The following is a 121896-nucleotide window of genomic DNA, read 5'->3' on the forward strand; positions in this document are numbered from 1 at the left end:
GCAGGCATAGTGCTGAAGCAATAGCTAAGAGCTTACATCTAATCTACCAGCATGAGGCAGAGAGAAAGAAAGACTAGGAATAGTGTCAACTTTTAAAACCCCAAAGCCCACACCCAGGGACCCACTTCCTCCAACAAAAGCACAATCCTAATCCATCTCAAAACAATTTTACCAACTGGGGAGCAAGTTTTCACATATATGACCCTACAGGGTCTGTTTCATTCAAACCACCACACCTGTAATCTGTATTAGTGACTTCTCTATTGCTGTAATAAAACACTGAGAGCAAGGATATGTATAGGGAAAAGAGTTTATTTGGTCTTACATTGCTGGAAGCATAAATTTTATATTGTTGCAGTGGAGGCAGTAAGAAACAGATGACTAGAGCAGAGACTGAGAGCTCACAATTTCATCTGAAAAGAACAAAGTATAAAGAGGAGGAAATTCAAATTCTTCAAGGCCTGCCTCTAGTCAACATGCCTTTTCCAATAAGGCCACACCTCCTAATTCTTCCCATTTTTTTTTTTTTACCAACTAAGGAACAAGTATTCAAGTGCCTGAGACTCTAATGGACAATTATCCCTCAAACAGCCAAAATGTGTTAGGGATAGCTCATCTCTGCTCTACCAAAAGGCTGTGAGCTGGCTTATGTATTGGTCACATACTCAGTAATTGATTCTGGTTCTTGTCTGAATTCCTAGCTGGTGCCCACAAACAGAGTATTTACACTTGATCTCTTGCACACACACACACCCACACACACACTACAGATCCTGAATTCCAGATGCAACTATTTCAAGGGTAAAGGGTAGAGAGTCTATTTCTTTCTAGAATTTAACCTCAAGAGCCACATCACATGGTTTGGACAGGATTATACTCTTGAAGTAATTGTAAAGAATTGTCCTGTTTCACGAAATGGGACAAGGGTTTATTAGTACAGATGTGTCAAGGCTCTAGCAGATCATTTGACATAAAACCATTATGATACCTGCTGGGAGAAAACTGAAATAATCTGACACAATTTCACTTTCAGGCCATTATCCCAGTTTTTACACAACTAAGTTACTCTCATTCTTCTATCCAGAGCACTTCCCAATCTCATCACGCTCAGCTTTACAGCTCAGGGCCTTAGTCTCCAAATCCGATGACGTCCTTAGAACATCAGTTCTCAACCTGTGAGGTCAACCCCCTTTGGGGATCATATGACCCTGGTGCCTAAGTCATTGAAAAACACAAAGATTTACATTATGATTCATAACCACACAAATTTAGAGTTATGAAGTAGCAACAAAAATAATTTAATGGTTGGGGGTGTCACCACAACAGAGGAACTATATTAATATGTTTGGAAGGTTGAGGACCACTACCTCAGAGCAAGGCTCCTTGAGTTTTTCCCCCTGAGTGATAATCCTGTTGATATAAAGATACTGAACTGAGAAGATGATTTCTCTAATCTACATATGCCTGACAAGTGATGGTACGGTAGGTGGAGAGGCATGAAGTGTGCTCATTGGAAAAGGAGCCAACAGATAAAACACAGCAGGCACTGGTCCATAATCATTCTAAAATAAAGCCACATGCTGTTCCCAGTTCCTCAATTAGGTCTCAGACTCACAACCAAGGACTTCTCCGTGGCCTTTTGCTCTGCATCTGGACTCTCGATGCACTAACACATCCTTGCTATGCCATAGATGTGGGTCATTCTTGTAGTTGAATCATGCTCATGCCTGCTTCCCTCTACCAGAGACACCATCTCTATTCTTGTCAGTACTAGATGGTGAAATTCCATTAACCATTTTTGGATTTCTTATGAGTCAATTTATAATCTATTCCATTAGACAAAAGCCACATGCAAAAGCCTCATTGAGTTAAGCCTTTAAAAAAAACAAACCAAAACAAAACATGGGCTCTCTTTAAGAATACCACTCTATGATTCTCAGAAAACTTATTTCACAGAAGGAATCTGGGAGAAACATCTCAAAATTGGTGATTTTTTTTTGTCTCTTCAAAATGACCTATAACACACCAGCTCAGAACTCTATGAAGCCTTAACAAAAGGTATTTCTCTTTCGTTCATGTTCTCTTGACAGCACCCTGGATTTGATCTCTGCTCAGAAGCCACGTCTTAATTTAGCATCATTTGCCATCTGGAGAGGCTGGGAATGAGATACAGTTTTCTTTTCCAACCCAGCAAGCCCTGGAGACTTTATATATAACATTTCTTTCTTTAGCTCATCTCTCTTCCTTGGATTTTACTCCAGGCAGTTAGAAACAGACGGTAGGCAAGTCCCTTTCAAGCCTCTTTCTGCAATACTCCTTAGCTGGGAAAATAGGTACATTTCCTATTTTCACCTTACTGCAGGAGATATTGTTGCTAAACTTTGTGCCAGTGTGTATGAGAGTTCTTTCCCTCCTGCTTCCTATAGCATCTTACTCATCCCTTTCAGTCATTAACAGCAGGCAAATTTGCTCTGATAGTCCCTGAATCTCTATGGGGTTTTGTTAACACTCTTGTAAAGACACTTCTCATGTCACCTGCCTCAATCCTAGACCCACCACCACCTAGATTAATTAATCTGGTTGGGCTGCACTTCACTCCTGGAACCAAAGTGTTTACAGCTATTTACTGTTTCTCATGAAGCCACCTAAACCTAATGCCACAAAGAATAACATTGATTTTCCTTCAAAATACACAGTTTGGGAGAAATTCCATGAAAACTGTTAAGGCTCAACTAAGCCTTAATAGAGTAAACTCAAAAACAAAGACTGTATTCACATTTATTATTTCCTCTATTCCAATAGATTTAAGCCTGGAGATAAGTCATTGGCTGGGACCCAGACTCCTCCAAAGGCTTCTCAGACTCATGCCAAATGTTTGATTCTGGATATTGTGTTGAAAGCCTTGTGTGGGACTGCCATACACTTTATCTACATTATTATATTCCTGCATGTCCTAGGCTTCCTTACAATGTGGAAGCTAGTTTCCAAGAGTAAGGCTGTGATTCAACAAGATACAATACCTGTCATGAGTTAGTCTTAGAAATAATTTTAGTCACTTTTGCTTTGTGATTTTTCAATTTGAAAAATGGTACAAGTTCCAATATTCAAGTGAAAGAAAATAGATTCCCACAGGTCAGGAAATGGCACAGTTCTAGAGGACCATATGAGATCAAAATTGTTGCCACCATATGAAGAAAATACACTCCACTACAAAGGAAAAACACATCAAAATAGATGCACAATGCACGTCTGTTCCCTTCCTCAAGAAAAATTTGCATTTCGTCTTCCAAAATATTTCTTTCATGTAGAAGTTTTGGGTAGTCTTTAAAGACCTTTGAATTGGATGAAAAAACTAACAGGTAGCTATGCATATGAAAATTGTTGATGATTTTAAAAGGATTCATTTGATTCTTAAAGTATCGATAACTAGGAGAGAAATAATTACTGGTAGTCTCTTTATCTTTGAAAACAACATTTTAAAAATATAACTTAGGAGAGAGTATTTAGTTTTTGTTGAAGATCAACTTTGAAGATGTTTGTGCCACAGAATTTAGCAGGAGGGTGAGGATGTTGATATCAAAAAAGTTAACATTTAACCAATTGTCATTAGCCAATAAATATGGGTTGTACATATACAAGCAAGCATATACACCCTGAACATCTCATCTTGCCTTCAGACATCTCAATGAAAACTGTAAGTCAATTTACAGTATTACAGAGTACATTAGAATGTCCACCAAGAAGTCACATTGTAATACAACGGAAATTTTCTGGGTACTGTCAACCTGCCCCTAAAGCTGTCTTTCTCAACTTTGGATAAGCAAGCTGAGGTTTATTGACTCAGAAATGATTAGGCCTTTGGAAGATGGATGTAATGAAACATAATTCTGTTCCCATGTAAACGTATCAAGACTACTATAACCCTTCCTCCACTCTAAGGCGTCTAGAGCAAGAAAGGCCAGGGAAGAAAGACTACCCAACATTAGAAAGAAATAGAAGTGGGAGTAAGACAGGGGAACATAGATGTCATACTGAGGGCATGCAAGGCACCTGCCACTCCAGCCCCCAGCCTTCTAGAGAGGGAAGGTGTCGCTGTCAGAAATGAGATGCAAGTGTCAAAAGTATATATAATTACTTACATTCTTTTAGAATAATAATCAATGGTTTTGTTCTGGAGGGCTATAAAACTGGAAATTTTGTTAAGAATTAATGCTTAAAGAGCCAGGGAATGTAGGTACAGCACAAGGTATTACCTTCAAGCAATGTCTACAGGCTTGAATATGACAAGGATAATTTTGACAGTGTTTACCTTGCTTATATGAGGTCCATTCTCAAAAATGATCATTCTTCATCTCCAAGTATCTGTTTCTTCCAGCCTTTCAATGTGAAGAAATGGTTTGGCATTCTTGTGGCTTTTTTTTCATTTTAATAATACCCCTATTTCTTTCATATCAGTAATGTAAATATATTTTAATGATTTGAATGTGTTTCAATTGTATTTTAGGTGCTTATCTGTAGCATTTGACATGATATAGTATGAAAAAGATCTAGTATAATGGAATAGGATGGATTAGCATTTGGGTAAACAAAATATATACAATATGCTAATAACTGCGAAAATCAGAATAAGGATTTCTGCTTCTCCCCTGATAAGTTATCTGGCACTATGATTACCCTCCTATTATAAACACCTCAAAAAGTCAGGCAAAAATATAGACTTAAATATATGTTACATATATGTAAAATACAGTAGTAAAAGATATATAAGTGTGTATGTGTGTGTGTGCGTGCTGTTCATAGATAGACAAACAAAGACTACAAACTTCTTCAAGAAACAGCGACAGTTAGCAGTACACAGTTATAGTTCCTAAATAAAGCATGAAGTCCCTTCAGCTTGCTTTCCTAGAGGCACCTCCTGGAAGATGAACACAAACAAGGAAGAAGCATGTTGAGCTTGGCTATCTTGCCAAATTGCGAGGACAGATATTGAGAAACCTGGTGTTTAAAGAACAAGAGAGTGCTTCACAGAAAAAGTGTCTCTGGAGTCTATATGCTTCAGTCTTTTCCTAAACGCTACATGGTACAAGCTTAAGTTACCATTAATATTATAGTGGAGAACAATCAGTGTGAAGCTACAGACATGGCAACTTTTGGAGTTCCCATTGCACTGAAGAGGTGTAGTATTGGCAGGGAGGGCATCCATGGTTTGTTGGAACTGGACATCCAGTTGAAATATCATGAGGGACATATCAACTAAGCCGGTTTAGGTTAATAGTTACGTTGCACTTTCCCCAGGCATAAAAAATCAGGTATAAAAAGAGCAATCCATTCTCCATGCCCCTTAAAATGCTTACAAATTAAAGCTTAGCCACTTCAGAAAGGACACCAATGAAAGTTGTACACACAATGATGCAGATTTTACACTGTCAGCATCAAGTAAGACATTACTGGACACTTTGAAAATAAAGTTATGATCCACAAGAAGAGAAAGAACAGTTTTGAAGGGCAGACACAGAGAAAGACCAAGACAAACAGCACTGTACATTTTAGCATAAGTGAGAAAACAAGTGGACAGCATTAAAAATAAAGAGCCAAATGATATTTCCAGATACCATTTTATTCCAGGATGGTCACATCTAGAATAAAATTCTACTGGAAGGATATATCAGATTAGCTAACACACAAAGAGGGGTCAGCCATGTGGTTTGGCGGGTAAAGGCTTATGTAGCTAAATCTTATGACTCGAGTTCAGTCCCTAGAGCCCATATGGTAGAAAGAGAATCAACCCCTAAAAGTTGTCTTTTGACCTCTACATACATAGAAAAGAGCATGGTGGTGCATGAGCATGTGCATGCACACACACACACACACACACACACAGAGAGAGAGAGAGAGAGAGAGAGAGAGAGAGAGACGGGGGGAATATGAATAAACATTTTTTCAAAAGAAAACTCAAGAAATAGTGATGATAAACTTGGCAATGTAAACCAAAGATCTGAAACATGGTGACACATGGTAACCAAGTCAGGGAACAATGAACAGAGACTTGGGAGCCTCTAGAGAAATATTTGACATAGGTATTTCAAATCCCTCAAAGAGACATGAGGAGATAGGGTCATATAGATGGATACGCATGGAGCCCTGAAAATTTCCCAGAAGTCATTGAAAGTTGTAAATGGAAAGCAAGAAGTGTAATGACAGGAACATCAGTTAACAAACAAACAGATTAAAAGCTCACTAAACTCACTACAATCTCATTGTTGAAAAAATAAGTATTAAGACCCTCTTGCTGTCATCACACACCTGGATTGCAAAATTTAAAGCCATCAAGCTTAAAGGGATCTGAAGGTCTCCTCCCCACTCTTGACTTTTGTTGGGCCAGAAAGTACTATGTGTGTTACCTAGGGGAAGTGAGAGGAAGAACAAAACACACACAACCCATCAATCAGCACTCTTACCCAGCTGCGAATCCTACAAACCATGAGACTCATCTCAGGTGGACCCTCCTGTGCGCTAGGGATACGAATGTTACACAGGTAAAAGCTCTTTGGTTAGATGAGAGATCTCCACAGGAGGGAAACCCGGTAGAGTACTTATAAATCTGATCAAAAAGTCCTAGAAAGGCTGTCACAGGTCCTAGAAGGGAATTTAATACTGCTCTTAAATTTAAATAGTAAAAGACTAAATATTATGTTTATGCTTACAAACAAATGCTACTCTCAGCCTTCATCAGAGAATTCTCTCTTTCTAGAAATAGACACTAAGGCTCATGGTTATGGTGGTGACAACAAATGATAGTTGACTACTAGGCATTAAACAAGGCATTTCTACTACCCTACTCAAGGCTTTGGAATACTGAAGAAGAGGAAGCAGAAAGAGTTCAAGTGAGGAGTCAGGGAGAAGCGCTTCAGGATACCACCTTCTGGGCAAGACACAATCTCGCAATCACGAACTCCTATCAGCTGCAGTTGACTGCACTAGGTCTGTACAAGAATGGGTCCATCTGTAGTCAGCAAAACATGTTTAGATGAGGTATACTGTGGGCCTGTCCTTCACTGCTGATTCTAGACGAGAGTTATAATTCGGCAATTCCCTAACCACCAGTGAGCTCACCTGACTGAAATGTCGACCGCTGAACAAATGACCGCACAGGTGGCTCTGGTTAAATTCAGTGCATCACAGAATAATTTAAAAACTACATGGATGTGGGAAGGGATTAGTAGAGAGAAGGGATCTGTTGATAGGGATTGGAAGGAGATAAGGCAGGGTACAAAGGAATGGTCTATAGGTATGAAAGTGTAAGTGAATAAGATTAATTAATTTTAATTAAAAGTTAAAATGGAAAATGAATCTATAGCAATAAAGAATTACCATTGACTTCAGAAAGGATGAGAATTTGGACTTAATGAAACATGTTTAGATCCTGAGAAACCAGTAAATAAAAAGTCCAAAACTGGTACAGGGGCACGGAGTGGCTCTTGTACAGTGGCTCTATTTGTGAAATGATTGCTATGCAAGTATTAGGCCCAGAATTTGGATGTTTAGAAGCCACTTGTAATCCCAGTACTCAGAAGGCAGAGACAGGGATGTCTAAGATGAGACGGGTAGCTGGCCTAGCAGGAATCGGTGAGCTCTGCATTCTGCCTCAGGAAAGAAGTGAAAGCAATGGGAGAAGACACCAGGTAACTCTGTCTTCTGTTCATAGGCACACACGCGTACACAGAGAGAAAAACACATGCCCATGCATGCGCATACAACACACACACACTCACGAGTACTCACAGGCACACATATGCATATACACATATATGAACACATGCGCGCACACACACACACAAACCACAAATAAACACATTCTGAAAACATCCTAGTGACAATTCTATGCCCAGTAAAAGAAACCTTTAAAGTTAAGATATTTGCAAACTAAAGATTCTGAGACAATTTAGCCTTCATAAATCATGTTAAAACTATTTTTTTCATTTTAAATTTTAATTATGTGGAATATAATTGTTTTAAATGAAAATTATTACTGCATTATAAATATTATGGTAAGTATAGGAGGAAACAGATTTTCTCCCACACCTTCTTTGCTCGTCCCACCCCTTTGTCTCGTCACCAACACCACTCTCTCCCTGGAAACACACCAGTCAGGAAATCAATAGGAAATCTTGTCTTTAAAATAGCTATTATGAATATCTTCAAAGACATTACAGAGGATAAAAATAAATCCATTAATAAAATCTATGAAAACAAAAACAGTCCAATGATGAAAACTGTGCAAGAAATGAAAGCAGAAAAAGAATCTGTCAAGAAAGCCCAAACTAAGAGAAAATTAGAAATGAAACTCAATCAGGAACTCAATTAGGAACCACAGAGGCAAGCCTCACCAGGAGAATATAAGAAATGAAAGTTTCAGCACTGAAGAAAAGCTAGAAAAAATGTATACTTCAGTCAAATAGAGGAGGGAGAAGAAACCCAAGTCAAAGGCCCAGAAATACTTTTTTTTAGGTTTTTAATTTTTTAATGAGAAAAAGAAAGAAACTTAAAAATTAAACTATATTAAAACATACTGGCAAACCTGAATCCTACAAGGCAATCAAAGTACAGAAAAAGCTAGGATTTCAAGTCATGATGTGTGTATGTCCCAAAGCCAAAAGTTGTTGACAATGGGCAGATTGTTGAATCTAACGGGTGGCAGTTTATCAGCTACAAACAGTGACACACAGTATTAATATTTGAGCATTTAGAAGCTCAAATAGCAAGGTGGTTAATAAGTGATGGTAGCCTTCATAATTTTTATCATATAAATATTTGACCAACAAAGATAGTTATCTGGTTGAGTGAGTTTTTTTAAATCTGCAGCCAGTGATCAAGACTAGGGATATCTCACTTGTCAAAGGAGAGTACTGCTTATATTCCCATCCTGTTACATGTCCCATCCCAAGAAATCTGGAAGCAGAATGCAAAATAAGGCATTGTACCCAGATAGTGTGTGTTTGGTATAATGATTTCTATCTATCTCTTCATACGTAGATCAGCTGTACCATGGGCAGATGAATGTAAGCCAGTCTGATGAAAGTCAATGGGAAAAGATAGATATTCACACACCCCCTTTTCAAACCGAGAGATGACAAGAATAAGAGATATAAGACCAACCAGAAGGCATATTGAATCCCAGCTCCACCTCCTTCTTTTATATGTATTGTTTTGATATCCAAAGCAGAGTCATTGAACTCCAAGGCAGGTAGAATCTCCATTTGTAGTTATGAATTCACATTGCATCACAATACAAAATCATAGAAGAAAATTTCCATAACCTTAAAGAAGAAGATGCCTATAAAGGTACAAGAAGCAAACAGAATACTAACTAGATCAAACTAGAAAATAAATTCCCCAAAACACAAAATAATAAGAACATTAAATGAACAAAACAAGAAAAAATATTAATAGCGACAAGTAACATGTAAAGGAACACCTACTGGAATAACACCTGATATTTCGGTGGAGACATTTAAAGCTCTAAGGGCTTGGAAACATGTTCTACAAATCTTAATAGACCACAAATGCCAGTCTAGACTGTATACCCAGCAAAACTTTTAATCACAATAAATGGAAAAGAAAATTCAATGATAAAATTTAAGTAATGTTTATAGACAAATGCAGCTATACAGAAGGTATTAGAAGGAAAATTTCAACATGAAAAGGCTAAACATGCCCAAGAAATCACAAAATCTAAATCTCAGACATGCAAATCAAAAGATAGGAAAAAATCTACACCATAACCAAAAAATAACAGGGATCAACAAACACTATTCATTGATAACCCTCAGTTCCCCAATAAGAAAGACACAGACTAACAGATTGGATTAGAAAACAAGATCTGTCCTTCTGTGACATCGAAGGAGCACATCTTAACATCAAGGATAGATATCACCTGAAGGTAAAAGAATGGAAAAAGGTATTCCAAGCAAATGGATCCACAAACCAAACTTGTGTATCCATTTTAATAGCCAAGAAATAGACTTCAAACCAAAAATAATCAGAAGAAATAAGGCAGAGCACTACATACTCAACAAAGGAAAAACTTCCTAAGAGTACATTGCAGTTCTAGACATCTATGCACCAAAAAAGGGGCACTTGGGTTTCTAAAAGAATCATTACTGCAACTAAACCATGTATTGACCCTCACACAGCGATTGTAGATGACTTCAAAACCTACTCCTGCAAAGAAAAAAAAAGTCATCCAGACAAAAACTAAACAGAAAAATTCTGCAGCTAAATGACATCATTTGGTCAAACCAAATGGACCTAACAGATATTTAGATATTTAAAGAACATTTCACTCAACATAGAATACACCTTGTAAGCACCTCATGGAACTTCCTTCAAAATTGACCACATGCATGAACACACAGTAAGTCTCAACAGATACAAGAAAATTAAAACAACAGAATCCTATCTGTTCACCATGGATTTAGGGATCAATGACAACAGAAACAACGAGTCATAAGCACATAGACACAGATTAACTCACTATAGCATGAAAATAAAGCTGAGTGAAGACAAAGGTTAAGAAAAACTAAATCTTAGAATTATACCAGGCAGCAGTGATGCACACCTTTAATCCCCACACTCAAGAGACAGAGGCTAGCAGATCTCTGTAAGTTCGAGGCCAGCATGATCTACAGACTGAGTTTCAGAACAGCTAAGGCTACACAGGGAAACCCTGTCTTGGATAAAAAGCTTTTAGACGTTAATGAAAAGAAACACAACATACCCAAGTTTAGAGGACAAAATAAAGTCCTGAGAGGAAACTTGATAGTGCTGAAGTGCCTACATAAATATCGAAGAGATTTCTTATTAGTTACTTAATACACGAAAGCTCTGGAACAAAAACAGAAAAAAGAAAAAGAAATCACACGGAGCTTATCACAAGAAATAATCAAATTCAGTGCTGAAATCAGTAAAATACAAACACCAACAGAAAAAATAACACAAAGAATTGATCAAACGAACAGTTCATGATTTGATAGTCAATATGGTTGACAAACTCTTAGCCAAATTACCTAGAAAGCTGAGGGAGAAGATCCAAATTAAGAAATTTAGAAATGAAAAGGGAGACATAATAACTGACACAGAAGGAATCCAGGGAATTTTAAGGGCATACTTTAAAAAAAAAACCTATACTCCACCAAATTGGAAAATCTAAAAGAAATAGGAAATTATCTTGATATATACCTACCAAAGTTAAATCAAGATCAGATAAGAAATTTAAACAGACCTAGATAACACCTTAGTGAAATTGAAGCAGTCATTAAAAGTTTCCCAGCCAAAATGGTTGTAGCATAAACTTCTACCAGACTTTCAAAGAAGTAATGTCAATACTCCACAAATTATTACACAAAATAGAAATAGAAGGAACATTGCCCAATTCATTTTATAGGGCCACAGTTACCCTCATACCAAACCATATCAATACTCAACAAAGAAAGAGAATTGCAGATCAATTCCCCTTATGAATATAGATGTGAAAATTAAAATAAAATGCTTGGAAACCAAATCCAAGAACACATTTAAAAGGTCATTGACAATGATTGAGTAGACTTCATCCCAGAGATGTAGAAATGAATCAACACGTGCAAATTGATAAATGTGACACACCATATAAAACTTTGAGAGACAAAACCCACATGGCAATTCATTGGATGCAGAAAAGGGTCTGTGAAAAAATCCTACACCCTTTCATAATAAAAGCTCTGGAGATAATAGGGATAACAAGGGAAATGTCTTAACTTACTAAAGGCAATTTACAGCAAGCCCATAGCCAACCTCAATCTAAATGAAGAGAAACTCAAATTGATTTCACTAAAGTCAGAAACAAGACAGATTGTCTACTCTCTCCATATATATCCAATGTAGTACTTGAAGTATTAGCTAGAGCAATAAGACAACTGAAAAAGATTAAGGGGATACAAATAGGAAGGGAGGAAATGAAAGTACCTTTGTTTGCAGATATGATAGAATACATAAGTGACCCTAAAAATCCCAGTGGGGAACACCTACAGTTAATAAATACTTTCATCAAATACCTGGATACAAAATTAATTCACCCAAATCAGCAACCTTCCTACACACAAATGACAAATGGTCTAAGAAATAATCAGGGAAACGAGGCCTATCACAATAGCCTCAAATAATATAAAATATCTTGGAGGGACTCTAACGAAGCAAGGGAAAGTCTTATATGATAAAAACTTCAAGTCTTTGAAGAAAGAAATTGAAGAAGATATCAAAAGATAGAAAGCTCTCTCTCTCTCTTGCGCTCATAGATCAGCAGGATTAATATAACAATATTAATAATATTGGATAAGTATTAATAAGATAGCATTATAAATGACAAATATGATCATCCTACCAAAAGAAATTTATAGGTTCAATGCAATCTCCCTCAAAATTCCAATGCATTTTTTTCACAGATCTTGAAAAGACAATTTCATATTCACATGGAAACACAAAAAAACCAAAAGATAGTTAAAACAATCCTGAATATGTTAGGTATCACGACCTCCAATTTCAAGTCGTACTTCAAAGCTGTAGTAGGAAAAACAACATGACATTTGCAAAAAAAAAAAAAGATATGCTGATCATTGGAATCAAATTGAAAACCCAGTCATAAATCCACATGCCTATGGATGTTTGATTTTTTCATAAAGAGGCCAGAAATACACACTGAGAAAAATCTAGCACATGGTTCTGGCTAAACTGGATGGCTTCAGGTAGGAGAATGCAAACAGATCCATACTTACTTTATCCTGCATGTATCTCAAGTTCAAATGGATCAACATAAAACCCAGTACACTGAACATGATAGAGGAGAAACTGGAGTATAGCCTCGGACTCTTGGGACCGGAGAAGACTTCCTCTTTTTTTAATTGGTTATTTTATTTATTTACATGTAAATGTTATCCCCTTCCCAGTTTCCTCTCTGCAAACTCCTTATCCCATCCCACCAACCTGCTGCTTCTCTGAAGGTGCCCCCCCCACCCATGCACCCACTCGTACCTCACCGCCCTAGCATTCCTCTATGCTGGGGCATCAAGCCTTCTCAGGAGCAAGGGCCTCCTCTCCCATTGACGCCAAATAAGGCCATTGTCTGCTACATATGCAGCTAGAGCCATGGGTCCCTCCATGTGTACTCTTTGGTTGGTGTTTTAGTCTTTGGAAGCTCTGGGGGAGGGAGGGTTGGTTAATATTGTTGTTCTTCCTATGGGGTTGCAAACCCCTTCAGCTCCTTCAGTAATTTCTCTAACTATCCATTAGGGGCCCCATGCTCAGTCCAATGGTTGGCTGTGAGCATCCACATCTGTATTGGTCAGACTCTGGCAGAGTCTCTCAGAAGACAGTAGTATCAGAATCCTGTCAGCAAGCACTTCTTGGCATTAGCAATAGTGTCTGGGTTTGATGGCTGCATATGGGAAGGATCTCCAGATGGGGCAGTCTCTGGATGGCCTTTCCTTTAGTCTCTGCTCCACTCTTTGTCTCTGCATTTCCTTTAGACAAGCAATACTAGGTTAAAATTTTTGAGATGTGTGGGTGGCCCCATTCCTCAACCAGGGGCCTTGCCTAACCTCTGGATATGATCTCTACAGATTCTTTCTCCACTATCCCTTTCTACCTTTCTCCCCTTCTACCCCTGTTGGGTATTTCAGCTAATTTTATTCTCACTGGGTGTTGGGAGCATCTTGGGTCCCTGGTATCTGGGGTTTTCTGGTGGCTATCCCCAGTTCCCAATCCCACACTGCTATACAACTCCAATTTCCTGACCCTTTATACATCTCCCTATCTCCTCCCACACCTGATCCTGCCCCCTTTTTCTCCTCCCCTCTTCCCACCACATCCCTCCCTCCACCTCCTGTGATTATTTTGTTCCCCCTTCTAAGTAGTACTGAAGCAGCCACATTTTGGTCTTCCTTCTTCTGGAACTTCATATGGTCTGTGAGTTGTATCGTGGGTATTGAGAGCTTTTTGCCTAATATCCACTTATCAGTGCCTACCATGTGTGTTCTTTTGTGACTGGGTTACAGAGGACCATTAGCACAGGAACTAAGATCAACAATTAATGAATGGGACCTAGTGAAAGTGAGGAGTTTCTGTGTGGCAAACGATGCTGTCATTTGGACAAAGCAGCAGCCTACTGAATGGGAAAAAATGTTTACCAACTCCTCATCTGATACAGGGCTATATCAAAAACATATACAAAAAGAAAAACTCAAGAAATTTCATCCGACCTGAGACACTTGCTAAACCATATTAATTGCTGTTCTGTTCTCCCAGAAATTGGAAATGACATAGACATCCCTCAACAGAGGACTAGATAATGAAAATGTGATATATTTACACAATGGAATATTACTCAGCTGTTAAAAATGGCTTTATGAAATGTACAGGTAAATGTATGGAACTAGGAAAAATAATATTCAGTGAGGTAACCCAGATTGGTAAGAAAAGTATGATATATATTCACTTATATGTGACTATTAGCTGTTATATCAATGCTAACCAAACTACAATCCATAAAACCACAGAGTTTAAGTATAGAGTAAGGAACTAGATGTGGACAGATACATATCATTAGGAAAGACAAATAGAATAGAAAATTATGGTTGGATAACTGGAAAGAAAGGTGGAGGATCTGAAATGGGAGTATCAAGTTCGAAGGGATACGCGAAAAGGTTGTGGGAGAGACTAGGGAAGAGACAGCTAAAATTAAAGTGAATTTGAGGGTTGGTATGGAAACATAATATGGTAGAGACTTCCTAAAATATATACACATATGAAAGCAATCTAAATAGCCTAATAATAGGGGAAAGACATTCCCAATTGTTCATCTCTTGTCCTAAAACAAAGCTTCTATTCCTGGGATTAGGTTATATCTAATTGAGTTGTTATCCAAAGGGTCCCTAAGAAAATCCCCAAATAACTTAGACTGTCACCATATAGGTTTTTCTCCATAAACTATTGCTGAAAACATTACCTATATGTGAGAGGAGGGATTAGGCTAGGTTAACCAAAACTAAGGATGTATGAAAAACACTACAGAAAACTATTACTTTGTGAACTAATTTTAAAACGTAACCCAAGTACAGAATTTGAATGGATATCCCACATATATGTCTTCCTTTAGAATATATAAGTTATTAAACTAAAATTAGTACCAGATATGGGATTCCTCCCTATGAGTTATTAGTCAGAAAATACCAGAATCTCCCAATCACCAACTCACCCAAATCCCCAACACCCCCAAAACACACTACGGGCTATTACTGGTTTTGAGGAGAGGGTTTATTTCTGTACTTTTTTGTTCATGGGTTTCCCAAATCCTACAGCTGAAGATCCAATATATCTGATTGCAAGATATAGAGAAATCAAGGTAGACCTAACCTAAAGATGTCCTTCCTTCATGTTGGCTACAATTCATGGTGCTAGAAGGTGCTTATTTAGGCTTCTAAGGTGGCGGTGGGGAGGACAGTTCATGGTATTCCTCATCAGTGAACTTTTATGCTTTAACACTAACCAGTCGGGTACGCTATGCCCAGTAGTACAATAGTGGCAAGACTGGAGCTACCCAACTACTTTTGAATTGAATTTGGAGCCTGCTCCACAGGAGGAAATACATGCCTGGTACTGTAAACCTGGCCAAAAGTCTATGCCTCTGCGTGTGATAGACCCAAGGGAAAGCTCTTTTACTGTTGTTTTGCTAAACTGACACATTGTCAAACCACCTTTTAAATCTTTTTGCTTATATCCAAAGGTTAGTGCTGTCCTTGACCTTGGCCAGAAAAGTTGTTCTCTGTGGTGGTCAGCAATTCAAAGTAAGACTCCTAATTGGTTGAAGTGGTAAGAAAGTCATCAGACTTCTCAGCCATGAATGGATATCTACATCAACCCACACGTAAGGTGTAGAGAATATTGTGAAAGAAGAGGCAAAAGGACTGTAAGAACCAGAGGAAGGTGAGAGTTCTGGGAAACGCTGACATGCCTGGCATTGCAATCGCTGTATCTATGGCCACCTGCACAAAACTAAGCTGCCAAGATCAGTTTTCATTCAAACAAAAAAAAAGCAATAATTGAATGTAGTCAGTTATTGGGGGTGAGGTAAGAAACAGAGATGGAAATATAAAAACAAAAGTGGAAATCTGACTGGGCAATGTCTACTGAAGCTCAAGTACCAAGCACAGCACAAAACGAGCTCAAATTAGAATGGCCAAGTCGGAGGCATTGTGTTGCTCCTTTAAAAGACTTATTGGGAAAGTAGTGCCGATAATGCTTGGGTAACATATTTATGGACATGCAGTTATAAGAAACAGAGTCAAAATCGTACATCAAAGTGACTTTTAACAAAGTTGTCAATATTTAAAGATGGGAAGACACTCTTCTTGAAAGATGCTGGAGTGATCAGGCCTTCATACAGGGATGGCCTTCCTTGCACCATGCACAGAAACTAGAACACGATTCATGGAAGACTTCAACCCAAAATCTAAAACTCTGAAGCATCTAGAGCCCATAGAACAGAATTCTTTAATATTTTAGAGTAGAAAGAGATCAGTTAGAACATAAAGTTTCACCACACATCACACACACAACTCACAAACAGCTCTTGGTTAATCTTATGAATTCAAATGTCTGCTTTTCAAAAAACACTGAAAGTTAAAATTAAATTATCAACTAAAACATATTTGAATTATAGAACACTCAATTTTGCATGATATTTCCAATTTTGTCTTACATAGAATTCTATTTACACTACATTTATTTCTGCAGATTGGTCATATCTTGGAACCTTGTTAAATTATTTTTACTGGTTCTAGTAGAGTTTTTTTTTAAGCAGATTTCTCAAGTTTTTAGATATACATAATCACTTCATCAACCACTTATTTCTTCATTTCCAATCTGTGTTACTTTATTTTATTCTCTCATTTTATTTAATGGTTATTTCTCTAGTGAGATGCTGAATAGAAATTGCAAGAATAAACATTATTTGCTTATCGCTGATCCAGGGGAAAGACATTCAGTTTTCAATAGTTAAATATGACAGCTGTGACTGGTCCATAGTTTGGCTGGCTTTACTGTTCTGTTTTGCTTTTTTGTTTTATTGTTTGGGTTTTTGTTTGCTTGTTTTGGTTTTGGTTTGGTTTTTCTTTAAGACAGGGTTTCTCTTTGTACCACTAGCTGTTCTGAAACTCACTCTGTAGACAAGGCTGACCTTGAAATAACAGATCTAACTACCTCTGCCTCCCAAATGCTATAATCAAAGACATGCTTATCTCTAATAAATCAATACAAGGATCCAAGCACACATAGAAACTTTATCATCACTTTCACTTTGCTTGAAAAATGCCTACAGTGTGAGTCCATCTTTTGACTACACTAGCTTTGTATCTCCCAAATATACATGCCACCAGCATCCGACACCTTCCTCTGACTCTTTTATAAAGCTGCTGAGAAAAGTAGCTACTTTAACAGTGGATAGTGGTAGGATGTCTAACTGAACTTGGAGTGAACTTTCTAAGGAAAATATATGATAATCAACTAGGTTATACAAAGAAGTCCCAGAAACATGATAAGAAAAAAAATACCAAAATCATAGATGGTAAACATGGATTGTTTATGTTACTTCCATTATTTGAGGTTAACAGATGGATTAGAGAAAGAAATGAGCCTGAACTTGAGCCTGGGCAGGACAAATGAAGGGAAGTGAGTTATTACAAAATATTAATATTAGGACTGGAGAAATTGTTCAGTAGTTAAGGGCAATTGGCTGCTCTTCCATAGGTCGGTCTCTCTCTCTCTCTTTCTCTCTCTCTCTCTCTCTCTCTCTTTCTCCAACACTAAAAAACAAAAATCAAAAAAGAACAATCATTAAAATTCTCCTGTCTTAAAGTAAATGGAAAGATTTTAAACAGGATTTTAAAAGAGCAGGTAAAATAATACTTATAACCAAAAATCACCATGTGCATGCATGCATGGTTTGGTGCATGCATACCAAATACCAAAATGGGTCACTCCTGACACCAGTGTAGTAGCAATCCATAGAGTGGAGGCACAATGTCACAGGGAGGGATAGACAGACAGAAAAGATAGGAACAGCACAACACAGTTATTGAGAAGAAGAGGAGGGACCAGAGGCAGCGCTGTTGTTGAAGAAACTGAGTTTCTAATTGGAAAGAAACTGATCCTATCCTGAATATGATGTACGATTTGCCTCAGGGCAGCAGGCTTCTCCGTGGGAGGTTATGGTACCACCCATATATTCTGATAAAGGAGAAGCTGAACTATGGAAACTAACATTTCATGAACTAGCTCATGGATTTCCTGACAGTAAAGATCTAGTCTGGGGCACAAGGTTGAAACCAGTTTTTGCAAAGCCTTGCTTTTTCTGTACAGTGAACCGAGCTGTATTTCCCCGTTCTGGTTCACTATCTTATATGATTATGTCACTCTGTGTTTCTCCATTAAAAAAAAAGGCAAAATCAGCAGTTCTTTTTCCTTAAACCGCTTCAATAACCAGCACTTGCTATATTAGAAAGTTTACCTGAAAGACTATAAAAAATAGTCTAATACTCCCTAGTAGATAACTTCATTGAAGTCGATTCTCTTTTCAGGGATGTAGCAAGGTCAAAGGAAATGACCAGGGAAGGACAGGTTGTGAGAACCAAGTGAAGGGAAAGACAGTTGACATTCAAAGGGTAACAGTGCATTGTGCTGGGAACGTTTTTGTGTAAATGTTAAATGGGTCCCCGCATTTAACCACCTGCTTCTTGTTTAGAAGGGTTCAAATGAACAATTTCAAGCACAATTGAGTTACACTCAAAAGAAAATCAAGTGTAATTTCCTAAGTTGCTGAAGCAAGGGTTCTTCTATGGAATAGCCATTAGTAGCTCTAAATCCAATTTGACTATATTTGAAATTTAATGCACACTGTTCAGTGGCACCTGGAAATTTCTTCATGCAGAGAGAAAATTACAAGGTAGACTTTTTTCAATGGGTGTGTGTGTGTGTGTGTGTGTGTGTGTGTGTGTGTGTGCATGCTTTTCAAAACTTACCTGGGTCATATTTATTATGCTAAATGATTTAAGATGAAATATTTCATTTCTTTTTCTCTCTCTTGTGATACTACATTGTCTTGCTTCAAAGATACAGCAGGTCATCTTGAAATTGTGTGCCAATGTAACAACATCTCTAAATATTTACCAAGGAGAGGTATGATACTGAGGAGCCCACATATTACTTTGAGAAGATCCTCATGGCACTGTTTTCATGTGCATTTACAAATGCAAACTCAGTGATCAGTGCTCCTTTAAACCCTTCAGAAGCTCCCTTAACAACAGCAACCAACACAAAGATCTGATTCTTACACACACCTGCTTCCCTGCATAAGTGACATATGACACCCCTGCACCTGTTTTGGGGGAATTTTCTCTCCGTAAGGCTTTTTATTTATGTTGTTGTTTTGTTTTGTTTTTGTTTGTTTGTTTTCTCTTTTCATATTGGATTCACTTAAATGTTTCCTTCCTGGAAGCTTCACCTTGTCAAGTTCCCTGGCCTTTCATGTGAATTGATACCCAGGTCCTAAGTCTTCTCAGACATTCAATATTTGTCCCCATACCAAGCACGATTATGATTTTGTGTAGAGTAGCTCCGTTTGTACCCTCCAAAGACAGGAAGCATCTTATGTTCCTGACTTTTCCACTTCTCAAATCTGCAGCCTTGTTATTTTGACATTTAAATATTTATTACCATGATTTTAGGAGTTACTTAATCGACTCTGAAAACTCTTGGAAACCATCCTCCTTAAATAAATGTTTGCTTTGTATATCTTGTGGGTGTTATATCATTTTCTGATTACATAATACACAAAAACAATATATATTTTCCTGGGCCGGTTTTCCAAATCATAGGTACATAATTCATCAGTCAGAATTGAAATATTTTGACAATGACTCTTATATTGCTGTGTATTTAGCAACAGTATCTGACAAAGACTTATTGACTAAGAGATGAAAGAAAAACAATATTAAAATATTTTAACCACAGAAGTGATTATAATTATAATGTTGTTAGACAGTAATAACAGCCAACTATGGGGGTGGGTGACACCTCTCAGAAAACTTGTGATTAAAAAGAAAGCTACAGGGGTTGGGAATTTAGCTCAGTGGTAGAGCGCTTGCCTAGCAAGCACAAGGCCCTGGGTTTGGTCCCCGGCTCCAAAAAAAAAAAAAAAAAGCTACCCATTTCAAGCTTTAGTAAGCAAGATCTCCTGACCACAGCTGTCCTGCCTTCATCTATTCTCATCTCCTGGTCCTTTCTCTCAGGAATGTGTTGCAGAAGAACCACCTACTGGTCCAGGTCAGTGAAAGGGTAAATCTAACAAGAAACTCTCCAGCTTTAACAATAGAGTTCATTGAGCTAATAGACTTTGGGACTGGTTGATTTTCATGCGTGATTTTTTTCTTTTCTTTCTTCTTTTTAATTTGCAAGTTCTTTTAAATATATAAATAGACAAAAATAAAAGTTTTTATAAATAATAATTGCTTATGAATCTGCTTAGTACTTAGTTAATGCTAGATCATCGGGGTGCTTATTTTTTTAAAAAAAAAAGATGTTCCTTAAAAATAAAACTATAAAGTAGCAAAAGAATTTCAGGACTTTTATCAAGAACAAAGCTAGCGGGTTGGGGATTTAGCTCAGTGGTAGAGCACTTGCCTAGCAACGCAAGGCCCTGGGTTCGGTACCCAGCTCCAAAAAATAAAAAAAGAACAAAGCTAGCATAGTATTCTGCCTGTTTTGCCAAGTTCTCGAAGCATCAGAATTGTGATACTGTTCCCAGATAACCATCATTAGTTTAGATCAAAAGTTCTCCAGGTTTAGACAGGTGGGGGTAATAAAGTTCAGACTGTTTTCTCCTTGGGGAAAGTAATGTCCGATTCTTAAGGTTTTAAACCTGTTTTGTAAGTCAATACTCAGGGAGGTAGACCCTGTGAGCCTATAGCCAATAAGTCTAGGTTGGGAAACAATGCTGAGCAGTACTAAGTAGATAAGGCACACTAGGAAGCTGTAACTCCTGTGGATAAAGAGGGAAGACAGGATGGGGTACCCTCCCTGTCATCCACAGTGCATTCACCTCTAGGGAAAGAACATTGTGGACAAAAGCCTGGGACAGGCTTAAGCTTAGAAAGTTCAGGAAGCAGCAAGAAGGCAGAGTCTCGAGATGAAGAGGGGATTCCAGAAGTGAAGACACTGCCTTTTCTCTGTCCTGGCAAGGGCCATCAAGGACTTGAGCATTTGTGATTTCAAAATGAGATATAAGCAGGTCAAAATGGTAGTTCCTCAATAAATTATTTAAAATTCTGTATGGAGTGGGGGAGACGGGAGATGACTCGGTGCATAGGTGCAATAGCTCTTCTTCCAAAGGACCCAAGTTCAATTCCCATGACCTACATGGTGACCCGCAACCATCTGTAACTCCAGTTCCAGAGGAGGCCATGCTGCTTTCTGGTCTCTTGAACACTGCGAACACTGCATCCATTTTGTGCACATATACACAGGTAGGCAAAGCACATGGATAAAAATTAAAAATGGAAAAAATTAATGCAAAATATTGAAAAGATAAGAACAAATTGTCCAATGTGTCATTCAGGGGGAAAAAAAACAGCTTTAAGTAAGTATGTCTCCTGACTTTGAAATTCTAAAATTCTGTATAACTTGGTGGGAAAGAAGGAAAGAGAAGAGGGAGGGAGGGAGGAAAGGGGGGAGATTCCAGCACTACCAGAACCAGTTCTCAATCCCCAGTACCCTGCCTGCACTCTGCATACAAATATAAACACAGTTGTGAGAGAGAATGTGAGCACATGGACACCAACATATGACACATTTTTCTTTTATTTAAAATAGAGCTCTTTATGCTTTACAGAAACAAGTGCATCGAGTGCTTAATTCATTGTCTTTGCCACTTTCCAAAACAATATGCTTTCTGAAAATGCATACATAAAAATATAACATTTAGGCAGAGAAGTATGTACACCTGGAGGCGGTGGGAAGTTATGCAATTTGTATTAAAAAGCTTCAAAATAAATACTTTTTATGACTTGCTGTTGGCAAAGTTAAACCTTTTGGTATGAAGGCTATCGCTGAGTTCTTAACTAAATTTCTAAAATATGACTATCTCTTAACAATATAAGTATATATTACTATAAAATGCATATGTTCACAAATCCAAAATTCAGGAAACATCTGAATGGCATACATGACTCTGTGGAGCTCTGTTCAACCTTCAACAATGAAAACACAGCCACACACTACAACTCCCATCTGCGCATTTTAGATACAATTTATCGCCCAGTTCTTATTTTAAAACCCAATTTATTTTTTCACAGGCCTTATGTACATTCATTTGGGCCTGTGGAAGCCGACATCTTTTTACAGACTTAAGAATACCAGCGAGCTTACACAAAAAGGTCTTTACAACAGTGATTCTGTTCACAGTAGTTCAAGAGTTCAAAGCATGTTTTCGCAATGTCAAAATGCAATGGTTTTGACATGTGTAATATGTTCTTAGGTATAAGAAGAGAGTCACTACCCAAAGAAAAGTATAATTAGTATTAGTGTTTTAAAAATTAATCCAAAATCCTTTAAAAAAGATCTGAATCTGATCTCTTTTTTAGGCCATTTTAAAAACTGAAACACCAGACAAGTGTGAATAATCCTATCCAGTTCAGGGTCAGGAGAGTACAGGGGCTTGACATAAGCCATTCTAGAAATGAACTAGAGTCTAATATTTTACTCAGATACTCTCATTACATCAATAGGACAGAAAACTGCTAGACCTTTTAAATTGCCTAGTTACTACTGTTTGCCAATGAAACCCCAAACATATTAATAAATGTCTTTCCATAGTTGACTTTCTTAGAGCCTCATGTACAAGCCTTCCTCCATGGATAAAGCAAACGAGTAGGTTCATCCACGGAATGAAAACTTAGTGGATGTCTAGACATTGAGGTTATTGTGCCTTGCTGCCAATGACTTGGGTCGAGGAAAAGACACACCCATCACCAGGATAAACGGTGCAACTCATTCACTCTTGGGAATACAGAGATTAAAATGTCAGAGTATTCTTCTAAATTCTGTGTTCAGTTTGCATATGTCAAGAACCATTTCTAAACATAGCCTCTATTTCATAATAATGGATAAGCCTGAGCATTTTGTGTTGATATAGAAACATATAATGTCCTTTTCTGTAAGTTCTAGAATTGTGTCTAGAGCGAAGAGCTAGTTCCAGTGCTCGCCTCAGTCCTCAGCTGCCCCAAGCTGTTGAGTTCCCTGTGGAGAATCCCTGTGTGGGATGTTTGCTGGAAAGGTGAATTTCTTACCTCACCCGGACTGTGTGAACAGTCAGATTCCTAAAACCCAGGGAAGAATTGCATATTCCAATGAAAAGTGTTGGGTCCAGGAAGAAAACTTCTTGTAGTATAACATAAAAAACAAGGAGAAAATACATTTCTGGCAGTATTAAAATGAGTATAAGCTGGAACTCATAATCTCCCAAATGTTGTGTTCATCTATGACTAACTGGAGAAGAATCCTGGCAGTTATCAATAACAAATTTCAGAGTGGAGATTGTTACCTAATTTCAGCATCATCTACATTCCAAACAGCATGGCACACGGCTTAGTCTAAAAACATGGCAGAAGCAGAACTAGAGAGATGGCTTAGCAGTTACGAGCACTGGCTGATGCTTTTCCAGAGGACCAAGGTTTGGTTTCCAGCATCCAAATGGCAGCTCCCGACTACCTTTAATTCTAGTTCCAGGGAATCAAACTCTTTCTTCTGGCGTATCCAAGCACCAGATAGGCATATGGTACACAGACCTACATTCAATCAAAACTTCCATAACACATTAAAAAAATACAAAAATAAAAATAATTCAAGGGATGGCAGACATAAGACAATGGCTCAATTATCACAGATGTAACATGAGCACTCACATTGTGGGATACGTATTTCACAGTCTTTGTTCAAGTCACTGTTGAAGCAGAATTCAGCATTAAAGCAGAAGCAGACATTCTTTACGCACTAGCCAAAAGCTACAATATAACCAGGCAGTCTAACTCATGTTGAAGAGAAAGTCACGTCTGCCATTAACAGGGCCCTCTTCCTAGTGTCAAGAGAACAATCACTGATGAACTGATGAGGCGAGACCTCTTATACACAGTGGGGAAATTAAAACCTTGTTAAGAGGTTCCATGTGTAACAGTCTGGACAAGGCTCAAATACATGAAAGGACAGAGCTATGTGGAGTGCTGTGGGCAGGGTTCAGGAAATCTGCCACTGGGAGAAAAGGATGCCCAAGACAAAACAGATGAGAGAAAGAGAAGATAAACGACACTAAACATAGTCTCCAGTTTGTGTACCAAATCGCCTTTCACCACTCCAACACGAAAAGGGAAAAAACAATACATGCAGGAAGGGAGCAAGGAAAGTCTGGAAGCTTCTCTAACCATTATTCACACTAAGAATACTTTATTTTTCCTTCCTTCCTTCCCTCCTTCCTTCCCTCTTTCCTACCTTCCTCTTTCCAGTACTGAGGATTGAACCTGGATCTTTTCACATGCTAGGCAAGCCCCCTCTGCCCCTGCTCTACGTTCCCAGCAAGCACCAGAAGCCTCCACGCACTAGATTTCTTCAATTGCCTTTCCAAATTTATCAGCGATCCGTGGCTTTTCTATCTAGTTGATGACTATTTTTAGACCCTTGTTTGTCTAGTTTCATCTTTTCCCAGTGATCTTGGCCTGAGCCAATTATTTTAAGAGAAATGCACCAACAAGTAGGGTCTGACCATCGGCACTGAGTTGCGTGTGATATTAATGTGCAACAAGGCAGCGTTGGATCCATGCTGATTGACCTTTCCATAGGTAAAAGTGGGCGAGGCTGCGGAAGTAGGTGTTACCATTGTGTTTCTCCAACCCTTAGCAACCATCTGGCGTCTGTCCTTCAGTTTCTTCATCTACAAACTATTAGAGCCAAGGTATGAGGCCCGGAGTCCCTTTAACTTTTTAAACAAAATTTTTGTGCTGCAGCATATATGAAAGAATTTATAATGCTAAGGGATTTCTTTTCCGTCATAAGTGTACAAAGATGATGTTAAATAATAGGTATGTTTAAAATAATTAAAAAGTAACTATAACTTTGGAAGAGGGTGAAAGAACATTAAGTTTAATCGTAGGTGGAAGATAATGAAACAAAGCTAAGGGGGCAGGGAAGCCAAGCACCAGGAAGTCTGTATTAGCATCCTGGGAAAAATGTGAACACTACAGAAATTATGCTTAATATTAGATTTTTAATGAATGTTTTGAATTCTAGATTTTCTTTTTCCTTCCTTTCTTTCTTCCTTTCTTTCTTTCTTTCTTTCTTTCTTTCTTTCTTTCTTTCTTTCTTTCTTTCTTCCTGTCTGTCCCTCTGTCTGTTTTTGGTTTAGTTTTAAAGAATCCTGAAAAAAAATTAAAAGCCCTTAAAACAATGAATGTCTTCCATAAGATAGTGAATAAAATTATAGTATCAGGATTTGGGATTAGAACACAGTATTGTTATCCGTGGAGATAATACATTCACAAATGAGAGAGAGAGAGAGAGAGAGAGAGAGAGAGAGAGAGAGAGAGAGAGAGAATAGCTTCAAAAACTTCAATGACATCATTACAGGACACTAAGCATAAAGATTTCTGAGCGCTTGATAATATTGGTCTTTTTCAAATTATATACAGGAAATGAATATTGAAGAATTCAGCTACCAACTTGGATACATTTGTTATTGTTCCCTAACTCCCTAAATTTTGATAGGAATCAAATTTTCCACATTTTAAATGAATTAATTTAGCCATGTGAATTTTCATATTTACTTTCAAGAATCAGTCAAAAACCATTGCCTGCCAAATAATTTCAAGTTGTTCTCTTGATCCTTGTATGGTGGCAGATGCCTGCTCCTTGCCTTCAGGCAATGCGCTAAGTTCTTCCGTGGGACTTTTGCTTCCACTCCAAGATTGCCCCGAGTTTGCTCTGTCTCAGGAAGTCCCACGGATGGCAAAATTCCAGGACGGTAGATTTTCCTTTTGTTTAACCATTCTGCAATTGTAGAAGCACTCAAAGCAATAAGTTATTGTGGAACATCTGAGCTAATGAATGTATTGTAGATTTTTTTTTCATTTTAAAATAAAAGCTGATTTGAAACTCTTCAGACGTTGCGATCAGGTTACTATTTTCATACAATTATGGAAATTTAAAATGCAAAGTTAATTGAAAAGTCTAAAGATGAAAAGCAAGTGCTGCGCTTAAAATAGAGCATGACAGTCATGTTTCACTTAACTCTCGTGGCAGAACATAAATTAAGAATTCTAGATATGACATGCCAAATATTTTAGACGCAGAAGGATGCATACAACAGAGTCAGTGCTGATTACAAACTTAAACGCATGACTTATAAGGCAACAAATTCATGCTCAAATGTAGACAACAGGTAATGCGTTCCATATTTCAAAAAGTGATGCTGTGTGTAAACCCCACCATTTCTGCATACAGTACTAAAAATTCATAATAGCATTCCTAAGCTCTATGTTAAACCCAGAGCCAAAATATCCACAAGGAGCAAAGCAATGACGTCCGCTTGCACCTAACAAGATATTTTTGCTCATAACGAAATTTAAAAGAAACGAGTGCTACATGAAATCCCATCAAAAACACGTAATATAAAATTGAACTGCATAGATATGTACAGTAAATCTGCCTTATGCTCTAAAACTTACTCTATGTTTTATAAGTGAGCAGTCTCTATGTAGAACTATGTTGAGAGTTAAGCAAAACTACAACCTCTATTGTTCCCCGTCTTCTCTTTAAGATTATTCATTTGGGAATTACAGTTCAGTGACAGAAAAACGAGCAAAACATCTCAAAAAATGTACCAATGTGCAGATTTCTCCACTGGGAAATCTGAACCAAGAATATATAAGTTAATGTGTGTATACTCTGAAATAAATTATAAAACATAATGACCCAAAATAAAGATGTTACAGCATCCTCTCTTTAAAAAGTCTAGTAAATGTGTTCCCCTAACAGTGGTGAGTGGAACAGGATAGAGTAGGTTTTTTTTCATTGGCTATTTCAGCGCAGCCATGGAAGTAAATAATTTCATTCCCATCATGTAGAAACTGAAGTAAGATATTAACCGCAATCCACATCACCCCTCGCACGGCTTTTCTTGGCATCCGTTCACGTAGGCGCACCTTTTGATACTGATGATATAATTAGACGGTAATATCCAAATAAAGATCCCTTCTAAATTTGTTGCAGATTGGAAGTGATTTCCAGACCTATTCTAGAATCCATTGTCACACAGAACTCACAGGCATCCCACTGCATATTTTACCTGTCAATTTACTCTCTTGCCTCATACTCACATGCCTTTTCCCACTCCCGAATTAGACTTTAAAATCCCTGAGGGCAGGACCTATCTATCTTGTTATTCCCTCTTGTACCCAATATTGTGGCAAGCAAGTTACGGGGTGCCCTGTGCTTAAGAAAATGGATGAAGGCATGACTGGGAATGGAAAAATATGCAAACCCCAGAGCTGTCAGGGCGTTTGCTTCTCTTATCTCCACTTAGTCAAATGAGACGGATCCAGTAGCACATCTCCACAGTGAAGTAGACACCAAGTTGCCCTCTTAACGGAAAACATAGCTATATCCGTCAGAACGTTATTTCCCATGTTGGACTTTAGAGAATACCCAAATGCTGGATAGTAAAACTTCACCCTACTTATAATAGAAAGGCTGCACTGAGTAATCAAATATATGGCCTTAAAAATATCCATGGAATGTGTCTTTACTGCCAGAACCATCAAAGAATAGAAGATGTTAATATGTCCCTCTTCAAGAACTTGTCAGAGATCACTTCCGTTCTAAGGACATCTAGGCAGAAGAAAGTTCTAAGAAGTGGGGTTAGGGAAGCAGTGTTTCAGAACACTCAAAGACATTGAATCAAATCATCTTCGCTAAAGCATATAGTACATTTGAAGGAAACATCTGGTGTCCTGTTAAATATTCTATATCTCAAAAAAGGAGAAGAGAGGTAGACCTTCTAAATCTCTCAATGCATGGTCCAAAGGCCAGGAATGTCTTGTAACAACCAGTGTGACCCTCTGTTACCAGTAAGTGGTTAAACTCCTTTGAAAGAATTCTCTTAGTTTTTCTCAAACTCTTCCCTTGTTTACCTTTCTGTACTTTTCTTTCCAAATATGTACCTCAAAAGCAGTGGCTTCTTAAGACATATATCTTTAGAAAATATATGCTTAGGATTAGTCAATATTTGGCAATGTTCAGAAAACTTTTTTTCATTATTGAATGACATGATGATGACATTTCTATGAGGAAATTCTAATAGATTGATTCTGAAATTCTAGAAAATCTATTATGGTCTTACAAAATATTCAATGTACTCACTCTCTATATGGCTAAATTTAAAATATTACAGCTGAAGATGCTCCCACGGGGGAAGAAAAGCACGATGGGAATTCAAGGGACCACAGAGGCCAGCAAACTTCACATTGCTAGTTGTCACAGGCTCTGTGAGCAGCCCTGTGGCTCTGTGCCAGTTCACAGTGTTGGAGAGATCCAGACCTCTGTTACATATCAGGAGTAACAGCGCAGGTGGCTTTCAAACTACTTAGGGAGAGCTGTTGTAGTGGTGAAGAGTGGTGAACAGTCAGAGAACAAAAGTCCCCAGAACATGTTCTCACTTCGATACTCCACCTTTCCAGTCTTTAGACATTAAAATTCTGAGCAAATTTTGCTTTTCAGGGATCCAGCTAATTTTTACAGTTCCATTTCGCTATAACATCCCCCAGTTCACATTTTAACTACGTCTTCATCTTATTTGTGTGTACTCTTGGTTCAAGTACAACAAAAATTTGGTTGTTTTTTTTTTTTACTATTGTATGTATCTTATAACATCTTCCTCCTTAAATAAAAAGAAAAATGAATAGTGTCACCTTTAAAAATAAAAGTACGGACAACATGGAAACTGGGAAAGTCAAGACCTGCCCATGCTTAGAGTTATCTTTTCATGCTGCCTTTGGGACACTTCAACACTGTAGTGAATCATCTTTGAGGTAGAACTAAAACAAAACACAGCAGAAAAGAAACGAAAACATTTACACAAAGCAGGAGACATGAAAGAGAGTGGTGAGGGCTTTCCCGTCGCCTGTATGCGGCCTTAGGCCTTACAGTCTTCCTTGACACACAGCTGAGAAATGGTCTTCTTCACGCGCAGGGCGGTCAGGCGAGCTGCCCCGTTGGCATACCAGCACTCACGCATTATTCTTCCCATGACCCGGAGCGCCTTCAGGAGAGAAAGACAGCAAAGGTTTAAAGTGCACACAACAGAGGATAAAAGAAGGAAAGTCACAGTTCAGGGAACGGTCGAGGAAACTGGGCCAAACTTCTGTTAAAAAAAAATCGTTTTTAAAGACACAAGCGTTAACCTGGCAAACACTAGCTGAAATGAAACCGTTGATTTCTCGGATGCGATGACGGCTATTTTTGACCTGCAAGCTCACAGCCCCAGTACTGGGGAGGTGGAGTCAAACACAGCAGACATTCCAGGCCAGGCCAGTTCCATGAAATCCTGTCTCAAATAGAACAGCTAAAACGTGTCCTGAGCCACGGAGGGCTGTGGAAACAAGTGCGAATTCCAAGTTACCTTTAACCAGATGTGCACGAGCATGAAAAGAAAGTCACCAGACTGACAACTAAGATCTACACTTTCACCGTTCATAATCGCCATGTTGCAAGCGATGATCCGGGATAAATAGAAAGACTCAGTATGAATGAACTTTCAAAGAAAAGAAGGCACACTTAGAGGAGAAGTCAACTTAAAAGCAAGAAACTTGGGGCTCCAGTGGCATGTGCCTGCCTTCTGATGTGGAACCTCAGAGATGAGGGGCTGCATGTGAAAGACAGGAAGTCAACAGATCGCAAAGAGAATAGGTTGCAGATGGAGGGGCGGAGCCTAGATTTAAACATGAAGCTTGAGCTAGTGAGACGGCTCAGCAGGTAAAGGCACCTTGCCACAGAGCCTGGAAATCTGAATTTAATCTCGGGACCCGCATGCGAAATGAGAAAACTGATTCCTGCGGGTTGTCCTTTGGCCATTGCCACTATGATATGGCACATACATGTATCTCCACATACATGTAAGAAAATAAACATACTAAAAATAAACGTGTGCTTATGAATCTCCCCCCAAGTGGACAGTCTCTAAGAAAATCCACTTACTTTGACTTTTGGTAAAGAAAAAAAATCTGTCCAAATTTTCTCAGTAAACCTAGACTCATAATGAAATCTGCATTCGGAGAGGGGGAGGGTTGCCAATCAGCAAAAAAAAAAAACAAAAGTTCTTGGTGTGAAAATAAAATATCTCATGGATATGTTAAATGGCAATTGAGTCATACCTGAGGCATAAGCAAAGAAGTGGAAAATAAGTCCACAAGGACAAGTATACAGGTGCCAAGGCAGGAAATACAGGTGACAAAGAGTAGACTCTGAAAGGTTTAATACAGCCACTGAGTTTTTCCAAAAATAGAAATGGAGACAATGAGGGAAGAATTATCTGAAGACATATTATCACAGAATCTAGAGCAGAGGAATGTCACAAGTCCTTGGAATGAGAGCAGTCTTTGTTCAAACAAGTTTAACTGCAAAGCTGGGTTCAGTGGTGCACGCTGTGACATCAGAACTCAGAGGCTGCAGCAGGAGGATTCCTGTGAGTTTGGGCTACATGGAGAAAGCTTCCCTCAAAAAAACCTGAAGTATCTGCAAACAGAAAGACTGGCCATGAGACATAGAGAAACTGCAGGACAGGAAAGTTCTTAAAAAAACAATTAGAGGGCTGGAGAGACGCTCAGCCTTTAAGAGCACTCCTTTTTTTCTTGCAGAGGACCTGGGTTCAATTCCAAGCACTCGAGTGGTGATTCACAGCCATCCATGACTCCAGTTTCAGGGAATCCAAAGCCCTTTTCTCAGTTCTCTGGGCACCAGGCACATACATGGCATTCACACATACATGCGGGCAAAATATTCATTCACGTAAAGAATAACACAAATTAAAAGCAAGTAGAGAAGACATTGAGGCCAACTTGTATTAATATCAAAGCCTATTTTTATGTAATCTAAAAGAAAAAAATATGTAGCAGTATAAAAAAAGTTTTAAGGAACAAAACGTTTCCTGACACCACTTTCGGGTAATATATCAGAAATCCCAGAACCACAGGAAGCAAGAATGAGCAGAAAACTGGTCTAAGTGGACACCTCAGAAGAATCAATAGCTTCAAAGCTTGTTGAACATAAATATTTACATACTATCACTTTCCTTTTACAGTGTGTGTGTGTGTGTGTGTGTGTGTGTGTGTGTGTGTGAAGAAAGTGTCATATATCCTTGAGCTAGAGTTACAGACAGTTGTGACCCACTATGTGATGGCTAAAAACCGAATTCCGGACTTATGTGAAAGCAGCAAGCAGTCTTAACCACTGAGCCATCTCTCCAGTCCTTAAAAAAAATGGATAATCTTATTTGTCAATTTGACAGCATTTAGAATCTCCTTGCTAACACTTGTTTAGGTGTGTCCATGAGGTTATTCCCAAAAAGGATTAATAGAAAGTAAAGGATCTACCTGAAATGTAGATCCCACTATCCCATGGGTTGATGCTCTGGGCTGAATGACTGCTGCTTGGTTTTATGCACCCCTCAATGATGGTCATGCACTCTGACCCTCTAGGACCATGAAACTAACTCCAACTAAATGCTGTCTTTTTAAGTTTCCTTGAACATGGTGATCTTCACAGCAATAGAAAATGACTAAGATATAACGTGACCAGCTGCCTGGTGTTCCTGATGCCGTGCCTTTTCCACCATGATGTTACCTTCATGCTTAGAGCTAAATGTAACTCTTTCTTCCTTAAGTTCTTGTCCTCTGGTATTCTATCACAAAACTCACTAATACATTTAGCAACATACTTTTGAATAATGCTAACTACAAGTCGATTATGATCACCAATACTAGAATAGACAAAGAAATTCTATTATATCCACACAGAAGAATGCTACGTAGCAATGAAAATGCACAGGTTTTTATATGTCTGTGTGTATTGAAAAAAATAAGAGGGAGATATTTAACAGGTTTTGCTCATAACTTTCATAAACACATAAATGCAAATTTTCAGGATATACAGATGTGTGGCAAAATCTAAATAAAATCAGGGAATGATAAATCATTAATATCAACATTAACCACTTAGCAAGGCAGAAAATTCCTCAAAAGTTTCTGAAAATGTCTGCTTTTCAAACTGTATATTCATAAGTTTTCATTTAATTGTTATCCATTATATCACCCATGTGAGTACGACAAATAATATTAGGAAATGAATTCTTTCAGTACGGTATACAAGACTCTAAGTCTGTTTCTCAAATAAACATGGAGTTGAGATAAGTAGACAAAAGACAAAAATGCTAACACTTTCCTTAAAGGAAAGAGTTAGACTCCTGGAAGAGGGAAAGAGATGCAGTAAAAAGACAACTAAGTAAAACAATTCTGTAAGAAAATAAAAAGTAATGGTGTCACCTCAAACAGCTCAGTTACTATGCTCAACTATGGAAGAAAATGAAGAGCAGTGATTGGGGTGAAGATGTAGAAGCACTGAATAGGGGATCCCTGCCCTTCCTCTCTCTAGCACTGTGTGTATGCCCGCCATATTGCTTACAATTCAATATTGCTTGTGAAGACAAGACAGATAACGACTGGATCTAAGGTGAGGGGGCTTATCTGATGAGGGAGATTAAGCTTCAGATAGTCTGAGATCAAGCATAAATTACCAGTTACAGTACAATTACCCACTGACTTTGCCCATGTCCTTCAGTTTCAACCTCCTTGCCCTGTGATGGCTCCATTCCACTGGTTCTGCTAAGAGGTAAGAGAGGAAACTATGTATTCCTTGTGCGGAACCCTGAAGAGCCAGGCTGCACCTCTCTTTCCTCTCTTTGCCAGATCTAGAGACGTGGATGTCAGGGAGCAGTGAGGATGGAGATGGAGCCACCTTGGTGAGGACATAAGTCCCAAACAATCACCCAAGCCAGAGAGGATTTCGGAGAAGCACTACACAATGTCCTGTGGTCTGAAACTGCCTGGGCCTCGGGGTTTGTGTCCTAGATACATACTACCAAAGAGAGTAAAATCCCCTAAAGACATAAAACAAAGGCACCCTGAATATATGGAACAGATTAAGCAACTGGGTTAAGAAAGAACTACCCATTCTCTGAAAATGCTCATTGATGCTGATCTGAACGATGAAATAGAAAAAAATAGATAAGAACATGGTTTACGGTGGTCTCCAGGAGATGAAGACGGCAAGGAGAGGAGGAGGGCGGAGAGAATGACTGGGGAGGAACATGGCAGAGAGGAGGAGGAAGGAAGAGAACATAGACTTACCTCACAGCTTTGCCACTGGTTTGGGAGATTTGGTCGGAGTTTCTGATCACAAACGACCTTCCTCATTTCCTCTATGGAAGGATCTGAAGGCACCATGTCATAATAAGGCAACTGGTACTCTTCAACAAGTCCTACAAGGAATTCGAAAATACATTTCCCTAAATATATAATCAGTAATGATGCATACATATTTCAAGCTAATACCACTGACTTCTGCCAGACACAGATAATAGCCTGGAAAAAAAATAGATAGAACCTCACTTTTGTTAAAATAATATATCTCTATAAAACAGAATTCACTTCAAATCACTGGGTTAAGTACTTATACAGAGTTATGACATTTACAATATAAAGTATGCTTTATAAGATGTAAAATTAATAAAGGTATCATGTGTGACAATAAAACTGCATAAATAATGTACACAATTTTATAATAAACAAAATTTAAAATTTATAATGAATAAATAAATAAATAAATATTTATTTATTTAATAATAATAAATGTTTATAATAAATAAAATTTAAAATAAAACAAATATTGCCCCCAATAGAAGCATTGTGACTTTTTAATTTCATAAATAGTCATTATACAGTAAAAGAAAGTACTCCTAATTTTCCTAATTGCGATATCTATGGCATAACATCAGTGTTCTGTATCTACCTAACAAAACAACTGTTTCAGTTTGGAATGTCCAGGTATCTGGTTCATCGGGTAAGTTACTACTGCCAAACTGCCAAACTGCCAAACCTGTGAAAATGATACACACACACACACACAAACACACACACACACGCACACACACACACACAAAGAGATAGACACATGCACATACACATAAGACACACACACATGCACATAAGTAGTCCTAAACCAAGCTCCATCCTACGAGTGTCTCGCTTACGAGGAAATATCTGTAAAGTGCTTCATACAAGCATTTACCTTTTCTCCACTGATGGCCGCAATTTCATTAGGCTGCAATAACAGGTGTCCCCTTACCAATGTCTAAGCTCTGTGGAGTAGTAGAGGGCAAGATGTAGCTACCACTCACACCCCTGCTCTCTTCAATCTGGCTCTGCTGTTTACATCACAGGAGAGAGAAGACAGAAAGCCTGGGGAACAGAAGGCTCACAGACCTGCTGCCTTGGCAAGACATTTAGCTTCTCTGGGATAAGAGTAAGGATACCAGCTGCCTCCAGGCTCCAATCAGATAGTTTTCAAGTGACTCAGAATAATCATATGGGCATCAGAATGATCAGAACTGTCACCCTTATCTAAGCAGAATTCAAAAGATAACCTCCACACACTCTCCCCAGGAGGTTCCTTTTTTGCCTCTGTAAAGAAATCGCTGAATGGAATTCTCCTAACCATTCAGAAACAATTCAGTCTACTGAGGAGAAAATAAAGAAAATCACATCTTGTACCCAGGGGTACAAGGGAAAGAGAACAAAGGGTAGTCCCAAAAGCTTACCTCCAACTGAACACCTTCGAGCTATTTCCCAGTAAACCAGCCCCACCGAATAGATGTCAGCTCGCTTGAAGGACTCAAAGATGTTGACGTTCATTGTATCATCAAGCATTTCGGGAGCCATATACCTTCAAAAATGTGCACATTGAGCGTGGGTCCAGTGAATCACAATTTTAATACATTTTGATACAAAACATAAATCAAGGTAGCACATCAATATCAAAGAAACAGCTCAGATTCCATAATAGGGTGAAATTAAAAAAAAACCACAGTTATTGACACAACCATCATTTTTTAAAACATTTTAAATAAAGCTAATGGTTATACAATTCCGCATTATGACAGGATCAAGAGCAGCCTAGCCCTTGGAAGGAATAAATTGGGAAGGTCAATGAGCAAAGCACCCAACAACAGAAATGGAGCGCTACACCTCAAGAATTTATCATCATGGAAAGTTCTCTTCTGACAAGCAGGGGTGTTCCCTCACCCCAGGGGCCTTGGATTGCCGATGCAAGGCTTTGCGGTATTCCACCGATATCTTATCAAAATGAAGACTCTTATTACATACTATGGGGCCAAGCATAGTATATCCTTCCTCGAACAAAGTTTAATGGAAGAAGTCTTAGACTCCCAGGACCTGACTGACCCATATAGAGTTGAGCATTTTTTTCCAGACTCTATACAATTTGGGTCCTTTCCAAAGGATTAGGTTCCTCCAAAGGAGAGCAACACCCGAACCTTGCCTGGGTGTCCCTGATGCAGGAATAGTGAGATAAAGGACCATATTAAGAAAAGACGATATGTCCGTTAGGACTGCTCATTCTGAACTTGCTTTCCTGGAGTGACTCTGCCTACTTGATAAGCCTACAGCCTTGCACTCACTGCCCTGAAATCTCAATTGGCTTAATCGCCAGCTCCACCTCCTTAGAAATTCTCTGTTCTCGGGCGCTTTAGTATGCCCAGGAAAATAATTTGATTGCTGTGATTTCAAGGCCAAGAGCTCTGGAATCATGAAAAAAGTACCGTGAGGCTTGGAACCCAAGTAAAGGACACAGAAGTAGACTAGCTGAGGAGCCATCTGCTGGTCAAACAAAGAAACACGCCAGACATGCTGTGACAGATGAGCCTGTCACAGCCACAGCTGTGTGTCTTCCTTTTACTTCGTGGTTCCCCCTAGTGCTATCATATTCTGTTTTTGAAAGTGGAAATTGTATTCAAATGCATATTACGGCAAAATACATTATTCTGTGCGACTAAGGGCAAGTCCAGCTATCAGTAAGATACAAATTGATATACAATATCTTTGGGTGTTAAGAGCATAGACAGTCACACAAATGGCTTTATTATTAATCACCCCTAATCTATCTATCCAATGCACTGGTTTTGTATGTGTTCTTTAAAACTCAAGCCTGTACAGCAAGCCCTGAATTTCAGTTCACTGATGATATGGAAGGGTGCTAGAGTTCTGAGGTGGTCTCTCTCTCTCTCTCTCTCTCTCTCTCTCTCTCTCTCTCTCTCTCTCTCTCTCTCTCCAGGAAAGACATCATAAAATGTGTCACCTTACAGCCAACTGTCTCTTCACCACTGCCCTACCCTAGACTCTGTGGCAAAATGGCTACTTCACCGGCGCAAAAAGTCAACCCTCTGTCTTTGTCATCCTGCCTTGTAGCCACTGGTGTCTCTATATCTCCAGAAAGACTTCTTACATTTTTTGGCCTAACGTTTTTCATATTTGGACGCATATCGCAAGCACTCAAGGTGCTTGCCCAACCATTTAAGCTTTAGTAGGCCACCAACAAAAGTCCTCTTACCTCTTGGTTCCCACTTTAGGATTCTGGGGTATATCTATAGTGTTCATGATAGAATCATGTTTCACAGCCAGCCCTAAGTCAGCTATGGCACAAGTGTCACACTTTTTGACTAAGATATTCTTTGACTTTATATCTCGGTGAGCAATAGCAGGCTTACCTATAAGGCATAAGAAAAGTGTATTAATTTTTCCCACTGGAGAAAATTATTTAGAAGACTTAGCTCGAATGTCACCTCTTCAGACACATCATCTCTGACTGTACACCCAAGTCCAGCAGATCTCCGAAGAGACAGCAGTCTCCTCTTCAAACTCCAAGCTAAGTGAGGGCAAACTCTTGCTTCATACTCAAGTAGTTCCGACATGAGAAGCGTAAGGTGATAGTTGGGTTGTGAACACTAATAACCAGATCATTCAATAAATGGCTTACAGTTACTTTGTGTGATTACAATAGGGCAAATGTTTGCTAACAAAACATTTATTCAAACTTTCACTGCACTGGAATAGCAATTCCCAAATGAGAACAGAAGGCCCATGGGGGTCCTTGAAACCACTGTACATCTGCCTATCAGGGTCACGCCACCATTTCTTCACTTACTTCAACCAAAACCATATATGGAGACAAAAGACAAATAGGATAAAGAGAATGTGTGAAATTTCAGACGATAAGCTAGATATTTAAAGTATTTTTAAATATGTAAAACAAAACTATTTTTATTACACTGCATTAAAAAACTGTTATAAAACATTCGGAAGCTGCTATTCGTGTTAATATTTAATTGGTTAATTACAGTGCCTTGAAGTAAACAATTTTTTAATTTCTCAATGAGAAGTTTTTTATATGGAAGTTATTAATAAATATAGCCTTCATTTACCTTAAAACTTTGGGGATTTCAATAATCTTTAAGAGTACAAAGAGGTCATGAACCTAGGGGCCTGTTTAAACTAATGACTTGAGAGTCAATTCCCTGAAGACTCAGAGAATGAGAAAGCAGGGGACATCATTTGCCCTTTACGTATGGTTTTCATACTTTTTATCTTTTTCATACAGTTCCAGCCTAGTATGGAACTCACCATGTAGCCCTGGATGACCTCAAAGTCACGGGCCATCTTCCTGCCCCATCTTCCCGCCCTCAGCTTCCTCTCCTGCTCACATTACCATTACCAGTTGCAATTTAATCAGCAAAAGCGAGCATTTATATCGCCTGCGATATATGACTACATTATGGCCTTGGCCACCAAAACAAGACCTCCGGGTGTGCAATCGAAGGGCGAGGATGGAGTCACTCAGGATGAAAACACATCAGGAATATCATGTGCAGTGCCGAGACTACGACAAAGTTGTTTGCATCATGACAAGCACCTCGCTTTTACGAAGGACTTCCATTGTTCTTCTGTACCTGATGAGAGTAACGAACTAAAACAAAGTCAATACAAAGAGACCGGCCTTCTGAAAGGCGATACGTACCTTGAGTGCCCACGATCTCCATGTGTAGGTGAGCCAGACCACTCGCTATTGAAAGCGCCAACTTGACCATTCCAGCCACGGTCACTATGTTTCTATTCAAATAGTCATATAAGGAGCCCTGCTCGTGATACTCTGACACAAGCCAAAGCTGAGTCCAGGTTCCATTATCTATGGAGAGAACATCATTTGTTGTTGTAAATGTGGAGGAAGGAAAGGAGTACTTTTAACTACTGTAGATGTGGGAGCTTCCATGGAAACAGGAAGTTGTGAGAGGTAGTTCCAACAAGTGAGTGACCCTTCCCCTGTTTGCTTTCATCAGTAGTGGCTGGTGACAATTACTGCTGTGCACGGCAACCTTCTGCGAGAGGCATCATGGGAGAAACTTCTAAGAGGCACCTTTGGCCTCAGGGCGGCCTTGCCCATTGCTATTAAGCTTTTAAGAAAGATTAAAGCACTAAAATCCAACAAATTTACGCCACAATTACTACCGTAAGAGTGCTGACATTCTAACAAGGCTGATGAAAATTGCCTCTAATAATAGGAAGTTGTGTACTCCAAACGGTTATATAGAGAGCCAAGATATTGCTAGAAAGATAACACACCCATTTGGACAAAAACTAACCCGCCATTTTTAAAACAGGCTGTTTCGCAGACTAGAAGTTAGTTTAGGGTTCCAACAGTTCGATGTAGCTTTCTAAACAGTGTCTGTATGGTATGGGCAACCCTGACCAGTCCTGAGGCTCAGATGAACTCTACGGTGAGCGTTTTGCTTAGATGCTGTCCTGCCAGGTGCTACATGCTCAGGAGCTGGAAGTTATCCAAAGATCTCGTTTCCACAACTAGGCAGTGAGAAATCTCCAAGACTTTCAGAAGCCAGTGTACTTTAAAACTCACTAACAACTTCCCACACATGAAACCCTCCCTCAGGCTCCCTACTGACACCCATTCCTAGGCATTCTCTCTCACACACACAACACAACAAGGGTTTAATCCTACACTGTACTATAACTTAAAACTGACTACTACATGAAGTAAAGAATTTGTAAAGGTGAAAGTGATATCAGAGACCATTTGGAATCTGTACAGAGTGGCTGACAAGTGAGGATGTGCCCAACAGAATCCAGTTCCATGGAAGGACACAAAAATGGGGCCTCTTTAGCATTAAACTAGTTTATCAAGATGAGCTGAGGAACGGTTACTGCTGCACTGATAAACGCTGAGGGGAACCTGACCAGGAAATAACTCAACTCCACATCAGCAGGATTTGGGAAACTGAGTCTTCAGTGGTGCAACAAAATATCTGGTTTTCAAAACACTGGGATACAGTGTTAAAGTACATGTCCTTAAGAAGTTGGAATGAGGGACTAGAGAGAGTTCAGCAGTTAAGAGCACCAGCTCCTCTTCCAGAGAACCCAGATTCAGTTCCCAGCATCCACATGGTGGCTCACAGTAAATTGTAACTGCAGTTCCGGGGGACCCAGTGTCTTCCTCTGCAGACATGCATGTAGACAAACTACCCAAATACATGAAATAATTTATTATTAATATTAGTAATATTAATTCTACTAACAGAAATCATGAAGAGTTTTCTGTCTCAGCTCAGTTCTCCTTCATTCTTCCAACAAATCCCAACTAGGAAACATAATTGTGATCAAAATGTGCAAAACTGATAAAGATCTCTTTTTCTAATTAATAATAAATATTAAAATTATTAATATTTTCATTCTTAAATTAGCAGTAATATTTTAATGTATTATATTTACATATAAATCATATATTACATAATATCTGACATATTATATAATATACTTTTACTACATTATTGATATTATTACTATTCATAATGAATATAAAATACCATGTTTCTATTAGACAAAAGCAGAGTTTTTTTAACTTTCCAGGAAATAGTAAATGTGCAAAATTCACATATAATTTAAACATAAATTTTGCTTTTTGATGAGAATGCAACTGTGGCTGCATCAAAGTTCTTCACTATATTAAAGTTTCAGTTTGAAACCTGACTGGGTTGAGTTTCCTCACTTCTGTCTGCATTTCCCTTTTGTGCACAGTAAAGTGAGGCAAAGCTTTGTAAGAAGTGGAAAGTAACAGAGGAGATCCACCAACTACATCCCTCCCTCTCTACCCCAGCACATATACAATATTTTGAGAGTACTGGCTTCAAATACCAGATAGGTGATGATCTGTTTTGCTCCAGGACGCTAAAACAGCTAACAATTGCTATCTGTCAGTGTTAAACTTCAAGTTCTGAGGCACGGTCAAACCAACAATAATAGCAAACCCCACTAACAACCTCTTAACTCATTCTCACACAGTCTAGGGGACACGTGCTGAGATCTGGACACCCGCAGCTAAAGCCTGTGACACAGAGGATAAACTCAGCTGACAAATCAGCCATTTAAACTCCAATAACATCCCACGGGCCAGCGTATTCAAATGCTCCTCCACGTTCCAAAATGCTCTCGAACCTTCCATGACCAGGGGTGACTAAAGACAGGACAAACTAGACTAGTACATTTTCCTAGGATCCGTTCCAGTGGCGGAAGGCTGGTTCCTGCCCAATACGAGTTATCTAATATTTTAAAAATAAGCCGGGCTACGTCATCGTGACTCTACACCAATCATAGGCTGCCGCACTTTATTGTTTGGTTATGTACATTTGCATGTGGGAAAGAAAAGAGGGTTTTTCTTAATAAAGAAGGTAGCATTGTATGTGTTTTCCTGAGACACTGGCGATGATGGCTCTGGCAAGCGACCCAACATCGTTGCTTGCCCGCCCTGGCGAATGGGACCTTACCTTTGTTGTCGGCCGCGATGAAACCGAGAATATTCTCATGTCTCAGCATTACCGTCTGATAAATTTCTGCCTCACGGAACCAAGATCTCTCATCTCTGGAGGAGAATATTTTCACAGCCACATCTTCTCCACACCATCTTCCGTGCCACACTTCCCCAAACCGACCTTTTCCTACGATTTCTTGAAGTACAATTGTCCTTGCGATGGTTCTTTGAACCAAAAGAGGCAGGCCTAGTCAAGGGAAAGGCAGACTGATCATTCAAACAGAAGTCACAAGGCCGGTTGCTGTTACCGGATAAGCAAACACTTAAACAAGTCTACTAAATTTGAAGTAATAAGCATCATTACAACAAACTGTAAGGCCAAGGCACGATCTATAAAATGTCCTAAATTATTAATTTCTCTTCTCTTAGTCTCAAATAAAAATTTTAAAACACGGTCTGCTGCTGCTGATTTCTAAGAATTGTGGCAAATCCTGCTAAATTTCTCACAGAGCCAGTCTGACTCAAGGGAAACCATAGGTAGCTAATACTTGAACTGCATGGCTCCTGGGACTACTGCAAAGGGAAAACCATTCTTTGCGATTTTTTTTTCCCAAAAGCAAATTAAAATGTGCATGTAGGAAATCAAATTCAATGACAGAGTAAGATAAGAATGCTACACCAAGAATATGTTTCTGACAAATAAACACAGAGGAAACATGCTCTTTGTTTTTTTTGTTGTGGTTGTTTTGAGAGGAGACAGGGTCTTACTGTGTATCCCTGGCTGACCTGGAAGTCACAATGCAGGGCAAACTGGCTTCAAACTCCCAGAGACCGGCTTGCCTCTGCCTCTCAAATGCTAGAAATAATGGTATATTATACCATGTCCAGACTGGTGACTGGTTGTATTTTTTAAAACAATAACTCTACTTCTAAAATTCTATTCCTTGGAATTAACAAATAATGTAGAGAATCTGTGCAAAAATTATAGAATACATTGTTATTTATACTAAAGAAAAAGAAAGCCTTTGAAATGTGAAGCAGTGTAAATGTGCAAGCATCTAGTCACTCCTGTGACTTCTGTGAGCTTTAGCACTGTTCTCTAGGAAATGAGACAACGTAAGAGTTAAGAGGGAAGTTTAGCAGCTAGCACTGTATCTGGCACGATACATGATCAATAATGGCTACCCTCTTAGTATTCCAGCACCCTCAGAATAGATCACACAAGATTAACACTGATAGTGCTGTGAGTAAAGCTATTCCGAGGACACCCGAAGCTCCTTTGCTATACTGTTAATTGAAAACAGTAGTAAATTGTATCTCTATGAGTTTGTAGCTCTTTAAACTACAGATAGAAAAGAAGCTGAAGCACGTGATGAAGTCAGAGTGAGTTATAATATTCCCTCTCCTTCTTTGCTGTATTTTCAATATAAAGTCCATGAGAAGGTTTTGCCATTCCTATAGTTGTATCTCAAATAGTTAAAGAGGCCACAGCGTGTAACTGTGTGCTAGAGAATCAGTTTGGTAATTGTCATTGTCCTCAGGTGGCTGGAGAAAACAATGCCCATGTGGCTCCTCCGGGCATTGTCCCCTGCTCCAAGAATGAGCTAGTGTTTACACAGATGTTCTCCTCTCCAGTAGAACCACCCACGATAGGCTCAGACTATAAATTCACTGGTATGAGCCTCAACAATTAGTCACCAGGCCCCACAGTCCAAAAGTTCTTTGGGGACCATCTGGTTCAGCCTCATCATCTATCGATGAGAAAATTGGAGCCTGACAGTAATCAGACATAAAGAGAGTCTGCTGCTGCAGGAGGCTGGCCCAGAATGCTTTGTCCCCCAGAGAAAACAGACCTGTGCTCCTCTCTGTGGGAAGGGAGACATCCAATGATAAATAGCCAAGGTTATCTTTGTAGACTTCACTCAATGTGTTTGGCACAACGTGATACTAACAATTAAGCCAAATCTCAGAGTCATCCCTTTCCGCATCGTCACTGACAGAGGACCCAGTGAAGTTTGCACGCTGAAGCTGATGCAGCACCCAATTGGTCGACAAAGAAGAATGTGTGAGGGGGTCAGTGGGGTGAGCAGGGTGAGACAGGAGAGAGAAAGCTGCCTCACCAACATCCAAGGCTAATAACAAAATGAATCTCTGTTGGCTTTGTGCTATACACCTCCGGGCTGCATTTGAACAGAAACTTTGTCTCTTGCTATGAGTTCATTTTAATCTTTTCACAGGGGATTATAGAAAGCTGATGTCTGGCTCGTGTCACCGTCTGTCAGAATGCTATACAGTAAAACAAAGAAGCAGGCTCCCCACTTCCTTAAAAGCCGCCTGAGACAAAGCTCACTCTCAAGCAGAGTCCAATAAAATGTCGTTTATTCTCACTTTGTAGGCTCTCCGTCTCTTTGAAATTTGTCCCTGACCTGGTCATGGATAAGCTTCGTAATCAGGGTTTTTCAATATCTGACAAAGCTGCCTCCGATCCAAGGTCGCCAACCAATTGAGAAAGGCAGAGAAGAAGAAGGTTGGTCCAGTCTCCTCCCCACAGGCAAGCTATTGTGGCAGAAGCGTTGCTGAAGGTAAACGTCAAAGGCGTGTGCTTTTAGCTAGGGTCACAGCCAAACAAATGTGACTGGACAATATGCCTACATTCTAATATGTTCTAATTTGTCTTTAAGGAAATGTATCCATGAGCAGAGCCTGGTGATGCCAATCTACAGATTGAAGTTAGGGACATCTTGTTGCTACCCTGTGCCACACACATACAGTAGATAGATAGATAGATAGATAGATAGATAGATAGATAGATAGATAGATAGATAGATAGATAAATAGATAGACAGATAGATATAGATAGATAGATAGACAGACAGACAGACATAGCGAGCCTAGGGATTCTGGGGACACAGCTCAGAAAAAGAACACTTGTCCAGCATGTGATATGTGCAGTTCTGGATTCAATCTTCAATGCAAAAACAAAAACAAAAACAAAAAAGAAATGATGTGGGCTTGGTCATGCTTTCTCCTTCCTTTCATAAAATGTCTGAGAACAATCTCAAAGGGAACAGTTCAGAAGCCAACAAATTCATATCCATGCCTGAAACACACTTTTAAAAAACATTCAAAAACTTAACATGTTTTTTATTTTTATTGTTAAATATATAATGCACACAAATATATAAACACGACCTGATGACTGCACTTGGTATGTCTGAACTTGGGGTCCCCATGTAATTTGGAAATCATAAGATTCCCCCCCCCACACACATTAACATGTTTATTGGTGTTGTCCATGTTCTGGCCTTGTTTGGGCAGCCAAGTAGTTAAGATCTCACAGGTGAAATTCTCCTCCAATTCCAGGAGCCCAATCTCACAGAAGACTTCCTGCTTCTCTGACTCTCACAATCTTTCCACTCCATCTTCTATGATGGTCCCTGAGCCTCAGGTATAGAAGTTATGTTGTAAGCATATGCTCTGGGACCAGGTACCCCATGATCAGTTGTTGTATGAAATTTGAACAGTTATGGTTCTCTGTAATGGTCTCCATAGGCTGAAGAAAAAAAAATCACCTTCCTACAGTAATCTACACTAATCTGGGTCGGGGCCACTTGTTGAAATTTTGTATTTTTGTGTTCAACTCATGACTCTTTCCAATAAAAAAATATTAATTGCATGTATTTATTTGTATTATTTATATGCATGAGGACAATATAAATGTATATTCAAAGAACAACCAATGAGGAGTAGCTCTCTCCTTCTACCATGTGGCCCCCTGGAAACAAACTCAAGTCTTCAGGCTTGGTGGAAAGCACCTTTAGTCAGTGAGCCATCTTGCTAGCTCGTTACTCCTTTCTTAAATGACACACCTAGTTGTCTGCTTTTTAATTTGTGTCATCTTACTTGGAAAAGAAATCTTTTGTCAGATTCAATAAAGAGTAGAAAAATAAACAAACACCATGACTAAAGGCAGCTTGCAGGTAGAAAGAGTAAATTTATTTGGCTTATACTTCTAGATTAGAGTCTGTCTTGAAGGAAGTCAGGGTAGGAACCTGGAGGCAGGAACTGTGGAGAAATATTGCTTGCTGGATGACTCCCTGGTCTCTTCTCTTTTTTTGAATAATTATGTATTTTATGTATACATAATTATTCAAAAAAATAATTCAGACACAACCGAAGAGGGCATCAGATCCCATTACAGATGGTTCTGAGCCACCATGTGGTTGCTGGGATTTGAACTCAGGACTTCTAGAAGAGCTTTCAGTGCTCTTATCCTCTGAGCCTTCTTTCCAGCCCAGCCACCCCCAGCCTTTTCGAATCTAGCTTCCTTATATGATCCAATAACATCTGCCCAGGGATGGTACTATCTGTAGTGGGCTGTGCCCTCCTACATCAATTCGTAATCAAGACAAATAATATCCCCACAGAAAGAGCCACAGGCTAACCTGACCTAGGCAACTTTTCAACTGAGGATTTTCCTTTTAGATAGCCCTTAGTTGTGTCAAGTTGATAATAAAAACTAACCAGGACACTACCTAACATCACCAAGTGACGGAAGAAGATTTTGTGGGAGTTAAGTAGAACATTGTTCAGTCCTTTGAACGTCATAAAGAAATGTGTCTGTCAGGTGGTGGTGGCACACTCCTTTATTCCCAGGAGGCAGAAGTAGGTGGATCTCTTGAGTTCAAGACCACCCTTATTCACTGAATTAGTTCCTGGAAAGCCAGAGCTACACAGAGAAACTGAGTCTCAAAAAACAAAGAGAAAAAGAAAAGAAGAAATATTCTTCTAGAAATTAAGAATAAATCAGACTTCTTTGTGCCTAGATGTTGCCAATACTCAAAAAAATGGGGGTAGAGTAGGTCTCACCATATAATGTCTAAAGAAGCAGAGCTTAATTATTGAGGAATACTGCTTTTAAGATAAAAAGGTAAGCCTGCTATACGATGATATAATTTGGATTCCAACTTTATATGCTTTGTAATTCCAGGACTTTCTCTCTTGGTTTTCTCTTTAAAATATCTCACTTGATGTTATAATGATGGCCTCGACCATTAGAGTCCTTGGGTCAGCAAAATGTTGTTCCTTTCAGACACATCCTGAGTGCTTCCTGGTGATATGGGTGCCTGTATGGATGTGATGTGGTTCCCTTCCTGACACTATAAGAGTGTCTGCCTGGCTGCTGCTCACACCCACCAGTAAGAGAGGTCCTCTACACTATGGGTTTGGTTTGGTTTGGTTTGGTTTGGTTTGGTTTGGTTTGGTTTGGTTTGGTTTGGTTTCCTTTCATTTTTTTTTTCAAGGCAAGGATTTGCTACATAGCCCAGGTTGGTCTCTAACTCAGGGGGCTTTTGCTGTAGTCTCCCTAGTACCTACATTATAGACAGGTACCACTGTCCCTGGCTGGGATAAAGACAATAATGATTGTTCTACAGCAAGGAGAGTTGTAAAGGGCTTATGGAGTGGCTAGGCTGGGTGTATTCTGGTCATATTTCTACAAAACCAAGGGCTAAGAATTTCTAGAAATTCAAATGGGAAGAGAGGAACCCCTATTACTTCAGAGAAATCCTGCTCTGTTCTTACACTCCCAAATGTTTTTGTCCTGTTTTTAAAAAGGTGAGATATTTGTAAAAGATATCAGGACAGTTTTCCTTACCCAACATCTCCCCCCCCTTCTTTTTAAAATGGGATTTTAAATTTTTTTCACGTAGTATATTTTGACCATGTTTCCCCTCCCCCACCTCCTCCCCAGTCAACTCTATGTCCTTCCCCTCCACTCCCCCACATCTCTATCTTTCTATGCCTGTGATGTGTGTGCATGTATGGTGTGTGTATGCCTCTCTCTCCCCCCCTCCCCCACCCCCCAAAAGAGTAAGGCAAGGTGTAATGTAGTAAACAGGCTAAAAAAGAAACTAAAATAAAATTAAATTTGGGAAAAAGCAAGATGACGGGGGATTTCATGGAGAGACAACTAACCTAAAGGTCTTTTGAAAAGCTATACAGAAGCCTACTACTCTAGACTATCCCCATGTCATCCTTCAAGCAATTTCTATTCATGGCATCATTTACTCTGTCCCCTCATTGAGCACTTAAATTGATGAGTTCACGTTGGAAACTTTTATCAAAACCATTGTTCGTTTAGTTTTATACAAGAGTTTGCTTACAGAAAACATACACGTACCAGATCCTGAGCCCGAGGCAGTGGCATCATAAATCAGATCTTTGAGGGTTTTTCCAGCATTGACAAGGCTGTACTCTGCCAGTGGTTCCTCCACATTGTGTCTCTTGGTCTTCCTGTATGTGCACTGGCGGTCCTGGCAGGCCCATATCGTTAGCATGGCTGCGATGGACAGGAGGCAAACAGGTACAGTGATAACAACCGTCAGCTCTGTGGGGCCAAGTCTAGGGGCATCTGGAGATGCTGCCGTTTAAAAAGAAAGATGAAGGAAACCATAAATCGACCCATGAAAAATGTTTTTGACATTTTCTTTTTTTAAAAACATATTTTTCCTGTCTATATATTGTTAGAATTTGTTTACGGTGATTCTTGGAGAGTTTCATAGTAATTCTAAACCACAGATTATTTTATTTTATTCTAGAGACAGGGTCTCATGTAGCCCAGGTTAACCCAAAACTATGTAAACAAAGATGGCCTTGAACTTCCTGCTTCCAATTCACCAGTACTGGGATTATAGGCATGTGCCACAAAGCATAATGATATATGATAATGATATATGCATATGAATATTTTGTAATAAAATCCATTTATTACTTTATGTGAAAGTTGAATAAAATGGTTTAAAAGTACTAACATTAAAACATGTTTTGGGAGTCTAGGTGCTGTCACCAATATGATATTGGTGACTACAGTAGAATGTGTAGCCACAAACGTGTGGATTTAAATTCATTGGCAGAGACCGCAATGCAAGCCACAATAAGACCAAAGTGTGAGCTGGCTGCTGCTATGACAATGGCTGTGGAAGGCAGAGGTAAAATTATAGAAGCAACAGCTGGGAAAATGTGAGACATCGTCCAAAAATACTTGATAGTTTTATTTTTCTCTCTTTCTCCTTGTTACTCAACAGTTCTGTCCTTACAGCAAACCCATCTATCCATTCATTCATTTCACAAATAAACCATGGGCTCTTGGAATACGACGCTATTAGTCTGGGTGCTAGAAATCTAGGAGTGACGAGGCCAGGCCTGACGCTCCGCGCATGCGCACTCTCATCGATACAGACAACGAGGGCTACAGAGCAGGAACAGAAGATGGGATGAGTGTTCTGAGGGTGAATCAGCAGGAAGATCATCATGAGAGCAAAATGTCACTTTGGATTGAGTGGACCTAAAAAGGCCCTCAGGAGAAGTGTCCCAGAGACAACGACACAAAGAAAGAAAGAATGGCAGGCAGAGAAGCTTGGTGTCAGCATGGGAAGTGGGGAGCCAGTGCAAGGGACTCATTTATTTTCATTGCTACTTCATAACTACAATTTTGCTACATTGTGAATCATAATGTAAATATCTGTGCTTTCTGATGGTCTTAGGCAGCCCCCGTGAAAGGGTCATTTGACCCCCAAGGGGTATTATACACATAAGGGATTATTTGGAAACATGTCCTAGAGGGCAGGAAATGGGGCGGGGTGGGAAGGACAAGGGGAGGATGGGATCAGGGAATTAAAGGGAAACCTTGTGTAGTGTGTTACAGGCTAAGAGAAGAAATAGGAGTTTCATTTCAGGCGGAAGCGGATGTGAGGTTTTGAGATATGTTTGAAGTTTTATTTGAGTGGCCACTGTGTCAACAGACACTGGAGCAGGAAGAATGACATTGGAAAACAGCCAGAAGCCCAGGTCAATAAGCCTGGTAGAAAGCGATGGTCTCAGCACACAACCCTACCTAAAAGTACTCTCAGGAAGCTGGGAACAGAGCCACACGCCTACAATCCCAGAGACGAGATTGAGAACTCAAGATCAGCCTTGACCACATGATTCAATCCTCTCAAATTTAAAATAAATAAATAAATAAAACTTGTGGAGAGTTTTAAAGAATTTCTTCCCAGTCTCAACTCGCTTCCTGGAAACACACTGCGCTTCAATCCCTGGCTAAGATAACCACATAGTACTCATTGTCTCGTTCTTGTATTATCTGACTTTCTCTGAGGACCATGAACTTTGTGACAGGTGGAAACTGCCTTTGGTGTTCCTAACTGAATCCCCAGTGTTTACAACAGTGCCTGGCTCCCTGCAGGCCACCAGGAAAGAGTTCTTAACTGTTGGATCCCTGAAGACTTGTTTTTTTCCTGATAAGTATGTGGTCTCTCCTTTAGAAATGTCAATGTGATGACTGAAACCAAACAAAAAGAAGAGGGGAAGAAGGCCTAATGCAATGGTTCTCCTCCTGTAGGTCACAACCCCTTTGAGGGTCAAATGACCTTTTCAAAGGGGTCACCTAAGCCCATCTGAAAGCACAGATATTTACATTACAATTCATTGCCGCAGCAAAATTACAGTTACGGAGTAGCGACAAAATAATTTTATGGTTGGGGTTGGGCACAACTGTGTTAAAGGGTCCCAGCATTGGGAATATTGAGAACCACTGGCTTAGTGGGCCAAGCACTCACTCACCTCACAAGTGTAAGGACCAGAGTTCTGATCTCCAGAACCCATGTGGAAGCCAAGAGTGCATGGAGGCCTGTGTAATCCCAGCATGGAGAGACTTAGACGGGATCCTCCGAGCAGGCTGCCTAACTAGATTAGCCAAATAGCCAAGGTCTGAGTTCAGCAAGACATGCTGCCTCAATGTATAAAGTGGGGATCCATCAGAGAAAACACATGATACCTCTGGCTTCATAAACACACACACACACACACACACACACACACACACACACACACAGAGAGAGAGAGAGAGAGAGAGAGAGAGAGAGAGAGAGAGAGAATTGTGTTCCTTGCCATCCTTTTAATGGAACATTAAGCTTGAGATTTTTTCTTCTAAACTTACAAACACAGTGATATATGAAAAGTTCATGATGACAGACACTTTATGAATTTAAGTTAATTTTCCCTTCAAGTTGGTGTGTTGCTTGCCTCCTTTTGACTCCCTGAAGGCTGCCAGTGCACCAATTTAATTCTCTAGTCATGTCTTCTCTCCAGGAGTTCTGATTTCTGCTGTTTTGTTTCTGTTTTAAACTTTTATTTTTGTCTGTTTATATGTATGTGTTTGTCCCTGTTTGTCTGTACTTGTACCATATGCAAGTAGGTGCTTACGAGGCCAGAAAAGGATATAGGAACTCCTGGAATTGGAGGTAGAGACAGTCATGAACTAAATGCAGGTCCTTTGCAAAAACATTATCCACTCTTAACCCCTGATGGAGCCATCTCTCCGCCCCATGATTTGTTTTTAAAATGCTTTGAGATGTGTTTGTCAAACTGTTACAACAGAGTTTACGCGATTTGAGTTCTCAAACATCCCAAACTTCCTGGAGAAAGGAAAGTCCTGCTCTTTTGTGGGTTACTTCCTTTTTATCCTGAACCTTAGGATAACCACACCGTCCACATACAAGGCTCACTGCAGACTGGCTAAGAGAGGCTCAGTAACAGCCACTGAGGGCACAGCTCCTTCCTGTACTATAGAGTTCAAATAAGTGACTGACAACCAGCTTCCTGAATCATGCTACCCTTGTGCTGTCAAAACTAGACAAATGAGTGCATTAATGAGACTTGCATTTTGTTCAGGCTATGGCAAAACTATATGTGAAACCTTTACAAGCAATTAGGTTTGGAAGGAAAGATATCAACCTCCTCGCTGGTGGGCTCCTAGGTGTTTTGCCACAGTTCCAGCAAGCTGCTGGGAGCTGTCAATGAATAAAAGGCTCTGAGGCTCAGTCCAGACTCTTGTGCTTCCACACATGAACTGGCCACCCCATGTCAGTGTCTCTCAGGACTCCTTCGGGATCATTAGGTTGCTGTGCAGGGAAATGGAGAGAGCTTGGCCTGGAGTATTCTTCAAAGGGTGCTAAAAAAGTGTTCTCTGACAACTAGGCTTCAGAGATCCTTAACCGAGTCCTTGTGACTCTTGAAACTTGCTATTGTAAAAGAACATAACCACCTATTCTACAATGATCATTCTATTATTCTGTATCCTCACGGAGGATCGTAGGTGTTTGCAGAAGCCACCGAGTGCATTCATCTTCTGAATTAAGGTTTTGGTTTTTTTTAAATACCCATCTCCACGCGATCACATTGTTTACCTTTGGCTCTGTCATCAGAGGCATTCATATAGCTACATTTAATTTCGATATTTCCTATTAGGAGCTACCAACATAAACATCAGCCTTTAAAAGCTATTGATCGGCTCCATTTTGGTAAAGCTCTGTTAAGCAGAGCTCGGCTCATCACTATGGCAACTAATAGAGACAAAAGGTCAGCGAACTTGAAACCGGAGTCACCTGCCATGGCGCCAGCAACTGCTCTCAGAGATGTTTACCATAGATGGTTGTTTCTCCCTCTGTGAACAGATCTACTGATACGAGTTAGTAGGGGACAAAAAAAAAAGAAAAAAGAAAAAAGAAAAGATTACTCAGCTAGAAACAGGCTAGCAACACCAACCAGAAAGAACTCGTTAAACGCTGAGCAATTCTAAAAGTAAACGTTTGTAAAACCTTGCCTTAAACTAAATGTTCCCTGTAATCCTAATTGGAAAGAGAAAAAAAAGAGTCTACCCACAACCAATGAGTTGGGAGAGAAGACAACGGTAGAAGACAGCTTTGACACAAATACAACTTTTGGAAGAATAATGAGTTCACAGGAGAACTTATTATTTGACAATTGCTAGTGAACATGATTCTTTGGTACCTGTGGGGGTGCACTGAGCCTGAGGCCACAAGTGACAGCCCACAAGTGACTCTGGGGAACACTGCATCACTAAGTCAAAGTACTTCCTTCCTAAGCCAGTCAAAGGAAAGAGAATGGAAATGCAAAAGTGCTAGGCCAGGTGTGTGAAAAGCCAGCTCACAAGCATCTCTCCAGGGCTTTGAAATCCTCTGTGGAACTGGGAAATCAAATACAAGTTTCCTGTGGTATTTATGGGGAGTAATTTAAAATTCACACTCAAGTCCCTTATATAAAATGGAATAGGACTTTTGCATAACCCACACACCACTCCTCCATGCGCTTCAACTTGTCTCTAGATTACTTCTAAAAACTAATACAATGTAAATGCTATGTCATGGTCACACTGTATAAAGAATAATATTAAAGAAAGAGTCTGTAGAGATGTGTTTCCCCCCTAAATACTGTCGGTGTGCAGTTGACTGAATCTGAGGAGGCAGAACTCACAGATGTGAAGGGCTAGATGGATGAACAAGGTAGAGAAAAGGGAAAAACGGAAGGGCAAAAAGAGAGGAAGGAAGGAAGAGAGGTAGTGAAGAAGGAAAAAAGGAAAGAAGGGAGGCAGAGGGAAAGAAAGGGAGGGAGGGAGGAAGGGAGGGAGGGAGGGAAGAAGGGAGGGAGGGAGGGAGGGAGGAAGGGAGGGAAGAAGGGAGGGAGGGAGGAAGGGAGGGAGGGAGGAAGGGAGGGAGGAAAGGAGGGAGGAAGGGGGAGCTTTAACTTGTGAATTTGTACTTTCCCTCAATGCCTAGTTGAGCTGGTGGTGAAAGTAACCAGGACCTGTAGCAGACAGAGCTCAGATCCGTCACCCTATCCCTGGACAGTTGCTCACTTCGGCTCCCTCCCACCACTTCCCATTTCTTGCTTTGGGAAGCAAACTCCACAAGTTGCAAAAAAATAGAGGAGACAACATGGATGTGATTCTCATGTTTTCTCAACCCCTGCTAACCTCTTATCTTTTGTCAAAGGGACAAAAAGTTATTGGTGTCCATTCGATCTCTATGGCCCCAGCTTACCGATTTTACATTTCCTTGGTAAGTATTGAGGTTGGTTGGTGAGTTGCTATAGGATATTGGTTAGGACTAAGTAGAATTATGGTTAAGTGAGTTATGGTTAAAAGCGTCTGATCAAGTATTTCAAAAACTGCACATTGCTATTCCAATTGTTGGCTTAGCATGACTAAAATGAAGATATTCAATGAGGCAATATAGAGAAATGCCGGGAGACTACATAGATTAAAGAGCTATGCACTAGCTAAATGGCTATCTGAAAGGTAATTCAGGCAAACCAACAAGCGTACCCCAGAGGGCATCCTACAGTGCTTTCCACAAAACTCAAGGTGTGCGCTTCCTTGCCCAACATTATGGTAACAAGTGGTTACAGGAAATTAAAAGGGTCCAAAATACCCCTAAAGAGACCCAGGTCAATCACCCTTTATTAAGGGCCCCTTTCATTATGCCCAGTTGCAAGGAGCGAGAGGACTAGTCACAATACTAGACTTCTGCCCGACCTCACAGGGATCATGTACTCTTGGCTGCAGAGAGATCCCCACCTCCCCACTCCCTACCTCCTGCTTGTGTCAGTCCACTCCTTCTTCCCAACGGTGGCCATGAGAAGATTCAGGAGGAATAAGCCAGACTCAGTCATTTGGCCAGATTTCTCCGTAATGCTTCACCGCGCACAGCAGCAAATTCTCTTCCTTATTAAGACACTGCTAGTCATGTTTTCAACGCGCTGTGATCAACAGGCACGTCACGTACTGAACCACAAGTCTACTAAGCCTCTGCAGGGACAAGCCTAAGTATTGCTACCTTTGAACTGAAACCGTGAGCTCTTTAAACAAGTTTCATTGCTCTGGTGCTCTATGTAGAAAAAGGTCTTTTTATATATGCTATTATCATCTGGCCAAATACCGTGATTTTTTTTTTTGGTAGGCAGGTGGCATCACACAAAAAAATATTTCCTGGCCAGCTTTACGCGGTGCTTCTGGTTTGGGGAGGAGTGTGTACAGAAAACCAAAAGGCTGCAAACTTTTCACCTGTGCTTTTATGTTTTAAGGAAGTAAGAACACTGAGCTGAAGAGTATTATTGTTGGTATTCTGTCTAAGCTCCACCCCCACAGCTACCTGGGAACAGCCAGCTATGCTCCGCCCCACAGTTGCCTGGCAACAGCCAGCTGTGTCTGACTCATTATAAAAGGGGCTGCTTGCCCTCTCTTACTTCTCTCTTACTCTTTGTTCTTCGCTGCTCTTGCCCCTTTCCCCATTACCCCCTCCACGTGCCCATGGCCGGCCGCCTTTCCGCTCTTCTACTCTTCTCTCATTAAACCTCTCCACGTGGAACCATGGTGGCTGGGTGTGTTCTGTCCGGGCACGGGCCAAGATTCGATACCCTAACAATAATAATAATTGACCTAAGAGCATTTAAAAACATAAATAAAACCTTCACGCAAGGAGAGGGAAGATTCATAGACTGTTGGAAGACGGAGAAAGAAATGCTCAAAGTTTGAAAGTGTTTCTTGCTATTCCAGAGAGCCAACATTCATGATGGGGAGTGGTCAGAGCTCCCAACACCTAAGACTCCAGATCCAGGGCATTCAGTGATCTTGATCTTCTGATCTTGATGGGTACCCACTTACATATGATATACAATCACACAAGCACGCACAGAAATATACAAAAACTTTTGATCGTTAAAAACATAAAGTTTTCACAATTCCTTTTCCTTTATTTCAGGGCAGCAAAGTAGTCTTTTGTTTCTACAATCAAGACATATGTCAGCGGTGTGTGTTTATGAGGACATTAGATGCCAGTTATTCAAAATATAGTCTAACCTATCTTCCAGCAGAAAGAGTCCTTTCTGTTAGGACAATAAAAGTCCCCCTAGCTCACAGCAGACAGCCTTGCTCTGGGAAATGTTCACAAACAGATGACAAAGGAAAAGCGATGTCTTTGTCCCAGTGCCTTCCCTGGCATAAGCTCTAATGTATTCCACAAGGCAGCTTGCCCACTTGAAAAAGATTAATAAACACATTTTGACCTCGTTCAAGGTCCCATCGTAGTCACCAAAACAGATTAGAGTGAGACGTAAAGGTATTTACATGCACAGAGCCTCACGCAGTATAGAATACTCAGTTTAAAGTTGGTTATAAATTTTATGTTCAATCTCCCATTGGCATCCTTATGGAGAAGCGTTCCTCATTTAAATCACCGTGCTTGTTTCTGGAAGCTAGAAATGTTTCTTCTGTTCAATTTTCAAAACACAAGTTTGATTTCTTGGAATGTTAAGAGTTAATTGAACTTAGAAAGAAATTAGAAATAGCACCTTTCACTTTCTAGGGTGAGGTGGGGGAATCCTGTCTGGCACAGCTGTCAGGTGTGCACCTCGCCCTTCATAAAAGCTGTGAAGGGATTTGCTCCTGAGAGGGAGGAGCAATCCCACGAGGGGCCAGGAGCCTTTTTTTCATGCACATATTACCTCATTCTGATTATAGCAATGGATTTGTGTCCCAAACAGAAAGCCAAAGTCAAACAATGACGGATGTAATACATTTTCTAGTGACGTCTTCATTTTCTCACAAATCATAGTATATTTTCAAATTATCGATATTTAATAACCTTGTTCCTCCGGGCAGTTTCTCTTTCTTCAGATGAAAGCTTTCATTTCACTGAGAGTCTCATTTAGATATGTCCCCTATGAGTGGGTGTCACACACCTCACACAACTAATATAATAAATAAACGTTGTTTTTTTTTTTTTTTACACAATTAAGAACAGAACAGGAAATAGCACTGGTCAAAGTTAGCAAAGTACACACCTTTTAATGTTGTAGCTAGTTTTTAAATTTAAAACGACTATTTAAATTGGCGAAAAGTGAGGTAGTTATTTTAAAGTAGTATGTTGTAATGTAGAAGGGAAAACTGAGACATTACGGTTCCATTGCCCTTATCCTGCGCTGTATTTTGGTAGCAGAATAGAAACAAAGATTGTGTAGCTTGAAGGTTGTTGGTGAATAGTCTATTTCCATATGAAGAGCTGTAATTACTGTAAGCATGCACCAAATAGCAATTCCTCTCACGATTAACCCTATAAATTACTGATCCTGTAGCCCAAGCATCCTCACTTTGTGCTACATGAATTTTCATGAATCGTACAGTGCTTTGGATATTCCTTTTTTTTTTTCTTTTTTTTTTTTCTTTTTTTCGGAGCAGGGGACCGAACCCAGGCCTTGTGCTTGCTAGGCAAGCGCTCTACCACTGAGCTAAATCCCCAACCCCTGGATATTCCTTGATAGCATAACTATTTCTCTAAGTGTTCTCAAGATCATTACCGGGAGTCACCAAAAAACATCTCTGTTAGAAACAGAAATGCAGGCTAGCTACAAAAGAAAGTATGTTTGTTCACATAAGAAAAGATTTGAGGGGTTGGGGATTTGGCTCAGTGGCAGAGCGCTTGCCTAGGAAGCGCAAGGCCCTGGGTTCGGTCCCCAGCTCCGAAAAAAAAAGAACCCCCCCCCCAAAAAAGAAAAGATTTGAACAGATATTAAGGGGAAAAGTAAGATATATAAAATTGTACTAACATGAACAATTCAATTTACTAAAATAAGAAGTATATTATACAAACCTGTTGATTTCCGGAATTATGCGTGGCTTATAAACAGAATAAATTATGTCTCATAGCTAGTTCTGGAGGCCAGGAAATCCAAAGTCAGATTGCCATCAGATCTTGTGTTTGCTGAAACCTGTGTCCTGGCTCGTGTGGCGCCTTCATCTGTTTTCCAATGTTTCATGTGTTCCAAAGGAGCTACCTTAAGCCAAGGTAAATCTACCTTTATAAAGACATTGATCCCACTCCTGAAGACTCCACCCTCCTGACCCGATTACTTCCTCATAGGCCCTGCATCCCAATACTATCACCTTCCAGAGTAGACTCTTGAAATAAGCATAAAATTGAGTTATGGTTTATTTCCTCTGTCTGTTCTTTGAAGAGTCTAAGTCAGAACCACCTGTCCTTGGAAGCTTGGCATGGTTTTCTGGTGTATCCTTTCAGGCACTGATACTTTCTCTAAAGGAGTGTTTTTAAATCACTGACTCAAATTCTTTAATGACACAGGATTATGCTCACTGGTAACCTATAATTTTATAGACAATTATCTGCCTGTTGCCAGGGCCTATTAATTAATATTAATTAATCATTAAGTAAAGTAATAGTAATCTAATGATTATATTGTGGTTTATTAGTTAAAATTTCCCTCTGAGATTGTAGACATGTCTTATATATCCTTATGCGTGGTAATGCACTTACACATACAAGAAAGAGAGATTATAGTCTCAATTGTGCACAATTTGATTTTTTTCTTTGTGTCTGTGTGTGGGGTGTGTGTGTGTGTGTGTGTGTGTGTGTGTGTGTGTGTGTGTGTGTGAAGTGCAAGCTCACAGAGCTACAGGGTTGACCAGACCATTTTTAAACTCTAGCATCTCTTCTGCATTAACGTTTATTCTGTCTACTCAATTTGCTAATTTACTTAGCAGAAGTAAAGCATCCCCTTTGTGTAATGTAATGTGTTATATCTTTTCTATGAGAATAACTTTAATGTCTCTATAAACAAGTTTACCACTTTGTTCCTCACTGTTGAAAGGACAACGTGAATCTTCACTATATCTCTTCTGAGTTTGGTTAACTTCTCTTCCTCTGACAAATTGAAGGCTTTCCCTTTGTGTTGGTATCCAACAGTTATACGATATGTCCGGGCTCTCTTCTCACTTGTCCTGGTGATACTTTTTTCCTGAGATCTATGGGCTCGTGTCCTTCATCAGTTTTAATTTATGAGCCATGTCGACAGCTATTTTTCCCCAGGAGGTTTGGTTTGGCTTGGTGTGGTTTGGTTTCGTTTGGTTTGGTATGGTTTGGTTTTCTCTCTGTTCTTTCGTACCATGACATAAGACCTACCTCATGCTAACTGTTTCCATACTTGTATTTCTGTCACTTTATCACCTCTCTTCACCTTTTCCATCATTTATTGTCTGCACAGTACACAGAAAACAAATTTCGTTTGGCCCAAATCTTAGATGTCTTATCTTTTCAGTGGTTAAGCCTATTTCTTCAGTTTTTAATTTCAATTGTTGCATATTTTTATTAATGTTTTCTTCTGTTATTGTTGACATCTACTAGATTGCTATTTTATGGTTTTTCACTCTGTATACATATTTTCAAATTTTCCTTTTGTTCCCTTAAACTAAGGAGAGCACAGAGTCTATGATCATCCTGCTAATTCCCTAGACACGTGTTCTTCTATACTGGTTCCTATGCTTTTGAGATTTATTCCATTTTTAATGTATATGAGTACTTGCTTGCAAGTACATATTGTGCACCTGCATACCTGGTACCCTGAGGGCCAGAAGAGGGAATAGGATCACACAGAACTGGTTATGAGACACCACAATGATGCTAAGAACTGAACCCCAGTTCCCTGCAAGAACAGAGCATCTCTCAATTGCTGAGCCATCTCTCCAGACCTTGGTTCATCCCCTGTATTGGTTATTCTGTGCTGTGTACTAATTGTGTGCTTCTCTGTCTCCTGCAAGACGGATGTTGAAGTGCCTTCATCCTGAGAACATGTACACTCCCTATCAGGAGGCAGTTGGCATGGTTGAAGTTTTCTGAAACAAAAGAAAGTTGTTTTTTTTTTTTTTTTACCTGGAGGGTCCTGTATCGCTCCAGCATACTAACAAGTTCTTGAAGTCTGCAAGATAACTAGGCCCTGCTCACACTCTGTCAGGAATGTTAATGTTTCTGTTTTCTGCTCCGTGTGGAACTAAACTAAAGGCATAGGGTAGGAAGAGATTCTCTGGTTGGTTTAAACTTACATCAAAGAAAGAAACTTTACATTTCATTTGCATAAAGTGAGCCATCTATTAGATTGCCTAATTTGGCAAACTATTCTTCTTGACATTTATCACTCTTGAAACTTGAACACCCTAATAACAATTACATTTGCTTCATTAACAATGGGAGGCCCACGTGAGTCAGAAAATTGCGGAAAGATCAGAAAGTTTAGTAAGAATGTCCTCACTGGTCAACTGCTCCCAGAGCAGTGACATCCCTCAGTTCCTTTTCTTAAGAAACCAAAGACTCTATTACATCCCAATTTATTATTATCATTGTCAATGTACCTCTTTTTAATCACTTCAGATATTATTATCTAACTTTCTGATGACTGTACATTGAAAACACCCTGACTAGTCTGATAGGTAGAAAATTGTCTATGGTGATATTTAATGTGCATCCTTTTTGCTATTAGTAAGGTTGAATGCCATTTCAGTACTTGATTGTTTTGGAATTTCTTGGCCTGTAAAATTTCTAGTTGAATCCCCTGCTCTTTCCTTGGTTTTTCATTTAGAATCCCTCTCTCTTTCTCCCTTCCTCTAGTCACTCACATGAGCATACATGCACGTGCGCGCGCGCGCGCGCGCACACACACACACACACACACACAGTGTCTTCTACATATGTCTATGTCACTTTTTCTCAGGCATATATGCTACAAATAGTTCTACTCAATATTTAATTTATCGTTTAGTTTTATTTATGTTCTTTTCTCATTCATTTTATTTTAGTTTTCATGTACTCAATTATATTTGTCTTCTCCTTTTATAGATCTAAGTTTCCTGTCTTATTTAGGACCAGTTTCCATACTATAAAGTCATACACTCTTTTCTTCTAAATTTGCCTCTGACATTTAAATTGTTCTATATGTCACAATTAGATATTTAATCAAGCTGTAATTTATTTTTGTATATGATATGACACTTGATACAACCCTGTTTTCTTCCAGATGGATAGATATTTATGCCAGTATCCTTTTAAAAATAAGCCATTCTAGAGTTTCCATTTTTACCAAGTTCCACTTTGGATGGCCACAGGCACCCTTCCTGGTATAGTATACATTGAAATGCTAAATAAAATAGAAACAATTTTCTTCTGTTTCATGTCTGGGGTTGGGGGCGCAGGGATGAATTACTCAGCAGCCAAAATTACAGTAAAAAATCCAGACCATGCTTGAATACTTCCAGTGTACCCTAGAACTGTTTGCCTGGACATGGTGGCCAAGTCTTAGTGTACAAAGACAGGAGATAAAAGATGGCCCTGAAGCAATGAAAAGTCAAGCCAGAGATGACTAGGTGAAACAAGCAATTACACATGGCACCAACTTGAAAACAAAGCAAATAAAAATATTCAACAGAGGGAGACAGAGTATATAGTCTTCTATTTCAACCATTGCTTGCAGTAGAAGAGAAAGAAAAGGAATGGACAGGGAAAGGGGAAAGAAGGAACTGTGGAAAGGGGAGGGAAAGAATGGGGAAGGGAAGAGGAAGGAGAGGAAGAAGGGAAGGCAAAAGAGAAGGGGAGGGAAGGAAGGAAAAGCAGGCTTAGAACTAACTCATCCTCTGAATTTACCCAAAATAGTTCATTAAAATATGGAATGGATTTGGATGGACCACACCCAGCGACACCTGACAAAAATTAATCTCAGTCTTTTCTGAAGAAATAAATTTCAGCTAGGTTTCTACCATTTTTCTAGATAAGGATCCCAATACAAATGCACATTCAAAGATCACAAACCAGGAATTAAGCCAGGAAGCCTGAGTCAGCAGAACCTAAAACAGCAGAATTCAGCCCACAGAAGCTGTAGACTTTGAAATGGTTAAATGTCAAAGATTAGGGGAAGAGATAGAAGGAGGGAGGGGTTTATAAAGTCCAGTTTATACCAACTAAGCGTGGAGAAGAATTCCTAGCAAGGAGCTGAGTCTTCACAGGCTGATTGACTGGTTAGAATATCACTGACTCACAGAAGCTTGGAATGTCACAGGTCCAGAGTCTAAAGCCAATTTACTTTGTACTATCTTTAGAACCAGACTTTGCTCACCTCTGTGGCAGACCTAACATGAGGGAACTAGCAGATAAAGCTGAACTGAACATCCCGATAAACCGATAAGAAACTTTAGGTAGCATTCCTCGTCAATCAAAGGCTCAGTGATGCCCTCTCAGGTGATAGCTGTACTTTTGTGGTAACATTCCTAAAGGAATGTGGAAAAAAAAAACTGAGGGGAATAGACCATAGAACTCACAGACGTCACTGTTGGGACAAATATACACTAGATGTGGAAAATTGTTCCATATTTTTTATTTGTTCTACGCAGATGTTTCCCCTCAGTGCCTACTAACATATGCAAATCAATATATTCCTTTTGAAACAAAAATATTCTTGAAGGGCTATGATTACTTCCTTTCCTTCTGAAAATAAAATATGATAACCAAAATATCCTCCCTCCTTATTTCAGAGGCACTGAGGATGAACAACCTGTAAATGTCATGGCTGAAGGGAGGACTAGGCCAAAGGGCACAGGGTCAAAAGGGGAACCCCCCCCCAGGAGGAGGCAGTTTTCTCCTTCTGCTCTAAGAATAAACATGAAAAAGAGACTAGACAGGGAAAGCTCTAGAAAACATGAGTTTCTCTTGTTTAACTTATTTGCACAATCTATATTAAAATGTTAAATATATGATACCACATTTGTTTTGTGGGCCTGACATGTTTGTTGTTTGTAAAGGTGTGAATTTAAGTACCAGTCAAATAAAAGGTTAGCTTTTGTTATTTTGTCCTTTTTTTTTTTTTTTTCAGAGCTGAGGACCAAACCCAGGGCCTTGTGCTTGCTAGGCAAGCGCTCTACCACTGAGCTAAATCCCCAAGCCCAAGGTTAGCTTTGAAATGACGGTTGCTTTCCAAATTTGAAAAAAGAAAAAAGACACTTATATTTGTGTTCATATTGAACTTGGAAAATTATTTACCTCTTCAGCAACATCTCAACAATTACCATTTTAATAAACTTTAAGGAAGAGAGAAACTTTTCTAGTACTATATTTCTACCAAAATATAGGCTTACTTCTATCAACTAAAACTAACTCCTGAAAATTATACTCATGTGTAAAATTACACCAGAAGGTACGTTTTAAAAGCAAATGATTCAATTTAAATATGATCTAAATTAAATTTCAGTCTCAGTGATGTGAATTAATTTGTCTTAAATCTAATCAATTTTAGGCCATTTAAAAGAAAAAATGTGTGAAATTAAAATAGTAACTAACGTTTTGAATAGTTTTTTTTATACTAGTGAATTAAAATAATAAACGCCCTTGCTCCATTTACAAATTCTACCCTTTAAATGCCACTTAAAGTGGTGTTTCTTAAGCTCTGAAAAAGCCTATCAGTGGGATTCAACCAGCACCTTTTTTAAGGAAATAACAACGATTGAAGTACCTTATACATTTTAAAGATTTGTTTTGTAAAATTCTTGTTCTATGTCCATGTGAGGTGAAACAAATTATACAAAATGAGTGTCTTTCTGTGTCACAATAGAAGCCCACATGAAAGCCTTTAAGCTGTTAGGAATTAGCATCAAACATTTAAAAGCATTTTGAAGAAGGAAGAAAGCCCAGCCAGCAGTTTCCAGCTGTGCATTACTAGGACCATAGCAATGAGCAAATGGGGTAGAGGAGGCACAAGCTTTATTCAACATAGAAATTCTGTCACAAAGAAAGAAACCAAGAGGTCAGCTGCTGCAAACAAGATCTAAGCACCTGAAGCTAACAGAGACTTGGTTCTGCATTGAATCACACATTCACCATGGTCTGTAGGATGGTGGATGAAAGGTAGGGAGCATAGGGACAAGGATCATTTCACAATCCTAAAGGGAGGTTCCACATCTACACAACAGCTCCTGGTCAACTCCTACCTCTTTTTAGTGTTAGCCATGGACAGGAAGCTCAATGTCCAGCACTGAAGAGATTTCGCTCTGCTTTACAGAGTGTGTGTTTGTATTTCAATATGTACATGATCGCATTTGAAATGGTCATCTCCGTAATGGGCAGACCGGGATCACCGACCACACTCTCTGATAACATGAAAATGGTGTGATGGTTGGCACGGTCCGTGGGTCTGTTTAGCTTACATTTTCAGCCTTTCTCCATATCGTTACTGGTCTGCACATAGCTAATAATCACTCTAGTCTCTCCCCTATCCCTTTACCACTGCCTCAGCCAGAGCAACGCCCTACAAAGAGACATGGCCTACAAGTAGGCCTATTCAATTTAATCCCCATTTACCGTATAGAGTGCCACTAAATGATATCAATTCTTAGTTTCAATGAAGGGGTTTGAATTCAATGACGTACACAACATTTCTTGTAGACATAGTAGTTAATGTCTACAAAAACTCATATTTCCTCTTCTATGGATAATGTTTGGATCTCAACTGCTGAAACCCATTGTCATGGAGTAATCCTAATAAAGTCATGGAAATGTTCAGATGAAAATGAGTATACATTTAAGATTTAAAAAAAAAGTTTCACCTAAATGAAAAATAAGAGAAATCCTTCAATTAATAATGTTAGTGTAATAATGGACGGTTAAAAGACTATCCCAGATGGTGGTCCCAATTCTGTAAATCTCAGCATTTAGGAATCTGGAGACACAAAGAGAGCTGTGAATTTGAGAGCAGCTTGAGGTACATAGTGAGTACCAAACAAGTTCTGTCTCAGAATAAAACCATAAATAAATATATAAACAAAGTAAAAAGCAAGATCAGGCAAAGTACTTCCCGTGGAGACAGCAAGACCATTAACCAAAGCATCAGAGGTTCCCAGGTGTGTAAAACCACAAGAAAGAAAAACTAAATGAACATAGGTCAGAATGTCAAGTTTTAAAATCACTATAGACCATCAGAACAAATATATGATCTTCCACTATTGATGCAAGATCAATTAAAATGAACGTGTTCACATAGTAGGAATTAACATTTACAAACTGAGATATTAAAATGCCATTCATGCCAACCAACAACTAGTGTTATTTGAGGCCCCACCCCTAAGAGCCCATGTCCTACACTGCCTCGGTGATCAGGAACTGAAGGCAGGATAGCCCAGAGACCTAGAATAGAACCAAACATGACTGGCATTAAAAAAAAATCAATGAAATTATTCCAATGTCCTGATGTCATAGATTCATACATAATTCAGTCATCAGAGAGGACGCCTAGAACAGCTGTTAGGAGTAATGCAGATGCCCACGGGCAAACACTAAGCAGGAGAGAGTCCATCGAGTCCCTACCCTTGGAGCTCTGAGAACCCTCCTTAAAATGAGGAAGAACTGCAGGAGTAGGAGGGGTTAAGGTCATGGGGAGATCATAGCCCCAGTCCTTGGAATCAACTGAGCAGGGCACATAGAGGCTCACAGAGCCTGAAGCTGCTGACACAGAGCTTGCATGGGTTTGTGCTAGGTCCTCTGAGTGTATGTTATGGTTGTTGGCTTGGGTTTTAGGGGGACTCCTGACAGTGGGACTGGGGGTATCTGTGACTCTTTTGCCTGCTCTTGGGATCCTTTTCCAGCTTCTGGATTGCTTGCCCAGCCTCGATGTGAGTATGTGCGCCTGCTCTTATTGTAACATCTTGTACCCAGTTCCAATGATGCCCCCTGGGAAACTTGCTCTTTTGTGGGGGCAGGCAGGAGTGGGGGAATAGATTTGTAGAAAAAGATAATGGGGGTACTGGGAGGAATGGAGAACGAGAAAGCTGTGCTGGGAATATATTATATGAGAATGGAATATTTTTTAAATGACATTCACAATCACATTAAAGGGTTTAGTAAAACTGATTAAATATTGCTAAAATGTATTCCCTGACAACTGTGAAGCATGACTAAGAGGAACTGGAGAAGATCAATATTGTTAACATGACTATTTTCTCCACATTATTCTATACATTCAACCCGATTCATCAAAATCTCAGCATGCGGTATGTAGAAATAATCAAACCGACTAAATGAAAATGAAAATTATAATACTCAAGTCGGTTTTTTAAAAAAAAAGTTAGAAGAGTCTACATCCTAATTTCAATATTTATTTAAAAACCTGTAATAATCAAGACAGTTCAGTAGTAACCTACGCTACACAACAATTAGGTAACACAAAAGCATCCACAAATGTGCCAAAAAATGACCTAAATATATATACATATCTATCTACCTTATTTTCAACTCAAGAATCAAAATAACTCTATACAAAAAGGCTAGAGTTTTTTATTTTAAAACATTATTTGATTTTATTTTATGTGTGGAGATGTTTGCTGCCATGTGTGTACTAAGTATATCCAATGCTCACAGAAGCCAGCAACGGGAGAGGATCCCTTTAAACTGGAGTTTCAGAGGGGTATAGGTGGCTATGTAGATGCTAGGGACCAAAGGAGGGTCTTCAGGAAGAACACCAGTGCTCTTAACCCACGAGCCAGCTCTCCAACCCAAAGGCCAGAGCTTTTAACAACTTGCGCTGGGTGTTGAAACAACTTTTTACCCACATAGAAAAAGAAATTATACCTTTCCCTCACCATTCGGTGCTGTGTCATTTTCCATGAATTGAAACGGAACATAATGCTAAGTGTGAAAACCAAAATGGTGCAGGAAGTAGCAATACATGCCTTTAGTCCCAACACCTACGAGGCAGAAGGAGGCAAAGGTCTGAGCTCCAGGACTGCCAGGGTTACACAGAGAAGCCTTGTCTTGAAAGACACACAGACAAACAAGACATTTTGATTAAAAAAAAAAAAAACTAAAAGAAATAGAAAAACCAAGTATATAATTCAATATTATTTAATACAATTCCCTTTTTAAGTGTTTAGAATTTTTGATCAACATGAATGAGTTGTACACACTAACCGAGTTCGTTGTGACTTTTCAGTGCAGACCTGTAAGTGCACAGATGAAGTTCAATATCATGTTTACCACCATGTTAATAGTCACCTAAAAACTCTCAAAAGTACTACTGTGATACCTATTTCATGCTTCAGGAAATGCCATTTCAAGTATAACTTCACATGGTTCAACCCGGCAAGTTACAGTTGGCCCATGTCATGCGCTAAAGCCCGTAATGTGGGATTAGATAGGACTTCCTCCCTGTTTTCTGTATATATCTTTCCTGGACTTGGTGATGATCCGACTTGCCATGACATGTCCTTCCCTAGTTTACCTAAGACCCAGAGGCATCCTAAAGTAAGACTTTGTATTTACTGATGGTCTTATCAGGGACAAGATCCAAAAGGTGTGGGGCTAAAGAGGGAAGGCCACCAGTTATAGCAGTGGCCTTTTCTAAGGCCCTGGTCGGTCAGCTAGCATCAGTACAGGACAAGTCACTAACAACATCCCTTCCAGGACAAGATGCTGCTGTGCACATGAGTAATCAAAGGGTCTTGGCTGGGTAGAAGGTACTCCGTCCATAGTACCCTCAGTCAGGAACCAGTCTTTAATTTTTTAAAGATCAATGTTAGAGAGGGGTGATTTTTTTTTAATTTTTTTCCCATCTTTATTAACTTGTGTATTTCTTATTTACATTTCAATTGCTATTCCCTCTCCCGGTTTCCAGGCCAACATCCCCCTCCCCTTCTATATGGGTGTTCCCCTCCCCATCCTCCCCCCATTACCGCCCTCCCCCCAACAGTCTAGTTCACTGGAGGTCCAGCCTTGGCAGGACCCAGGGCTTCTCCTTCCACTGGTGCTCTTACTAGGCTATTCATTGCTACCTATGAGGTTAGAGTCCAGGGTCAGTCCATGTATAGTCTTTGGGTAGTGGCTTAGTCCCTGGAAGCTCTGGTTGCTTGGCATTGTTGTTCATATGGGGTCTCGAGCCCCTTCAAGCTCTTCCAGTTCTTTCTCTGATTCCTTCAACGGGGGACCTATTCTCAGTTCAGTGGTTTGCTGCTGGCATTCGCCTCTGTGTTTGCTGTATTCTGGGTGTGTCTCTCAGGAGAGATCTACATCCAGTTCCTGTCGGCCTGCACTTCTTTGCTTCATCCATCTTATCTAGTTTGGTGGCTGTATATGTATGGGCCACATGTGGGGCAGGCTCTGAATGGGTGTAAAGCACTCACGCTTTAGAAGTACAGTGGAATGAAGTTTAATAGGTGTATGACCATGTAAATGCCATGACCCTTTTGTCATTCTAAACACTCACTTGGTCCCTTCCCTTCTACTGGGGTAGGCCTATGACCTATCACTGTAGATTCGTTTCTTTCCTTTTCTTTTTCTTTCTTTGATAAAATGAATTTATGGAAACTTACATCTTAGTTTAGGTCCATTGATTATGTCAAGAAACAGTAAGTCATGTGGTCAAGTTTCTCCAAGATTGTGACCCTGCTGTCACTGTTTTGACAGTGATGTGCAATTTAAAAATTGAAAAAAAGAAAAAAAACAACCTCAGCTAGACTCTAGAGAATTCCACCAGCCAAAATTAAGACGAGCTATGAAACACACGTTTTTATCTTAGGAAACATTAGAAGGTTTATTTTCATGCTATCATCGTCCAAAACTGAAATGGAACATAATTAGGAGAGAGTGTGGCTAAGCAACCCTCTTACCTGTGGGAAGGTGCAGAGTGATGTTGTTGCAGAAGTCTGTGAAGCAACATTCGGTCTTGGTCACGTTGTTGGAACTGTGACAGAAGACCTGAGCATTTAGTTCCGGGAGGGACACGCACGATTTGATCACCTGTTCTTTCCCGTTGGTTAGCATGACAGAGGCCCAGCATGCTCCTTCGGTTTGGCAGGTAAAGTTTGAGGAATCACACAAAAGACACACACACTTCAGTCCTGGAAAGAGGAAGGCAAGAAGCTTCAAAATGCAGAAGATGGCAGATGGAGTTACTTGGTGGCGCTCGGGGATAAAAATTCAATCTCAACAAAATTTGAAGGCAAGGTTTTAAGTGGGATAAAGACGCCCTCTCTATTTATCGAGAAGCAGGCTACTCGATTAATCATCCTTTGTGTAGTTATCATAATGTGTACAGTTGTCCCTATAGTTACTGTTTTCCTGGTCCGTGCTCTAAGTCCTTGTTGAGCTCCATCGGTTTACTCCCAAACTGATAGGTCCTGAGAAATGCTAGGAGACAGTATCTCAGCAACAAGGGGAGCTTGCTGGCACGGCTTCGGGAACAATGACAAGAGGTGAGGGCAACCGCAACCCAACAAGCCCGGCGCACCCTGCTCGCTTACACTTCTCCAAACTTTCAAATGAATGTACCGAGCACCAAACAAATTCTAGAAATGCATAGGTCTAAAACCAGCGGTGATCTTCCTATTCTTTATCCCTCAAGGTGGTTGTAGACACCTTTGAAGGCATTGATGGACCATGTTACCTGCCCCCTCCACTAAGGAATGTATTTTAGAATGACGGCCGCTTAAATGTAGACTTTAACCTTCAAACAATGTTTTAATGGGTTCCTCTATTCCCCAGAAGGAAACACATTGATAATAGAGTTTAATCTAAGGTTGACAACAAAACATTCCAAACATTGACATTGTTAAATTAACCTGTTTATTAACATATCATCTTAGCATTCTTCTTAGCATACGTACTCTTACTCTCACAAATAATACATTCAAGTGGTTTGATATTTCTGTCTCTATATGAAATGTTGTCAGCATAGAGTTCAGAGGTTGTAATTTATTCAGATTTTCATTCCAAAAATCATTTCTAAATACAATTCTGAGTATTTCTGTCATGACTTTAATGAATATTTTGTTAAATGATAACTGCCCCCCAAATTATCTTACTAATCAAAGTTGTGCCATACAAACACTGTTAATAAAATTAGTCTTTAAATTTCTAATTACTAACGCTAGACCCAACTTTACACCAATAAAATATTCAATTTATAAATGACTAATCATGAATAAATACCGTTTTTATCAATAGTAATGAGCTGTATTAGAATCAGATATTTTCGGTTGGCTGAGATTCCACAGAGCCAGGTATATAAAACCTAGTGATTAAGAAACGTGTCAAGGATGCTAAAGAGATGGTGCAGCCATTAAAGACTGAGGCTCACAACCGAAGAAACTAAACACAGAAGACAGAGCATACATTTAACCTCAGCACTCAGGAGGCAGAGGCACTGGATGTCTGCAAGTTCCAACCCAGAGGGACACATAGTAAAAGCCTTTCAAAAATGACTTTCCTTATATAAAAGAGAAATCACATGAAGAGCAGTCTTTAACCCAGATGTTGCTGATTGTGGAATCATAGCACTTCCCAACCTGGCAAGTGTCTTCCACACCTCATTGTCTAAGCTGTGCGATCTTGGACGTTTATTTGGTCCCTCTGGGTCTCATCTGAAAGGTGCTAACTGCAATGACAACATACTTTCTCATCCTGTTGCTATGGAGAGTAAATTAATCATATAACTCCTTTGCACCCATTTCTGGCACATAGGAAATATGACACAAGCATTAGTAACAGCCTCTCCTAACACTCAAGAAAGTAAAGCTAGCTTTCTTACAGGAACCATCAGCAGACCTCCATCGTCCATGCAGGAGTAGTTGCATGAAACAGGATACAGCAGCCACTTAAAGGGCCTAATAAAGAAATGTAAGTAAAGAAATATATAATAAAAATTAAAAAAAAATATGTCTCTCTCTGCTCCGCCAGTGGGACTGAGGGTCCTCGTGCTTTGCAAGGTTTTTCTCTGATCCCACTAGTTTTTAGCATCTGGGAATAAAATATAAAGCTAATGTAACCAAAAATTGCAATGAAGGAAAAACAACTCAGGTTGATCTGTATTTTTTTAATAAGTTTTAATGCATTTTTTTAAAAATTTTACCACAGCGTGTACAAACAAGAAAGGGAGTCTCTCTCCTAGCTTTGTTCCTTACTTGCTGGCTGACTTTGAGAAGCACCAGTGTCCTTTGCAAATGAACCAAAGTAAGGGTCCTAGGCCCAGAAATCTTGGCATCCCCTGTGGAGGATGCACTATCTACACTTGACAGATGTGATGACTCTAAATTTACAATTTGTGAAAATTTGATATTATAAAGCATGAAAACTACTAGCTGCTCTATGTCTGGCCTGTGTCCTCATAAATAAGGGGCTGGAAGTCAGTAAACTAGCCCTCTGACATACTATCTCAAACCCTTTGTCACTATGGTCATCTGAATCTTAAATTGTCTGAGCTAGAGAGCTGTCTCAGCAGTTCTCTTGCACAGGACCTGAATTCACTTCTTGCCACCGAAATGGAGGCTCACAATTATTGGTAACTCCAGTTCCAATGCATCCATTGCCCTTTTCTGGCCTTCCTAGGCATGGCATGCACATGGTGCCCAGACATACATGTGATGAAAAGAGTCATACATATAAAATAATATAAAGACATCTTTTAAAAGTGTCAAATTTCTTTGTTTCCAGAAGAAGCTAAGCCAGGAAGTCAAGGCAACCACCTAAGAGATGTAGGGACCCACTGACTGAAAACATCATCAACATTTAAGCTGACTTCATGTGCATTTATCATGGTGTACAATTCCAATGACAACTTTGTTGTCAGTATCTGCATTTTACAGATATGAAATGAGGCACAAAAAAATCAAGTAATTGACTGAATGTAGCAACCATTAGCCTACACAAGCAATCTTGTTTCTGTCCCACCAAAGTTGCTATGGTGGCAAGAACTATTCTCGTCACCCCACTAGTTTCTAGGCACTAAAAAAAATATTTAATATAAGAGAAATAAATTAATCATTATTACTGCTATCTGAAATTTTGATCTGTATTATTTCAATGAAATTTAAGACCAGGTAGATTTTTTTTTCAGCTTCTACCAGTTTACTGGCAGGACAGGTAGTCAAAGAAAAATCAATTACATGTACCTTGCAGCTAGAACAAATATCTAAATTATTTGTTCTAAATTGCTCATCCAAATTCTGCATTAAGTAACCCTCTGTGGATCTCCCAACTACATCTCCTATATTTCTTTTCAAATCACGGACTGAATCTTTATAAAAATATATTATATAGTATTTCTTACTAAGGAATGATCTGCATTTTCCACTCATTCCTTAAGAAGCTATCAGATTTCTTTCAGCTTAAAGTCATAAAATAGAATGTAGAACTTAGAGAAGACACAGAAAACAGCACCCCACTTTAAACCTTGCATAGTAGAAAAGGCTGACCAAGTTGAGGATTGTAAATGGTAATGGCTTCAAATACCTGTTCAATGTTCACGCTTAGTCCAGGTCAATTGGTAACCACTGGACTGACGGGGAACATACAGCAAACTAAACAAGGCCTACCATGTAAGCATAATACATGCCACATCCTACCTCTCCTCTCCAACTTCTCACCAATCCTCTATGTAGCTGCCTTTGTATAATTAGAGACCATTTACATCAACCACCCTCAACCCAGAACCCTAAGCTGTCAATTAAAATGGAAGTTTCCATTATTGGTTTCATTTCTGCTTTTCTATTTTGCTTTCTTAAACCTGATGCTAATTGAGACCGTTCTTCTAGAGTATTCCATGGCAGGATAAATCTGGTCGTTAGCAGACAGCAGCCCCTCCTTGTGGCTCTTTATCTTAGACTTTCCCTTACAGTGTACTTAAGTCATATGGTGTAAGGCAGCAAATGCTGTTGAAGAAAGAGGCAATTATCCGTAATAAGGAGGTCTATTAGACCTTTCCCCAACATGAGGACTGCACTTTTCTCGTGTCTCTTCCCACCCCTTTAATTATCTCCCTTTTTCTCCCTCTTTGCCAATTAGTCTATAAAAGCCAAGACATCTGTTACCCAGAAGACATCTGTTACCCACATCTACCAAAGGATGTGCCCGTCCCTAATCAAACAGAAAGTAAATTTTCATCTACTTCTTACACATGACGACTAGCACACCCTGTTGACCAAAGTGTGAAAATTATCAGGCTACAAAGTGTGTGTGGGGTGTGTGTGTGTGTGTGTGTGTGTGTGTGTGTGTGTGTGTGTGTGTGTTCCCTGATACTTGCTTTACTTTGTCCAGGCTATCAAGCCCAATTTTTTTTTAAATTTAGAGTGTGTTTTGGATGTGACCTGCTAAATGTTTGATTTGTTCATCATTTATAGGCTTCTTAAAATAATAATCCAAGCTCATCAAAGAGCTGGAAGTGCCCAGGAAAGACAAGAGACAAATGGCAGTAGAGAATCTGAAAGGATTTTTCCCTGTTGCCCTTTCCTGCCTCCCTTTTAGACTGTGTTACTACAGCATCCAGGCTGGTACTAGATTCAGGGAATCCTCCTGCCTCAGCCTCCTAAGGGTTTGGACTATTAACACATACAACCACATCTGGCTTTGCCTTCCTTATTGGTAAGGAAGAAACAAGACCAAAAAAGAAAGCAGTGTTAAAGAAATGTGGGCAACATAAATGCAACCCTTCGGCCTAAAGGGCTTTTAATGAAGACTTGTCATATAGAAACTCTACTTGTTGGACCATCTCTGAGAAAATGTTGAGCAGCACATCGGTTATGCCTCTGACTCAGGAAGCCATGCCTTGCTTGTTCAGAAGCAATGCAATACCTGCTAAGAAGGAGCCCATTCAGGAAGCCTGGTTTCTAGTCGTGAGGCTCAGTCCAGAAAGAGCTCAGCACACTGACCATTTGGAGTTCCTCAGTGGAAACACGGTATTTAATAAAAAAGTGATTAACTGCCAGGCCCCAGGCTTTAGACAGGTTTCTTAGTCTCTCCCAGACTCCACCAGTTGTCCTGGTTTCTGTTACTCCGAGTTTGCATCATTATCTCGGTGCCTTAGCAATTCTTATCTGGGATGGATAGGAAGAGAGCACTGGAGTTGGAAAAGTAAGTTTACCCTTAGGAGGCAAGGATGATACTTTCAAATCCCACTAATGTTTCAGGTAGTGTGAAAGTTCACCTCCATCCAAACTTCTCTAGTCCGTGCTAAAGACCATCTACCTAGTAAAAGAGTAACATGAAATCAGAAGCTATTAGTCTTTCTACTATCTGCAATTTTCAAGGAAATAAAGGGGGAAGGATGAAAACCTGAAGGTGAATGGTATTAGATATCCAGAGACACTTGCTGAATCATTAATCGCACATGGTACACCCATTATCATAGAACAAGCGCTCAAGACCAAGGGCAACTCATGGGTTTCACACCCTGTGAGCTGAGGACTCCATATTCTTTCACGCAGAAAGAAAAAATGTTTCCAAATAATGTTTCAAAAATTAATGTGCCAATAAGGCCAAAGTGTGCTGTTTACTTAGAGCCTCAAAGTTGTCACAAAGCACAGAAAAAGACAATTATGGTGATGTGAGAGCATAGTGCAATTTGAAAACCAGGAAGTTACCATTTGCATGTTTTTTGCTTATCAGCGTAGATTGCTCCCCGTGGATTTGTCCATAAAGATTACAGTATTAGCCTCATAGATCCTACAATGTGCCCCATGCAGAAATCGACAATTAGGGGGTATCACCTAGTTAGCTGATCTGTGACGAAACTTTTTGTGTAGCTTCTATTAAAATATCCCTTAAAATAAAGGAATTAAAAGATAAAAGAAACGCTAAATGGGCAGGTGGCAGCTCACTCCTTCAGATCATTGAAAGTTAGGCAACAGGCCGGGTAGCCAGGATAGTCACCTGTGTGGTGACTGCTTAGGGCACAGTGCAGAATAAACTAAATTATTTTCCCCTTAGAAAGGGCACCGACCGTGCTGAGTTTCTTGACCAAGTCTCAATTTTTTGGTCTTATGTAATAGGAAATACCCGATCTGGAGTATCTTGTCAGAAAGCAAGAGCATCCTCACCAGGAGACACCGCTCCTCTGACACACTCTTAGGTAGCTCTTACTCTCCCTCCATCCTCTAAAATGCACTGCCCTCTGAGCCATGCTCAGTAGACTCCAGTCAAGTTTATTATAAAGTAAGTCAACAACGCTAGAGTCTGAGCTCTTCCCGCCTCTTTAATGTTAAGTTCAGATCACTGGTCTCCTTTGCCTGACTCATAAAACGACTCCTCCCACCCTTGTCTTTGTGTTCCCTTTGCCTGAAGCGTCTCTCCTAATTCTTCAGGCCTCAGCTCAGATGTCTCCACCTGGGCAAAATCTCCCAGAATCATCCTGATCAAGAATCTGTTACTTGCTTCTCTTGGTTCTTTCCACAAATCCATAATTAGCTCATTTATTGTATTTGTCCCAGTATAATGAAAATGTTACAGAGAGAGAGAGACACCTCCATTTCCATCCAAACCTATTCCCAACACCTATAGTAGGGTCTCGCTGTGTGATACAGGTGCAATAGAAGTGGGCTGGCCTACAGAGGTGGGCTGGCCTGCACAGTAGACTGAGTACAGAGGTGGGCTGGCCTACAGAGATGGGCTGGCCTACAGAGGTGAGCTAGACTACAGAGGTGGGCTGGACTACACAGTAGACTGACTACAGAGGCGGGCTGGACTACAGAGGTGGGCTGAACTATAGAGGTGGGACGGACCATAGAGGTAGGATGGACCATAGAAGTGGGATGGACTACAATTTGTAGAAAACTGAAAACTACAGACGCATTCAGAGCTAAACGTCATACAACCTATAGTTGTTTTCTTCCAGTCTTACACATGAGTTGTTCATTAACTTAGGTGCAGTTATTACAGTCACTCCTTCCGGATGACATCATGAACACATTTTCTTTGCTATGATCATTTAATGGAATGCACAGGGCTGTCATCGGAAAACACGTACAGTAGACAGCATTTTATTATTTTTAGGTATTTTGATTGTTCTCAGTTTTTGCAAATAAAGGCTCCTGCGTTGAGCCTTTCCTAAGCAGGAGTCCCAAACTGGAATTACAACACTAAACATTCTTGATAGCGATTGTGAAAGGACTTTCCAGAACTGTCCCAGTTAAGTTTTCCATCGGTGTCTTATGAAAACACCACAGGACAAGCGTCAGTGTTTGGTTCCCTGCAAATCTAAGTAAGATGACATGTGACAGTTGTAGCTTATACTAACCTTCATTTCCCAGCTAAAGGAGTTAAGCCTTTTTTGTTTTTTCAAATATTTATTTGGTTTCCTGTTGGGTAAGGTTTTGGTTGATTGCGTTCACCTCTTGTGAATTTTTTTTCCCCCTAACTTGTAAGAGCTTTTGTAAAAATGGAAACCCTTATCACTTTCCCCACTTGAAGGTGCTGCTTTCTCTTAACCCCTGTCTTCAATGTTTGTTTGGTTGGTTGTCTCTTGCTGTGCTGGGAGTAGAAGCCCAAGAATCTTAGCAAAATCATGAGCAGTTGGTTTTTTGCTTTTATGATTCTCTCCTTGTCAAAAAAACAAATCCAGCAACATGCATGCTATTGAAATGAAAGTAAATTACCCATAATCCTCATATTCCCAAAATGACTACTGTTATTGACTTAGCCAAATCTCTCCATATAGAGTTCATACTTAGATACATGTAAATTCATGTTTTACTCGAAATTTCTTCCTTCTCTTAAACCTTGGCAAATCTTCTCTCTAGATATGTTCTAAATATTCAGCATTTTCTTCCAATTTACTAATAGTCAAGGACAGTTAAATTTTTGCATATGGAATTTTGATGTGTATTGAACATGTTACTAATACACATTTCTCTTTAGCGCATTCTAAGAGTTTTTTTTTTTAATTTTAAGTGTTAAAAAAATTTTTTTAATTATTGTTTACCATAGGTCATGCCCTGGGTTAAGGAAGAGAGTGGGGGAGGTGGGAGGTTAACAGCATGCCCTAAAGGACTTTTTTGCCCAATAGGTACAAGGGTTAGTGTGTTACAACAAGCACGTTTGAATACAGGCTGCTGGAACACCAAGGTGAGCCGTTGCTTCACCCAGCTAGGGCTGGGGACAGAGAATCAAGGCATATTGGGCTGGGACCCGGAAAAGCTTCTTTGCAGCCAGTTCTGCCATTGTCAGACAGCCAGGAAAACCACACAGCAGCCGGGGAAACCGCGGCAGCCCTCGCCCACCAGACCAGACTGGCATGGAGTGTCTCGCCTGCCCCCTCCTTGTCAGCGGCTTCTGTCACTCCCACTCTCCATCTGGAAGAGACTCCCAGCTTGCCGCCCACCCCATCGCCACCTCCGGTGTCCCAGTCACCAGCCTCCATGGGCGGCCCTAGGGAATGTTCAGTCCTTTCTCCTGGACTGCAAAGAAGGGCTCCGAGCCTCCTGGACCTAGGCTGCCTGTCTGGTCACCCGGCCATGTAGGGCACTGCAGAACAACTCTTTGTCCCCACCTGGCAAACTCCAGGCTCTGCTTTGTCTCTTACCTCAGAGCCCAGCCAAGGGGACTTACTCTAGAGATGGGATGGTTTGGGGGCATCTGGGTACCACCTAGTGGCTGCTAAGGCAATATGCAGGTTACTGGGCCACTTTTTACATGGTGGCCTCTACTCAGATCATGAACAATAAAATCTCATATCCCAGATTTCCCTTGGTTGAAACTTTAGAATCCCACCACTGCAGTATGAGCCGCATGTGCTTTGGAAAACCGTCCCCCTCGGTTATGTCCCCAACCAGGCAAGGTGGGACATTCATCTCAGAAGCAAGGATGGATGGTCTAAGTCCAAGATCAAGGGATTATCTTGGAAATTTTCAAATCCCAAAACTTAACTATCCTTTAGAATGTTAAATTTATTTCAATTTCCTATTACAAAATTTCCCAGTAAAGGCTCTGTCAGAAGTAGGGTACAAATCCCCCCTCCCCTTTTTTGTCAGCTTATACCTTTATTTTGCTTTACCAAGACTTGGAGAATAGTATATATTTCTTTAAAAAAAAAAACTATTACAGAGCAGTAAAAATTTATCATATGTATTCTTTAATTGATGAAAAGTTGTTGACTACAATTATACCAGTATACAATTTTAATATTGGGTTTGAGAAAGCTGGCATCCAATACTAAGTCACTGATAGAGACCAGAAGAAAATTAATGAATCTTTGCCTTGCTTCAAAGAAGAAATTAAAATTGTAAAGAGGAGGCAAATGATCGATTGGTAATTAATTGTTAAATTCCAGGGCTGAAGGAAGGAGTCCTCAAGAGTTCTCAGGGGCTCACTTATCGAAATGTTCACCCTAGGAATGTGATGGAGACATCACAGTCCACATGTACACCTCTACAATGATCAGATATGATAAAGAGTAGATGAATTGAGAAGGAGCAGAGAGCCCTCTGAAGGAAGAAATGATCTCGGTAAAATGAATGACGAGGGAAATGTCTTAGGGTTTTACTGCTGTGAACAGATACCATGACCAAGGCAACTCTTATGAAGGACATTTAGTTGGGGCTGACTTACAGGTTCAGAGGTTCAGTTTATCATCAAGGCGGGAGCATGGCAGCATCTGGGTAGTTATGGGGCTGGAGGAGATGGGAGTTCTACATCTTCATGTGAAGACCTGTAGGAGAAGACTGACTTCCAGGCCGCTACAGTGACACACCTACTCCAACAAGGCCATACTTAGCCCAACTATTACTAGTTCACACCTCTAAGTAGTGCCACTCCCTGGGCCAAGCATATTCAAACCACCACAGGAGGAATTGAAACAGGAAAAATAGGGCAAGCGATTAGAGAAAAGTGTGTGTGTGTGTGTGTGTGTGTGTGTGTGTGTGTGTGTGTGTGTGTGTGTGCATGTGCTGATCCTGCAGCTCCTGGCCCTATCTGCAAAGAAGAAAAGGTAGGAGTGGGAGCTGATGAGTGGGAGGTGAACTTCTTAAATCCGTAATTAAAAAAAATACTTCTAAAAATACAATTCTCAGACTTCTAGGGATGATCACAGTCACTTTAGAAGATGAAGTTACATGGCTTCTCCTGGATCCTCTGTCTATCAATGTATCACTCAACATAATAACTGCCCTTGCCTAGAGATGCACAGGCAGGAGAACTGAGAGAAAATGGAACTCTTCCGATGCTCAGACTTTGTCTTAGCTGGAGAAAATGGAATAGCCTGTCCTACCTAGATCCTTTGATAAAAATCAATGTAAAACAAAAGTAATCAGAAGGGGAAAAAACTAACAGACAAAGACCCCAGTCTTCCTGGCTGTGTTGAGTTCAACTTGATCAGAATTTCACCAGATTTATTACTAAAGACTGTGTGCCTTGAAAAACTCTCTACTGGTGATTGAATTCCTGAGCCCCTCTTAGACCAGCCCTGTGGCCTGGATGGGTACCGTTCCTCTCTAAATAGGTCTTCCATGCTGCTGATAAGGAGGTAAGTCATCCCACAGGGTTGTTTTGAAGATTAAATGGTACAGACAATATATTTTGTGTGTCTCAGATAATAAAAACTTTACAACTCTAGCTCCCATCATAACAGACAATGGAGTCCAGCTCTTTGGTCAAGACCCAAGCCTCACTCCTTAAAATACAACTTTCAGAGTTCGGCAAATCTTTCTAGTTTTGATTGACTCTTGCTTTTAGAGCCATACTACCATAAATGAAATAAAACCAATGATTCGAAAACAACAGCAAAACAGTAACACTGGGGTATGATCAGAGGGTAGAAATATCTGGAAAACTAACTCTCATACCCAGTACTATTCCAAAATTTCTCCTTCTCAATTAATTGGCTTCTTTTTTAGATTTTACAAACATTTCCACAGAATAATGAGCAAAGTATATGAACAAAAAAAGAAAAACTGCCAATAATATGGAAAATTAATCCCATTAACATTCAAGGAAGAAAGCAAATTCAAAGATCTAATCTTAATGTCAAACTGAAAATGACTTTATAAATTATAATAGCTATAAATTGATGGGAACTTAAGGCTCAGAGATCATTGCAGAGGGGGAGGCAAAAAGATTGCAAAAGACAAAGGAACAGGAAGTTTGCTCTAACAGTGTGTCTTCCTAGAAATGCCAGAGTAGCTACACCAATAAAGTCTCGCCCACACAGCTGCCAGAACATGGCCTGAACAATGGCAAGACCAGTAGACCAGTTAACCTGGAGCAGGGAAGTGTGAGGAGGACTCCACCCTAAACAGAGAACTGCAAGACACAAGGGAGATGACGAGAGCAGGAGAAATGGTCTTCCCCAGTGAAGAGCATGCCGATTGTTTTTGCAATACCAAATGGGCAGCCCTGAAAACACACATACGAGTAACATTTTACAGACACAGAAAGTTATATTTATATATTTGGGGATATATAGATATAGACATAGATAGATAGATAGATAGATAGATAGATAGATAGATAGATAGATAGATAGATAGATAGATGGATGGATGGATGGATGGATGGATGGATGGATGGATGGGTGGATGGGTGGACGGGTAGGTGGATGGGTAGATGGATGGTAAAGATGATAGAGATACAGATAGAAATAGATGATATAGAGATAAAGATGATGATAGAGATAGAAAATATATAGAGATAGCTATAGATGTGTGTATATGTACGTGTGTGTACCTGTATGTGTACATGAACATGTATATGTATGCTATGTATAAACAACAATTAAAAAAGCTGGCTATGAATTTGAAAAAGACCAAGGTAATGGTACATGGAAGGAGCTGGAGAGGAAATGGAGAGGGCAATGGTATTATATTATAATGTTAAAAATTAAAAACATATATTTAAATGTGGGGACAGTGATGGATAAAATATAATCTTCCTATCCTGGTCAATTAGGAAAACTGCCGAATCCTAAAATATTGGTTAATTTTGAGATTGTGTGTAGAGCTCTTCTCTGAGTTTATTTGGAATTTCTTGTCATTCATAAGGCGAAAACACGGAAACAGGTAAAATATTCTCAAGTCAAAATATTTGAAAAGATGTTGAAATGTAAATATTGCCATAGATTCTACCTTTTACTAGTGTGCAATTATCGTGGAACTGGTTGACTATAAATGTTTAAAAGGTAGAAAAAAAAAGGTAGGATCATCAAACATACATGCTGAAACAGAGACTATGAGGAAATATCTCCAAAGCACTGGTGTTCCCTGAGGTAGGAAGCTGAGCTTCAACACATTCCTCTGGCTCTCCATGCTGGACACATAACCGGACTGCAGTCGGAAATGGATACGATTTTGTTAAAGTCCTCCCTTGATCTGCCAAAGTATTTTGCTCACATGCAGGAACCCAAGATGTGATGGGGATGCCTTCCTTCGGCTGTGCTGAAGGTCTTGTGTAATAGCCTTGATGGCAGTCGGGGTGAGCACCCACAGGCCCTGCTGCCATGCTATACCACCCTGCAATGATCACGATTCTCTTTTCAAGTCCCAGAACTGAACTCCAAAATCATTCGAGCCTATTGGGTGCAGGGCTGTCCATGAACTATCCAGATAGATGATCATTCCCAATTTCTCCCTTTCTCTTTGCAAACTTCTCTAATAATGCAGGCACAAGCCAACTGTCAGCATAGCCTGAGAGGTCATCCTCTTGTCCTTGCAATTGTCCAGGAGAGGATTAGGACAGACCTGGCCACTTTCCTGACTACAGAAGATAATCAAGAAAATGCTGACTGCCTACTGCATGCATAGTAATAGAGTGAACGAGAGGACCACTAACCTGACTCAGCAAAATTGGGCTTGTTAAATGCATTCCCGAGACTGCAGATACAAGCAAAAATCTCCATAAGTAAGCCTTACGGTAGAGTTAATGGGGCAAGGGAACCCATGAGCTCATAAGTGTTCCCTCCCCTGTTAAACCGAATGCTTTCATTTTTAAAGGGACACAGAGCAACACTACAATCACAAAGAACTTTGCCTATGTATGGATAAGGCTTCTGCATTGCAGTCTCCTTTTCCTAATGGCACATGCTACTATATGCTAACTAATTAAACGTACCGCAGAATATCCAAGATTGATTTCTGGTTTTCTTTCTACTTTGTGCCATTTTATAGTGAAGACTCTACACGGAAAAAGTAATATATGCAGAAAGTATTTACTTACAAAGGAACTTCTCTGGTAAAATTAAATCAATTATTTATGATTAAAAATATTTTGTTTAATTAATATCACAAATGCATATGGCAAAAATAGTAATATAGCAAGAATTAAAATGAAAATTACATCTCCCTGGTCTCCTTCCCAGAGGCATCGTTTAGACCAATTGGATTTTTCTCTTTCCGATACTCACTTAAGACCGTAACATTGACAGCATACTACTGTCTCTGAATATGGGGTTTGAAACAGTCCAAAGCTCTGATTTGTGTAGATTCTAAATTTCTATGCACTCGTCATTTGGGAGGGAGAGTCGGGTGTACTGAGATGGACTCATCCCTTCTACTGTACACAATTGGATAGTGGCACCTTAATTCCCTCCTGAGGTCTCCTCCTTCAACATAACACCTGCGTCTTCCTACCCAGCTTCTGGCAAGCAGTGATGTGTCTGCCTTCTCCACAATGCCAAGGAAATGCAGCCTTCTAAGACCATTTTGTTTTCTTTTGTTTTCACATTGCCTAAGGCGTTTCACGTCTAGAAGGCCTTGGATTTCTAGTGGAGAGATGAACACATTTGTATATTCACTCAATAGTTAAAGGATGTCTGAATTTCTTCTGTTTTTGATGGATTTAAATATCTTTTACAACAAACATGAACAACATAAACATCTTCATGTGAAACAAATATTGCTTCTCTCTTCCAATTATAAGACAGTGGAATTGCTGTGTTGTATAGAAAGTGAACGCTTACGTACATTACCAAAATCTTTTCCAAAACCATTGCAACACTTACATTCTAATCAACAATATACAAGCATCCCAGATACTTATAGCTTTGAAAAAGTTCTTATTGGACTCTATACTATTAAATTATAAACATTCTTTACATATACCAGATCCAAGTGCTTTACCGAGTGACTACATTTTTAGTTTGGATGATTTCTAAGCTATAATTTGTGAGTGTATGGTAATTTGAGAATTCTAGGAAATGTTGACTATGCTAAGTTGCTAAGTTCCGAAGACGTCAGCGTTTGCTTTTAAAGTTTGTCTGTAGTTTAAATTATATTGTTAGGTACTTGGTGTATTCTGACAGTTTCAGACATGAAGCTATGCTTTCAGGATTTGGTCTGATTTGGTTTGATTTACTGATGACCAGACAGTCCAGCATCATTTGTTTTAAAAAGGTTCTTATTTTCTTTAGAAACTTATCTTCTTTAGAAACATTTTATTCCATTCATATACTCAGTGCATGTGTGTGTGTGTGTGTGTGTGTGTGTGTGTGTGTGTGCATGTGCATTTGTGCATGTCAGTGCGTGCATGTGTGTGCATGTGTGAAGTTTGAGGACAACTTACCGGAGTCTGCTCTCCCTTTTGACCATGTAAGTCCCAGGAATCAAATCAGATCATATAGGCTTAGATGCTTCTATCCATGGAGATATCCAAACTGGCCCTCCATTAAATTATATGGCATCTCTAACAGGTGAATCATGTGTGAGGTTATACCTCTCCTCTAGTCACTTACATATCCTTTTAAAATTGTATTTATTTATGCATATGAGTGCTCTGTTTGCATGAGAGCACCAGATCTCATTGTAAATGGTTGTGAGCTACCATGTGGTTGCTGGGAATTGAACTCAGGACCTTTGGACAGTGTTCTTAACCGCTGAGCCATCTCTCTAGCCTTAATTACACATTCTTAAATACTGTACTTTGCTGATGTTTGTTCTTATAGTGCAGGGGTCATACCGAGGGTCACCCGTAGACAAATAACATATTACCAAGCATCATCCTCAGTCAGCTATTATTGTAAGAACTGAAGCCTTGGAATCAGGTATTATACATGTTCTAACTTTGTTCTTTCCTTAAAATGTAGATATTCGTGGTTGTCCTGCTTTAAATAAAAATGGATCCTATAATCTCATATATTTTAATGCTTGGTTCCCAGTAGGTGGAATTGTTTGAGAAGGATTAGGAGGTATGGCCATCTTGAAAAACACATAGGCTTTGAGGTTTCAAAAGCCCATGCATTTCCCAGTTAGCTCTCTATGCATCATGCTTGTGGACCAGATGTAAGCTCTCAGCTACTGCTTTGTAGATGAAAATGCAGGCATGACCTGGCGACTAGAATACCTGGCACACTGCATGCCTACTAAGAAGCATGGCATCCCATGCTCCTGAAGTCAGAACACTGAATTCTGAAGTAACATAAGTAGCAGGTAGCTGGTCTGTGGAGGAGTCTGTACTCTCCACACCTCCTTTAACGAGCCTCTTCTGCATAGAGACCCTGATGGCATGATCACTCACCAACCAGTGTGATGCTTCTACTGTGTGAATGCTTGTTCACATGCAATAAAGCAGATGCTGTCCCCTGAAAGTGTCTCCAGAATGGATAGTGAAACTATCTCCAAGTCCTTTACCAAGCCATGGGCCTTGCTGTCATGTCACAGGACCACCCTTGAACAGCTCTAGTATCAGGCCAGTGTGTATGCTGCCATGCTCAGTGATGATGGCCATGAAGCTCTCTATTCTGTGTCTTGCCCTGGTCATGGTGTCTTATCAAAGCAATAGAAAGGTAACTGCAATGAGTCTTCTTTTATCTTTCTTCATAAATTTTAGAAAATCCATCTGGCAAATTCTGTAAGAGTTTCTGCTAGGATCTTGGTTAGGATATGACCAGGATTATGTGAAATCTATGCAACAATCTAAGGTTAACTAACATATTAACAATGTGGACCACCAGGTATAGTGGCTCACGCCTATAGTCTCAGCACACGGAAGGGAAGGCTGAAATAGAGGAAGTCTAGCTTGACTACATACATAGAACCTCTCTCAACAAAACAAAAATGGATCAAAAATCTTACACAAGCCTCCCATTGTGAGAATACAGCGTAGACCTCCATTTATTTAACTCTTTAAGTTCTCTCAACAGTGTCTGGTGGTTTAGCATTCTCGTCTGGGTTTTAGCTGTTATATTGATCTTCCATAGCTTGTTTTTACTGTAGTCTGCTGAAATGGTGATCCACAGTATTACATGCTTCTAGTGTCACATTGGACATTTCATTCCCAGGTTAAACCTCATTTTATTATAATTTATTGCCCTATTATTATTATTATTATTATTATTATTATTATTATTATTATTATGCTGTCCTTAACCTTGATAATATATTTTTTAAGATCTTATGCCTTCATGAGAGATATTTGTCATTTCCTTTTGTTTTGGCTTCTGAGTAATGTTGCTTCTATGAACAGAAAGCACTTTCAATACTTCAGTACTGGAAGCATTTATAGAGAACAAACGTCTTCCTAAAATTTAAGGGCCTAGAGTCCTCTTTGATAGAAGGATTTGGACACCATGAGTTTGCGTGCATCCCCTTTTAATTCTATCAATGTTTTATTTGCTTCTAAAGCTCTATAGCTGGATCCACAAACACTTAAAATTACTATGTCTTCATGACCAAGATATTCCTTCAATATTATAATTGGCCCTTGTAACATCCAATTATCAAAGTGTACAATATTTGTTACTAATATAGCTACCTCAGCTTTCTTATGATTAATATGTACACAAAACAAGTTTTTTCTACGCTTTTAGCCTATTTATTTTTATATTTAAGGTGTATTTTTTATATTCAGAGAGGGATTTTAAGAAATAATAAACAGCTGAGTATTGCATTTTCATACACTCTGATGCTCTTGTTTTTTTAATTGTTTTATTTAAACCATTTACATTTTGTAGTTGTTGATATGACTGAATTAAGAACTAACATCTTGCTGATTGCATTTTGTGTTCATATCTGCTTTTCAGTGTCTTCTGTTTATTTCTGATTACATAACTTTATTATCAGCTAATAATCAGTGCAAAAGTATGAAAAGTCTACTGACATTTAAAGTTTGTTGGTCTCATGGTTATAAGTTGGTTACTTGACTTTAAAAACCTAAAATCAGAATGAAGTATAATGACTGTAGCTCAGATTTATGGGCCAGAATGGATTCTCAATTAGTAGTTTGTCCCAGTATGTTTAGCTGCCTCACTTGATCTCAAGCAATTGATTCGTTCAGTATTTTGGGCTTTATTTATTTGCATTATTGGTTTCTTATTTATATTGCTTTAAAATATCTTAAGTTGCTCTGTGTAAAGAGAATACATCTTAAATCACAGTATACTTAAATCACAGCATAACATATGTTCGAATAATATTATATCATTTTACATGTGGTTTAGAAAATTTAAATTTGTAAATTCCTGTTCCTCTTCCAATCTGATCTAAGGCTATTCTTGTACACTTACCTATGGACTTGGTATTCATTCACATAGACTTGTTACTATTTTTGCATTAAAGACTCAATGACCTTTTTGAATATTTATACTTAAGACAAATGTATTTTGTATTATATTTTATCATTCCTGTGGATCTTTGTTGATTCATCTCCAATATTCTGTCTGATGAATATTTATTTTATCTTTAAAAACATTTTAAAAGTGTGTTAAAGAGCAGGCCCATGGACAACAAATTCAGTTTTATTTCTTTAATTTTTTAAAAATTTCTTCTCTGCTTTAGAAGATAACATCAGGTGCTCTAAATCACGTGATCTGTACTTTAGTTGGGGGTTGTAGTCATGCTGAATCTTTGAGCATCCTACGTTTTCTGTGTCTCCTTTCAACACTACCAGGTATCGCTTCCCGGGTTTGAAGCTCCACATTTGAGTGCATATACATTTAGGATTAACATGTCTTCTTGGTGAGTACTAGCATTCATTACTGTGGAACTTTCCCATGTACCATCCCAATCTCTGACACGTGCATCGATTGCTAATAATGCAACCCACGTAAAGGAGAAAGGATGTACTCAATGTCATCATCTCGGAGGTGTTCATTTATGGTCACCTCGACTCATTGTTTGGGTCTGTTGCAAGATGAAATCATGGCAGAAGGGTGGGGCTCTTTCTGGCAGCCAGGAAGATCAAGTGAAGAAAGTCAGGAACACTCCTAGTGGTCCATTTTATCCACTCATAATCTCCCTTCACAGTTTCAACTCATCCTGATAATCCATTCAATGATGAACCCATCAAGGCTTTAGTCCATTCATCAGGTCAGTAGCCTCACCATCCAATCACCTTCCAATAGCACCACCAGTTGAGGACAAAGTTTTGAGGGTGCACTTCAGATCTAAACCACAACAGATTGAGAATTTTTTTTAACTTGCTATAATTATATGTGACTTGTTTTCTGCTTTTCATAGCTTATGATTATGGTGCATGATAATTCTTCTACATGTGTAATGCATCTATTTTATTCAGATTTTTTCTGAATCCTACCAATTAAAATATGAGCTATCTAATGGTGTAGGTTAAAGAAGGAAGATATACTTGTCATTCTCTTTGGTCTTCTGAGTTTCTGTGATTAGTAATTTGAAGTCTTTCTTGACATCTGAAACAATTATTAACTGATAGTCCTTCAATCCCATTTATACATGGATGATACTAAGTACTGCCTGGCACCTTGGGTGTCCTGTTTTACTTCTCTGGGCCTTTTTCTCTCTATGCCCTGATACCTTTGGTTTTAGTATAATTACTTTAATAACAGTATAATTATATTATTTTACTGTAATTACTGTCTTCAAATTTATACTTTCTCTAGATGTGTCCAATCTGCTGAAGATCCATCAAAAATATTGGTTCCTGTTCTTCATGTCTAGTAGTTCTTTAAGCTGAAGAATCACATCAGTTCATTCATTTGTTACCCTAGACTTTCATTGGGGTTATCTTACATATCTATATACCATTGCTAACATCATCATCATGTCTAAATCTGCTTCATATGTCATTTTAGTTGATATAAGTATACTCTTTATAAATCTAGCCATGTTATCATAAGGTCTTTGTGTTTAAAGTAGGGTATGTTGGGATGAAGAGGGAAAGGTAAAGTAAGAAGACGGAAGTAAGAACATAAAAAGTGTGGCTAAAATATCACCATGTTGATTGAAAATGAACATTGAATTAAAAAACAATAGATTTACAGAAACATAAAAAACTAATTGAAAAGCAAAATTAAGAAATCAGTAAAGTAACACTAAAAGTAATACCAGCTCTACAGAAAGGAATAAAGAAAAACAAGAAAGACAAAAAGAAGATAGAATGATTAATACCTGTCTCAGTTAGTATGCTAAGTATAAGTGGGACACTGACTAATTATAGTCAGATGTGTGATTTGACAAATGGCTAAAAATCAAGAACCAAGTACATACTGAAGGATGTGCTAATACCATAGCTCACGGAGCTCGTGATAATAAAATCACAGAGAAGGATGGAACTAGAAAATATCATCCTGACTGAGGTAACCCAGTCACAAAAGAACACACATGGTATGCACTCACTGATAAGCGGATATTAGCCCAAAAGCTCGGAATACCCAAGAAACAATTGACAGACCACATGAAGCTCAAGAAGAAGGAAGACCAAAGTGTGGATGCTTCAAGTCTTCTTAGAAGGGAGAACGAAATACTCATGGGAGGAAATACAGGGACAAAGAGTAGAGCAGGGACTGAAGGAAAGGAAGCCCCACTTGGGGATCCATACCACATGCAGCCACCAAACCCAGTCACTATTGCTGATGCCAAGAAGTACATGCTGACAGGAGCCTGATATGGACGTCTCCTGAGAGGCTCTACCAGAGCCTTACTGAGACAGACGAGAATGCTTGCAGCTAATCATTAGACTGAGCACAGGAATGCCAATAGAGGAATTAGAGAATGGACTGAAGGAGCTGGAGGGGTTTGCAACCCCATAGGAAGAACAACAATATCAACCAACGAGAACCACCCTCCCTCTACTCCAGAGCTTCTGGGGACTAAACCACCAACCAAAGAGTACACATGCTGTGACCAATGGCTCCAGCCAATATGTAGCAGAGGGTGGCCTTGTCTGACATCAATAGGAGGAGAAACCTTTGGCCCAGTGAAGGCTCGTTTTCCCAGTGTAGGGGAATGCCAGGGTGTTGAGGTGGGAGTGGCTGGGTGGAAGTGCAAGCATCTTTATAGAAGCAGGGAGAGAGGGGAAAGGGGATAACATTCGAAATATAAATACATAAAACACCTAACAAAATGGTGGTGAAAAAAATATACACAAACATTAAACATCATGACATTATCATGGCTGCATCAAGATAATATTACTGGCAGACTCTACCACTGAACTACATAAAAAGACTTACCTTACAGTAAAAAAAAAGACATCAATATTAAATGCATATCTGTACAATTATAAAATTGAAATAAAATTTGACAAAACTAAAGCTGGGAAGACAAGGTGGCTGAGTGAGTAGGGCTGTCTGCTGTCAAGCCTGACAACCTGGTCCCTATCATGACCCATATAATAGAAGGAGAGAACCACATCCTGCAAGGTGCCTTCTGAAGTCAACACACAATGCAATGCACATAAGTGTGCACACCACAGACACACACAGAGAGACACACAAATTAATAGTAGCAATAATAACAATGTTTAAGAAAGAACTAAAGAAAAAAACTAGACAAATTCTCAACATATTGGAAAAGTTTTAACACAGTTTTCTCAGTAAAAATATACAAAATTTGAACAATACTACCAACAAACTTAATCTAAGTGGCTGTTACAAATCAGAATTTACATAGCCAAAACCTATCTACAGAAAAAAAATAAAATACCAGATGTCATTGAGAGTCTAGCATCACAGAATGCCTGGAGAGGCACATGAGGCAGTCTACCATTGTGAAGTTAATCATTAATATTTTTTAAAGACTGGGTGAGTGCATTTCTCAAAATGAATACCCAAGAATATCATATATAAATATTTGATCACAGGAGAAAAATGTGAACAAATGTTGAACTGTGTATAATATTCATACCGAAGTATTTAGAAGGAAGCATGATACTGTCTATACGTTCCTTACAAACACATAAAAATGACATACATTAATAGAAAAAGGGTGATCAAATGGGTCAGCATTTGAAAAACTAAAAAAGCAACCAATAATAAAAATGGGGTTAGAAAGTGGATGAGCAGTATCCGTAAAGCTGTTAAACTTTATGTTCTATAACATTCTTGGGCACACACCCAAAGGATGCTCTAACATTACAACAAGAACACATGCTCTACTATGTTCAAGACAGCCTTATTTATAATAGCCAGAAGCTGGAAAGAACCCAGATGCCCTTCAACAGAGGAATGGATACAGAGAATGTGGTACATCTACACAATGGAGTACTACTCAGCTATCAAAAACAATGACTTCATGAAATCCATAGGCAAATGGATGGCACTAGAAAATATCATCCTGAGTGAGGTAACCCAATCACAAAAGAGCACACAGGGTGTGCATTCACTGATAAGTGGATATTAGCCCAAAAGCTTGGATTACCCAAGATAAAATTTATAGACCACACAAAACTCAAGAAGGAGGAAGATCAAAGTGTGGATGCCTCAGTCTTTCTTAGAAGGGGGAACAAAATGCTCACAGGAGAATATATGGAGACAACGTGTGAAGCAGAAACTGAAGGAAAGGCCAACCAGAGACTGCCCCACCTGGGGATCCATCTCATATACAAGCACCAAATCCAGTCACTATTGCGGATGCCAAGAAGTGCAAGCTGACAGGAACCTGATATAGCTTTCTCCTGAGAGGCTGTGCCTGAGCCTGACAAATACAGAGGCAGCAATGGTTCTGAGCATAGGTCCGCAGTAGAGGAGTTAGAAAAAGACTGAAGGAGCTGAAAGGTTTGTAACCCCATGGGAAGAACAACAATGTCAACCAACCAGACCCCCGGAGCTCCCAGGAACTAAACCACCAACCAAAGAGTACACATGGTGTGACCCATGGCTCCAGCCACATATGTAGCAGAGAATAGCCTTATCTGGCATCAATGGGAGGAGAAGCTCTTAGTTCTATGAAGGCTGGATGCCCCAGTGTAGGGGAATGACAGGGCAGGGAGGAGGGAGGGAGTAGGTGGGTGGGTGGGAGAGCACCTTCATCAAAGCAGGGGAAGTGGGGAGGGAATGAAGGGTTTGCAAAGGGGAAACCAGGAAGGGGAATAACATTAGAAATGTAAGTGAAATAACCAATTAAAAGAAGAAGAATGGATGACAGTAACAGCACAAAGACAAAGAGAACTAAAGCACACAATGAAGTTCTTAAACTACGGTCATTTAAAGATGGAGGCAAGAATGTTTGAGGCAATAGCCAAAAAACAAAGGGATACAGCTCGTAAATTAATAGCGGAAGTAATATGTAATAACTGTCCTTGGTCCAATATATTGGTTGAAGGCAAGGAAAAAAAAAGCAATGAACGCTTATCTTTTTAAAAAACAGACAGCTTTAAAGCAAACCACACTGATAAATACATTCAACACATATGTTCTATAAACCCCAGTTAAAAGGCAAGTAGGTAAGAATGAGAAAGATTCACCCATACGCTTACTGCAAAAGAAAAAAGTCCAACTTTAAATACAAAGCCACACATAAGATAACAGGCAAGTGGAAAAATCTGTAAAATGCAGACGTTCCCTTGGCCCTAGAACGTTATCATTGCTATCCTAATAGTTTTGCTAAATTGATCTAAAAAAAAAAAAATCGACTCTAAGAATAGTAGGACTACATGGACAGGGTCGACTTCAAAGCAAATACTATTATTGCCAATTATGAACAGTGTGTCATCTTAATAAATATATCCATAGATAAAATAGATTTCCCAATATGTATCAAAAAAGACATCATATGGGCTGGAGAGACAGCTCAGTGGTTAAGAGAATTGACTCTTCAAGATGTCCTGAGTTCAATGGCCCACACCCATTCATAACTCCAGTGCTAAGGGATCTGATGCCCTCGTCTGACCTCCATGGGCACCTGGCACCCGTGTGATACCTGGACACGAATAGTGGCAAAATGCCCGTGCACGCAGAACTATAAAATACAGTTCAGAAAGAAGATATAATAATTCGATATGTGAGTGGATTCAATATCAAAACTTGAAATCCAAAAAGCCAAATCTGGGAAAGCTGGAAATACAAGTAGACAATTACACAGGTAAATCAGAGAATTCAACACTCCTTTAATAACTGAGAGAGCAGGAGAGAAAAATTCAGTAAGATACGCAAGGTTTGAATAGCACTGTCAAGCAGCCGGAGCCAATGTGTTTTTACAGAACCTGCCGCCCATGCCAATCCTCTCCTGCATTCCCACCAGGTTAGACACATGGTGACCTATAAAACAAACACAAAGTCAAATAATTGAAACCATAAAGGTTGTGGATTTCCTTTAACCCAACAATAGAGTTAAATTAGAGTTTAATAAAATCAACAACAGGTTGTCTGTTTTTCTATATCGGCCCCCAAAAATTAACAAGAAAATGAGAAAATATTTTGAATCCAATCAAAGTAGAAGCATGACCCAGATTACACCATGAGGATGGACTGGAGCAGCGGCAGAGCCGGAAGCTTACAACTTTAAATATGTATGTTAAAAGAGAACAAAGGTCAAGAGTGAATGACTGAAGAAAGTATCAGTACACTGTAGTGGAGGGCAGTTTATAAATAAAGTTTTATTGAAATGCAGCAACACCTATCCATCTGTGCATTGTCTCTGGGTGCTTTCATTACTACAAAGGATGAATTAGAGAGTTGCAAAAGAGACTTTAGGACACGAATCCTGAAGCCAGAATGTATGGGATACTGTATAGATCCTATCGGGAAAAGCTGCCAATACTTGATCGAAGGTGAAAAAGAACTAATCAATAAAACCAATATCTATATATTTGCGATAAACCAACGAAATTGCTTAACTTCTAGTCAGATTCGCCAAGGTAAAAGGAGATGGAGTTCAAATCCCCAATGGCAGAAATGCGAAAGTGACATTGTGTGACAGGTGATGCGCTATTACAGAAACCTCTGTGCTGGTGACGAAACCCAAACTGTCTTGAGCCTGATTTACAATGCTCAACTCTTGATTTACAATGCTCAACTCTTGATTTACAAAGCTCAACTCTTGATTTACAATGCTCAACTCCTGATTTACAATGCTCAACTCTTTGAAAGAGGTCCAAGTACTTTACTGAGGGCAACATTCTGCACTATGCAAAAGGCAATGCCTTTTAGTAAAAATTTAGCTAGAGACCAGCCTTAGGAAATAGTTTTTCTTAACTAACTCCATTCAAGTACACACTTACTGTCCTACAAGGAATCCTTTGATTCTAGAGCTATTCTTTCATTCGTCCAGGTTTAGTACATTGTCCATTTCCTGGAAATACATATTGCAGACTGTAAGTGGAGTTTAAGTGAGAACACAGTCTTACTATAACTCTGAGAGCAGGCAAATGTTCAGAGCTGAATTTTTACTCTTGAAGAGTGTTAATGGGGGTGGTAGAGAAGAAAAAAAACACACGTCTAGGAGAGCAGGCCAGGAAAGTGTCATCAGATAGGACTGTGAAATGTAAGGAGCTAATACTTTTTAATATATTCTGGCTCTGTTTTAAAACAGCCTGTTTTTTTTTTTCAAAAAAACCATTCTAATCTGGATTACCACTCTCTCAATTACCATCTCTTGGATAAGTATGCATGTATGAAACATTTTGCAGCAGAATTACCATTTCCCAGGTCCTGATGGACTAGATTTTGTCTTGTCCTATTTTTGACCACACACACACACAGACACACACACACACACACACACACACACACACACAAAATCTTTCTTTAAATTAATCATGAAGTTATTTAAGACTTTTATTCAGCACACAGAGATGTGGCACCTATCACTGTCCTTGTGCCTTCCCATGAGATTAAGATGACAAAACAGACTTGAGGTCCGGGAGGGGAGGGCGGGGATGTGCGGTTCACCTTCAAAAATTTTGAGCCTTCTGATGGTATTTCTATGTGAAAAGTTTAATGAAAAACCAGATTGCTCTAATTTGGGATGGTATAAGTCATTGCAAATTTAAATTGTTTTAAAAAATAATAAGCAAGCTCTTGAGTCATACTGAATGATTCAGCCATGAATTCTTGAGAGGATTAATTTAAAACAGCTCCAAAGAGACAGTCAGGCCTACTCTCAGAAAGACAGAAGAGAATAACAGAAAAGGTAAGTGATTTTAGAGGGGGGGGAGTGAAGAATCAGAACAAGTAGATAACCTAGCTAGCCAATCAGAGCAGGGATGCGCAAGAGGGGAGGTGGCCATGTGGGCTTGGGTGGAGGTAGTCTTCTGAACACAGTTCACATTCTCACCATCTCCCTGTCCCTTTTCCTCCTTACGGAACTCCTAAGGGAAAGTAGACGTTTGCATTGTTCACATTCTAGGGAACCGCTGGGTAGCCCTCCTATTTTGAGATCCAACTCTCAAAACCAAGGAAGATGCAGAAGTCAATCTGAAATAAAATACAGGGAAAGCAAGTTCTGCCTCAGCATAGGGAAGATACTCAGCATCCCTTCCCACAGATCCAATGCCTATTCCTTACTTCAAGTCATTGTTGCCTATGTCCCTCATGATTACCCTGAGAGCTGCACTAATGGGGGGAGGGGTGCTGGGGGCCTTGGTCTATCTCTCCTATAGTTCCTGAATGTCAAATATTGATGGTCTTGAAAAGATATAGTGTCCAGGTCTAGGATTCTATGGTTCCTTCACTGGTTCATTGACTACCGACTTATTAAACATTTAGGAAGGTAGAGGATATTGGAGTTATGCTATGCAGTTAAAGTCTAAAGCAACAGGTTACAAAAGGTTATTTTTCCTTTGTTCTGCCACAGCCAGCCCCCTTTTCTAAGTCTTCTGGCTTAACCAAGGAAAGGGATTTGAGTCAAGATGATATTTAGGTTTTCCTAATATGATATATAATATGTATACATTATATGATACATAGTACTATATTACATGCTATATAACATAAAAGGGTCACCTTTATAATACTTAAGAGCATATCACATTATCTTAAAATAAAAATAAACCCTGAAGTTTTGATAACTGGCAGGAAATAAATCTTAATATACAGCATGCCAAAGCACAAAAAGATCCAGAAAAAAACCCCGAAGATGACGCAACGAGGTGTGGCACGCCATGCACTTTGTTCTCAGAAGTTTGGCTTTCTTGCTTTAGTTTATCGCTGACACTTGAAAATTCACTTTATCATTTGTCAAAATAAGTTATTTCCATATGGAAGCGTATATCTAGAGCCTAAGAATCCATGATTACAAGTCTGCATTCACAAAGGTGGGGTCAGTCAGCTGGTAACAACAGTCGTAGGTGGAGACTAAGCGGGAGCAAGAGCGAAATAGCCTCTGGATGCTATTTTTATACTCTGGCTCCTTTCCCAAAAGACTCGCAATACTTCTTTTAAATTGTGGCCCCAAACCACAAGTTGTGTTAGACAGAGCAGGTCCTATGGGGCTTCACAGTCTCCCTAGTCATGACCTTGTCTGATTCCCCAACCCCTAATGTTCTGATTTGCAACACACGACTGATTTGCAATAAGTTAGACAAGTATACGACTGAGAAAAGTAAGTCAGTTGGGTGTTTCCTGCCTGGAAGAATTTCTCCTAAAAGAGACAACACAAAGGATCATTCAAAAGGAAAATGCCCTCGCAAGGTAACATCAACAAATAACAATCACTTTCAAAAGGCTGCAGATTTGCGTGAAACCAACCTTTTTGATTCAACAGTCACTTCCAGCCTCGCCCAGCCCCAGAGAATTATGTTTGCCTCCTCTGCATAGGTTCTTATGTTGAGATATTCAAAATTACATTGGAAGAGGCTAGAGTTGCTTCTGGCCACACAGAAGCAGGGGAACTTCCTGTTCAGAGAGCTCACAATGACCTATCTTGAGATGCAACCTGGGACAGAGGCAAAGCCAGAACAAAAGTTCTAAGAGACCTGACACAGAAAATAGGTCTGCTCTGTTCTTTCAATAAAAAAAAAAAAAAGCCAGGAATATGACCACCGAGAATTCATATTATCGCAGTATTTCTTTCTCATGAGCTGAAAGTTAAAGTCAGAGAGTTCCCAGTTAACTGAAATTTATACCAAAAAAATTACTTTGTTTGTTTGTTTGTTTTTGTTTTGAAGACAGGATTTCTCCAAGTAGCCCTGGCTGTTCTGGAACTCATTCTGTAGACCAAGCTGGCCCCGAAGTCATAGATCTGCCCACCTCTGCTTCCCAAGTGCTGGGATTCAAGGTGTGCGCCATCCCTGGCCATCATAGAAACGGATTTGTAATACGTGTTTGTGTGGTGCTGTATCAGTGACACATGAAGACTAAAAATTTATTCATTATTTATCTGAAACTCAGTTTAACTGGGCCTGCACTTCGTTTACTAAATTTGAGGCCCTGCCACATCTTTCAAAATTATCTGCAAATGGCTTTGGCTCAGTTTTATTTTTACCATCAGCCCAGACATGCCCTCTAAACTCCAGACCCTTAAAATCAATTTCTTTCTTAAGATGTCCTCTTTAGTGTCTAATGGGCAATTTAAAACTCAACTGAATCATCACCTCCATTAATCCACAACTTAGCGACTGCTACCTACAGCTGCCCCTTCCTCTCCCTAGACTACATCCTCCTGTAATCTGTACCACCCCTGGCAAATCAATTGCTTGAGTTAAAGAATTAACTCCTTAGCCACAGTGCTCTGCTGCTTCAAATATTTTTATATGTTTTTGCATAACTTTATATGACTTTGCATCCCTGAGACTAGGCAAAAGCCTTGGGCAGCTCAGATGATGAAGAAATATGCCCCAAGGGTGCCCACGCATTTCTCCTCTGCCAGAGAGATCTCTTCCCTGGAACCAGAGAGGCTCTTGCCACATTTGTACCCACCAACCAATAAATGATTGTGCCTAAAGAAGGACAAAGGTGTCAACAGCTTCTGCATTTGTTAGCTCGGCCCAGGTTTTCTCTTTCCCTCCCAGAAGCACCTCTGGGACCCTCTGTGAACTGCTAACTCCTGCCTGGGGAGTCTGGGGGACATCTCATCACCTGATACCCTCAGCCCCATAGCGGTTATTAAAGGAAACACAGCTCTGTGCTTCTGGAGAGATGCCTCTTTTACTGACCAAAGGACAAAGGAATGGAGTGGCATCAGAAGAGAACGCACAAGATGTAACCCTGCAGGATCCCGGTGCAGCTCAGAGCGGAGGATCCCAGGGCATTCTTTCTTTGCTTGATCTGAACAAGGAGTGTTGTAAATGCTCTGAGGCATCATCCTGTCAGACAGGGAGGTGTCTAAAGAGCCAAATAACAAGAGGAGCCTTTTTAAACAATCTGTATAGATCAGTGAGCAGTGTTTCTAAGACACTGCCAGCTGTTATGTCTCTGGGATGCTCAGAGGAACGATCAACTCTTCTGTGACTCCATGCCACCTCAAAGGCAACCAAGATGCCGGAGAGGGTCAGCCAAGGCAGAAACGGCCAACTACTTTACCATGTTTTCAGATATCCAGGGCCATTTTGGAAGCTGGTGCTTTCTGTAACACAGTCTCGCAATGTCTTCCTGTCCAGAACAACTTCCCATATAACTTGACAACCATGTCAAGTACACATTTGTAAATGCTCAGTAGGATTCATGACATAATTTACAAAGAGAGGCTAGAAAACATTAGAGAAATACACTTTAAATGTTGGGGAGGGAACTACCTAGAATCCTGTTATCAAAGCACCAAACAGGGCCTGAAGCCATGGTTCAGTGGCTAAAACACAGGCTACTCTTACAGTGGACTCAGGCTTATCCCCAGGACCCACATGGTAGCTTACAACCATCTGTAACTCAAATTCCAAGGGATCCAACACCCTCTTCTGCCCTCCTCAAGCACTGCCAAGCACATGGTATGCAATGACCTGCATGCACGCACACACACACACACACACACACACACAGAAGCATATGTTCAAAAAATATATAAATAGATATATAAAGAGGTCATCAAAGAATTATATAAAACCTGGGACAGATAATGTAAATATCAACACCTGTTGCTTATGTGGGACAAAAGTTTAAAAAAAAATCTGAAAATAATTGTATTGGAAAGAAAAGCTGGCCACAAAAAATTCAATTTTAATAAGTTAGCCACTATTTTGACACATTAAGCATTTTTCTATTATCTCAGTTTTTCCAAAAACAGTCAATCTTAAATGTAATATATATCATAATGCACAGATAATGCATTTAGTGTTTAAAGTTTTCATGCCCTGTCAAAAACCATATGGGGCATACTTTATTCTGTGGCTGTGCCTTAGTTTCTGTCATAAAACAAAACATACCTCTGTAGCATACATTAAAAAGTATAATCCTTTCTTTCTATTATCCCAAATTAAAAAAAAAGTGACTTGGTCAACCTAGAGAGACAGGTTCACAGGTAGGCAGTCACAACTGTGATACTTGAAAGCTACTTTGGGGTTTTTTTTTTAGTTTGGGTTGGTAAATTCTATTCGGTTGTCAAGAACACACATTCAGCATCCCAAGTTAGCAAAGTGCTCACCCATTTTCTAGGAGGACTTTGGCAGTCGACTTCGTTCGCATCGATGAATTTTCTAAACCCTGACTCCCCCCCCCCCCATCCTCCTGGCTGCAGTACAATAATCGCTTTCCTAAAGATGGCTAAAATGTTTTCATCCTCCAATTTTATCTCTTAATTCTTTCCAATTATCGCTTTTTAACTTGAATATTGTACTTGGTAATTCTCTCAGGCCATCTGAAATCTGTACATGACAGCAATCATACTACTCAAAACAAACGCTTGCACATGTCACCACGAGGAAACTACCCACCCTGAGTATAGCTATTAATGTCAAACAGATTGTCATCTGGAAAAAAAAAAAACAACAAAAAAATGCATCAAAATCAGCTTCGGACAAAGTACTGCTCTATGGAAAAACACCAGGGTTTTGGGGGTCTTTTATATGTACAAATGTCTTCCATGTCTGATTGAAATGTTTAAAGAATGACTTAGGGTGGGACCTGTTCCTGTTCTCTGAAATCCAGGGCAATGTTCGAGTATAGTTCCAGAGCAGACTTTTTTTTTTAAAGCAAAGATGCATTTGCCCCAGTTTCTAGTAAACATCGTAAAAGAAACGTTTGGATTCTAGCTCGGGTCGAGGACTCTATTTAGCCTATCGCAGCACAGACCTGTTATAAACGCTGGGACGCTTGCCATACCCCCACTTCCGGAAACTGAGTAAAAAAAAAAAAAATCATACCTCGAAAGCAACGTGCATTGCGAGCTACGCAGACTTAAACCCCCTTTCCTGTCTCCTTTGGCACCAATGGCCTTTGGAATATACTTCACCTCCGAAAACTCAGACTAAGTTGCCACCTCCTCCCCCACCCTGCGCCCACCCTTGTGCGTCTCTCTGGGGCTCCACACATTGCCACCCCCAGAGCGCACCTGCACTCCTCCAAGTCCCTGCAGTGTGAAATAGTGGCACCCAGCTCCCAGCCAAGCACGCACCTACAAATGCTCCCCTACTCCCTCTGCTGCAAACTGTCCTCGAATTAATCATCCACCTCAGTCCCACTCTCCAAGCCCCACGTCCCTGTCTCCTTTCCTCCCTTGATGATTTCGTCCCCCAAACACCTGTACACCTACCTAACCCTCCGGCTGCCAGACATCAGGTGCCCACGCTGCGCCCTGCCCCACGCGCTCTCAGCCCACTGCGTTTCCCCCACTAGGCTTCCCGGACAGCCACCTGGCCCAGAGTACCTTCTGTCACCTCTGATCACCCGCAGACCGCCCCCACTGCCACCCCCACGAGCTCGGGAAAGAAACACCCACGATACCTGCCGCAAGGTCGGAGGCCAGTGCCACCAGCAGGAGGGCCAGGCTCAGTGCGGAGCGGCGCGCTGGGGTCATGGCCACCCCGCGGCGGTGCAAGGCTTCGGGGTCCCAGAGCGCAGCCCGCAGCGCGGGCCGCTTTGAAGTTCCCGGGGCGCGGGAGGGGAGCGCAGCCGCGACACCCTTCGGAAGTGCGCGGTTGGCTCTAGTGGCAGCGGGCGCTCCCCTCCGCCGCCTCCCCCATCCCACGCCCCCCGCGGCTGGCGGCGCGCCGCTCCTGCCACTGGCCCCGCGGGCTGCCTCGAGGGACAGGGCCCGCCCCTGCCGCGCCTCCACCGACACCGCTGCCAGCCACCCTCCCAAAGGCGGGGCAGAAGACCGAGGGCGGAGGGGTGGCGGGGAGGTGACACCTCTTGTAGGCGAAGAGAAGCGGGCCGCGCCAGGTCCCTGAGATTAGCTTTTCCTTGTGGGGGTGGGAGTGGGGAGGGGGGGTAGGAGAGCAAAGCCCAGCTGAGACTTTAAAGACACGTAGGACGACGGCAGCAGCTGCTTTCTCTACAGTCTCCTACAGAAGATCCACCTTTCTAGATCTCTCCACATTCGTTTATTTGTCCCCTAAATGTAACTAGCCTGAGCCATGAGAACATCACAGGCTCTTTCTCCAGGCTTGTCCCACCCCAGCACCCCAGTTCTTGGGTCTGTGAAAGTGCTCCCTTTCTGTGGATCCCTGAAAATGACCCAAGGCACCATTGCCTTCAAACCACACAGCTCTGCTTTACCAAACAAACGTCATTCATTCATGCCCTCATCTTCATGTGACCTAAAAAAATGAGGGCACAAAACTGAGAAACTATGCCAGGTGACATAGCTGTCTATGATGAGTAACGGAAGTAAAGGACCAGGCACACATAAGTAGAAGGTATTTCTGCAGTTACAGAGTTAGCAACTGGGGAGAGAGGTGGTTAAACAACGTAAAAAAGAATTGCTCAAATCATAAAAAGCCATTTGAGTATTGCTTAACACCACCACTAAACCTGTACATGCATCCTCCTGCAAAAGCTTACTAATGCCTGTTTCCCATCTAGATAGGGACCCAAAATGTAAGGGTAGCCATCACCAATTAAACAGAAGCAAATATAAACTCCCTTTACTCATGCAGCCTGAGCGTAAAAATGAATGGGATTGTTTTTGTTTGAATGACACACAAAACCAAGACTACAATGCGGGTGCTCTCACTGGTGTTAGAAGGCTCCTCCAAGTGCTTGAGTCATATAAATTAATTGCTTTAGAGTAAGAGATACTTCTTCACCTATCTCAGCACTAAACAGGAAATGTTCCTTCTGAAGCCTACGGAAAACTCTGTAAAGATGGATGCCTTCGCTGTCAAAGGATGATGGCGCTGGTGGAGGCGGGATGCGTGATGGACTTTGAAGCACGAGAGTGGCAGTTCTGGGGAACTTTTGTACCCCCACCGAGGATGAATCAAAACATCCCGGAGTATAAAAAGACTTCGTCCTCATTTCATCTTGGATCCAAACAAACAAAAAAAAAAAATGGAGATGTGGTACACATCTGAGCCCTTCCACACACCCACAACTAGACACTTAAAAAAGTAAGCAAGAAAATGCTTGGGCACGGTATATTGTGGCTTTGCCTTGGCTCACAGCTGGGTTCTACTTTAGTGCTAACCAGACCCCCCCTCCCCCCCCCCAAAAAAAGGCAGTGCAAAGGTGCAGCTGCAGTAAGGCATCCAGCAGACACAGGTGTTTACTCCTACATATTTGTCTTTAATACAGAAAACTAGGTCTTCTGCAAGTTGAGACACTCTTGTTTTGTAAGAAAGCAAGGTTTTTACATCAAGAAGTCAGATGTTGAATAACTTTAACACTCCAAACGAACCCAGTGGTTTTCTCTTCAGTCTGATGGGGCATTGTCAATATGGCCTCTACAAACAGCAGGTGGGTATCTAGTGCTTGCAAAGGGTCCATCGCAAATCGATATGGGCTGTGCTCACAAAATCCATGCCCTGTTGCAAAGACTCGGTGCAAAAGTGGTAATGTAAGATACGTTACAGATGAACAGAATTTACCTTGTTTTACAAGCAATAGCGTAACATGTTGACAATTGGGATAAATAAGTCAGAATGAATGTGACAGAGGTCTCATAAAACTATAAGAGAAACAAACCGAAATGTCCTGTTTCCAAGAGACGTCATATCTGTCAGAAACTTGTAACTCAGCACAGAACATGTACTTTTAAAATGCTTTGTTATGTGCATTCATTTACTTGGGGTAGGCTCGCTCTCTCTCTCTCTCTCTCTCTCTCTCTCTCTCTCTCTCTCTCACACACACACACACACACACACAGAGAGAGAGAGAGAGAGAGAGAGAGACTGAGAGAGAAGAGAGAGAGAGAGAGAGAGAGAGAGAGAGAGGAGAGAGTAGCATGTTTATTACAGAGGTGTCTTTTTATTTATTTATTTATTTATTTTTGTCAGTTTTTCCCTCCACCACTCGGGTCTCTGAAATTTAGGCCTTCAGTCAGGCTTTGCAGGGTAAATGCTGACCCATCTCACTAGCCCCAAGAATCTTCTTCCTTTTAATGGGGTACTAGCATAAAATATAAAACCTACTTCACCGTGAGTCACATACAATTGTGCACAGCATATGATACTTGATAACAGTAGTGGTGTTTTACATACGTACTATATTTTATTTTCAAAGTGCACTCCATCCACTTAAATATATTTATAACCATCTGTCTGGAATCGGGCAGTGGTAAAGTAGAAAACAACAATTGCATGCATGTATTGACCTTGGGTACTGACTAGTTAAAAAGGTGGGAATTAACAATGATAACAAGAACCTTGACCTCATGTGGGCTCTCCACCTTAGTGGGTCAATATGATGACTCTGTAGATAAAGGCACTTGTCGCCAAACCTGACAACCTGAACTTGATCCCTAAGTCCCACATGGTGAAAGGAGAGAAACAAGTCTCCAAATGTGTCCTCTGACCTCCACATGTGCTTCTTTTTCCCTCCCTGGATGGATGGGTAGGTATTTAGGGAGGGAGCGGGGGTAATAAAATATTTAAAGAAAAATAAAATTTTAAGTAGATTAAAGCTTACAGAACAGAGATCGAAATAAAGAACTGTAATCTTTGTGTTTTTAAGCTAAATAATATTACAAACAAGTCAAAACGTTTCCAAAAATAAAGGTTATTAAAGCTATTGCAAACTGGGCTAAATTTATTATTGAAGGAAGAACAATCATTTCTATTACAAATTTAGTGCGTCCTTTATGTAAGGTATTTACGTAAGGTATCTTACACAGTAAGATTTAATGCCTTCTGTGAGCTCACGGTTCACTCACGAGTAGTCTGGAGCAACCCCTGGTCCTTTGCCTGGAGCAAATTTTCTTCTTGGGGAGTGCTCCATGCACTTTATCACACTGCATTTCATGATGGCTTCCTATGTTTGGATATAGGTAGACACAAAAGCAATTAGCATTCTGACATAGTTGTCTAGAGATTCGGTTCAGAAACGTGCTGTGAGGATTTGTAGCCTAGGACCAAAGGTTATACCATATAATATAGGTGTGTAGGAGGCCACACTGTCTAAGTTCAGGTCACTCTCTATGATGGTTCCATAACAGAGAATTTGCCAAATGAATCATTTCTAACAACTTACTCCTTCATAAAGCTATCGTTACTATACATTATTAAAATTAATGCCATTTACCCCTTTTTACTTTTTAATATGTGTTATGTTTTGCGTAAGTGTTCCCTTCAGGTTCATGCAGTAGAGGCTTGGCTGGTCTCTGTGCTGCTATTGGCATGTGGGGGTGGCTCTAAAAAGCAGAGTCTAGGGGTTGGGGATTTAGCTCAGTGGTAGAGCGCTTGCCTAGGAAGCGCAAGGCCCTGGGTTCAGTCCCCAGCTCCGAAAAAAAAAAAGAAAAAAAAAAAAAAAAAGCAGAGTCTAAAGGTCTTAGGTTGTGGGGACATATCCCCAAGAAAGATAGTGAGACCCGAGGCCTTCCTCTTCCCCTGTCTTTCACCTGCCATTTATGAGATAAGCTGTTTAACTCTGCCACTCCTCCACCCCCATGCTACCACAGGTCCAAAGCAACCAGGCCAACAGATAGCTCTCTGAAACCTCTAAGCCATGTGAGTTCAAATAAAACTTATCGGAACTGGGGAGATAGCTCCATCCTGAGCTTGCCTGCCATGGAATCTCTAGGGTCTATTTCAGATCCCAAGCACCCACACAAGGCTCATATCTGTAACCCCAGTACTTTGAAGGTGGACATGGGTACATCGCAGATGCTCATTGGCCAGCAAACGTAGCTGAATTGATGAGCTCTGAGTTCAATGAGAGACTCTGTCAAGACAAAATGGTGAAGATAAGTGAAGATTCAAGACACTCAGTGTTGACCTCTGGCATCCATGCCTGCACACATGTACACTTACACAGACACACACAGGGACATGTACACACATACATTCTCTCTCTCTCTCTCTCTCTCTCTCTCTCTCTCTCTCTCTCTCTCTCTCACACACACACACACACACACACACACACATGGGGGGTGGGGTTCTCTTCAGATTTTGATTATCTCCAGTTTTTCTGTGTTTGATAAATGACTGTGCATGTGTATGTGTGAGTTTTGCCTGTACCTTGTGTGTGCGATTTCAGAGGCCAGGGGAGAACACTGGATGTCATTTCCTATCAATGCACATCTTATTCTCTTAATACAATGTTTCTTCCTGATTTCTGGAGCCTGCCCTCCCACCACCTGCCACACCCCCACGCCAATTGGACTGGCTGCTATCCCAAAACCCCAGCAATCTTCCTGCCTCTTCCCCCACTCAGTGCTGGAGTTGCAGGCATGGCAGCCCTGCCCTGCTGTTTAGCTGGGTGCTGGAGACATAAATTCATGCCCTCACGATTGCAAAAGAAGCATTGCTACTGGCTGCAATCTCCCCAGCCCCTAAAGTGACTTAACATAGTGTGCCTATGAAAAATGTTATATTACATACGAGGCTCATGATCTACCTCTTTTGGACAATATTGGCTTAAAGAATTCTTATGACATGGTGGAGTTGCTTGCCTTGTCTTAAGAACTGTAGTTTTCACTGAACTGAGAACGGGACCCCCATTGAAGGAATCTTAGGAAGGACTGAAAGAGTTTGAAGGGGCCCGAGACCCCATATGAACAACAATGCCCACCAACCAGAGCTTCCAGGGACTAAGCCACTACCTAAAGACTATACATGGACTGACCCTGGACTCTGACCTCATAGGTAGCAATGAATATCCTAGTAAGAGCACCAGTGGAAGGGGAAGCCCTGGGTCCTGCTAAGACTGAACCCCCAGTGAACGTGATTGTTGGGGGGAGGGTGGTAATGGGGGGAGGATGGGGAGGGGAACACCAATAGAGAAGGGGAGGGGGAGGGGTTAGGGAGATGTTGGCCCAGAAACCGGGAAAGGGAATAACAATCGAAATGTAAATAAGAAATATCCAATTTAATAAAGATGAAAACAAAAAATAAAAAAAAATAAAAAAGAACTGTAGTTTTAAAACCAAAGAAAGCTAAAAGAACAGGAAATATTTTCCTAGCCAACAAACAAATATTCTTGATCTTTAGAATTTTGTTCGCAGTGGTTTGTGATAAAACCTCTGTGGTTAAGGTGTCAAATATTTATGTTCTTAGGCTGAAGGCTCATCAGTTACGAATACATAGTGATCGTTTAGAGGACCTAAGTTTGGTGCCTGCACCTAAGTTAGACAGCTCACAGCCACCTTTAACTCCAGCCCCAAGGAATCTCACACTTTTCTTTTTGGGTTCCATAGGCACCTGCACTCACATGGGCATACCCATATACAGACACAACATATCCACAGGACATAAAAAAAAATAGTCTTTTAAAGAGTAAGTTCTTAATTTTTAAGACTCTTCTTCACTAGGTTCTTAAAGGCCATGTTTCTCATCTTTTATGAATATTCAATGTCAACACCAAGAAAACTTTGAAGAAAATAATTAACCACTGTAAATGTATTGAATCCTCAAAGCTGGCAAACTATAAATTTGGCAATGAAAAATGCTCTTAATATGTTAGGGTCTTTAATATCATCTTCAAGAAAACCAAGGGAAGATATTTTGATGTTTCCCAACTTATATGTGGACTGGACACACACACACACACACACACACACACACACACACACACACACAACAAAATACCTTGCTGGAAAAATTCAGTCTTAATCTTTTAAAATTAACTGATTTATTTGTTTGTCTGTCTGTCTTTCTGTCTGTGACACTCACTGGTTAGCCAAGGCTAGCCTTGAGTTGGTTCTTTTGCCTTCAAGTCCTAGGTGCTAAAATCATAAGCATATGCCACAATACCCTGCTTAAATGTACTATTAATAATAATAATAAAATCATCATCATACCATATGAGCCATCTCTCTAATATAAACAACAAAAATCCATATTTCATGTGGTAAACATATCTTTAATATTTTTGTACATAACAGAAAACATTTCATATGCCAGACTCAAGTTTCATGAGACATTTACATGCAAATATGTTTCTCGAGATTTAACATCCCCCCTCCCTTCATCATCTAGCTGTACATATTCATTGCCATAGCAACTCGCTACCATAACTCCCAGATTCTCATAACCAAAAGAAAACAAATAATTAAGGGGTTCATAACCCCTCACTCAACAGACTTTGAGTAAATCATATGCAAACAAGCCAAGCCGGCATCGGGACATTAAAACACAGTAATACTATACAACTGTAAAATATTCCACATTGAGTAAGGTGGTCAGACTGATGTAATAGGTGAAATAGGTGAACATGAGGATGGTTTACTTGAGTGGTTGTATAGGAACTTTTGTCACATACATTTCTTATTAATACCTTTTCCATAAACTCCAATGTTGTCTCTATGAATTCCTCATTTCCTTTTGAGTCATTATCATGAGATGAACATATACACAGTAGGCACACTACACTAACCTTCGGGGCCCTGGCAAAGCCTAATCTTTCATTTTGCTGAAACTTTCCTTCAATGACGCCCTATGACCCTGACAGAAAGTGTGGCATGCTCATCTCCACATAGCGCAGATTTTAATTTCAGAAATCTCTGAACTGAGGGGGCTTGGATGTGTATCTATTATCTTTTAAATCCATTTGCATTCTATAAAAAGATTTCAACATCCATCTTCAGTGAGTGTACCTACCACACAAGACAGCTTGGATTTCATAAGGGAGAAAAATACACAACAAACGTTTTGCGAACGCAGATGATAAAAACAGATATTAGAAAATCTCTTAGTTCAGCTATGGCTCAGAGCTTTAAGACTGTCTTCAGGACTTTAATTTTTGGTTTGTCCTGCCTTCTCTGGGCCTCACTGATTTCCATATCCTCCGATTACATTGGCTGTCCTCTTATTTAATCAGTCCAACCATTGAGTGGCCTCTGACTAGGTACACTCAGTACCAGCCCTATAAGAGGCAGCTTGAAGATTCAGTTCTATGGAAGCAAACCACTGCCACTCAGATCATTTCCTTAAAGTGGATCTGTAATGACACCCTACACAAGCCGGGTCACCCAGAGGTAAGAGAGTTAGATGACTCAGTAAAAACCTACCACTTTCTTGGAAATGAGCTCAAAAAGAACAAAGTTATTGAAATGCCAGGCCAAAAAAAAAAAAATGTAGGATTCTGATCATTTTGACTCAAGTCAAGAAGTGGTTAAAAGCCTCACTGAGGAATGAGAAGCCCTCAGTCAACCATGGCCATTGAGGACTTGACATGTGATTTCTGTCTGATTGTACTGCGCAGGTTAAATACATACCAGATTTCAAAGACTTAACGTAGAAGAAAAATTTAGGAATTCGTTAATAATTTTGAATTTATTGCATGTTGAAATAATAATATTTTATATACTAGGTTAAATTAAATATTAAAGGTAATTTAACCTATTTTAATGCAGCCAAGTCAAATCTGAATTCCATTTGTGGGTGTCTCTTTATTTCCCAGGGAAAATTTTACTCTAATGGATTGCTATTGGGTACCAGGGATCATTTTTCCTATAGCTGACGTGTGGTAACAGTCAGATGCTTTCCTCTGGGTACGCTGTTCCTACTGTGGTTGTCTTCCACTCCTTTCCCTCCCCAGTGATGACACATATTTGGTCAACAATCAAGTCACAGTTACATTTCTTTTGTGTTGTCACTGTCACTCCTGCTGTTGTCTCTACAGTCTGTTCCCTGAGTAATTTCATACCTGAGCTGTCATAATTAGCTATTAAATCATGCCTGTCACTTTACATTATCTCCATCTTAATGTATCCTCGGGGCTACAACCAAAACAACTCTCTATCTGTGTGGTTAGGATTATGTCCCCATTGCCCTGAAATCTTGACTTGAGTCACCATCCTTGTCCTTAGACTCAATGCCAACTTCTCTAGCATATCAGCTTTCAAGCCTTCTGATATCGTGGCCCCTAGATGATCTCCAAATTCAGTGGGGCCCTAAAGAGCTTCTGTGTCGGTGGGCTATACCTTTTAGCATGAACTATCCTGAAATGAAAATAATGAAATTTCTCAAACACAGGCATGTGGAAGAAAACATCGCACTGGCCCTCAGATCAAGAATATCATCGCACGTCCTATAGTCCATAGGAAGCTGAGGGACTAAGTGTGTGGCTTTTAAAGAGATAATCAGATGGGAATAGGCAGGAAATTTTTCAAAATAGGATGAATGTTATTCCAAAACAAAACAAAAACAAAACAAAAACAAAACAAAACATAAAAACTGTCCTGGGATCCACAGTCGTAGTCGTTTAGTCTTGCTTGTCTAGAATTGTCAAAGTTATTGAATCCTTCCAAGTCACAGCCAGAAATTGAGGGTTCAGATCTCTTATAACTCTTACTGAACCATAATTTTGCCACATTTTGATTCAGTGATAAAATGAGAAAATGTAGCCTGTTTTTTTTTAATGGAATGCTTTCAGACTATTAAGTAATTATAATTAGTTACTATTAAAATTATCACAAATGGGCATAATAATATTTTGCCATACACAAAAGCTCTGATAATTAGGTAAGATTATGGAAGTCTTATTTTATTCATTCTTCCGGTAGCACACAAAGTAATGGGTTCATTATGACATTTTCATACACAGATACCAGACCGCTTTGCACATAGCCACTTTCTCACAGGAAAGTCTTTTTAAACCGGAAAGAAAACTCATCAAACAAATACACAAAACAGATTCTTGATAACTCATGCGAGCATGGGGTAGAATAGCAAGCATAATTAAACTCTGCAAATATTTGGGTATGCTCTTATAAACAAAAATACGGGGTCTTTCTTTCCTTCTTTACTATGGTGATATCATGGCCCATTTTCTAGAACTATAATGTCACAACACAGTTAGAAGCTTATTCCTGCTTCCCACTGCTGTGGACACAAGCAAGCCAGAGGAGGAAAAGTTTATTTGGCTCACAGGTCCAGGTTATAGTTCATCACAGAGGGAAAGTCAAGTCAATAGGGACTTGGAGCAGCTAGTCACAACCCATCTTTAGGTAGGAGCAAAAAGCAATAACTCACATGACATGCTATTCACTTTCTGCCCAGAACTGCCCAGTTCACTTTCTCCACACTTTCCAGAATCCCCTGTCTAAGGAATAGTGTCATCCACAGTGGGCAAGTCTTCCCAGCTCAAGTAATAAATTACATACTTTCACATGCCATTAACATTGGGGCACACACTCACACACATACAATTTAAATAAATAAATATTCTTACATGCCATTGAATTTGACTTTGGGAGATAAATTTGTAACACATAAAATTTACAGGTCACATTTGAACCAGAACAATTAAGAAATACTACATAGTACTCAGAATTTCAGAAAGCACCCATCTCATTAGGGAAAATTGAAGACTATGGAAACACATGAAATCTTCCTCTCTACTTCTTCCTGTAAGAAGACAAGAATCTTCTTTTACCAAGTCGAATGTCTTGTGAGGTTTCAGTACCCAGCATATTATCTAACAGGGTAGAGGTTAATGGCAATGCCTCTTAGTAATGACATATCCTATCATCACATGAACCCAGAGGGAAGGGACACAAGGAACACCAGTAGAAGAAAATGTTCACCTCCAATTCCAGAAAACAAGCACGGAATGACTGCTCTAAATTTCCCAGTATTTGTACCCACATAAAGCTTGGGCATTTAAACCAACATCAGTTAAAGCTCAGGGATAATAAAAAAAGACTCAACACAAAAGGGAACATACGTTCAGTCAATCCAGTTCATAAAGTATGATTTATTCATCCTTTATCCCTTGTTGTTCTAGAAGCACTTACATGCTCCCCAACCCCAAACTTATTTTCCTGAGGACCTTGTGACAGAAACCACTTTAGCCAGAGTGAAAATCTGATACCTGAGAGCAGCAGGCACTCCTTCTTGTCTTCCCCAGATCCACCTTCTAAATAGACACTGTTTCTCTCTATTCATCCTCTTACACTTTTTGGTTGGCTCTGGGAACAGTTAACTCTCTGGTAAGACCCCTCAGTCTGTGTGCAGCCACACAGCTATGCCTCTAACCTTTCCCAGAAGAGCCCTGTCGGGAGGCAAGGAGAAAACAGAGCCAGAAAAAGCATGGGTCGGTGCTCCACATACACTCTACATGCAGCCAGTTCCAATCACATACATGGCATTGTTCTCTTGGTGGATGACACTCAAGTCTGCGGTCAACAACACCAGAAACGAGTTTCTCTGAATGAGGGTAGTTATCCCATTATCCTGCTGCTGCTGTCTCTAAAGAAACCAAGCCCAGAAAACAAAGCCAAGGCTAAAGAAATATACAATCCGTTGTCATCTGCTTCTCCAAGGTCTTAGGATCTGTCGTAGCACACAGATTTCTGGCCAGGTCTTATGCCCTTTAAGAAAAGGGAAAACGGGGAGAGAGGGCTCTTCAAAACCTTTCAAACCCTCAACCACCCAAGGCAAAGAAATAGACAGGAAACTTACCACTATGTCCTATCTCCATTTGATTAAGTCTTGTCTACAAACCCCAAAGGCTTACATGTAAGTCTATATATGTCACTTTGGTTTTGTACTTGAAGTACAAAAAGGCCTTGCACTGAGTTGGTACACATTGTACCACAGAACTCTCCCAAGCCAGGGTCTCCTTACCTGAGTTAACAAAATTTGCATAATGATAAATTCTTCCCACAGAGAAAGGGTAATCACGCCTCCATGATCATCATGGCCTCCAGCCCTCTGATGCAGAAAAGAACAGTTGTTTAGATAAACTACCAAATCATTACCACCCCCACCTTGACCCTGTGACCACTGTTCACTGTGGTTAAATTGCTCCTTGGTTCTCTTCCCTGCCCATTCATTAGTCCTCACACCGTAACTGTAGGGATCACTTTAAAATTACTTCTGATTAAAGGATTTAAGGGCCTTGCACTTGTCCATTGTCTTCTTTCCTATTTTGTGCTAATATTTGTGCCAAGACTTAAGTTTCTCAACATTAGTTAGCAAAATTATTTTTAATAATTTCCCCAAGGTAAAAATTTGATTGCTATTTAGAGTAGGACTTTCTAACCAGTTCAGGTAGCTTAACCACACTTATTATTTAAATTTATTTATTAATTCCATACTTAATATGTACAAAGCACTATGGCAAACACTGGATACATAGTATGAAAAAAGTTATCACTCATTGTTTATGAACTTTGTGTCAAACAGAAAGATCTTAATCAAGTGGTTACACAAGTAATTATAATTTAATTATTTTGTTTAAACAAGCCATAAATACTAGAAAGAGTAACAATATATATGAATCATAATGGGATTAATATTTCACCATTGACAAAAAGGTTTCTTTTTATAATGTGGTGAGGGTTAAAAAGAGTTTCAAACAGAAATTAGTTAGCCGTGTGTGTGTGTGTGTGTGTGTGTGTGTGTGTGTGTGTGTGTGTGTAACTCAGAGACAGAGACAGTTGAGTTTAGAGAAACCAGAATCCAGAATGCCATTAGTGTGACACGATAGGGAAAGCACTAGAGATGAATCCAAAGAAAATAGTAAGCTCAGATGGGTTAGGGAGGGACTATAGTTCAGTGATAGAGCACTGCCTTTAAAGTAGCAAGCACTAAATCCAATCTCTAGCACAGCCATAGAGAGAGAGAGAGAGAGAGAGAGAGAGAGAGAGAGAGAGAGAGAGAGAGAGATACAGAACCATAGGGATAGATGCATGCATACATAGATACATTAGATACATAGAGAGACACATAGATAAGTGAAGAGAAAACTGAGTCAGTAAGGTACCAGCGTGCAAGCACAGGGGCCTGAGTTCAAATCTAAAACCTGGTTAAAAACAAAAAGAACATAGGTGTGATAGTGAGTGCTTAGAATCCCAGCACTGGGGAGGTAGAGAGAGGTGAATAGGCTAGTTGGTCAACCTATTCTAGCCTATTTGGCAAGTTCTAAGACAGAGAGGGGGGGGTAAACAGACAGAGAGACAGACAGACAGAGGGACAGATAAATGGTACATAGCTCCAGAGAAACAGAATGGTTATCTGGCATACATTGTATATACATATGTATTCATATATATATATATGAATTTTTGTGTGTATATATATAAATCAGTAAATTAATAAATAAGCAGATACCTTTTTGCCACATTAGTGGCATTAGTCAAGTATTTGGGGTTGATGAGTTCTATTTGTTAAGGTAATAAGACTTTAATTTTAAGCAAGAGGATGCTAGAATTATTTGAAATTTTAAAAAGACTTTCTAGATTGAAGGATGAAGAATGTCTAGGCAGGAGTGATTAGTGTTGGACGATAGTAAACATTTGAAAATTTTAGGCAGAGTTGGAGGAACAAAACAAAGCTAGAAACAGGGGTATGATGTATGAAGAATTCACGGAAAGAAGCTTTGTTTGCACTAGCTGATTGGTTAGAATTTCACTGATATGGAGAAGTTGGAATGTTGCAAGTCTAGATCCTAATGCTTTAACTTGGGCTATCTTTATACTCATAAGGAGTCATTCCTTGTCCACCATTTGGGTTGGACCAAGCATCCTGTAACTAGCAGACAAAGCTGAACTGAACATTCCCATAAATACTTTGTAAAGAATTAACAGTTCCCCACCACGGAGAAGGCCAGTAGTACTATCATAAAGCATCTGAGACTGATAGCTGGGATTTCTCTGCAATGCTGTAATCCCCTACTTGATGCTTCCACACTGTATGTGAAAGGTGCCTTGATTTATGACTTCTTGTGGTTCTGTTACTATAAGAACTTCATGAAACATCCCCTGCATTGGCACATGGAATTTGGGGTAACCTATAACTGTTTCCAGAGAATGATCACTCAATTTGGAATAAACTATTTTTTATTCCCTTTGAGTGAGAGCTGTATTTTTGCCTAAACAGATTCCTGATATATATGTTCAAACGAGGCATTCAAAGAAACTGCTTTGGGGAACTCCCTGATTTTATTTTTAATAATCTTACATCAATTTCTCTCGATTGATTTGACCATACTTAAAATATTTTCAAGGTCCATGCTATATAGCACCAAGATTAAGACTGTTAACTCCTTAGTATAACTGCTTCAGAAAAACCCAAGGTTCTTCCCAGGGAACAATGGTAACTGCGTGGCCGGTACTCTGCTGGCTGAGCCTGGGGTACCCTGTTGACCTTTCGACTAGAGTAGATTTCAAATTCACATCTTTAACTATGTATAGTTTAAAAAGAACTTTGTCCTTCCAAAACTGAGATTCAAACATTGATGGAGGCAGAGACAGCCTCCAAGCTGCCAAGTTTGAAGCTAGCCTGATCTACCTAACTAGTTCTAGGCCAGCCAAAGCTATATAGCAAGGTTTAGTCTCAAAAAATAGAAAATAAAAAGCAACAACTGAACAAAAACACTGGGCTTAAATATGAGTCCCATTCTACTCAAAGCCATTACAATAAAGTTGAGAATACACTGGGAATGAGAGAAATTATTCTAAGTCTTTCTGGAGGTTGGAGACAGCATAGTATCCTTCCCTGTTAAGGTAAAGAGGAGAAGGAGGAGGGGGGCAGGGGGAGGGGAAGGGGGAGGGGAGGGGGAGGGGGAGGGAGAGGAGGAGGAGGAGAAGGAGGAGAAGGAGGAGAAGGAGGAGGAGGAGGAGAAGGAGAAGGAGAAGGAGGAGGAGGAGGAGGAGGAGAAGGAGAAGGAGAAGGAGAAGGAGAAGGAGAAGGAGAAGGAGAAGGAGAAGGAGAAGGAGAAGGAGAAGGAGAAGGAGAAGGAGAAGGAACAGGAACAGGTATTGGTGTTGGCCATCGAAGGCTTTGTGCTTTTTTACTGTTGTATCTCCCTAACTGGAAATCATTTCCTTGTATCCTTGAAAGTTAAGATACCAAAGAAGCAATTTCTGTTTTCCAAGCTATGCCTTTTTGTAGCATAGGTTGGGAAAGCAAAAAGAGAGAACTGGTTAGATTGTAACTTATATTCCTCTTTGTTTCACAAAGAATTTGGGATGTCTTACAAGAATACATTTGGTATGAGGGAACATATTCAGACCAAAGGAAAATGAAAACTGGAGAGGGTGTCTACGACTGAGGGGCAAACACAAACGTAAGTACAGGTCAAGGTTTTGGTTGGAGTCTGAAATTCTGATGTTTAAGTAAAAGGAAATATCCCTAAAATTGTCATATTTTGTCCAAAAGCAATTGCTAGTTTCAAATCTTATCAGAAGACACTGAATATCTACTAAAAACATCCCGAAAGTAAATACTGCCATAGATATTGTAGTATTTCTAGTGTTGTTTCTTAACTCAAGATTTAAACTTAATTCTGAAAACAACTTAATAGCAGTAAGTCTGTGGTGCAGGAGAAGAGCAAGGGAATGGTCAGTGTGACCCACGATGTGGCTCATGATAGTGTAACTTAATCCAGAGCTAAGCCATGAAATAGATGATTGATTAGTGTCTGCTGGATCAGATGAGTGCTACTGAGATAAGAAGCCCCCCCAAAAAACCACACACACACACACACACACACACACACACACACCATCAAAAATAGATGTTTATGGCTCTCAAATTATTTTTAGTCAAGGTTGGAATAAAAGATCTTGCATATCTACAAAGAACTAAAGATATTATAATGGGGTGTCTCAGAGTATGTGTTCTGACATCAAAGAGACCTCAGTTTGATTTCTGTCTCTTCTCATTTTCTAACTACAAAACTGTGAATAAACTATTTAAGTTCACTAAGCTCCAATTTTACACCTATGAACATGGGGCCAGTAACATTGTTTACCTCATAGGGTAGGGATGATGACTAAATACTGTAATTCAATGAAGGGCATGTCTGTAACCTGCTAAGGATTTAATGAATAGTAGTAGCCAATAGTTATTAGCTTAATTAATTCATAATTAATTAAAGTACTCCTTTTACAATGGAGATGGGGATTCCCTTTTGGATTTTCAACCTTGTTAACAAAAGAATTTGAAAACAGACTCCAAAGAAATCTCAGAGACAATTTAATTAGAGTTTGAGGTATAAACAACAGGACAGGCAAGCTGTAAAGTTGGCAGCTCCAAGATGGAGGTTGATGAAGAGAGGAAGAGACAAAGGCATGCCTTCTTCACTCGGGGTCCAAGGAAGCTGGCATGCTCATTAGCGGGAGTTGGCAAATAGTTGTGAAGCAGAAGGGGGAAGCTAGAGTTCAGAGTTATCAGGGAAAGCATGTTTAGGCTTTTGGCCAGTCTCTGGAAAAAAAAAAAGACAAAAAGGAAAGGAAAAGTTACACTTTTTTGAGTTGAAATACAGAAAAGTGGGCACACTCTGCAGTGCTATATGGCCGACTGTCTGTAAGTAGCTACCTTTGGGCAGGAACTTCTGGGAATAAAAGTACGTTATATCCTTAAGGGGATAACTGTTCCTCCCATCTTTTTCTTCTTTGTTCTTTTTTTTTTTTTTTTTACTATATATCTCACCTTATATTTTTTCCTCCATCTTTATTAACTTGGGTATTTCTTATTTACATTTCAATTGTTATTCCCTTTCCTGGTTTCCAGGACAACATCCCCCTAACCCCTCCCCCCCTTCTCTATGGGTGTTCCCCTCCCCATCCTCCTCCCATTACCAACCTCCCCCCAACAATCACGTTCACTGGGGGTTCAGTCTTAGCAGGACCAAGGGCTTCCCCTTCCACTGGTGCTCTTACTAGGATATTCATTGCTACCTATGGGGTCAGAGTCCAGGGTCAGTCCATGTATAGTCTTTGGGTAGTGGCTTAGTCTCTGGAAGCTCTGGTTGCTTGGCATTGTTGTACCTATGGGGTCTCGAGCCCCTTCAAGCTCTTCCAGTTCTTTCTCTGATTCCTTCAACAGGGGTCCCGTTCTCAGTTCAGTGGTTTGCTGCTGGCATTCTTCCCATCATTTTAGCACATACTCAGGTGAACCAGCTTTCCTATATGGAGTGGCCTTCTTGACAGGTGATTGACAGGCCCAGGTGGATTACTCTTAAAGAAAGGTATGGGGATTACCATGTCACCACCAGCCCTAGAGGTAGACTTGAGATTTCAGAAAATCTCAAGAAAAATCTCACAGAAGATCTCACCAGTGTGACTGCTTCTCCTGCTCTGTCCATATTTCGTCTCTAATTCCAGAGTGATTTTTATCCAGTCTTTGGTTCAACTGCTGCATCCCACATTTGTCCTCAAAAGCTGGAGTTGGGTGAAAGTACTGAGTCGTAGTTGGACACAAGTATTGGGTTGCGTCCAATTCCATTCTGCTTCTCGCTAACAGGGTGAGCTAGGGACAGATCATAGAGGCCTCGAGCTAGATGGTACAATGGGAAGAGCCTACTTCACAGAGCAGCTGAGAGGTACGTGAGGGGCATGCCCTGAGAGCAGCCAGCGTGGACTTGGGTATAGGTTGACAGCAACCAATACACTCTAAAACAGGGAAAAGCAAAGGGACTGCAGTTTATGATAGACTATCCTTTCATGGCCCCGACAGAGTAAATCTCCCAATGTCTACTGTATCCCAGATTATGTATTGCGTTATCTTCAAATGATGGTGTTTTATTATTGGTCTTGTTGTTATTATTATTATTGTTGCTGTTGTTTGGATGTCACTAGAAAAGCGACATGTCTTTGCTGCTTTCTACTCTCTTCCCTCTTCAGAACAATCTGGTCACTTGAAGGAATCTCTTTCCACATTCCCAAGAACCTACTGTGTTGGCAGGAAAGTGTTGAAGCTTTAGGAATTGGCAACCCCCAAAGGCCTTCCAAAATCAGGGTCACCAGAGAGGTGGAGACCAGAGGATTAAAAAGTTTTGTTTGGATAAAGCATTTGAGTCTTGTGTGGCTGGAATTCTCTCCAGCCTGCTGCTGCCCTTGCTGTTTTCTGTTTTTAACATGCAACGTAAATATTATGGCCATGAATTTCTTAGCCCAAGTAATCATTTCCTATTTGAACAAGATTCTTCCCGCAAATAAATCAGCCTCTTATACATGCCTATGGTGAAGTTAAATATTTATAGTGCATGATGTATGCAGGGACATGCTCTGCTGTGGTTGTGTACAGTTTCTTTTGTTTTCACTCTGTCTGGGGGACAGTTACTCTCCTTAGATTATAGGTGACATCAAGTAAGACTCCGAAGGTTGAAACGGATGCTCCAGAGCACAAACTTTTGATTTTTTTTAATGCAAACCCCTTGCCTCACTCACAAATCAGGAAGGATCTAATTAATTTCATCAGAAACAATAAAAGGACTTTATAAAACTATGTGGTTTTTTTTTTGAGCCCCTGATGCTTACAGTAAATAGATTTCGGGGGCGCCTAGGAGACTGGAAAGGACTCAATTAATGATGTCTGCCGTTAGTTATTAGTGACGCTGCTTCAGTTCTTCTAATAGGGCCAAGAACACTAGAGTAGAGGTTATTAATATTCAAATCATTGTGCAGCTATGCAAATGCACCTCTCTGGGAAGCATTCCACAACTTTGTTCAGATTCTCAATGAGGCCCTTAAACCCAGAAGGTTAAAAAATCACTGGATAGAGGCAAACAAAAGTTAGCTTGCTCTATTTTTTTTAAAAAAAAACTTGAGTTTGCTGCTCACATCTGACTGCCTCTCACTCACAGCTTAAGAGCATCTTTGTGCTTAGAGCAGCCATGTTGGTTTTGCATGTTGTAAATCTAAGCTCTATAGGTTGTTAAAATGTCTCTGAGCTCTTTAGGAATACCATGGGTCATTCCATTGTTCACATTAGTGCTACTCATCTAACCCAAAGCCTCTTAGAGTTTCTAATGCTCCATGATTCCCAGTCAGTTTGAGAAAAAGCTAGAATTTGTTCGATATGTCGGCATAATGGTTAACCTGTTCTATTAACGAAAATACCCGTATCAGCAATTGTCCTTATGGTCTGAACTAATGAAAATGTTTCATTAGTGTTTGTAGCAAATATATCTTACCTTTATACCAAAATTGAAGTCATCATTTTTGACACACTTACTGTCCTCAAGGTGTCCCAGCACTAGAACAAGGCTCCCTGGACTGTTGTCTAAACTGGATACATTGTTCATTACTTCCTGCTACTCACTACCCTCTCTGTCTGAGTTTCTGCTTGTCACATACCCAGTCCATGGAGTTAATTGCCATTGGCTTGACTAATTTACTTTTGCCAATGGTTGGTCTGGTGAAGGACTTAAGACACCATTTTGACTGGTGATATAAAGGGGGTGGGGTAGGACCTGGGACTTCAGAGTCTTTTCTTCCCTACATGAGAGCTGTTTCCAAGGAAAAAGCTCCCCTTTGCTTCTACTCTTTTCTCGCTTATGGAAGGAATGTTTGAACCCAGCAGCTAGCCTCAAGCTACAAGGACAAACAATGCTTATTTGCAAACAAATCAGCCTCTGATTTATGAGGTAGAACCAAAAGGAAGAGAAAAGCTCTGTTCCTGGTAAGGTTCTGCTATTGACCCAACAGGCAGCTACTCACTTGAAGTTTACTGGTATCACAAATGCGTGGTCATGTAGTGTTAATTGCTGGCTTTTAATCAAAACTGCTAAACGTTTTCAAATAATAATACACTTCAACTATGCACACAGACATTTCAATTCTTCTCAAAACTATGACCAACAAGAAAGCCAAAAGAAGATATTCTGATAACTGGTGGATAGGTCAGGAGAAATGGGACATCTTAGGGGGAAAAAAAATTGGGAGCCAGGGAAACTATGCTATGCTTATCAGGCCTAATTAAACGAATGTCTAGTAAATGAAGATTGAAGCTCATCAGTTTCCATAATCTTTCTGGAAAGCTGAGTTTAGAATTCTAGAAGGTCTGAGTCTTGGCTCAAAATCAGTAGCTTGGACTCTCTCCCTCTCTTTCCTTCTCCCTCTCCCTTTCCCTCCATTCCTTCCTCTGTCTCTCCTCCCCCTACCTCCTTCCACACTTCCCCTTCCCTCCTCTCTTTCTTTCTCCCTTCATGCTTTCTCCATCCCTTTCTCGGTCTCCCCTTCCTTTCTCCATCTCTTCCTCTGTCTTTCCTTCCCTTTCCCACCACACAAACTTAGAGAGAAAGAATAGGCAACATTGCAAAGAAATTTAAAATATTTTTAAAGCAAAAATCTTTCCCTATGGTCAGAAAAAAAAGAATTCTACAAGTACCATCTCTCTCCAGTAGCCTGTACCCAAAGTATACATCATTAAAAGATCGCCAGTCTTTTCCCACAGACCTGGCCACAGTCTGACAGTCCTCAAGTCAGTGTTCCAGACAACCACCATTAATGGATTAGAATTTGCATTTAAGATAGATCCCATCTGCCATTCCAATTATAGCTGGTTGGCAGCTAGCCAGGGGCTCTTGTTGAACTAACTATATGTATTCAATGGGGGAGTTTATAAAAAAAATATATATAGTTTCCAATGCATGCAAGTAGAACCCAATAGCCTGCATTGTTGAGAACTTCAGCAGAGAGTGTGTAAAGACACACGGCCAGGTTTGGGAATCTGTGACATGGCATATTTAAGACCTCCTGAAAGAGGTCATAAATGTAATGTTGCAAAGTGGTTCCCATCCAAATGCCAAACCTGGTTGTGGTAAGTTGTATGGGGCTGACTAAGTGATGATAGAATTTTATAATATGTTAATTTTATACTTGTGTTTCCAAACATTTGGAAGCTAACAGTAAAAGCCTATAACTCTTGCTTCTCTTTAAAAATTAGAAAATCCTGACCCTTGGCCTCCATTCCAACATGGAAGAAAACCAATGGCAGCTGCCTTCTTTGGATGGTGCGCCGTCAGTCTGGTATGTGGCCCAACGTCTACCGCACTCCCAGCTGCCTTTGCGGCAGCTAGCTCGTGCCCACCTTTGCATTCTCCGTGCTGCTCTGCTTATACAGATCTCTGTCAGAAGCAGAAAACAAATGACAGATCCAAAAGGCCAGTCTTGGAGGCAGAAAATTCAATGGTATTAGGGCATCAATCTATTTCTCAGGAAATTCAAGAGAGATTAACGACGTCCTTGTTCAACAGCCTTGCCAAACAACTCTAAGTCAGTTTCACAATTAATGATAGCAGGAGCTTCCTTCTGCCACGGCTTTTCCTATATGTTAAAGAGCAAAAGTTCAGTCGGATACCAGCAGAGAGAGACAATCCATCCCAGAACGTGACAGTACTTGCTACGGTACAAAATTTAGTGTGATGGAACAAGGTGCAGTTTGTCAGCAAAATCACCTCATTACACCCCGGCTCCCACTCTAATGAGGTTTTAGGCAGCATCTTGAAACATGTGCTGATACAGGGCCAGTCCCGTGTATTGCAGTTGTGAGGAATCCGACACTATGCCGTGAATCTCAGAAGCCGTGATCTTATAATTGGCTTTCGAGTTATACTCCGTAGAAGTAAATTATCCTGGGCAAGATTTTAGAAGTGACCATTCTGCTTCACTCCACAGCATGTTCTACTGTGCAATAATAACCATGTTATCCTAGGTTGTTTTTTTAAGTTTTAGTTACAGAAGTACGCATGAACACATTCATGGATATTTAGAAGCACAAAGCGGTACAGGGGATGAAAAGGAAACAAACCTCCACGGTTTCTTCCTCCCCTGCTTCCACTCCCCTTTCCTGTGGATGCTACGCTCCTTATTAGAAACACCAAGCCTATATCTAGGTGTGTACTTCCCAAACCTCTTCCTACATGGTTATGTATACATCTGTGTTTTTGTTTGGAAGCTTCCTCTTCCGGTACGGACCTTGCTTCCACTTATAATAATATCTCTAGGGAATCTCCATGTCGAACTCGGCCATGGGATTTTTAATCACTATATAACACTGATTTGCAAGCGTATTTTACTTGAGGAACCCCAAACCGTTTCCACTTCTTCAGCATGTAGTGATTTCCTTATGAGTTAGCTTAGTGCGCAGGCACTGCTGTGTGGAAGAAGTCTGTGTATGTGGCATTTGCCGAGCCAAAGCGTGTGTAGAGTCTAAATGTTTAGGCACTCTCACACTGAGTTCTACCTACAAAGTGTGAATAACACTTTGTTATTTCCCCAGCTCTTGGCTATTATAGATATTTTTCATGGTTTAATTTGCAATTGAATCCTTCTCATATTTTTGCTGGCTGTGAATTATCTCTTCCACCCTAATGTTTATAAACTCCTTGGCTGTAGCAGTTATTAACTTTTTTTTGTCTGCGAGCAGGTGGCTAGCATTTTCTTCGCTTTACTTTGTGACATGTATTTACAGAAATTCTAAATTGCGAACTATGTGGTGATGCGTTCCTTTATAACTTATAAATGTTATGAAACCAAGAAGGTTTCCATCCTCATTCTTTGTTTTATAGACCAGTTACCCTGCTGGTCCCTGTTTAAACCTCATAATTAAATGAATGGGAATTTTCACGTTCCCCCCCCCCAAAAAAAAAGTGCTTGTAGCATAAATACCATCAAGGGATACCATTGGGGAAATAATAAACCCTATATTTTATCTTATGTAGCATTAAACTCCTGGGCTTTGGGAACATAGGCTGTGTGGAGGCCTTAGATGCTGACACTTTACAAAGTTTACTGGGATCTTCTCCAGTGGAAGTAGCCACTAATCTACCAGATTAGACTACAGCAATAATAACATTGAAATGATGGTCATACTGAACATGTCCAGCTTATACGACAGCATTATCACAATTATCGACATCAGAGTCCACCAATACTTTCTTCCACTTATCTGTCTGACCCCAGAAGTCACAATTATATCAAGGAATTACTTCCCTCACACTCAAATGGGTCATGCGATAATGCTGGAAACATGCAAACAGGGAACTAACGACTAATGGGGCGATTGATATCTTCAAATCTGTCAAGTGAGTGTTAAAACACACAAGTAGGTTTAAAACATGATCTGAAAAAAATAAACAATTTTCAGATGTATACGATTCAAATGCGAAAATTAGGCACCGGAACAATAGCAAGATAAATGAATTTTTAAAACAATACAGAAGAGAAAATGACAACCACCCAAATTTCATGGTTAACTGTGCTACACAAAGTTAGCTCACTGCAAAATGACCCAGAATACAAGTGACAAATGACAAGCATTGTTAGGGAGTAGGTTTGTTATTGATATTACTAATGAACAATTGATAGCTTTAAATGTGAAGAGTTCACTCAACTCAGTAAGCAAAAGCTGAGACTCAAATTGGGGAGGAATGGAAATGCATATTAATAGAAGAGATAATATAAACAGTTATTAAACACATGAATTATTGTTCAGCCTCACTGATAATTTTAAAGTACAGAAAACAAAATCGTAATGAAGTTCTATTTTCATCTACCTGCTCAACCATGAGAGAGAGAGAGAGAGAGAGAGAGAGAGAGAGAGAGAGAGAGAGAGACTGCGAGTATATCACACAATTAAATGGAAAGTTATCTTCCACAAATTTCTAGGAGACTATAGCATTCCTAAGCACCATATACAAAAGCTCTGAAATTTGAAATTTTCCAAAAAAAAATCACACACATTCTTTCATCTAGAAATTCCACAGTTAAAAAATGATGCTTCACAATAGCCAAGAAATGTAATCAGCCTAGCTGTCCTTCAACCCAGGAACAGATAATGAAAATGTGGTATGTATCCACAGTGGAATTAAATTCTGCTATAATAAAAAATAAAATTTGCCAGGAAAATAGATGGAGCCTGAAGGATTTATATTAAGTGAGGTACCCAGGTTCAGGAAGATGAACCCAGCATGCTCCCCCTCATATGCGGACCCTTGCTTTGAAGTTTTGTATGTGGTTAATTT

The 121896-nt window shown here is 39.9% G+C and overlaps 1 protein-coding gene across 3 annotated transcripts; it reads right to left on the reverse strand.

Annotated features, from left to right (window-relative positions):
* Window positions 1-21921: 21921 nt before the first annotated feature.
* Acvr1c (activin A receptor type 1C) lies at window positions 21922-98765 on the reverse strand. Of its 3 annotated transcripts, XM_087648212.1 has the most exons (10): window positions 98545-98749; window positions 93008-93147; window positions 67460-67690; window positions 47303-47542; window positions 41138-41368; window positions 38323-38490; window positions 36859-37015; window positions 35051-35175; window positions 33582-33712; window positions 21922-29440 (listed from the first exon to the last, which is right to left on the reverse strand). In XM_087648212.1, exons 3-10 carry the CDS (start codon window positions 67611-67613, stop codon window positions 29315-29317), a joined length of 1332 nt encoding a protein of 443 aa, XP_087504338.1. In that variant the 5' UTR covers window positions 67614-67690; window positions 93008-93147; window positions 98545-98749; the 3' UTR covers window positions 21922-29314. The 3 variants fall into 3 exon arrangements, with proteins under 3 accessions (XP_087504338.1, XP_087504330.1, NP_620790.2); XM_087648204.1 differs by lacking the exon at window positions 93008-93147 and having other exon boundaries at window positions 47303-47461; NM_139090.2 differs by lacking the exon at window positions 93008-93147 and having other exon boundaries at window positions 29046-29440; window positions 98545-98765.
* Between the last annotated feature and the right edge of the window lie 23131 nt (window positions 98766-121896).

Source organism: Rattus norvegicus, chromosome 3 (assembly GCF_021556685.1).
Source record: "Rattus norvegicus strain SHRSP/BbbUtx chromosome 3, alternate assembly SHRSP_T2T, whole genome shotgun sequence".
NCBI classification, from domain to species: domain Eukaryota; kingdom Metazoa; phylum Chordata; class Mammalia; order Rodentia; family Muridae; genus Rattus; species Rattus norvegicus.

Excerpts from the sequence above, each read along its gene's own strand:
- Acvr1c (NM_139090.2), bottom strand. The coding sequence starts at position 98,617 with ATGACCCCAGCGCGCCGCTCCGCACTGAGCCTGGCCCTCCTGCTGGTG. Across the intron at positions 41,369-47,302 it reads TGCCTCGGGCTCAGGATCTG|GCCTGCCTCTTTTGGTTCAA; the intron begins GTACGTGTATGT and ends TCCCTTGACTAG. Across the intron at positions 33,713-35,050 it reads TCGAAGGTGTTCAGTTGGAG|GACTTGTTGAAGAGTACCAG; the intron begins GTAAGCTTTTGG and ends AATTCCTTGTAG.